A 144,179-nucleotide genomic window follows, 5' to 3' on the forward strand; every position below is an offset into this window, starting at 1 on the left:
GCTCCCTCTACCTGCTCTATTAACTGAGGAGGTTCATATGAGTATTATCAGTGTCATTTTTTTATGCAGGAATACATGCAGTTCATCATCATTACGTCCCTCATATTTCACCCCTCTCCTCCAATCTCCGTGCTTCACCTGAGTCCTGTATCTGAAGATCAAACCTTCTGTTCAGCTCTGGCCATTCCAAAAGGAACCTTTGAAATTCCCCTGGTTCATTGAAAGTCCATCTTTTTCCCTGGAAGAGGACATTCAGCCTTGCTGGGTAGGTCATTCTTGGCTGCATTCTAAGCTCTTTTGCCTTCCGGTATATTGTATTCCAAGCCCTACGAGCTTCTAATGTAGCTGCTGCTAAGTCCTGTGTGATCCTGACTGCAGCTCCATGATATTTGAACTGTGTCCTTCTGGCTGCTTGTAATATTTTCTCTTTGACTTGGGAGTTCTGGAACTTGGCTATAATATTCCTGGGGGTTGTTTTTTTGGGATCTCTTTCTTGGGGGGATCGATGGATTCTCTCCATTTCTATTTTGCCCTCTGCTTCTAGAACATCAGGGCAATTTTCCTGTAGTAATTCTTTGCAAATGATGTCAAGGCTCTTTTCCTGATCATGAATTTCAGGTATTCCAATATTGAAAATTATCCTTCCTAAGTCTGTTTTCCATATCAGTTGTTTTTTCAATGAGATATTTCACATTTTCTTCTAATTTTTCATTTTTTTGGTTTTGAAGTATTGATTCTTGATTTCTGGTAAATTCATCAATCTCCCTGAATTCTATTCTTTGTCTGAAGGATTTGTTCTCCTCAGAGAGTTTTCTTATCTCTTTTTCCATCTGGCCAATTTTGCTTTTTAAAGCATTCTTCTCCTCAATAACTTTTTGAACTGTTTTATCCATTTGACCTAAGCTGGTTTTTAGCGTGCTATTTTCTTCAGCATTTTTTTGGATTTCCTTGACTAAGCTGCTGACTTCATTTTCATGTTTTTCCTGCATCTCTCTCCTTTCTTTTCCCAGTTTTTCTTCTAACTCCCTCATTTGATTTTCAAAGTCTTTTTTGAGCTCTATCATAGCCTGAGCCCAATTTCTGTTTTTCTTGGAGTCTTTAGATGTAAGAGCTTGTGCTTCCTCCTCTTCAGACTGAGTATTTTGATCCTTCTTGGGCTCATTTGCAAAATATTTCTCAATGGTCTTCCTCTTGTTTCTTTGTTTGTTCATTTTCCCAGCCTAAGCCTGTTTTTTGGGGGTGCTTCCTGAGCTTTTGGGACACTCCCACAAGGGTCTCAGTGTGTGAGGCTCTGTCCTCCCTCTTTGTCTGTGAATGACCATAAGTGGCCCCCTCTGCCATGGGACTGAGGTGGGGGGGGGCCCTGCTGTTCTTTGGGGGCCCTAGACTGCAATCAGGATCTGAATGTGGTCAGAGCTCCAGAGTCCTGTTCCAGGGGCAGAGGACAGAGCTCTGCAGTCTCTCTTCATTCCCCTCCCTCAGCTCAATGGGCTCATGCCCTGGAGGCTCCTGCTTATGGGCTCCACCTGCTTCTGTTTCCTGGTCTAGGCTGCTGAAAGACCAGGCTGCTGGCTTTGTGCCCTGAGGGCTGGGCTCCATGTCCTCACTCTGGTAGAGGTCCCCCATTGCTCCCCCTCTCCATGCAGGTGCTCCCCGGGGTGCAGCCCAGGAGACTCCTCCGCTGCTGTGAGCTGAGGCTCCCAGTGCCCTGGGGCTGCCTCTGGGAGGCTGAGGTTCTTTGGCTCTGGCGGGCCACCCCTCTTCCAGGCCGCCCCTCCGGCCCCGGGGAGCAGAGCCTTTCTGCTCTTTTCCAGGTTACCTTGAGTAGGAGAACTTGCCCCACTGGGTCCCTTTGTGGGTTATGTCTCTCGAAAGTTTAGTTAGAGTCCTTAGTTTATGAGTTTTTATAAGAGAGCTCCTAAGACTTGATCCCTTCATGTGGCCATCTTGGCTCCGCCCCCTGTGCTCAATTTTTATCAAATAGAATTGAAGATAATTCTTGCAGTGTGTCAATTGTAAAATATTATAAAAATGTAAGATATTACTAGCTGGTGGTTATCTTTCAGTTGAATAGGCATTTTTCAGATAAAGAAATTAATGTTATCTCTAAGCATATGAAGTTGTCCTTAAAATAAACTTTTATAAGAGAAATGCAAATTAAAACAACTTGATATACCACCACACAGCTATCAGATTGGCTAAATGACAAAAAAGGAGAATGATAAATATTGAAGAGAATGTAGGAAAATTGGGACACTAATGAACTGATAGTGGATTTGTGAACTGATCCAACCATTATGGAGAACAATTTGAAAGTATGCCCAAAGGATAAACTGTGCATACCTTTTGCTCCACTAATACTACTACTACTACTAGGTCTTTATTCCGAAGTCATCACACACAAAAAAGAGAAAAAGATGTACTTATGCAAAAATATTTAAAACAGCCCTTTATACAATGGCAAAATATTGTTTAATCAAAGGGATTGTCCATTAGTTGGGAAATGGCTGAACAAGCTGTGGTATATGAATAGAAATGGTATATGAATGGAATAGAATGCTACTATGCATTCAGAAAGGGAGATTTCAGCAAAGTGAAATGACCAGAACCAGTAAAATAATGTATATACAGTATCAGTGACATTGTATGATGATCAGCTGTGAATGGCCCAGCTCTTCTCAGCAACACAATGTTCCAAAAGCAGTAAAAAGGATTCACAAAAGAAAATTCAATATATATCCAGATAAAGAACTGATGGAGGGCGGCTAGGTAGTGTAGTGGATAAAGCACCGGCCTTGGAGTCAGGAGTACCTGGGTTCAAATCCGGTTTCAGACACTTAAAAATTACCTAGCTGTGTGGCCTTGGGCAAGCCACTTAACCCTGTTTGCCTTGCAAAATAATCTAAAAAAAAAAAAAGAAAAAAGAACTGATGGACTTCAAATACTTATGAAAATATATGGGGTTTTTTTCCAGTTGCTTTATTCTTGCTCATTTTTTTTTAATTTTGATTTATTTCTTCTTTCACAACTGTAACTAATATGGAAACATGTTTTACAGATATAAACTATATCAAACTGCCTACCATTTGCAGAAGAGGGAAGAAGGAGGGGAAGGAAAGGAGGGAGGGAGAAAAACTTGAAACTAAATATCTAAATGAATGCAAATGAAAGCAAAGTAAAATGAAAACAAAATTTTTCACCATATGTATTTGGGAAAAATAAAAATATATTTTATAAAAAATTAAAATAACAAACAAGCAGGAGATCAGAGCTAGGAAAGCTATTTAATTTTCATTAAACATATATATATATATAGTTTATGTCTCAAAACTGTATAAATGCAGAGAGTTAATATTCAAACTTGGAATAACTCAGTATGACTGAGAGTTTACTGCACATAAGGGCTGAATTTAAATAGGAAATCATTGCAAACTAGCAGGTATAAAAATGACTCCTCAGTAAGTGCAAGGATCAACCCAGAGAAATTTTATATATATATGGAAACATGTTTTACAGATATAAACTATATCAAACTGCCTACCATTTGCAGATGAGGGAAGAAGAAGGAGGGGAAGGAAAGGAGGGATGGAGAAAAACTTGCATCTAAAAATCCAAATTAATGCAAATGAAAGCAAGGTAAAATGAAAGCAAAATTTTTCACATATGTAATTGGAAAAAATAAAAATATATTTTATAAAATTAAAAATAACAAACAAGCAGGAGATCAGAGCTAGAAAAGCTATTTAATTTTCATTAAATATATACATATATATAGTTTATGTCTCAAAACCGTATAAATGCAGAGAGTTAATATTCAAACTTGGAATAACTCAGTGTGACTGAGAGTTTACTGCACATAAGGGCTGAACTTAAATAGGAAATCATTGCAAACTAACATGTATAAAAATGACTCCTCGATAAGTGCAAGGATCAACCCATAGAAATATATATATATATATGTATATATTTGTATATTATATATATATAATATATATTATATATATTTATGTATTGATATTAGAACTAAAACATTTCTCTAAAATACTTTATTAAGCTAATATGGAAAGAATGTACCTTCTAAGGGTTGTAATTCAAGGAGGTAAAACAAATTAATAGTTTCTGATGGAAATGTGGAAAATGTTAGTTTTTTTCTTTCATGAAAAAAGGCAGGATGCATCAAAAATAGGAAGTGTATAATTCTCAGATCATTCTAAAATTATACATACAATTAAAATTAATATTACAAATAACAATTTTTGTGGAAGACTAAAGAATGGTGATCAATTAAATGACCAAATATGATAATAGAGGAACGACAATGAAGAGTTTTATCCTCCGCAAAAAGAGAAAATTGATGGACTCAAATTAAATTTTTAGAATAAAGTCAAATGGAAACTTAATTTGTTGAACTAAGTTTATTTTTTGCTAGTAATTTGTTTTTCTTTCTTTTTCAAAATTTTCATGAAGTAAGGTAATAGAATTAGGATGTCATGATAGTGTTTTCAAAAATTAATTGAAAGAAAAATAGGGCCATTGAAGCAAAAAGAAGAGAGTAATAGGAATGAGACATAGACAAGCAGGACAATTTTGAACGTTATATATTGAATTTATTATGCATTTAAAATTTAAAAATAAAACTATGTAAATTAATGATTTATACTTTCATACACAATCTTCTTTTTCTTTCCTACATTGTATATGTTTAAGGGGATCAGATTAACCAATGGATAGTTAATCCTTAGTGAATGCACAATATATACTCTCACATATTTATGTGGAATTTTGATGTGGGCTTCAGGCAGTGTGTAATGGAGTGGGCCTTCTGCTCTCCACACAAAAGGTCTAAGGGAGTTTCCCAGTTGTTAATTGTTTTACAAAATAACAAAAGGTCTCTTAATTGTATTCTTTGCCAGAACTGAATGTGCATAAAAAGTAGAACAGAAAAAAAAAACATTTTCTCTTTTGAAGGGTTTTCAAGTGAAGAGGAAGAATTCTGTTTGACCTCCCGCAGAACACATAGCAGCTATGGCCACCATTAGTTCAAAATACATCATCCTGATCTTTTTTTTCCCTCTGTGCACTCTTTTCTTTACTATCTCAGGGGAAAAAATCTGAGACATTAAAGGGGCATGTTATGAGATTGAGAGCTTCAAAATATGGGAAGAACCATAGAGGACCTACAACTAAAGTTAATTGAAGAATATGACTTGTAGCCATAGCATTTAAAAATCTGGTGAGGAGTCAATCCTGGGGAGTAGGAAGCCCTTCTGATCCAACCTCAAAACAGAAAAAAAACATGATTTTTAGAAAGAGAATGACACCTCATTCATTGGCTACACCAAACTCACAAATGAACTTGATGGGAGTAATGCTTGTCACTACTATAAGTGTTAAGGTTCACTTTCCCAAGGACAGCAGTGGCAGAAAAATGTGTGTTCCTGATATAGAAGGTACTGTATTTTAACTCTTGATATAACTTTTCAGTAAACTTCCATTTTTTTATTTTTTAACATAGAATGTTTCATGAATGTGTGTGTATCCTTGCACAGAACTGTCCCAAATTCAGTTGAACATTAGTTAATTAAAATTACTGAAAAGAATGCTAAGTGTGTCTTTGGAAGAAAAAGTGATATTATTAATTGGCTATCAGAATATTGTGAATACAGAAACTGATACTCAATTTGGGAAACACTTTTGATGGAGAGTTGAGGAAGGAATATTAGAAAAATTGACCTCAACCCCTCAGGGTTACTTCTAGGACCATGAGAGGAATAAATAATTGTCAAAGTTTTTGTGCTACATATAGAAATTCTTATTTTATTGTTTTTTTAAATGTTCAGAATAAAATTCAAATATACAAAAACAAATAATCTCATAGAATATAGCTAAAAAGGTTTTTATCTGACTTGAAACTGAACCAGTGCACTGGTGCCTTTCAAACACTAAAACTATTCTCTCTGTAGAAAGAAAAGAGATGCTTTGACTAGTGTCTATATAGTGAATTTTATTAATGCTGTCTGTGCCACACAAATCTGTATATAATGCAGATACTAAATTCAAATGTGAAATAAAATCATCTTGGAGGTTTTCCTTTTGGCTTCCATAGGAAAACTGCACTTCTTGTTTACTTCCCACAACAGAATTTCACTAAATTCAAGAGATTTTTTTCTTTTAAAGATTTAAAAAATTATAATAAAATATTGGTATCTTTTGCTTTTATATCAAATTTCTCCTGAAGCTCTCTTTATTCTGCAAGTCAGAGAACTATCCCTTAAAACAAAGAATTATTTTATTAAGTAATTAAAAGAACAGGAAAAAAATTCAGAAAATCCACTCAACTAATCAAAAAAATCTGAATTATTTATAGACTTTGTCCTTTGTAAAACAATAGGTTAAAGTTTTTCATATCTTTGTAGCTAAACTTGATCTTCATAATTTCAAGAGGATTTGGTTACAATTGTTTTGTTTATTGTTTTTTCTATTAATCTCATCAGTAATTTTATATATATATATATATATATATATATATATATAGTTTTCTAATCCTGTTTACTTCACTTTTCTTCAGTTCATGTCTTTCTATGCTAATGATCCTTATTTCTTACACTAATCCAATTAATGTATGCAACAATTTGCTTCATAGTTCTTTAGTCAATAAACATCTACTTTGTTTTCATTTCTTTATTATCTCAAAAAGTACCACTATAAATATTTTGTGTATATATATATATATATATATATATATAGAGAGAGAGAGAGAGAGAGAGAGAGAGAGAGAGAGAGAGAGAGAGAGAGAGTCTTTCTTTTTTCAAGTGACAATTTTAAATTACATAACTACCCATGGAATCTTTTTTTTTTTAGGCTTTTGCAAGGCAAATGGGGCTAAGTGGCTTGCCCAAGGCTACACAGCCAGGTATTATTAAGTGTTTGAGACCAGATTTGAACCCAGGTACTCCTGACTCCAGGACTGGTGCTTTATCCACTGGGTCATCTAGCTGCCCCCAGCCATGGAATCTTAAAGAGAATTTCCCAAAACTCTTGATATGAACCTCAAAGAGCTGAGAGGGAATTTAGAGATAATATAATCTGGCCCTTTTATTGTATGGTTGATGAAGCTGAGACATGGATAGAGGAAATGGTTTACCCAAAATTACACAGCTAATGACAAAGATATATGTGAAAACAGCTTTGAATTCTCCACCTCTAGCACTCTTTACAATACATTTTACTGCCTCTCTATTAAACATTGTTATTTATATTTTGTAAATTAAAATAAATTTGATTTAAAATGCTAAATATCTCTCATATTTAATGAATAAAATTATTTAGTCTTGAATAGGTGAATGAACGTTATGTATAAATATACTAATACATTTCAATCTTTGTTTGAATAAAATATTATTAATCTGAAAGACACTGATCATTCAATTAGAATAAACATCTAAATCTACTTGCATGTGTTTATATGCCCCACATGTTTACAAGCTGCTTTATTGAAAGAGCAGAACAGTATAAGATCAGAATTTGGTTTTAATTTTAAATTATTTTTTGACATTTAAAATATAATGGCTACTGATGGGAAATAATACTTTTAATTTATTCAGTGAATATTCTTTGAAATTTGTTTGTTATCCTTAGGAAAAACACTAATTTTAGTCTTAGGTTATATGCCAAGTTGAATATTCAGATTAAAAACAACAATATTATCCCTGGCTTGATTTCACAATCAATAACTATCTGGACATCTAGATGGCACAATGGATAGAGTGCCAGATCTAGAGCCAGAAAGACTCATCTTCCTGAGTCCAAATCTTTTCTCAGATATTTATTAGCCTTCTGACCTTGAGCAAACTCTGTTTGCCTAAGTTCCTCTACTGTATTATTATCGGAAGAAGGACATGATAATTCCCCCCAAGTCTTTGACTAGAAAACCCCAAACAGTGTATACAAAGAGTGTGGCATAACTGAAACTACTCAATAACAAAAGTAACCTCTCTCCTCTGAGGAGGGAGCTGAATATCAGGGAAGGTGGTGGAGAGTGGGGCAGGAAGGATGAAGAGATCTCTGCAGGGCAATTTGGAGTTAATTGGGGCTGATCCATTTCCCTTTTCATGAAAGAGGGACAATAGCTTATCTATGCTTAGAATATACTCCAACACTTAACTCTGAGTTGTGTATGCAAAATAGTTTTTTTACATTATCCCCCTGGTCAGAGGTCTTTGTTTTGCAAATCTTTCCCATTCCCTCTTGAAGTCCATACAAAGTAACTTGCATCAGCTAGCTCTGCTGCCAAGAGGAAAGTGCTAAATAGAATATAAAAAGGGTAGAATAGTCTCTATGCACTCAAAAGACAGTAATTTAGGTGAATAGTATACACACTATCCTCTACCAGGAAAAGAAAAGATAAACAGTTTTACATTACAGAATAAAGTTGAAAACAAAGATAAGAGTAAACACTTCAGGCTAAAAGTATTACTTCAAGTTCCTTAGGAGATATTTCTGGGACTTTAAAAAGGAACAATAGAATGTTTAAACAGGTTGGAAATCTCTAACTTAGTGAGGCTAAAAAAGTATGCTTCTGCCAGCTGAAGATCAATGTATGGATCAGTTGCTCAGGGGTGTATCCTAAAAAGGGTCACTAATCTGTTAGATGAAACTGAACTATGAGAAACTAAATTATAGCGAGGAATCCATCACTTTTACTGAGAACAGAGCATTAATATAGTGTAGCACTAGAACTCTAATTGGAAATAGTAATGGGAAGACTGTTACTGGAGAAAGAACAAGAGCAGTATGACATAGAGTCAAGTTTATTAGTCAGCAAACATTAATTAATTATTTTCTATGTGCCAGAATTGGCAAAAAGAAATTCAGGAGGAATTCACCAATGAGAAAAGGGGACATCAGGGGAAGAGGGAGAAAATAGATGAAACATGTTGGGAAAGTCCAGTAAATATGTCTTTAATGTAATAATGCTCTCTATTCTAGAGAGCAACCTGGAACTCTTCCTAAAGAACAATAAAACTGATTTTGTTCCTTTGACCCAGCAATACCAATACTGGATGCATATGCAAAAGAAATAACAAGAAATGGGAAAAATCTCAATATCAAAAATATTTATAGCAGTTTTTTTGTAGTGGCAAAGAATTGGGAATTGAGAGGATGTGCATCAATTGTGGAATCGCTGAACAAGTTATGGTAAATGATTGTTATGGAGTACTATTGTTGTATAAGAAATGATGAGTGGTCAGATTTTAGAGAAGCATGGGAAGAATTACATGAACTTATTTTGAGTGAAGGGAGAAGAACGAATAGAATATTGTACACATTAACAACTGATGGATGAAACTACTCTTGGCAGTTCAGATTTTAAGGACAACACTGAGACCTATTTTGGACAATGCCCAAAACAAGTGCAAATCTAGAAGAGAAAATACCCACAGAATCTGAATGTATATTATGTTCATTTTGAAAAAAAAAAACCTCCTCTTTATGTTTTTCTGTCCTTTTTCAAGAATTTTCCCCCTTAGTTCTAAATTCCTCTCTCCAGTATGGCATACCTACTTATGCTAATTTTAAAAGTGATTTGAACTATCCAAGTTATTAGAAAACAGAAGCCCTCTAGAGGAATAGAGATGCTCTTAACTTGATACAAATTTAATGTGTTTTTTCCTTTTTCTTTTACACTGTAACTACAATTGGTGCACTGTTTTGAATCTTGAAGAGCCTACATATTTCTAAAGTTATTGTTGTTGTTTGGTCATTTTTAGCTGTGTTTGACTGTGACTTCTTTGGGATTTCTTTTGACAGAAATAGTTAAATGGTTTGCTGTTTCCTTCTCCAACTGAGAAAAGGAAACTGAGGCAAAAAGGGTTAAGTGATCTGATTAGGTTTAATATTTAACCTTAGAGGAATGCCAGAAAATAAATTTGCCCAAAACCACTTGGGGAGGGAATATAAACCCTAAGTAAGAATGATTCAAAGTAAGCTCAGGCCATCTTTGAATACTAAGTTCCCCATCCTTGGAATGGAATTCAAAAATGAAAGGTGAAATAAGGAAATTAGAGGTCAATTAATTAACCTCTTAACTTCAACTTTTAAAAGCTTTTAAAATTAAAAGCAAATTTCTCAGTATGTATAATATGTGAAGAATAAAACCCCTAGAATTAAAATGACTTAAAGCCAGATTTACAGATTTTGTGACCAGAATTCTTTTTACCACAGGAAACTAAGCAGAGACTAGTTGACTACTCATTGCCATTGTTGTCTAAGTTCCCTACTAGAAGTGTCCAGGCTAAATCAGATTAAAAGTGGAAAATATTTAACAAAACAAATAAAAGCCCAAAACAAAGAATGTTAATTTGTAGTTTTCTAAGACAGGTACAACCCATATGAATTCCTTTACTGGTGAGTGACCACCATTCCTTCCCTTTTCTATTTGAAAATGAAACTACTTAACACAATCATTTATGACAAAATATAGATTGTATTAAATTATTTCTAAGATCTCTTATGACTTTTAGATTCCCTAATTGTTCTTGTATTCTTAGCTGTATTTATACTATTAGAACCTTGAATAAAGTCAATGCTCCTTTGTTAAAATAACAAGAAAACCCTCAAAAACATCATAAAAATGAAAATAACAAAGGAAGGGTGGAAATTCTTTACTTCAATGATGCAAGTTCACTCTTTTCATTGCTACAGATAACTGAGATCTAATTATTACATACTGTTGTAAATTCTACAATTTCATCTTTTTAAAGAAGGGCTGGAAGTATCCAATATCCAATGGCTACAGTCAGGATAGTAAAACCCATTATAAATTGTCTCATTATAATATGGATTCAACTATAATGTTCAAATTACATCTTTGAGGTACACAGGGGGATATAATAAGTGGTTCTCATTCATAAGATGATATTGCAAACAGTAACACAGTTTTATTTTAGTCCCAAGTAATTGAATATTCCAAAGATTTGTGAGTTCATAAGCCTGAACTCTATTTACCTATTTAGATTGCATTTGTTTTAACATACTAGCTTTTTATTCTCAAGAGTTTCTGGGATCTGAATATTGACCCTGTGACCAGTCTAATGGCAAATATCTCTAATTTATCTAGGTTATTATTTAAACAAAAGACAAAACCATTCCATGAGTGGGTCTGTGAATTTTTTTCCAACATGAGAATTTAAATGGGCCTTTATAGGGATAAGAATTTCTTTGTCTTCATTTTTTTATGCCACCAGTTAAAAAAATGATTACTTCTACTATACTATTTGTCAAACAGAAGCAGAACTACCATATATGTTGAACTAAGTTAAGAAATAGAAAAGATCACAGCTGAAAGTTTCTCACAATGTCCTCCTATCATATAATAATTTTTCTATATTAACATGAAAAGAAAATGAACTAAGGGTTGTAAATGGTGTCCATAAATGACCTGGTGAAAGTCTCATAATATGTATGGCTCTGCCTCCTTTAAGGAATTATCAACCAGAATTCTGCATAATACAGGGAATGAATGAAAGAAATTATGGGCAGCACTATTTTTCTAGGAACAATGGGGAAAATCATCTTTCATTTCTAGACTTTGGTGGGCTTATATGAGTTTCAACTCCAACTCTGGAAAACTATTCTTGTTCCCAAGCATCATAATTGTTGAAATAAAAACGAAGACCCAAAGAAATAAAGATGACCTGACAACAATTTGTCAAGCTATTTATTGGATGAATTTTCTCCATGAATTTGTTTTAAAAAATAACTCCAGCAAAATCTTAATGTTTGCCTATAAAAGATGACATTTTACCCACAAGAGTAGAATTTTTTATTTAATAAACATTTAAGATTAATTTACAAAAGCTACTAGAGCAATGAATCAGTCATGAATTACTTACAAGGCAAGAAAATTGAAAGTAACTAATTACAGATTCTCACCACTGAAGCAAAACACACTGGCAGCAGCGAGGAGATGGTACTTCTCAGATACATTTAATACATGGACCAAGATTCCAGTGTCATCTCTGAACCATTTTTTCATGCTTATGTTTCACTTCTTTTCTGTGCTACTTATTTTGGTTAGTGGGTGATTTTTCCCCCAAGAGAAATTTATCCAGAGTTGTTTGTTTTGGGGAGAATATTCTGTTAATCTAACATATTTCTTCATTAAAGTTTGTCTGCATAAATATTTTCTTATTTATTTCTTGAGCTCATGCAGTACTTTTTAAATTTTAGAACAAAGAGTGAAAATTAACAAATGCAATTTATTCTGTATGTGAAAGCTCATGGTTTCCTTAAAATGAAAATTATATTCTTTACAATCTTTATGACCTGGATTTTTGGTCAGGCAAAAGTCATGGAACAATTCCTAAAATATTTTATCATCTGGGAAATTTAGTATGAATTGTTACTTGAAGTATAAAAAACATTGGTATGTAATACTTGGAGCAGTTAAAAAATATAGCTTGTCTTGTTTGTAAACTAGCAATGTAAGACCCTGAACAGTTGGATGGTATTCAGCATCTTCTGACCTTCTAGAATATTATGTAGCCGCCATTGTCAATGTCACTTTTTTGAAATATCTGAGGTTACATGTAAAAAGAATCAAGGCAATATTATTTGTACATATCATTAAACATGCAAAAATTTCCTGAAAGGTGTTGCCCAAATATCAAAAGTCTTGTAGAGCTCAAATTTCTCCTTGGTATCCTTTTGTTGGAAGTATGGCTCTCATAAGGTTTGGGAGTCCTGAAACTTATTTTGGAGGAGTGGCTCCTTTAATAACTGGTTCCCTATTCAAATATGTTGCCCAGTAGACTAAGTTGAAAGTGCCAAACAGGACTGGGAAAACAATACGGGACATTTTGTCAATCTTACTGATGCTATTATAAGTTTTTTTACTTTCAGGAGGCTTCTCCTCTGCAGGTTTCACTGGAACTGGAGCTGCATTTGAAATGCCTGAGGGAGTTGGATCCTTTGGAATATTTGGTGGATGGGTCATCTTTCCAGTATTATAAGCATTTGTTGATTTATTCATGAATATTTCACGCTCTTTTTTCTGCAAAATACAGTAAAAAAAAAAAAGGTTGAGATCATGTTGCTTATACCATATTTGAAAGTACAGGGTATGAAAGGTGAACCAGCTGTAATTATCTCCTTCCTCCCATTGCCAATAGAATTGTCAAAATGTGTTAAAATACTATCAGACAGATATTTTTTAATATTTAAGAAAATGTTTGTGAAATGATTAAATTGCCAGACTATCTCACATACACAAACACATACATACTCCTCAGTATTTACTAATGACTTGGATTTTAATTCCTATTGTCATATAATTATCTATTATTTCAGCAAATCATAATGTTTCATCATAAATCTTACGAAAGATAAGATATTATGGAAAGAAAGGAAGGAAGGAAGGAAGGAAGGAAGGAAGGAAGGAAGGAAGGAAGGAAGGAAGGAAGGAAGGAAGGAAGGTAGAGAGGGAAGGAGGGGTTGGAGAGGGAGGGAGAGGGGAAAGTTAGCTTTAGGTACTTAAGTTGACTGGTTGTCAACAATCCCATGGACTCATTACTGCCTGTAAAGGAAAATGGCAAAAGATAGAGTCCTCTTCTTTCTATAAAATAAGAAATTTGAATTTCATGATCTCTAAAAAGAAGAAACAGAGGATTAGGAAGGCAGTGATTAAACCCAAGACATAGAACTTCAAATTTACCTTGAAAGTCTACCTCTTATTGCCTGTTTTTCTTCCCTACGTAAATTTATATATATAGAACATTGATTAACTATTTGCTTTGTGTTAAGCTAATTCCTAGGGGATACAGAAATAAGGAAAAAAACCAGTCCTCTTAATGAATTTATATTCTAATGTGAAAAATTTGTAACAAATTAAAACAATATAATTTATTACAAATTAACTTAGTACTATCATCACTTTATTGGTTCAATTCTGCACAACTATTAGATATGCAAAATCTCATAAAAATAATCTTGCTTGATAGTTTATTGGTATAAAGCTCTCTTTAAAGGAGAGAAGTGAAGTTTCATCTTGTTATTCATCATTATTTAAAAAGGATGAAGGTATCCTATTTCCAAAAACTTTTATATTACAGACATATTTTATAATAAAAAATAAATATTGCACTCAGTATTATCCAATATTTTGTGAAATATATCCTCACTTATCATCTGTGTCTCTCAAATTATGTGTTCCTTCATCAAATGGATGGGACTACTATTATTTTAAACTTCCTTTGGATCTTATTAACTTGTGCAATCCATTACATATTTCATTAGTCTGATGTTACATTCTTTGTAAATAAATTAATCCAAGAAATTAGAGGTTTTATGAAATTGATACCTTCTGTAAAGTTAAACAATTGGAAATGATTAGTACTAAAGAATCATCACAAGGCTGTTATCTTAATTATCCACAAAAATTGAATCATGAATATTTGAATACACATCTTTATCCATAAACTTTATTTAGTCCATTAATTTGAGCCTCTTTTACTAGCAAATCTCTGTTCAGAGTTGTATCAAATAGCCACACTGACATGAGCTATATTTAAATACAATTGTGGGTGACAGAAACTTGGATGGTCAGTCTTCCATTTCACTTGCCTTTATGATTTATTTTCTTTTTTCTCACTAGCATTCAACTAGTAAGGACCCATTTCACCTAAACATGAGAAAATGTAATAACTCATTAATCAGTCTTATTTTTTCTAGTCTATAACTCTAGATCATCTTTGTGCCACTACTAGGTTAATATTAAACATTGTTTTCATCATATCTGCTAAAAAATCCAAATGGCCAGAGACATGTGCTTCAATTATGCCAAGATCCTTACTATCCTCTTCCCCAAACATGCAATATGCTCATACTCATTAGGATATCCTCTATGTCCCTCACTAACTTGTAGGTTTGTATGTGTGTCTGTGTTTGTGTGTGTGTATACACAGTTTCTGTCTCTGTCTCTCTTTTGTCTGTCTCTCTCTTCTCTCTGTCTCTGTCTCTGTCTCTGTATCTGTCTCTGTCTCTTTCTCTCTCTCTCTCTCTCTCTCTCTCTCTGCCTCTCTATCTCTGTGTCTCTGGTTCTATCTCTCTGTCTCTGTTTTCTGTCTATCTCTGTGTTTGTCTTCCTCTCTCTATTTGTTTCTGCCAGTCTGTCTCTCTGTGTCTCTGACTCTGCATCTTTCTCTCTATTTTTGTCTCTCTGTTTCTCCCTCTGTCTCTTTCTTTCATCTCCTACTTCTCTTTGAGGCCCAGTTCATTCTTAAGTCTTCCCTAACAATGAACATCGATCTAATATGAGTAGCATAAAGTGTTAAATGAAACAAAAGCAGAAGAAGAGAGGAGAAATAGTGGGCTTGGGTAATCCATAAATGAGTCAATTTCTAAATCATTCTGATCTAGTAGTAGATAAAACACATGTAGTAAAAAGGAAAAAATAAAAATAAGCACCTTGTTTTTAGCTGCTTCCTGAGCTTTTTTGCCATCCCATGCCCAGCTTCTCTTTGTAAAATAGTTCACTGTTGCAAATTCGATCAATGCAGAAAACACAAAGGCATAGCACACAGCTATGAACCAGTCCATTGCTGTTGCATAAGCAACTTTGGGCAGAGAGTTTCGGGCACTGATGCTCAAGGTTGTCATTGTCAACACTGTAGTTACTCCTTTGGTCAGAAATACCAGACAAAGAAGATGGGAGGAAAGGAAATAAATTAGTATCAGCACCTTGAACCCTCTGGAGAAAAATAACATAAAATCCAACTACTATTAAATAAATCAATAAATGAATTAATGTGATCCATATCCCTTGGAACTGGAGTCATCTTAATTAGTGCTATATAAAACTTAGAGGATGATGATAATAAATTCATAGAATTATCATCAATACAACATACAAAGGTTAATTTCCCTTTATAAAGTGGAAAAGATCAATGGTCAATTTAACAGCACAGGTGCATTTTATTTTTAAATATTTTAAATACTAGTTAAATCTGCCTACCTATGAGACAAAGTTGGAGAGAAGAGACTGATTGAACCATATTTTTTATCTGCCCTGGCCCTTCATTTTCTCAAAAATAGAATACTAGACTTCTGTAAGATTGCATTAATATTTATTTTTTAAATTCAGAATAAAATAATTGGAAAAATAACGTTACAAAAGGTGATACTTAGCATCCTCTCTGGATTTGGAGGATAATAGTTATTCAACTTCAGAGTCACTAAACTGCCCACTGATAGGTATTATTCATTGAATTTTTGGATTATATGAAATTGGATAGTATCCCAATCAATGACTTTTGAAGAGTTCACGTAGTGTTATTGACCTTAAAGAGTGTAAAGTCCTCCTGAAATAACCCTTCCCTTATACATTTTGTTTTCATACTTCCACTAAATCCAATTGAATAAGAGAATCTGGAAAATATATGGCAGAGAAAGAAGCACATTACTTGAACTTTCCAAATCATGGAGGAGAAAATGTCCTATGCCACCATGACAAAAGGGATCTTAATAGCCTCTAAGATAAAACACACAAGAAAAATACCATCTTTGCAAGTTTCTTGAAAGAGCAAATAGGCAATTAAACTAGAACCTCAAAGACAACAAAATAGAGATAGGGAGTCAGAAAGCAGACTTTCTTCCTTCTAGACAAAGATCTCCTGTAGCCATGACATGAAAGGGAAGTCATGTATTAACTATATTCATTTTATCTGACTTTGCAACACTGTATGAGGTTATTGAAATGAAACATATTTTAATATTTTAATATCCAATAGTATACAGGATGAAACTCTTAAAGACTTATTGTGTTGTTTAAGTATATCAAATGATGCATCCTTTGTTCTCATACAATATTTCATTAATTTTTTTGATGAATACTTAAAAGATACATTAGCATTTTAAAGTTGAGAAGATATTTAAAGAACACGTAGTACAAGAATTTCATTTTACAAATGAAGAAACGGGGGGCCAAGAGTAGAAAGAGAATTATCTAAAGTTCCTGGAGCTAGTCACTGGCAGAACTAAGTCTTGACTCAAATTAATGAGAGGGGAAAGGGTATCTGCTTGAAAATATAATTCTAATTTTATTGTTGTTGTTTTGTTGATTATACATTTCTGTCCCTTCATAATCCCATTTTGGGTTTTCTTAGCATAGATACTGAAGTAGTTTGCCATTTTCTGCTCCACAAAGATTAAATAGCAAGTAAAAATAATGCCTTAGTAGTTCTAGTTCCTTTTCATTTTTTTTTTTTCAGTTTTTGCTAGGCAATGGGGTTAAGTGGCTTGCCCAAGGCCACACGGCTAGGTAATTATTAAGTGTCTGAGGCCGGATTTGAATTCAGGTACTCCTGACTCCAGGGCCAGTGCTCTGTCCACTGTGCCACCTAGCCACCCTTCTTTTTCATTTTAATTAAGAAATTAGATTCCCTAACTGGCTCAAACCTGTAGAACATAACTAAACACTCACTATGTAGCATAATGATGGAACACAATAATCACTTAATAAATGTTTATTGGTTTTAATTTGTTGCTAAAAATCAAAAATTGAGATCTTTAAATAGCTTTTATAAAGACCCAAGCACCTAGGTTTATCAAATTTAATCCTAAGGTTCCAGAAGTCTCCAGTTAGGTCCTAAATGTGAAATAGAAAAAGTGTTAAATTTGGAGCCAGAAGACCTAGATTTCAATTCTAGACATTCCTTTTTTTATTTATTTAACCTCTCTAAGCCTTAAGTATCTCATCTATAAAATGAAACAGTTTGAATAGATAATATTTAAGAAGCCTTCCAGAATTAAAGGCAGCTAAGTAGTACAGAGGAAAGAATATTAGGCCTGGTCTCAGACATTTACTAGCTATATGATCTTGATCAAGTTACTTAACTTTGTTGGCTCAGTTCATTTGCAAAATATGCTAGAGAAGGAAATGGGAAACCACTCCAGTATCTTTGCCAAGAAAGCTCCAAATGGGATCATGAAGAGTCATACATGACAAAAACAAAACCACTAAATCTATGATCCTATGATCTTCCATTAAAATAAAACTCTTGATACATTGAATTATTTGGTATTTTATTCCACAGAACAGTAAAGACGTCAGAATAGAAAGACTACTAGAAGGAAGAAAGAACAAGGGCAAGAATGAACCAGTTAATGGCCAAATCTCTGAGGAGCATATCTAAGAGGAAAAAAAGCATAAAATTGTATAGTATTTTATGACACAGTAGAATAGTGAGTGATTATGAGGATAACCTTGAAACAACCAGAAAATTTAAACTATAATCAATTATATTAAATTTCCTCTTTTTTTAAAAAAACAGGTATGAAACATTTAGAAACATTTAAAATAATTTACTTTTAAAATTTTACTTTTGGGGGCAGCTAGGTGGCTCAGTGGATAGAGCACCGGCCCTGAAGTCAGGCGTGCCTGAGTTCTAATTAGGTCTTGGACATTTAATAATTACCTAGCCGTGTGGCCTTGGGCAAACCACTTAACCACATTGCCTAGCAAAAACCTAAAAAAAAATACTTTTTAATTACTTTTAAAAAGGAAAAAATATGGCATTCCAAGAGGTATATTGTGGTTATTTAGTTAATTTTCTTTCTCTGTATTTTATAGTTATTTAAAATTGATTTTTAATTATTTTTGCAGTCTAACTATTCCCATAATGTTTCTTCTCTTTACTGTTCTAAGACAGGGTGGATATGAGAAACTGGAAGGTTTCTCCAGGGAAACTCCAGTTAATTCAGGGATTTTTCTGAAAGAAAAAATGAATTCTACACTCCATTTTGAGAGGGATCTTATTTTTGTCACCTTACATTTTCATTTTCCAGCAATTTTGGATAGTCTAAAGGTTTGTTATGATGTATTAAAAACCCCTGTATTCATATTTTTCCTAGTTCCTCAGTTTTCTAAAACTAATGTAACTGCATTTATTTAAAAGCTGAGTTTTGCACAAATTTAAATATTTCTGTGTATCTTAAGACATTCATGTTGTAATTGAAGATTTATCACATATAAAATTCAGTTTACAATTTCCCAAATTTTTGTATTTCATTAGATATATTACATTAGTTTTTCTATATACTTAATTGAATTCCATGAAGAAATATTCCTCACCATAAACATTCTTCTTATTACAGTTATTCCTTCCATATCATGAATTTCCCCATCAAAGTCAGCATAAGAACCTAAATGGGAATTTGGGGGAGTTTTGTGGAAGCTGAAGATAACATAAAGACCAATAAATGACCCACAGAGCCTACAACCAAATACTTAACTCAAATCTTGTAAGGTACTCTAAATACCTCATAGAAGTAAAAGAAAAAATTCAAATTTCTCTATGAAGATAGGACCAAAAAATTTTAGAATTTTCCAAATTGCCATGGCCCAACTGCCATGATATAGAAAGGATAGCTGTAATAGTTCCAGATAATTAAAATCATTGTATCTTAGAGTTAGATGGGACCTGGGGATCTTCTAATTTTTAAAATATATATTCCACCAGTCTAACCTCCCAAACAAAGCAGCAATCCTTTCTACAAGCATTCTTATTTCCTTAAGAAAGTGGAAAGGCAACATGATATAGTAAAAATATTGTTAATTTTCAAAGAAGAAAGATCTGATTCAGTTCACATCCAATCTTTGATGCATTATGATTACACTAGTGGGTTAGTCATTTAATTTCTCAGTGCCCCAGGTAACTTTCTAAGAATGGGTTAATAGATGATTATCAGGGGACATCCTGGAAAGACATTATATCACATTATACTAGTTTATATAATATCATTATATTGAAATAATTTCATTTATATATACATAAACATATAAATAATAAATTAATTTACATATATCTATGTAAAACTTTCATTGTGACAGCTAATATATGCATTTTATGCTTTTTATATCTGTATCATTCATGTCTTTTTTGGTGCAAGTAACCAGCTTAAAACTATGCTATTTTTAAAAACATTGCTTTCTGACAGAGGTAAAAATGAAAACTTCTAATAATTTATTTTTGACCTTAGTAATTTTATATGTTAACAGTTTGCTAGGACAAAATGTAATTATCAGCAGTAAAAAATAAGAAAAGTCTAATTCTATCAGAAGTAATGAAATTTGACAATTGAAACCAATATAAATTTATTAATCATTCATTATATGCAGAGATTTATTACATTGAGAGTGGTAATAAAATAGAGGACCAAAAATTAGGTTAATGGTTAGAAGTGATCTAAAAAATCATTTTTAGCATTGTATTACCTCCTTCTGTTCCATTCTGCCACCCTTACTGCAGAAGTAGATAACAGAGTAGAGGATCATTATTTTTTTCCTACTTCCCAACCCAAGAAGGAGAAAAAGGAGAAATGTTCCTGGAGATATCTTCTCAGAAATTACAGTGATATTGGCACTTCTCAGAAATGACAGTAATATTGCATAGTATAAATTGTACAATTTTACTTGGGTTGATGATCCCCAAACAGATTTAAGATAACCTTGGAATAGTGGGCAAAGACTTTTCAGCCTGGCAGAATTAGCCAAGACAGTCAAAGCCTACATGTACTGGACTCTCCTCCTTGGTGGAAAGATTGATTACTTGATCCTCTACTACTCATACAGGTTATGAACAAGAGTGTTCAGCAAAGGGTCTTCAGTCTTTGGATAGACCAGAGTTGTTAAGGTAACACTGAAATACTAAACATATTCCCAAGACAATATTCTTGAATTGAATATGTTATCACCTGTGTGATAAAGAACATTAAAAAAAATTCCCTTTTAGAACAAACTCCGTATTTGCCTAATTTTTTGTTTCTTTAGACATTGACTAACTGGAGGATCTTTAAAGAACAAGTAGTCCAGAAATTTCATTTTACAAATGAAGAACCTGAGTTCTTCCAGAGTAGAAAGGGAAATACCTAAAAGGTCTTGGAGCTAGTCACTGGTAGAACTAAGTCTTGACTCAAATTAATCAGAAAAGAAAAAAATCTCTGCTTGAAAATATAATTCTGATTTTATTGTTGTTTTGTTGATTAGACATTTCTGACCCTTCATGACCCCATTTTTGGGTTTTCTTGGCATAGTTACTGAGATGGTTTGCCATTTCCTTTTCCATAAAGATCAAATAGCAAGTAAAAAATAGAGGAAAATCCAATAGAGAAAAATCCTAAGTGGGGCAAATGTGTTCTCACCTGATTAAGAACACAACATAAAGCCTGAGAAAATTTAGATGAGAGAAGATCAATCAAGGACATGTTGTCCAATACCTTACAAAAACACAGATATATAAACTTACCAAAAACAGTTCTAGCAGGGACTGATTCTCTGTTCAGCCAAAATGACACCTGGGATAAGATCACTGTCATTATGCAGGGAAGGTAAGTCTGAATGACAAAGTAACCAATCTTTCTTTTCAAATGGAAATGTGCTGTCATTATTGTGTATTCACCTAAAAATTAAAAAAAAAAAGAAACACACACATAAACACATCGCCAGAAATTAGTAGCTAACCCCCTTATGGAAAGGACTAGAAACTTTAGAAAACAGTTTCTTCAGCTGGAATATTTGTGTAGGTTACAATGGAGGTGTTTAAAGAAGCTATTAATGAGCAAAGCAAAGTTGGTGTCACAGATTTTCAGTTTCATATGAAACAAAGTTTTTTTTGCTTACTTTTTTTGCTTACTTTTTTTTTAAGGAGAATGTGGGGAAAGGAGGTCCATCATAAAATGGTTAGAGGATAATGAACATTGTATAACATTTCACAACTGAAAAAAGCCAAAATACTTATAGCCAGAAGACTTTATAAAAGACAGAATTGATAACTTCAATTACAGGAGTCTTTTGTAATAGTAAATAGAGATCCTCAGAATTAGAAATACCTAATTTTGTCACTCTGGGTAGAGTGGTTAGCCTCTCAGGGCCTTCAGCAACTCTCTAAAGCTGTAAGTTTCAGGATTTTCAGATCATAGCTGGATAGGGGGGAGGGGTATGACCCAGATTTCCCCACTGGAATTTTTCTATGCTAACTCAGTCACAGGTTGCTGCTAGAGGAAAATTAAATAAAAATATTTTACAAAATTAGAAAATAATTGCAACCATAATTAAAAATATAATATTTAGAAATTTTCATAGTTTAAATATTACTGTTTTGAGATATTCAAAAATAAGTATTTAACAAATAAAAATTCAGGGAAATCTTGCTTGTTTGATAAAAATTTAATATGTGTAGATAAAGGATATAAATAAATGTTTTTTGAAAGAAGAACTTGAAACAATAAACAGGATGCTAATGAAGTATTTAATGTGATCATCAAAAAAATACAATTTGCTAAAAAGATGGAAACATTTGTTTGATGTTTTGCAGGATTCAGAAAATAAGCATAGACCTATTAAATAATCAGATTAGACTCAAAAACAATTTGGCATTATGTGAGAAAAGTTACTAAATTATTCACATCTTTTCACTAGTGATTCTTAACTTGTATTTAAAGGGTAGGTCATGGATTCTATTTCTATTTGCATACATTTATGTATGTACATATATTTGTATATACATCTATGTGTTTATTATATATGTATATATTCTTATATATATGTGTATGTTTTCACATGTATGTGTATGTGTGTGTCTTTGTGTGTGTGAGTGATAACCCTTTTGGAAGACTGATGAAGCCTTCTTAAAATGTTTTATATACATAAAATAAAATCAATATTATTACAAATGAAATTAATTATAGTGGAAAAGCTGTTCAAAAATGTTAAGTTGATAAAACTTTAACTCCTGCTCTATGGAGTTTAATGACAGCAAGGAAAGAACTAAATTATAAATATCAATTATTTATATTACTATTATAATAGCAATAAGCATGAAACAATGGTTAAAGATTTGGGGAATGGCTAAATAAATTTATATCTAACAGTAGTGGTATATTGTATATTATTGGACATAGACAATGAGGGAAATGAATAGGAGAAAGAAATAGGGGAAGACTTAAATGAAGTGATACAGTTTGTAGAAAGCACAGTTATTAGAACAATATACACAAAAACTCCAACAATATATGAAAACACAGCTCTGCAGGGCAATAAAATTCTTCGTGTACATCAGACAATATTGATAGTAAGCTATTTTAAGTTAAAGTATTCATCCTTTCTGTTTTTTGGTACATAGTAAAAGCTTAATAAATAATTGATAAATTCCAAAAGACTGAAGATGAAAAATGCTATCTACCTACAGATAAAGAACTTATGAAACCTGAATAAAGATTGAAGTATTTTCTTAATTTGTTTATAATTTTTTATTGTATTGTCTATGTATTCTTTTGCAACCTGGCTAGTACAAAAATGTTTTCTATGACCTCATATATGTAATCTGTCCCCAGTTATTTGCCTTTTTCAAGGAGTGGATTGGGGGAGAGACAAAAGGGACAAAATTTGTGAACTCAGAATTTTTGAAGCTCTTAAAAAAATTAATTGTAATTGGGTAGTATTTGACAAGTATACAAAAATACATTAAAAATAAATGGTTCTTGATTGACTCACTGACTGTTACTATTGCTAAACTACAAAAGGAGAGAATGGCATGTCCTATCACAGAATTTTTCTAAATTGTGGGAATATACTGGAAGCAATTTTTCTTTAAGCATTTCATTTTGAATATTTATTGTTATTTATTCATTTAAAAATACAGAGAAGAGTTAGAGGAGAGAGAAGAATAAATAGAATTTCTTAGACTGTATTTCTCAAATGATCCTGATTACCAGCTTCTGGAGAGCTTGATCAAGATCACCAAATCCATTGCTGAATGAGGTTTTGTCTGGATAAAATCGGATTTCTGCATTTTAACTAATCCCTGTTTACAATCTGTGTCTTGCTCTCTGAGCCATCCACCCTGCAATCAGACTATAGCCTGCCCAGATGTAAGTCAATGCATCTCACAATATTGATGTATATAAATGTTCTCTTTTATTGTTATAAATCTCAAACAAGAAGGGGATGTGGGTCTAACAGTAGTAAGCATGAAGACTGCATGTAAATTTCCAAGTATCCTACCCTAAAATTCTAACGAAATTCTCTAGGGTGGAAGAAGAAGAAGAAAAAAGAAGTAGAAACAGTCTTCAGGGGTGGGGGACCTATTCTCTTCCCATTCTGCTTCTAGTAAAGATTCCTTGGAGATGCAGCAATATTTTCTTTGGATCTTCTTTGTTTTGTGGGATGCAAGAGGTGAACTGCCATTCATTGCTGACAATAATGCTGTCCTCATGGTGAACTGGTAAGGAATGAGATTGCTGTATACTTAGGAGATGGTGGTTACATTCATTTATGCTTAACTCCAGGAGAGATTCAGTTTCCATATTTTATTGTAACTTTACCAGAGTAGCAGAATGTGTGTGTTTTAGTGCTGGAATTTTAAAGGAGTGATGTAAAGAAAGAAGAGGATAGATAAAAAGAAAAGTAGGGAATAGAGTATCATTTTCTGAAGATATTTTCAATTAGGAAATGTGACTGAAAACTGAAGGTTATATGAATGTCTAAAAAAAGAGGTGTGTGCTTTAACACCATGCACAAGTAGATTCTTAATAAAGGGAAGTAATAAAAATACTTGATCAAGTGAGTTAGTGGGACTTAGCAGAAAAAAACAAAATATGCATTCAGAACCTGAGGTTATAATGCTAACCATGGAACTTTTACTGTGTTATATCCTCATTTGAATCTGTTTCTCCTTTGAAAAATAAAGCATTTGTATTAGATATTATTGAAGGTCTCTTTCAAATTTAGATTTCCATATATTTTTGGGGGTGTAAAAGAAAATCTTGCTTATATTTTTTTCATGATTGCTATTCACATTTGATATCATAGTCATACTTGCAATACTTTCAATTAACAGAATATACCCTATCTACTGAGCAAGCTGATCTACAATAGTGTAATGAGGTCTTGATTGTGTCCTTGTGCCTACAACATCATAGGGACATCTCTGGTCATTGGACTCAAATTGTTCTGTAGGAGAAAGTGAAGCTTGTTACTTTGCATAGAATCCCCTCATTTAAATGCAATTCATTTGCATGTCAAGGCATCACCTCCCTTAAGTCAATGACTCCTTTAAGATTGAAATTCAAACATCAATCAAGAACATCAAAGAATCTTTGAATGTTCTAGTTCAACTCCCTAAGCTTAATAATGACAAGAAAGATGAGTCCCAGGAAAAAGGAGGTAGGATTTGAGTAAGAATCTTCCTGATTTTATGGCCAAAATTCTATTTCCTGTCATACTGCCTAAAAATATCCAATTCAAACCCCTGCTGTGTCACTAATTAACTGGGTAATCTTGGGTAAATGGCTGGAAGTCTCTTAATATTTTAAAATTTCTGTTCCTTCACCTGAAAGCCCTCTCTGATGGTTTCTAATAGAAAGTGCATAGTTACTGAAATATAATTTGAAATGCAATCTCAGACACTCATGTTAAATGATCAGAAAGATTGTGGTCACAAATGATTGGAAATTTTAGAGAATTCATGATGTTTTATCTTCCTTTAATCCCTATTCTCTTTTGTAATACATTGTTAGTCACAATAGATATAAGACTACAACAAAAGAGAAGGGGTACTCTGTTCTCCAACAAAGCATTTTTCATCTTCTATATGGGATAAATCATTCCCTTCCTAAAATTCTTCAATCACTCTGACTTTATTCAACTCATCAACAAACAGCACACTGGCTTTAGGCGACAACTCTTACATCCTCTTTGACAAAGCAAGACAAATGATCTTTGAAGACTAGTCAGTCAGGAATATTTCTTAGACCTAAGCAAACTAGTGAATATGCATGTCTTAAGAATTGCCCATTTATAAGCCATATTCTCCTGCAATGACCATATAATATACTTGTTCTCTATTTCTATAATTAAGAATTGCAGATCCTGTGAGAGGGGCAGATTCTATTAGAAGGATTGAAAATTGTTATGATATTTTCATCTTGAAATTAATTTAAAAGCAAATAATTAGTGCCTCTTTTCATACCTGTGCTGGTACTGATGTTTTCTGTTCCCACTGTTTGCCCCATCAGATGATATTGGTTTAGACGAGATCCATCTTCTGCTACCACCACAGATTTAGCAGTGCCATTGGTCCAGATGTAAATCACTTCAGAATTAGGGTATGCATCTGTGAAGAATAGTTAAATATGACAATTTAAAAGACAGCTTAATTTCCATTTAAGCAGAACCTAGGATATTTTAGCAACAAATAAGAATGATGATATGAGTCATTGGGTCTAGTTCTGAAATTATTAGGTCAAATCCTGTGATTTAATAAATGTGTAATGTATTCAGAATGACCAAGATGCCAATCTATAATCCTTCAATTTCCTTATAGTTTAGATAGATTAGAGTTCTCAGAAACCAATGTTTTGTGATGATCTTCTAAAGGCATTATTATGGTGTTTGTTCATTCATACAGTTATCCATCATCCATCTATTAGCTCTCTATCTATCTGATTAATAGGTCCATCTTTAAAAATATTGAATTTAGAAGTTTGGAATCTTCCATTCTAATCCCAGCTACTTTTGTCACTTTAGGATAAACTTTTGACTATCTCAATATTTACAGAATTACAGAATCATGAACTTAGATTTCAAAATGACATTAGTTATCATCTAATTGCTGTTGTCCCTTTTTACAGATGATGAAACTGAGGCCTAAAGAAAGCACTCCATGGCCAAATAGCTAGTATGCAGTAGAGTTAATTTTTTTTTATCCAAGCCTTCCTACTTCAAGTATAGGGCTCTTTATATTTTAATTGTCATTATGAATAAGATGGATTCTGAATCAACATGAGGATAGTTAGGAAAAGACCTTCCAGAACTTTAGAAGAAAGCCATTGTACTGGTTCTATGTTTCATGGAACATGCAATTGAATAGGAGCAAAAGTTATCAGGTATGTGACATTCCAAATGAAAATTTTAGCATCTGATCTTTATATGAGATCTAGAGATGGCATCATCTTAAACTGTAATGGTTTCCAGTTGTGCAAGCTGGTATTGTAACTTCTCCTAAAGCTAAATGGGTTAAAGTTGGTGATCCTTCTTCCATAATAAACTTAAGAAAGTCCTTTGTGCAAAAAAACTGCATTTACAAAATGGCCCAGTTACTCGACATAGACAGCAACCATATAAAGGAGGTTATAAGGCACAAAAATGTAGAAATTCTACTTTTTAGCATGTGTCTCTAATATTAAATCTTTCAACGTGTCTGGGATTTAAGAGCTCTAATGTGAGACTGCTATACCCCCACTACACCATTTTGTTCTTGGGTAGGACAAATTGTAACCTAAGATGGTATGCCTTTATATATTCTAAAACATAACTGGCACTTCAGTTCTAGAGGTGAAAAGGGGGATGTATTCAAATGGGCAGTGTGATAAAGAGGTTCTATAGAAGTCCTGAAGAACAAATCTTGTTAATAAACTAAAGAAATCTGCTAACTTTAGGACCTCTATTAAAATGCACAAACTGTTCCTTTGCTAAGAAGAATTAAAAGTACACAATGCCTCTTGCTTTAAAAAAAATTATGATGATGCTGGCAATTATCTTTTGAAGAAGTTCTGTGGAACCTGGGAGACTTTTATCACTTCCAATTGAATTCTTTTAATGAAATAATGGTGGACTAATGTTATTTTCTAGGGTGGAGGTCATGCTTCTGAAAGTTGTCTTTGCCAACACACTATATAGGGTCAATAACTTTTCAGAGATGATTGTTAAAATAGTCTCCAGTAAATTGTTCTTCCCTTAAAGGGTTTTTTTCTGTAAAGGAGCATAAAAACACAAAAGTACAAAAAAAAGACTTCAAGAGCTTGTTTTCCAGGGTGTAAGGGTTCATTTTTAGAAACAATAGTGTTCTAGGAAGGTTATACTATTATCAACAATGCATCCAGGGCAATAGTAGAGAATTTTTCTAGGATTTTTGTTGTATTTTTGGATAGATACTCCATCCAAATGGCATTAGTGTTCATTGTTTCAGATGGAAGAATTATGATGATAATATGGAAAATAGAAGTTCAAACAAGAGGTAATAAAATTAACATAACTATGAAAAAATATGTTCCTTAATTCCACACTGTTTGAATACATGCTGTCACAAGGAAGTTCAGGTAATAATGTGAAAATTACTAGAAAAAGTGATAACAAATGCAAGGACTGCTTAAAATGAGAGGAAGTCAATAAACTGTGTTCCAACATATTATAGTGTATCTGCCCCATTAGAATGTGAACTCCTTGAGGGGAAGAACTCATTTTCTTCCTTTATTATATGTTTAGGGATTAGCATAGTACATGGTTCATAATAAGTACAATAATAATAACTAGCATTTATATAACACTCAAGAGTTTGTGAAACATTTTGCAAATACTTCAATCTATACAAGAACTCTGGGAGAAATGTTCTAAAGTATATGAGACCAGGTTTCACTTAAAGTTTTTCCCAACTCCAAATTCAACACATAATTCATTTTATCACCAGGCTGACTATTGGAATCAATTGTTGTTGATATTATATGACTTCAAATCATGGAAGATAATGATTCTACAAACATTAAAATTAAAAGTAACTACAATGGAATAATACAAATTAGTAACAGTTATGCTACAGCACATCCTGGTGGTGACTTGCACATGCCAAGTCACTGAAAGTATGCTAGGTGGTTTATTTGATAGAGACTTAGAAATGGACTCAGAAAAACTTGAGTTCAAATCTCACCTCAGACACTAGCTGTGCAACCCTGCAGAGTTCACGTAACATATATCTATCTCAGTTTCTTCATCTGTAATATGGGAATAATATTAGCATATACCAAAAAGGATTTTTGTGAGGATCAGAGAAAGTTTTTTAGATAGCTTTGAGTAATATATATTTTCTGCACCATCAACAGTAGTGTCAGAATCATTATACATGACTGAAAAGGGAAGTCAGTCATCTATCAAGACTGAAAGACAATAAGGTGTCAGTGTAATTAGTAAAACGATGCTACCTAGATAATAAATTATTCTGATGAAGACCTTTCATGACTTGGAAAGAGAGGGAGAATGCTCATATAAGATAAGAAGTCATGGAGGGACTTTTCTATAGAGGTGAAGGGAGTACATACAAAGTTAAAATTACGGAGTCACCCAAGTATCACAATATTAAGGAAAAGACATTTTGAACTTTACTGGTAAAGTCCTTATCCATCAATGACAAGGCAATTTTGGAGTCATGAATATCTTGGATAAATTAAATCAGCATATGCATTCATGTCAAATTGCTCTTGAACATTACATTTTTTGTCATTTGCAGTAGAAATGGTACTTGAAAACAAATGATATTTTAATTGTTGCTGTATATTTGAAGAGTATAATTTCTTATTATGGAGAGTACTGTCATATATACTTCAGTATAATGCCAGTAACATTACTTGATGATTAAAGTTGAAGTTGCTGTCAGACTTTCCATTTTTTTATGATGTAATATCTCAACATCTCAGGCTTCTGACAAATATGATTCTCCGTAAAACAAGGTTGATACCTCTTTGCTGTAAAAAGCATCATTGGCAATTTCCTTTTTTTCTAATTGAACCCATGATTTCATTGGTATACAGAAGCATCTAGCAATGCAGACTGATACCAACTCTGGAAAATATTGTTTGAATGTTCCCTCAGGCACAAAGAAGTCAAATTATTTTTTTCCAGATCATATAGCATGAGTCTGAGACAGAATTGGAAATCTAGCCTTCCTGACTCTGAGGTCAACTTCCCATCCTCTATACAAGGCTGCCTCTGATAGAGGATACTCTGAGATTATCTACCACCAGGGTCCTTGGTAGGAATTGATAGTCCTTAAGAGATATAGAAGACTTTCCTTCTTTGGACTGGATCCTGATGGATTTCTGAATCCATTTCTGAATAATCACTGTAATTTCTTTGTGAAATGTCACAAGGGATAGTACAACCAAGTCAGACATAAATGACACCGGTTACTCTTTTTTGTTTGTTTTTTTGCAAAGCAATGAAGTTAAGTGACCTTCCCGGGGTCACACAGCTAGGTAAATATTAAGTGTCTGATGTCAAATTTGAACTCAGTTCCTCCAGACTCCAGGACCCATGCTCTATCCACTGCACCACCTAGATGCCCCTGATGCTGGATACTCCTGAACAAGATTAGTGACCTTTCCATTTTATGTAAATTTAACAGCACTCTGAATAATGTAAAGCAATGATGTTGAGATATGGATTGTCTCCTGTCCAAAATAAATGTGTCCAAAACATGAAAAAGAGCCGGGACAGCAGGTGATAATGAAGCTATGCTGCTTTGGTATAGCTAAAGATAAACTTCTTCAGTTCTTGGGGTTTTTTCTCCTTGACCTACAGAGTGACCCATGCGGTCATGTTTCTGTTACCCTGTTCACCTGCTGTCCTATGATTTTCTTTCCAACTCATGTGCTCAATAACATTGACACTCAATGAAACCCATTTTGGATCTCCCCCTGTGAAACAGGTCAATTCTAAATAGCAGTCATTTGTATTCAGTGAATGCCTTTCATCCAGAGATAGAATTTCCTATTAATAGGGAAATAATTAAAGCATTAGGTATTGAAAAATTCTTCCTCCATTCCTTCAAAAATCTTACTTGTTGACAGAAGTCTGACTGAACATATGGGTTCTTTTTGGGTCCCAGAAAGTAAATGAAGGAAAGGAAATAAATTTTAGAGGTGGGAGGAAAATTTTAAACCCAAGACCTCTAGATCAAAGTTTCTTTGTAGACCTGAGCAACCATTTTCTAGACCTCAGAAACTATCAGGACCTCTAAGGAAAATGCATTTCTCATTAGGAGAATGTTGGCAGTACCATCTTTAACTAAAAGCTAAAAAGCAAATGACTTATCTATAAGCAGTCAGGATCTAAACATTGAAAATGGAAGGAGTAGGGGAAGGATAGATCACCATGTTTTTTGTCTTCTGAAATATGGTGGAGGTGTGGGGAACAAAAATATCCTGTAGACTGTTTCTCTCTTTCTCCAGCCAAAAAGAAAGTAAATTTAATGTAGAGGAAGGGGAAAAGGGTATCTGCATAAATTGAAAAAAGAAACATACTTTTACCAGACTCTAAAGTTCTTCCCCTATCCATGTGTACAGGTACTTTCTTTCTGATTTAACACTTTAAATTATACCATGAAATTTAGATAATCAAAGCAGAACACCTATTAACCTACTATTAACCTTGTTCTATGTTGTACTGATATGTCTAGTTTACGATATCTAATCCTTTTGGTTCTAATCCATGGATGGACACAATCCAGTCTTCAGGCTATATAAGGCCTGTGAAATCTAGTGAATAAAAGATTAATTTATGGGTGACTTAATTAAATTTTTGATTAAATACCTGTTTCTTACACATCTGGAAATTTAGAACAATGGTTTAAAATACTCTTTCTTCTACCCCAAATTTCCTTAATTCCCTTGACCTGTTGGACATATCTTCCAATTTTCAACTTAAAGTAAATCTCTCAACTTTCTTCCCTCTTATTCCTGAGACATAAAAGATTTCTAGACAAAGAATATTATTGCCACTTTATTTCATTAAAGATTCTATTTAAGCTTATCAGGACTTTCAATGTGGCTTAAAAATCCTTTTATTCATCCCTATTCAACTGTACATTATTGTATGCCTCACAAGTGTTCCAAACTCTTTCCGTTTCCAAACCCACAAAGTCACCTTATTCCCATCAATATGAGCATATTATTTCTTCTCCTTCCTGGAGAACATCAAGTCATTTACTCAATTTCAAATTTCTTTCATTTCACTGAAATATTGCTTTTCATCTCAATCTCTTGTCTCCGCCTTCAGTGTTACTGAAGATGTATAATGTCCCCACACCATATTCTCTGTCTCTGATCTTAGCATCTTCACTTTCCTCCAGGACTTGGAATTTCTCATCTTCTGTATTCTGCATCTTATAACTTCAAACATTATTTCAGTGACTCTTTTCCTTATACTTTTCAATGATACTTCCTGATACTCTTCAATGCTGAAGTTTAACTTATTTCATAGTCAATGACACTAGCCTTGTCCAGCAACACTTAGGCCCCCAGGGAATCATGAAAGGAACAATACGTCTCAAATCAGAGCCTCCTTTCCACTCACATAGCTAACTCCTAGTCCAGCACCCCCATCTCCTCTAGTATGGATGACTATTATCATCTTACTGATTTATGAATTGGGCAGTCTCTTTGACAATTCATTCCCCAAATAATTAGCAAAATCATCTGACTGATGTAACAAAGAAGTGAATCCATCCCTCTTATCCCTTTCTATAGGGCAGCTAGATGAATAAAGGGGAATAGATCATAGGCCATGGAATCAAAAGGACCTGAATTCAAATGTGATGTCAGAGAATTATTTTCTTAATATTTAGGTAAACTTGAGGCCTGTTTTGCCTCAGTTTCTTCACTCATAAACTGTACTAAAGAAGTAGATGGTAAACCATTCCAGTATCTCTGCCAAGAAAACACCTTATAGGGCAAGAACAGTTGGACATAGTTAAATCACTATAAAAGTTCCCACTTCATCTTTTAACCAAAATGAAAGGAAAAAAATGAACTGCTTTCCTTCCAATGCAATCCTATAGTCTATTTTTAAGTATGTTCCACAATCTGACTTCGCCCTATTTTTATACTCATTTTGTAGTATTCCTTTTCATTCCATCTAAGTTTCTTTATCTGATCTCTTATTCTGCATTTTCCTAATCCAATTATTTGCATATGCTATTTCTAATACCTGCAATGAAAACCTCTTATTTCTCTATTAAAACTCTTATCTTCTTTCAGTCAGTCTCAGTGCTACAAGGAAGAAATCAGTCATAAAGATTTCTTTTATCAACCTATCTGGAAATTATCCTTTATCCTTGAATCATCAATACCACTCTATTTGACCTTTCACAATGTGGTTATTCATAGTCTAACATATTATAACTATCCCTCTGCACATCTTATTCTTTCCCTAAGAGTGCAATGTCTACAATTTTTCACCTTTTTTGTCAGATCTTAGCAAGTTCCTTGAACACAGTAAGTGTTTGATTAATGGTTGTGTAATTGAGCTACTGTCCTATTTCTCTCCATAGAGTGCTCATTATTTGGTACCTCTAATTCTTCATCACTGAACTCACTCCTTAGTCATTTCCACTCTTGTCTTTTGTACTCATCACTCTGCTGAAAATGCTCCCTAGAAGGCTATTATTGATTTTTCTAATAACTAAAACCTGTCTAAATTTTTTAGCACTCATTCTGTCCTCTTAAAACTCTCCATTCTCCTTTAACCTCTATAATACCATACCTTCTGATTCTTCTACAAATCTTAGTGTTACTTCCTTTAACTTTTTTAATGATTCCTCTTTCCACTATAATACCATTACTTTAGATGTTCCCTTATATTTCTGTATGCCCTCATAGTCAATGAAATATTGATATTCTTTAGGAGAAAAGGAAAAAAAATTCCACAAAATGTATAAGCAAAAAAGGAACAAAATAAACTTTCCCCCCAACATTTGTGGGAACAATGACAAAAGTAATTTTTTCTTCATGTAATTGATAAAACATTAAACATATGTGTGTTCTAAAATTTTCCCCCATTATTCTAAATTTTGGAAGATAATTTTTGTAACATTTGATTTAAAAACATTTTATCAAATGATGGATGCAAAACAAATTATAAGAAGTCATCTAAAAGTGTCTTTTCACTGAAGTTTGTTCAGTTTTACACATATTATCTTATTTGATACCAATGAGGCTGCTTAGAATCTCATTGACAGACACATATCTAAAAACATGTCAGAAGATGAAAACCTGGGCAAGCAGTTGAATAGATAAACTTTCAATAGTTCACTTTAAATGGTAGGAACCCTATAACTCTGAATGAGTTGAAGATTTTGTGGCTCAAGACAACAACAGCAAGAGTTTATATAAGATGAAAACAAGATGAATGCCAAGTAAGGAACAAGATTCCTCCTTGGGGAGGATGAATTATGATTAAAATTCTCCTGTGAAATAAGAATCTCTTTTTTAGAGAATTAAATGGTGCTTGTTCTCTTTTTTTTATAGAAAATTACTCTTTTCAACATATTCCAAGTACCCTGACATATGCTGCAAATATTTACATTTTCTTCAATATTAAACATAATTAGAAGACATTAGGCATAATATTAAGCTAATTAATATAACATTACATTTGGAATGGGGAATGGTCAAAAATATTTAGCAACACCATGAAATGGATCCATATTAGTGATGTATAGACCAAAATTGAAGTTGACTGCCATTTTAAATTAATTAATATAATATCCTAAGGCATCCTAACATTCTTGTCCTAATTATTTTTGAATTTTATGGTTTTACTGTCATGTAAATATTCATTAGAGACATTTACCAGGTGATAGGATTTGCTATGAAAGTTCTTCTGAGGTTCTTCCTGATTTAGCTTATTAAAAAGTTTATTGTCTTGTCCCTTCTTTCAGAATCTAGTTTCAACATTTTTTAATCTTTAAGCAACTAATTGGTGGTACACTCCAATAGAAATCTACTCAATTCAATATGAGATATTGATAAGTATGTATTGCCCATGTTTTACTGACACTATTGGCAAGAGGCATCTATATAAATTCTAGGGAGAGTTTGACAAACATCATTTCTTCCTATTTTTTTGTATGATGGAATTTGCAGGGTAATGCAAGGTCATTTACTCAGACCATAATAAATGCCAAATAAGTTTCGCTCATGAGGTATTATAATAGAGTGAACTCTGCTAAAATATTTGCATGATATATTATCTAATAAAGTGCTAGAATTTAATTCTTCATTAAGAAAGTCCAATACTTTCACCAAAATCCAATTCCAAATTGAAAACAAATTAGCAATTAGTGATAGTCTTAATATTCTTTTAATGCTTTTACAAGTTCATAAAATGTCTTTTTTATAAAAAGCAGGAGTGATGGATTTTATTAAGATAAATGTTTAGGCCATAACAAATGTCAGGGTTATATTAATTTTCTGTTTATGGTATTTTACTTTACTTATTCAATGGGAATAAATTTTTTCCTAAGAATTAAAAGATGCTATCTTAATGGTGACAAAACTTTAAATATTTCCCAAAAAACAATTTGAAGTACAAATATTCTCAGGTCTTATGATAGAAGATGCATTCAATTATTTACCAAATGAATCTGAACATGAAATGATGTTGCCCATATTTACCTACATTAAAAGGATATGATTCTAGAATCCAGAAGAGATATTTTGTTGGGAATTAGTAAACAGGAAAAGGAAAAGAATTTGATCAATATGATTTATCATGTAACTGCAAAAATACTTTAGAAATCAGTCCATAAAGCAATTTTGGGAACTTAAAAGGCAAAAGTGAAGTAAAAGTCAAAATTTTTGATTCATTAAGAAAAGCTGAATTGGAATGAGAAGTGCTAAGATTCAACCTTAGTTTTGCCACTTAATTTTACGTGTGACACTTAGTAGTTCATTCTTAGTCTCTGTGGGCCTGAATTTCCTCATCTATAAAATAAAATTTGAGTAAATAATCTCTAACCACTGCCCTCTTTGTTCCCCACACAAGAAACCTAATATTCTGATTGCCAGAATTTTAACTGTCTATATTCCTTTGTCAAGAACTTTTTCCTTCCTAAGCTCTAGAAATTGGATTTCTTTGTTTTCTGTAAGTCCCAATTAAAATCCACCTCTCTATGAGAAACCTTTCTTGATTTCCAGGTCTGTGAGGCTCAAATGTGATATTGAATTTAAGGTAATTTTTAAAACCTTAATGCGATATGTGATGATGATGCATCTCATCCTTTAAGTCCATCCAACATTTAAATATAATCATTTTAAACATTTAAGAAAAATAAGAGTGACGAATAAAACGTTTTCTTTGTTTTATGAAATAATAACCAATTGATTATGTGATTATTACATAGGTTTTTCTATTTAAAAAGTTCTACTCCTTAATTTTATAAATTAGGCACCTGAGAGAAAGAACATTGTGAACATCCCACAAGGTAGTGACAGCACAACAAAAGAATGAAAACATCCTACCTCCCAGTCCAGGTTGCTTCCTTCTACACCAGAATCCTTCTTTATCCTGTTCTTATTACACTTTCCACTGAACTCAACAAGAATCTTTGAATATACAGGACTTAAAATAAAGGAAATTATAGGGATGCCAATTTTATATGTTGCATATGATAAACTGCTGTTTAAGATAAATATAAAGATAATACCTTCTACTTTTCTTGCTCAAAACAATATCTGAAATCAAGTGAAAATTATTTGGCCAACAGATTGATTTTAAAAATAATCTAAGGAGAGTGAAACTTTCTAAAATATCACAAAAAAGTTAGACATATTTACTGGAAACATGTTGAGCTTCAGAGAAGGAGATATAGAATATATTCCCAGTTGTTTTGATGTCTTACTTTATGATTTAGAGCATCTACTGAAACACAGTAATATGTCTCCAAGGAATTATTTGGAAAGCACAATCATTATGAGTGGTGGCATATTTTTCCACTACATTTTGTCTAATCATAGTTTGAAATGTGTCCGAAAACTTTTAAGTGAAATTTTTCATTGAGCTGTATTTTAAGCATATTAAGAATAAAATAAAAATCATTGAGTTCATTGATAAAGCCTAGTTTTATTTAAGTGTATTACTTTGGAAAACTTTGAAAATGGTAATTTTTAAGTTTTATTGTATAAGTATATATAGATTTTTTCAAGTTTTGAAATTAGAAAAAAAGGTTAAAAGTAATGACGCACTTTTACAGTATCTTATACAGTATCATTCTTTATAATCATAGAAAGTTATATTTAAGTTATTGAGACAGGAGAGAGCTACTTAGGGGATATCCCTGATTTATTATAAAAATAAGTAAGATATTAGCTTCTGAACACTTCTTTATGCATGGAATATTAAAGCATGGTATGCCAGAAGTAATCATGAATGTGGATTGAAGGGAGATGAGAGTTCCAATCCCATCTGTGATACATAACTATATGATGATATGCAAGTCCTTTAATTTCTCTGTATCTTAGTTACTTCCTCTGGAAAAATAGGAAAAAATAATACCTATATTACTTATATCAAAGTTGTTTTAAAGTTAAATGAGAATATATATATATATATATATATATATATATATATATATATATATATATGTATAGCACTTTTCAAATTTTAAAGTTTCTATGGGAAAATAAATTAAGCATGGTCTACTCTGGCAAGACTGTACTTAGGTATACCTCCTTTATGAAGTATATTCCTAGATAGAACTCTCTTTTCCCCCTTTTTTCTATTTGTCTTAAAAGACTTTTTCTGTTTTCTCTTTTGTTTAAAATTCTCTTAATCTTATTTTATACTTGGCCATACATTTTCCCTAAGAACTTTTCCTTCCCCCATCCCTGAAGAATAAAAACTTTTGAGTGATTTATAAAACAATAAAATCACAAAACCTTTTTATTCCTAATAAATGGCAATTTGATGTCATAGTTAGAGAGTGGGCCTTGAAGTCAGGAAGACCTGGGTTCAAACCTTACCTCTTAGTGACTGAGTTTTGATAAATCATTTAATTTCTCAGTTTTCTAAGGCAACTCACTAAAGCATTGAACTGAAGAGAAAAATGCCAATCATAAATGATACGAGATTCTTCATAGAGAAAGTCTTCATAGAAGTAAAATCATATATGTAGTCCCTCTCCCTTTCCCTTATTTCTGATAGAGTCCCTTGCATAAAATAGTTTATTTGCATCTTTTCATTTAATTATTAGATCAATTTTTTTATCCTATCCCTTGTATCTACAGTGATGAATTAATTGCTTTTACTGAAGAATGGATAAATATTTGATGACATTGAATAGATGTCAAATTAGAGAAATATTTATTTTAGTTCAATTCTAGGAGTTGATCTTAAAAATATATAATAGTCCCTAAATCCTCCTGACTATAGAAAATACAAGGCAAAAAAATGGAGAATCCCAAGAGTGACCTGATGTTTTTAAATCAATGTTAGGTGGACTAGATTTGGTTTCTGAAGTGACTAACATTAGCAACTCAATATCCAAGTCCACTTAAAACAAATAATACAAAAACAATCATAATAACAGCAACACAAAACTGAATTCTCAGAAGGTGCTTATTCTGTTGTGAAATAAGAAGTGACCCTTGGTATTTGAGAGATATCATTTGAGTGCTCCAGAGCTCTTGTAGATCTTTCATTATTAAACACTGAAAAGCATCAAGTTATAATGGATATTGCACTTAGAATCTAAAAATCTGGGTATGTGTCCCAGTTCTGTTATTCAGCACATATGAATTTGAACTGGATATTTAAACAAACAGTCTTTTTCTATGAAATGAGAATGATCTTCCCTACCTTTCTTTAGGTTATTGTATCATGGAATTTTATGAAAGTATTTTGTAAAAGTATTAGGCAGACTTAAAGTGTACTTCCCTGCACATTATAGACATCCAAATTTTGTAAATGAGTAAATAAGACTACAAATATGTAAAAGGTAAGGTGAGAGTGAGCTAAAATATTTGCTGGAGAATGTACTTATTCATGTTCCATTAAATTTGGGGGGCAAGGAATCAAATCCACCTGAATGATCTAGGAAGCCTTCTGAGATTATGGCCATAGTTCTTACTTTCAACAAGAACTTACAACTTCCAAATTTCAGAGGACAAGCATGTGCATCCATTGGGAAGTCCTCAAGTTGCATGGGACATTCAGCAGAGATGGTCAATCTGAAAAAACAAAAGAAAGGGAAAAAATAACTTTAAATATGAGATAATATTCAGTAATTATTCTTTGTGTTTTTTTTCAGTGTTCTGATAAGTGTTCACTATTTTCACTCATTCACAACTTCTACAGTCAGCACTTTTTTTAGATTTTTTTTTTTGCAAGGCAATAGGGTTAAGTGGCTTGCCGAAGGCCATACAGCTAGGTAATTATTAAGTGTCTGAGGCTGGATTTGAACTCAGGTACTCCTGAATCCAGGGCTAGTGCTCTATCCACTTCGCCACCTAGCCACCCCTACAGTAAGCACTTTAAACAAGATTTTTCAAATGATATGGTAGTAATGCTTCATTTACTTGGGGGTCTGGTGAAAATGAGAATCAGATTAGATGACTTGATATACAATTACATTATCAACCAGCTATGGGACTTTGGCAATGTCATATAGCCTTAGTAATTGCTTACTTAAAATGGGATGATAATAATCATACTTCTTACATTTTCTCTGGTTGTTCCCTCTGCCTCTCCTTCATTTCATCATTGTGACTTCCCTGGATTCTGACTCCAAGATACAATTCAAAACGGACCTTGTTCAGGAGGCCTTTCCTAATTTTCCTTAATATTAGTGCCTTCCCTTTGATTATCTCTAATTGATCCTTTATATAAGTTGTACTGAGGTGTTTTCAAGTTGTCATTCCCTATTACATTGAACTCCTTGACAACAGAGATTGTTTTTGCCTTTCTTTATATATCCAACCCTTAGCATAGTGCCTGGCATGGAATAAAACTTATCAAATGCTTGTTGATGACACTATCTATGTTGTTGGAGGGATTAAATGAGAGTTTATATATGTGTGTGAGTGTGTGTGTGTGTGTGTGTGTGTGTGTGTGTAGTTTCTGAAATGCTGTTTAAATATTAATTATATTATTAATAATTTATGAAACTGCTCATGTTTTTTTTCTTTCTTCCAGTCATAACACCACCAAAATTGGCAGAAATACTTTATTGGGAAAAGGATGAGCATAAATAATTCTATATTTTTTAAAACAAGTATATCATATATATGATATGTTATCAATTACAGCTATAAACCATATATATACATATATATAATATCAAAATACAAAACCCATATTATTTTAAATTTATTATTTATAGCTACATGTAAAAATAGTTTTCAAAATTCATTTTTCTAAGATTTTGAGGTCCACATGGATTTTTAAAAAAAATATTTTAGTATTAACTTCTGTTTTTAAATTATCTATATTTCCCAGTACATTCAACCCTTTTCATATCCTAAAATACCATCCCTTATAACAAAGAAAGTAAAAGGTTTTCTGCAAATTTAATCAATATATTAAAAACTCTCACATTATATACAACATTTCACATCCTTTAATCATTATTACAACTACAAAGAAAGTATAGGTGTCCACTCAATATCTCTTCTTTGAACTTAAGTTTAATCATTATAATTCCATATATTTGATGTTCCTATTTTAAAAATTATATCATATTTTGTATATATGTTTCCTGATTATTTTTGCTTTACGTTTGGAGCGGTTCATATATTTGCCCTGCTTCTCTATATGCCTCATATTCATTGTTTCTTACAATGTAATTAAAATTTATATACTCCAATCTGTTTAACCTTCTCACAATTGAATGACATCTACTTTAGATCCTGCTATTAAAGTGTTAGTGCGTTAGTGCATATAGACCCTTTCTTTTTATCACTGATTTGCTTGCTATACATGCCTACCAATGACATCTCTGTATTAGCAGGCACATATGTTTTAGTCATTTTATCAGCAGAATCCTAAATGCTTTCCCAGAATGATTGAACCCACTGATAGCTCCTAATTATACACTTGTGGACCTATCTTTACAAAGCCCCTCCCACATTAACTATACCCATATATTTTTATCTTGTAAATATTCTGGGACTATAAAAGTTTATTGATTTGTATCAATAATATTGTAAGTGCTTTGGAATACTCTATCACATGTTTATCAACAATTTACAATTCCTTTGAGAATTGTTAGTTTACAAGCTTTGACCACTTTTCGATTGGGGATGTTCTTAAGATTTTGGACAGCAAAACCTTATTAGATATACTTGACAAAGGTTATATTTCTACCAGGTCTGCTGACTCTTTCTTAAAAAGTTTTCTTGTCCTATCTTATCCACCAAATTCTGTCCTGAAGTAGATTATATTCCAAAAAATTTTCAGTTTTGTGAAAAGTTACCAATGTAAATTTGCATTATATGATTCCTCCATTGAGTTCTAAATATAGAAAGTGATTCTACTTTTGAAAAATTATTAGGTTATTTTATGTAGTTTTAAAATTTCCATTCCTAGGTTTTCAAAAACAAAGGAAATTAAATGCAATAAGCTGACAGTTGAAGCTTTGAATTTAAATAGACAGTAGACTTCTAAGAGTTGAAAAAGTCTTACCAAAAGCTAGATTCTCAAATTGCTCATTTTCAGTTAAATTCTACTGTTGAAATATGAATATGCTGCATATGTGCTAAATGAGCAATTTACTATTACACAAAACCTTTGTTAGTTGCATTTTGTGACATTGTTATAGCTCAATGTATTTATGTTATAAAATATTTTTGCTATATTATTATTATATAAAATGTATTAATGTTATATTATTATAATTTATAATGTATTCATATTAGAACAGATTCCAAGCATTTTAGTCTTTAGAAATTTTAGGCATCTAATATATATGTATGTATATATATTGTTTTTAAAAAAATCACTTACCTTTATTTTTATTCACAGTCATCTTTAAAAGAAAAAACCAAACCAAAACATTCTAACCCTTCCAAACTGAATTCTCTCTTGTGAAAGAAAACAATGAAAGAAAAATTGTGACTACTTCTATCAATGCTGCTTGTATTATGTCCTATGAGTTCCTTGATTTTTTGTTTGTATTTTTTTGTTTTGTTGTCTAGTCTACAGAATGCTTTTACATTTTTTTCATCATTTGGTTTCCTATTTATGAAAATTAATTCACTTTTCTGTAGACCATGAATATGAATATATGTTTGTTTAAATGTACAAATACATACATATATATTACATATTTTTCTTTTGACTTGTATGCTCTAATTCAAATTTCTATAATTTTTTGAGTCTCTATATTTATGACCTTTTACTATTCAATGACATTCCATGACATTGATTTACCACATTTTTTCTTTTAGTATCATTCCCAGTCACTGAGATTTATTTTTTCCATTATTTTCAATATTAAAGAATGTGAATATTAACATATTACACATTATTTTTCTTTCTTTGATGTTTTTGGGGTAAAAATGGTAGTTGAGAGGTCTGAATAAAAGAGATTAACCATTTAGTCAATCAATCAACAATTATTTATTAAGTTCTCACATGAGTCAAGCAGTATTCTGATCACTGAGAATAAAGATACATTTAATAAAATAATCTCTACTTGAAATTTTCTCATATTCTTTCAATTTACTATAGAGACAGATGGGTCATTTAATAGTGTCATAAATAGTGCTATGTCTTCATAGTTTTGCCAGCATTGATACCAGGTTTTTTAATTTGAGTATACAATTTGTATTTCTCTTACTCTTTTTTTTAAAAATCAATATTTTATTTGTTTTCCAATTAATGTACAATAGTAATATGTACCCATCATTTTTTGTAAGGCTCTGAGTTCTACAATTCCACCCCCTCCTCCTTTCCTCCCCCACCACACAAGGCTGTCTGATAGTCTCTACATTGTTTCCATGACATACATTGATGTAAATTGAATGTTATAAGAGTAAACATAAGAATAAACATAACCCCCTGCAAGAAGATGAGAAGCCTCAAGAATAGAGAGAGAGAAAAAAAAATTTACTTCAGTCTGTGTTCACATTTCAATGGCTCTGTCTCTGGGGTGAGTTGCTTTCTTTATCATAAGTCCACCAGAGATGTTGCTTCAATATTTTCCCCACAGTTGTTATTATGAGATGTACTTCCACTCTATTTCATCACACTCTCACTTATTATATTCTCTCTCTCTCCTTTCATCCTGACCCTGTCCAAAAGTATGTTGAATTTGAGTACCCTCTCTCTTGATCTTCCATCTCTTCTATCACCTATTCCCCTCTTTCCTCCTTCCATTCCCCCTCATCCTGTCCCTTTCCTTCCTTCCTTCTCCAGAGTAAGACAGATTTCCTCACACTATGAAGTGTGTATGTCATTTCCTATCTGAGTCATTTCCAATGAGAATGAAGACTCACTCATTCTCCCTTGCCTTCCCCCCAACTCCATTGAAAAAGTTTTTTCCTTGACTCTTATGTGAAATCTCCCAGCTTCTTCTTCATGTCCTTTCCCTTCATCCTAGTACTTTCCTTTATCACCCATTGACTCCATCTTTTTACTATATTATACAAATATATTCTGCTCCTTCCTGTGTCCGGTATATACATATATATATATATATATATATATATATATATATATATATATATATATATATATATATATATATATATATATGCTCTTTCTAACAGCTCTTATAAATGAGGAATTTCATATGAGTTATCAATATCTTCTTCCCATGCAGGAATACAAACATTTCATCATCATCAAGTTCCTCATAGTCAGTCCCTCTCTTCCACTCCCTCTGTGGTTCACCAGAGTCCTGTACCTGGAGACTGAACTTTCTAGTCAGTTCTGGTTGTTTCCATAGGAAAGTTTGAAAGTTCCCTGTTTCATTGAAAGTCCATCTTTTGCCCTGAAAGAGGATGTTCAGTTTTGCTGGGTAGTTGATTCTTGGTTGTAAACCAAGATCTTTTGCCTTCCAGAATATCATATTCTAATCCCTACAAGCCTTAATGTAGATGCTGGCAGATCCTCTGTAATCCTGACTATGGAGCCCCCATAGTTGAACTGATTTTTTCTTGGCAGCTTTTAGAATTTTTTCTTTGATTTGGGAATTTTGGAATTTGGGTATAATATTCCTTGTAAATTTTTCTTTTGGAATATCTTTCAGGGGGTGACCAGTGACTTCTCTCAATTTCTATTTTACCCTCAGCTTCTAGGATCTCAGGGAAATTTTTCTGCATTATTTGTTGAAAAATGAAGTCTAGGCGTTTCTCCTGGTGGTGGCTTTCAGATAGCCCAATAATTCATAAATTATTTCTTCTGGATCTGTTTTTGAGGTCAGTTTTTTTCCATGAGATATTTCACATTTTCTTCTAATTTTTGGCTTTTTTGGAAGAGTTTTATTTCTTCCTGATTTCTTGCAAAGTCATCAGCTTCCTTTAGTTCCATTCTGCATTTGAAGGAATTATCTTATTTTAGATTTTTGCAAGGCAAATAGTGTCAAGTGGCTTGCCAAAGGCCACACAGCTAGCTAATTATTAAGTGTCTGAGGCCAGATTTGAACCCAGGTACTCCTGAGGAATTATTTTCTTTAGAGAGCTTTTTTATCTACTTTTCCATCTGGCCAATTCTTCTTTTTAAGACATTCTTCTCCTCATTTGCCTTTTGTTTTGCTTTTCCCATTAGGCCTAAACTGGGTTTTATCATATTATTTTCTTCAGGGTTTTTTTTTTTTTTGTATATCTTTCACCAAGCTTTTGATTTGGTTTTCATGATTTATCTTCATCATTCTCATTTCTCCTCCCAATTTTTCTTTCACCTCCCTTAATTGCTTTTCAAAGTCTTTTTTTGAGGTCATCCATAGTCTGAGCCCATTTTCTATTTCTCTTAGAGGTTTTGGATATGGAAGCTTTGGCTTTGTTGTCATCTGAATATGTATTTTGATACTCCAAGGGACTAAAGCAATTCTTTATGGTCAGATTCTTCTTTTTCTGTTGTTTACTCATTTCCTCATCCCAAGACTCATTTATAGCACTTCCAAAGCTTTGGGGCTTTTTTGTGGGGGGCACCCCACTGGGACCTTTATTCCTCCAAGGTCTTATTCTTTCTAGCCTAAGAAGATGACCACTACACTACCCTCTACCCTGAGGCTATAAGGAGAGATCCAGCTTGGTTCTTTAGTATGGAAGCCCAAACTGCAATATCTGAATATAGGCAAACTGCAGAGTCCTACCCTAGGGAGTGCATAGATCTCTGCATATCTCCCTTATCGTGTCTGGGGGTGCAGGCTGCATTCTCCCGATTCTTGTTGCAGATTCTGCGGTAGTGCTCCTCACTTGACACTCATTCTGGTGAAGCAAAGTTCTTTTACTGACCCTTCAAGCTGTTGCTGGTGATCTCTGGTCTGTACTGCTCTGGGCTGGGCTGTGCCATGGCATTTTTTCCAACCCCCAGTCCTGGTGAAACACACCTTTCCCACAAAACTTCTAAGTTATCTTGGCCTGGGAAAATGTATCACTCAATCTTTCTGTGGATTCTGTCCCTTTAAAATTTGGCTAGAGCCATCCTTGTTTTTTTGGTGGGAGTTTGAGGGGGGTCGGAATTCCCTGGAAATGCTGCCTTCACACCACCATCTTGGCTCCACTCCCATTTCTCTTACTCTTAATGATTTGGAGCATTTTTCAAATGATAGCTTATATTTTGTAATTCTTTTAAAATTTTATTCACATAGTTTGAATACTTATCTAATGTGGAAGGCCTATAGGTTTTACATTTTTGTGTATTGGATATATGAATTTTATCGCTAATATTTGCTTGAACTGTTTTTTTTTCTCATTTGGAAGTTTATCTTCTTAGTCTTTATTGATTTTTTATATGAAAACTTTTAATTAATTTCAATATGGAGGTAAGAAAATTTGAAGAAAATGGAGTAAGATAGTGTATCTCCAGCACTAGAAATATAATCTACTCTTGTTGCAAGTCACATATTGAATTACTCTTGGATTAAATTCAAACCTTGATTGTTTTTGCTAAGTATTATTGCTTTGGAACTAGGAATAGAATATATGAAAACCTATAAAAAATCTCCCATGACATCCACGTGCCTCAACATGCCTAACCATCAAAAAGATGGTGGTGATTTTGATCAATGTACAACATTTTGATCACTATATAGCATGGAAACAATGTAAAGATTATCAGATTGCCTTTTGGTGAGGGGGATGGGGAGGGAAATGAGGGTGGGGGAAAATTGTAAAATTCAACACATTACAAAAATGATAGGTAAAAAGATGGTGGTGATAATAATAACCACTTTCTTTACTCTGCTTTTGTGAGGATGAAAATATATATGTGAAGCCACATTGAAAATTGTAATGTACTATGGCAATATAAGCTCATATTATGTTCATTATTAGAAACATTTTGGAAGGAAACATTTATTACGCATATATGATGTTGTTGGCATTATCATAAGTTCTTTATAAATATTATCTCATGTAATTCTCACAATGCCCATTGATTATTTCTGTGGTTTTATATTTTACAGTTCAGGAAACAGAGACAAACAGATTAAATGATTTTCCCAGACATATGTCTAGAAAGTTTTTGAACCAGACATGAACTCAGGTCTTCCTGACTGTAGAGGAATACTCTCTCTTTTATATCACTTAGGTGCCTCAATTAACACATGCACAATAGAATTTTGAAAAAGAGGCATAGTGATTCTGGATGAGACAGTTGTGGTTTTTGTTTTAAACCAAGATGTATAGTCTAGAAAGACAAAGTTTCAGCAGAGAGATTTTTTTAAATCAAATTATAATTCAATGAAGTGTCATCCCAATTTTAAATATCTTTATAAAAATAATAACATATATTTAGTGATTTTAGATTTGCAAAGTGTTTTATCAACAACTCCATAAAATAGATAGTATAAATATTTTTATCATCATTATACAAGAAGAAATATTGTGACTCAGAAAAACCCACTGACATCCTAGTGAAGAAAAACTAAAACTAAAACTGGACTTTTAAACCTAATTTCCTGAACTAGTGCTATTTCCACTGTAAAATAGTATTTCTCTCTGAATTAAGATGCCCTTGAATCTTGAAGTAATGATGGTTAATGTCTATAAAGTACTTTGAGGTTTACATAGTTTAATCTTACAATATTTGTACCTTGTAAGATTTGAATCTGTGCGGTAATACTGATTGCCACACCTATTTTACCAGTGAGATAGGGAGAATATTACTCACTCAGGGTAGTACAGCTAGTTAGTGTGTGAGACAAGGTAGGAAATCAAATTTTCCTTACTGCAAAATCAGTATCCTATAAGTGAATTGGATGAGATTCCACACCCCCAAAAAAGAGTTAGAAAAAGGAGGAAAATGACAATGCAGAGAAGTAGGAGAAACTATTGGAAAATGATGAGGAAGCTGGGAGTGTGGGAGTGTGGGAGAAGGAAGAAGCAAAGAAGGAAGAAGAGAAAGGAAAAAAAGTAAGGACTTCTTATTACCTTAAGAAATGGTACATTTTAATGCCTTACTTCTATAGAGGTCAAACAAACTGGAACCATTAATAAGTAAAATATATTTAAATAAGTTAATTGATGACAAACCCACAGTAACCAGTTATTTGGATGAACTAGAATTATTTGATCTCTCATTACAACATATTTCTTTTACTATTTCCTTTGAATTGTCAGAGGCAGAGCTATAGAGAATATACTACTGGTCTCTGAGAAAATGAGACAGTGCATTATATGTATTTTTGGGCTAATTATTAACCAGTATAAAAATAGTGGCACTTAAAATAATTGATGGTAGAGACAGTAAAACCCCATCCATTAAATGTCACAGATGATGTTCCTATTTCCTACTTTCCTAGGTAGTACCTAGCAACTTGTGTGATATATGGGAGATTTTAATTTATATATAGACTTCATATTTGGTAATCTGGTTTCTGAATCTATCTAAGACAGAGAGGCATCACTTGTAGTTGTATTGGGTGTATTGGTGATGGTCAAAAGAGCTGGTTGAGCTAGAATGGAAATGAAAATAGAAGAGTCTCAAATCCCAGTCTAATAAATGTCTTCATTAGTTTCTGACAAGTAGTATTAAAATGTGCTGCTTATTACCAAAAAAGAGATGGGGATTGTGGAGAAGAATGCTATAAAACAATGAACCCTATCTGGGGAAAAATGGCATAGAAAAAAGAAAAATTGGGCAGAACCAAGATGACAAAGTAAAGGCAGGAACTCCTGTAAGCTCTCCCCCAAACCACTCCAATTTCCTTAAAATAATGATTCTAATCAAATTCTAGAGTGGAAGAACCAACAAAAATACTGAATGGAAGTTTTCCAGCCTAAAACAACTTGCTATATTTGTCAGAAGGGTCTGTTGTGGTGGGGTTCGAAAGGGCACTCCAAGCAACCCAGGTCATGCTTGAGCAAACTGGCTGGAAAAACAGACCACAGGGCACATGGGACCATGGCAGCAGTGGTGATTTCCAGACTTTTCAGCCCAGGGACAGTTGGGAAGATCAGCAAGGAAATTCTGCCACACCAGAATGAGAGCAGAGCCATTCCAGGTCAGGCCTCAGTACAGACACAGCCCCAGAGGACCAGGAGCAATCCTAGGGAGGGAGCCACCCGGCAGTAAACTACCCAGCAACTGCTTCCAGAGTGCTCAGTCCACCGATGGTAAGGGGTTGGGGAGATTAAAGAAGTTTATATGCTCTTCCTGAGGCAGGACTCTATTGCTTCACCCTTCACAGATCCAGGTCACAGTCACACAACAGAGTTTATTGCCTGTAACAGAGAAGAGTCTCTCCTTATGGTTCTAGAGAAGAAAGGAATGCTTGTGGTCATTCACAGACCAGAGCAGAGGCCAGGAGAGTAGTTTTAGCTTCTCATAAAATCTTGAAAGAATTGAAAACTTGCAAGTCCCTAAGGAATATCCTTGAGAATAGCTTCAAAGAACCCTCAAAAACTCCACCCTGGAAGCAGATCTCTATATTATCAGAGTTAAAAATCAAGTCAAAGACTGGGGAAATGAGCCAACAACAGAAAGAAAACAATCCAATCATAAACAATTACTATGGTCCTATGAAGGATCAAAATACATACTCAGAAGATAATAAATTTAATTTGTGTCAAGTACTCAAAAGTACTCAAAAAAGGTTTGAAAATCAAGTAAGGGTGGTAGAGTCAAGATTGGGAAGAGAAATGAGAGTGAAGTAGGAAACTCATGAAAACCAAATCACCAGTATGGTGAAGGAGATACCAAATTAACACCTTATAAAACCATTGTGGGTCGAATGGAAACTGCAGTCCACAAGGTCAATGAGGAGAGGAATGCCTTAAAAACAGAACTGACCAAACAGAAAAGGAGTTATAAAAGTTCTCTGAATAAAATAATTCCTTAAAATGTAGGAAATGTAAGGAAAGTTGATGGCTTTGTGAGAAATCAAGGAAAAAATAAAATCAAACTAAAAGAATGTGAAACTACAAGCATCTCATTGTAAAAACAGCTGATCCAGAAGAAATAATTTTAAAATTATTGGCTGAGTCATGATCAACAAAAGACCCTGGATGTCACTTTTCAAGAAATTATACCAGAAAAACTTCCCTGATATCCTAGAAGCAGAATTGAAAGAATTCAACCATCATTTCCCGGAAGAGATCCCAAAAGTACAAACTTCCAAGAATATTATAACCAAATTTCAGAATTTCCAAGTCAAGGTAAAAGTTTTGCAAGCAGGAAGAAAAAAAATTAAATTATTTTGGAGCTACAGTTAGGAAAGCACAATATTTAGCAGATTTTATATTAAGGAATCAAAGACCTTAGAATATGCTATTTCAGAAAGCAAAAGAACTTGGATTACAACCAAAAATCAAGTACTCAGAAAAGCTAAACATTCATTCAGGAGGAAAGATGGACATTCAATGAAATAGCGCACATTCAAACTTTCCTGATGAAATGATCAGAGTTGACAGAAAGCTTGATTTTCAAGTACAGAGCTCTGCATAAAGAGGGTAGATGGGAAGGATAAATCATGAGAGACTTGAAGATTCTGAACTGTTTGAATTCTTTCATGGAAAGATAGTACTGATAAATCATATGAACCTTCTCATTTATTAGGGCAATTAGAAGGAGCATATATATACACAAGGCACAGAAAGAAGTTGAATTTGAAGGTATAATATATTAAAAAGATGGAGTTATGGGGTGGGGAAAGGAATGTCCTGGGAGAAAGGGAAAGGAAAAGTAGAATGGAAGCAACTTATTTCACACAAAAGAGTCAAGAAAAAGCTTATGCAATTGAGTGGAAAAGGGGGAAGGGGAGGGAGAGTGAGTGAGTCTTACTCTCATTGGAGTTGGCTCAGAGAGGGAATAGCAGAAACACTAAATTGAGTGTACAAATCTATCTTACCATATAGGAAAATTGAAGAGGAAAGAGAAGGGAGAAAGCATCCAGGAGTGGTTGGGTGAGTGGAGGTGTAGGTGTAGGTATAGTATCACTGGTATAGGTAATAGAAGGGAGGGAATATCATGGGAGAGGGTAGTCAAATGTGACACATCCCTTTTGTTGTGGAACAGGATGAAAGTAGATAGAGAATAGAATAAATGGAGTGTGGAGAAGAATAGGATGGAAGGAAATACAATTAGCAATGTCAACTGTGGGGGTAAAATATTAAAACAAGTTTCTCTGATAAAGACATCATTTATCAAGCATAGAGAACAGAGTCTAATATGTAAAAAATAACCTTTCACCAACTGATAAATGATCAGAAATATGAACAGTTTTCAGATGAGGTTATCAATGCAATCCATTTACATATATACTTAAATTAAATATTAATGTATTAAATGTATTATTAATTAAATTATTTAAATTAAATATATAATAGAAATGAAATATACCAAATATTGTAATAAAATGTAATATTAAAATATTAAATATATGTATTTGAAATGTCCTACCACACAATTGAAAGGAGAAATGCAGACTGGAGAAATTCTGAGGTACTACCTTGTACCTATTGGATTGCTTAATAGGACAAAATGACAGTTGTTGGAAGGAATGTGGGGAACTTGAGCCATTGATGAACTGTTGGAGGAGTTGTAAAATGATTCAAAAATTCCATAGAGCAATTTGGAACTATGCCCAAAGGATTATAAAACCATGCAATTTGGACCAGCACCACTATTAGGTCTATGTTCCAAAAGAGATGAAATAAGCAAACAAAAGAATCTATATGTATATGGATATTTATAGCAGTTCTCTTCTAGGGAGCTGGAGATTGAGGAGATGGGGTTGGGGAATGACTGAACAAATTGTGGCCATGTGATTGAGATGAAATGCTGTTGCATTATATGAAATGATGAACAGGATGCTCTCAGTAAAAAATTTACATGAATAGATGCAATGGGAAATGTACCTGATATAAAGTAACAGCAACATTGCAGTATGATCAGCTATGAATAATCCACCTTTTCTCAGCAGTACTTTGATACAAGAGAATTCTTTTTTATTTATCTTTATTTTTGTACAAATGATATTTTTAATACATTATTAAAATATTCTTGTTTGAATAAACATAATACCCCCTCCCCCCAAAAATAGAGACCTGCATGAGCAATAAAGGAAAGAGAAAAAATTAAAATAATAATAATAATTAATAATAATAATAGATGCAGCAAGGTGGTGCAGTGGATGGAACACTGGCTCTGGCACCCCAGGTGTCAGGAGCACCCGAGTCCAAATATGACCCCAGACACCCAATAATCACCTAGATGTGTGACCCAGGCCAGCCACCCCAACCACATTGCCCTGCAAAAAACAAAAAAAAAAAGACCCAAAATAGAATAATAATGATAGTAGGGGCAGCCAGATGGCACAGCAGACAGAGCACTGGCCCTGGAACCAGGAGCAACCAGGTCCAAATCCAGTCTCAGACACCCAACAATGACCCAGCTGTTTGGCTGGAGGCAAGCCCCGGAGGCAGGCCACCCAGCCCCATTTGCCCTGCAACCCCCAGCAAAAAAATAATAACAAAAATGTCCTTCAGACTGTGTTCCAACTACTACAGCTCTGTCAAGGGTGGATCACATTCTTTATGATAAGTCCATCACAAAAGCTACTTCAATATTTTTCCACCATTGCCATTGTTGATTGCAACTCCCTCCATTTGTACTTCCACACTACCATATACTATATTTTCTCTCTGCTCTCACTCTGTCCATCTTCTTAAATGTGCTGTAGGGTAGCTAAGTGGCACAGCAGACAAATCCCTTCTGGGGCCAAGAGGCCCTGAGACCACATACCACCCCTTAGGCCCAGCAGCCACCTGGCCCTATGGTCCCGGACAGGCCATCCAATCACAGCCCCTTGCAAGAAGTAAAAAAGAAAATGTGTTATATCTGCCCATTCTACCCCCACAGGCCATCCTCTCCTCCATCACTCACATCCCCCCCCTTCCCCTGGTCCCCTTCTCACATTCTTACTCTGGATGTCTATATCCCATTGAGTATATATATATATATATATATATATGCTGTTTCCTCTCCTAGCCACCTCTGATGAGAGCAAAGGTTCCTTCATTCCCCCTTCTATATCACCGCAATAGCTCATTGTAATAAAAAAATCTTATTATGTGAAATATCTTAGCCTATTCCACCTCTCGTTTCTCTTACTCCATTACCTTTCCCTTTTAGCCATTGACTCCATTTTTACCCTATATTATATCTTCAAATAATAGCTCTCTCTCCTGTGCTTCATCTATAAAAGCTCCTTCTACCTACTCTATTAAATGGGAAGGTTAATATGAGTATTATCAGTATCATTTTTCTATGCAGGAATACATGTAGTTCATCATCAATAAGTCCCTCATATTTTACCTTTCTCCTCCACTCTCTATGTTTCACCTGAGTCTTGTATTGGAAGATCATACTTTCTGTTCAGCTCAGCCCATTCCAACAGGAACATTTGAAATTCCTCTGGTTCATTGAAAGTCCATCTTTTTCCCTGGAAGAGGACATTCAGTTTTCTGGGAGTTGATTTTCGATTGCATTCTGAACTTTTTTGCCTTCTAGAATATTATATTCCAAGCCCCACGAGCTTTTAATGTAATTGCTGCTAAGTCCTATATGATCCTGACTGCATCTTCATGATATTTGAATTGTGTCCTTCTGGCTCCTTGAAATATATTCTCTTTGACTTGGAAGTTCTGGAACTTGGCTGTAATATTCCTGGGGGTTGTTTTTTTTTTTTTTTTTGGATCTCTTTCTTGGAGAGATCGGTGGATACTCTCAATTTCTATTTTGCCCTCTTCTTCTAGAATATCAGGGCAATTTTCCTGTAGTAATTTTTTGAAAATGATGTCAAGGCTCTTTTCCTGGTCATGACTTTCAGGTATTCCAATAATTTTTAAATTATCTTTCTTGAATCTGTTTTCCATATCAGTTGTTTTTTCAATGAGATTTTTCACATTTTCCTATAATTTTTCATTCTTTTGTCTTTGAAGTATTGTGTCTTGATTCTTCATATAGTTAGCAGCCTCTTTTAGTTCCATTCTACATCTGAAGAATTTGTTTTCCTCAGAGAGCTTTCTTATTTCTTTTTACATCTAACCAATTCTTCTTTTTAAAGCGTTCTTCTCTGCAATAATTTTTTGAAACATTTTATCCATTTGGCCTATGCTGGTTTTTAAAGTGTTATTTTCTTCAGTATGTTTTTGGATCTCCTTGACTAAGCTGCTGACTTCTTTTTCATGTTTTTTCCTGCATCTCTCTCATTTCTTTTCCCAGTTTTTCTTCTATCTCCCTCACTAGGTTTTCCAAGTCTTTTTTGAGCTCTGTCATAGACTGAGCTCAATTTCTATTTGGAGTCTTTAGATGCAGGAGCTTGTGCTTCCTCATCTTCAGATTGAGTATTTTGATCCTTCTTGGGATCATAGACAAAGTATTTCTCAATGGTGTTCCTCCTTTTTCCTCTGCTTATTCATTTCTCCAGTCTGTGCCTGGTTTTGGGGTGATTCCTGAGATTTTGAATATTATTTGGACACCTCCCCCCGCACAAGGATCTCCATGTGTGAGACTCTGTCTTCCCTCCTAGTCTATGAATGACCACAAGTTCACTCCTCTGCCATGGGGCTAAGGTGGGGGGGGGGGGGCTGCTGTTCTATAGGGGGCCTAGACTGCAATCAGGATCTGAATGTGATCAGAGACCAAGAGTCCTGTTCCAGGGACAGAGGACAGACCTCCACATTCTCTCTCCACTCCCCTACCTAGGCTCAGCACTCATGCCTGGTGGCTCCTGCTTACAGGCTCCACTTGTTTCCAGGTCCTGGTGGCCACCTGCTCACTGAGTGCCCTGAGGGCTGGGCTTCATGCACTTGCTCTGGCAGAGCCCCCCCCCCCCCCAGTTGATTCCCAAAGTTCTGTTTGGTGCTCCCTGGGATGTAGATAAGGAAACTGTCCCTGCTGCCTTGAGCTATGGCTCCCAGGCACTCTGGGGCTGCCTCCAGGAGGCTGAAGTTCCTTCACTCTGGTGGCCACTCCTCTAACACCATGGAGAAGAGCCTTTCTGCTTTTCCCCAGGTTACCTTGGACTGGAGAATTGCCTCACTGGAACCCTCTGTGGGTTTTGTCTCTCAAAAATTCAGTTAGAGTCCTTATTTTATAAGTTTGGAAATAACAGAGAGAAAGCACCTAAGAGAGCATACTCTCCTGTTGCCATCTTGGTTCTACTCCCTGATCCAAGAGAATACTAAAGAACTTTTTATAAAGTATGCTAACCATTCAAAAGATGGTATATGAATACAGACTGAAGCATGCTTTTTTCCCATTTTATTTTTCTTGAGGCTTCTATTTCTGGGGGCGGGGCTTATGCTTATTTTTACATGACTAGTGAAGTAATGTTTTTCATGGCTACACAGTTTTAATATGCTCCAAGTAACTTGCTTTCTCAATGAGAGAGAGATGGAGGAAGGAAGTGTATTTGGAACTTAAGTTTTTGGAAATAAATGTTGAAGTTTTCTTTTGCATGTAGATGGGAGAAAAAATCAAAAATAGTTGTAAAAAAAAGAAAAGAAAAATATGGTCTGTACAAATTCAATCCTTAATAGCTTAAAACTGCATTAAGGCTTTTGGAATACCCTTTGTGTGATTTTTCAAAATGTTGTAATTTTAAAAATTATGAGGCAAATTCTCTAAATTTTCTCTTTTTCTACTTATATAATTAGTACTTCATCATATATAAAAAGATATTTTACTTAAATTTTTCCTGAATGATACTATATATTTCAAAAAAATCTTCCAACTAAAATGTTCATCTTAGTGTATGGGATATTTATATTTTAATTTCTTGAAAAGAACTTCAGAAAGGGACATTTCCCTCTATTAATGGCAAAAATTCATTTTTTTAATAAAATTGTTGAAAAGTAATCAAAGCACAATATGAACTATGTGAATACAAAATTTCATTGCTACTTCCATTTGTATAATGATATTCAAATGCTGTTTTTATCACACATATGTATAATAAGTTGTGAATGGCAGTCATATATTTTTGATGAGGAGAGTTCTAAAAATTATTAAGCAGCCATTGCATTGGTTATTACTAACCATTTCTAGGTGCAAGGATTTCTAGGTGTAAGTGATAGAGACATTATTTCCTGATTTCTGAAGCCCTTACATGATTTTCTTTCTGCTGAGGAGCAAAGTAATTTTGTGGAAAGAATATTATACCTGGAACACAGGAAACCTTAGCCATAGGCCTAGCCTTGATGCTATAAAGGCTCTGGCAGGTAGCCTAAAATTACTGTGTTTTACCATCTGTAAAACAGCGATAATAATAGCTGTTTCCCTCTTAGGGAAGTTCAAGAGATAAAATTAGATAATAGTAGCATGTGGAGTTAAATACATTACCTTTAGTAGCAAAGATAAGATTAAACCCCTGTTGACTCATTGTCTAATATTTATTTTTTAGGATGACACTTTCAACTTATAAAGGTTGTTATATGAAAAAATAATGTTAATTTTTCACTTGCATTGTAATGAGTGTACAAAAATGAATTAATAGTTATTCATTCATGTTCTCTTATTTAGACTGTATTAAATTCCTTAAAAGAAAATATTCAAAAAATACTCATTGAATGAATATATTTGTATCATATCAATATGGTATCAAGGCTGTTTCAGAATACAGAAAACTATTTCATGAATGTATACATATATATTTGATTTATTTAAATTGGGATGGTAGTTTATGAATGAATATAATGCATATGTTTATGTATGTGTGTATTTATATTAGTAAACACAAATATATTTGTCATAAATGAAGGTATATGAATCAGAGAGGCAAGATTATGCAGAAGACTCCAAACTTTTTAATCACACTTTTATCAGTAAGAATATAATTAGAATTTGTCTATTTACTCATTTACAATTTATATATTCTACTGTTCTATAAATTATGTAGAAAAGTTATACAAAATATAATTTTTTTAAAAGATGAGATAAATATAAAATGACACTTTATCTTATAGTCTATAGGGAGGCACTGGACTTTATTAAGTAGTAATCTGGCTATGTCTATGATTTAAGCAATGTGGAGGATGGAATAAGAGAAAGAAAAAGTGATTTCCTGGGACAGAGTCAAGATAGAAAGTACTTATCTGAGTACTTCTTCTCAACATTCCCCTCCAAACAACTTTAAAATAATGATTCAATTTGAATTCTGGGGTGGAAGAGTTAACCAAAAATCTTTGAGACATTGCTGAAGCACAAGACAACTTATAAAGTTTGAAAGAAAAACCTTATTATGGGATGACCCAAAATCTATGTGGATGAAAAAGAAATGGTGGGACAAGCTGTTGTTGACAGAAATATCAGCTTCAGGGGTTTTCAAGCCAGGGGCTCTGGGGACTGGTCAGAAGGAGATAATAGAAAACCAAAGTGTTAGCACTTTATTAAATTCTAAAAACTGTTTGACCACTCCATTGTGAATACCCACTTCTGACTCATAGTTCAAGCACTTTCAGTCAAGAGGAAAAAAGAAGCCATGAAAGCTAGTTATTTTCTTTTGGGCACAAGGGATTAGGGGCCCTGAGGAACAATAATGTCCCTCTTCCCAAGGGAACAGAGACCCTGAGGAGCTTAAAAAATCAGAGTTTAGACCAGGAGAATTGTTGCTATACATATCACCAGATCACAGAATCTTGGAAACACAAAAATATTCCAGATTCCCAGAACCAGATCTGAAAATAGCAGTACAAAAAAAAATCTGAAGCTTGAAACACCCCACCCCACCACCTCCAAGAGGGGAATAGAACCTATCTTTCACATAAAGTTCAAAATCAAGAAATAGGGTAGAAAATGAGCAAGCAACAAGAAGATGAAATCAACCAACATAAAAAGCTAGAATGGTGACAGGGATATCAGATGCAAATTCAGAAGAAGGCAATGCAGTCTAAACAGCTAAAATATTTTGGGTAGTATAATAATTCTTAAATTCTCTTTCTTTGAATTGTTTCCAGATCATTTTATTTTCCAATGGGATTATTCATTTTGTCTATTTTCATTCTTTTTATTTTGTTTTATTGTTTGTCAGATTTACTGTGATATGTTTGGGCAAAACAACTAATAATTTATTTAATTTCAAATTCATTGGTGGTATATTCACCCTTTCAATTTTTGATACTAGCAATGTGATATTCAGCTATAATACATGGTACCTTCATAAAAACTGACCATTGGTTAAATTGATTTGAAAGATATGTCATTGGTTAATTTAATTAAAAAAGAAGAGAACCAAATTACAAATATGTTTATGATACCTAAACCAGGGTAAAAGCAAAAAGAAAACTATACACTAATTTCTTTAATAAATAGCAATATGAAAAATTAAAATAAATACAAGCTAGGAGATTACAGCACTAAGCCCAAATATCATATATTATGAACAGGGTGACTGGCTCAATATTAGAAAAGTTATCAGCATAAATGACCATATCAATATTCAAAACAATAAAGACCATTTGATTGTATTTATAGATGCAGAAAATCTTTAATAAAATATATTCCTATTAAAACACTAAAAAGCCAAGGAATCAATGGAGCCTATTTTAAATAAGTAGTATTTACCTAAAAGCAAGACCAAACATTGTCTGTATTAATGATAAAGTTGAATTCTTAATAGAAGATCAGAGGTAAAGCAACGGTGCCCATTATCACAACTACTATTCAATATGGTACTAAAAATGCTCATTAGAGCAATAAAACAAGAAAAAGAAATTAGAGGAAAATTATATAATGAGGAAACAAAATTAGCACATTTTGCAGATGATTTGATAGTATGCTAAAAGAATTCTAGAGAATCAACTAAAAACTAATAAAAACAATTAATAATTTTAGCAAAGTTATAGGTTATAAAATAAAGCTACATAAATCTGTGCCATTTCTTTATGCTACCAATAAAACCCAGCATCAAAAGATAGAAAGAGAAATTCCATTTAAAATAGCTATAGAGGATATAAAATACTTGGGAGTCCACCTGTCAAGAAAAACTCAGGATTATATGACACAATCACTAAAGTCTTATCACATAAAAATGAGATATAAACATTGGAGAAATATTAAATGCTCATTTGCAGACTGAGACAATATAATAAAAATGAGAATTATACTCAAGTAAACATTTATTTAGTACCATACCAACCAAATTACCAAAGAATTATTTTATAGAGCTATAAAAACAAAAATAAAATTCATCTGGAAGAACACTTGTCAAGAATATCAAGGCATTCATTGAAAAAAAATGTGAAGAAAGGTGGCCTAGCAGTGCCACCTATGAAATTATATTAAAAAGCACTAATCATCATAACAATCTGGTACTAGTCAAGAAATAGAGTTATGATTTAATAGCCTGGAATAGATATATAATACACAATAATTAGTAATATAGTCTTTGATTAAACCCAAGGATACATGCCTTAAGGCAAGAGTACTCTGACAAAAATTGTTGAGAAAACTAAAAAGTTTGGTGAAGATCAGGCATAAACCAACAACTCACAATAAATGAATAACTAATTGAAGTCATAAAGGATGATAAAATAAATAAATTAAGGGAAGTTGGAAAAATGTTTCTGTCAAATTAAATCTAAGGATGACCTTATGACCAAATAGGAGATTGAGATGATCATGGGAAGTAAAATAAATAATTTTAATTGCATAAACTTAAAAACTTTTGTACAAACCAAACCAATGCAGCTAATATTGAAAGAGAACAGGAAATTGGGAGAAATTTCATAGCACATTTCTCTGATAAAAGCCTTAATTCTCCAAAATATAGGAAACTAAGTCAAATTTACAATATTTCCCAAGTAATAAATGGTCAAAGAATGTAAACAATTTTCAGAAGAAAAAATCAGAGCTATCAAGAGTCACATGAAAAGAGCTTTAAATTGCTATTAATTAGAGAAATGGAAATTAAAACAATTCTGAGGTTCTACTTCATGCTTATCACCTGTCAAGTCCTACATGACAGAAAAGAAAAACGGAAAGTGTTGAAAAATTGGAATACTAATGCACAGATGGTGGAGTTGTCTGTCCCAACTTCTGTAGGAAAATTTGAAATTATGTCTAAAGAGTTATAAAACTGTATGTACTCTTTGACAGAGCAATACTAGAACTAATTTTGTACCCTAAAGAGATTAAGAAAAGGGGAAATGATCTATTTACAAAAATATTTATAGTAGGTCTTAATCTGGTAGAAAATAATTGAAAATCAAGGGAAATTCACCAATTTAGTAATGGCTGAACAATTTGTGGTACATGACTATGATGATTCCATTTTTTAAAAGAAATGATGAGCAGGAAGGTTTCAGAAAAACCAGTGAAGATTTAGATGACCTGATGTAAAGTGAAATGAGCAAAACTAGGAGAACATTGCATACTTTAATACCAATATTTTGTTGATGATCATCTCTGAAATTCAGCTACTGTGATGAAGACAGTAGTGATCCATGACAATTCCAAAGAATTCAAGAAGAAAAATGGTCACTTGAATGTAGGCAACTGGAAGAATATTGAACATGGGTTCCTTCAACAGAAGTAAAAATTTCTAAGAAAGGTTAGTTTGAGGCAAAAAATAATGTAATGAAATTTGAGATACAGATGAAAGTTCATCCATGACTTTTAAATTACCTTATTCCACCCCCCAAAAATATAAATAATGAAGGACAAGATTCCTACTCACTTGACATTGCTCAAAACTCATAATTTGCCTTCTGAGGGGCCTACAGCAACTTCAAAATGTCATGGGAGGAAAAAGATAGAGCGTTAGGAGAAGGGAGAGTAGAAGTTTCCAATAGCACTTGTGAAACTACTATTATTGATTCCAGGGCACAGATAAAGTCATAACTACCCTGACAGTTGAATGAGTAACTCAGAAGGACTAGAGATGAGGGAAAGGAGGGGAGTGTTAGGAGTATATATGGTTCCATTGGAAAGAAATCCTGGTTGGCTATTATCTATCTTCTTAGCATCAGATTGGTAAGGCAATGAGATGACTCAGTGGATAAAACTGTGTACTTGGAGTAAGAAAGACGAGTTCTAATCCAGCCTCAGACCCTTACTAGCTGGGTGCCTCTGGGCAAATCACTTAATCTCTTTTTGCCTCTGGAAAATAAAATGGCACACCATTCTATTATCCTTGCCAAGAAAAATCCATGGACAATATCATTTTAATATGGTTCACAGGGTCTCAAAGATTTGGACATGCCTGAAAAACAAATTATTGAACCCTTAGAGTCTTACTATACCCATACAGTTCCCCACTTTAGAGACAAGTTGGCATAGTACATAGAGAAATGGTCTTGGGAGTCAAATGAAAGATCAGGCTTCTAGTTCTGAACCTGAAATGTAATCACTTTGTGATCATGTGAAAATAAGACACCTGTCTCTATAGCTAGATAATCCTCTATGATTCTAAGTTACAGACAGATTGCCAGTCAATTTTGGTGAAGGTGCTTTCCACAAGTGAAGTTCCTTCTTCCAGTGAAGTCTTTTATCTGACAAAAACACAAATATTTTCTACATATACACATGTATACTCTTAAATATGTCAACTGTCATGGTAGTTACCAGATATGACTGAATTGTCATGATAGATGAAAAGGTAAATATACCACATTAAGATAGGATCACAGGTGACTCCACATGGTTATAGTGTGAGAAATTTCATTTCTTATCATAGCTCAGATATCTTCAGTGACTTTTGATTACATGCCAAAAATGACTATACACTTTCTTTTGGCAATCAAGACCTTTCATAATTTAGTACCAATATAACAACTTTTCCTCTCATTTACATGTCTATCACATAAACTTTTATCAAGTCAAATTCATCCAGTCATCAGCTTACAAATATATTCTTATATTTCCTGCCTTTGTGCCATCCTCTAAACTTGAAATATGCAATCTTCTTTCCTCCTGCTACCTACACTCTGCCTTTTGCCATGATAATTCATCTTTTAAAGCAGGATTCAAATATAGTTCCTTTGATTGCAAAGTCAACACTATTTTCAAACTGGGTTTATTAAGTAGAGTGTTATATAGCAACTCAAAGAAAAGTAAAAAATATATGGGTTCAAATTCCACCTCTGACATGTATGAACAGTTTTAACTGAGCAAATCATCACTTAGCTCCAAAGGGTCCCAATTTCATTCTCTGATAAACAAGGATAATACCATCTATAAGGCCTATTCTATTGGACAGTTGTGTAGCTCAAATATGAGAATTTATGTAATGTATTTTGAAAACCTTTAAATGCTAAAGAAATGTCAGTTACTAATGTTCATTATACATACTCTGAAGTTTTCAAGCCCTGGACATGACAAACATTTTCTTGATAAAACCATGAAGAAGACTATGTCTCTCCCCTCAACACATTGTCATATGCATAAGTGGCAGATATCCTGCCTATACCATAACTCTAAATGATCACAGGGGTCTAGGGGTATTTAGGGAGAAGTAGCACTTCTGGTATGAGGTCTTGCCAAGACCCTTTCATGACTATTCATCCACTTTTGGTGTCCACTTGATTCACCCAATTCTTATCTGTAACTCCAAGAAACTATATTATGTACAATGGTCACACATTGGTAAACTATCTTGTCAGATGAATTATATTGAGTTGAGAATAACTAACTGTTCTCAAAGTTGTGACATCTACCCTAAGTATGGGAAGATTTTTTCTGGATATATGGATGGATGAGGACAATTTGTTCCAATGTCCATGAAGGTAGCTGAAGAAATTGCTGAGAAGTGCTTAAAGCTTGTCAGGAACCAAAGACATCAAGACCATTCACTGTATACTGTGCCACCATCACTAGTTATCTTGACTTTTTTCCTGCTACTGGATTTCAGTGACTAAGTCTGAAGATTTTATGCAATTCTGCATCAGTAAAAATCCAATTTATGTGCAAGTCAAGACATTATTCATGATGTCATTGGATAGCTTCAAAAAAGGACAAGCAAGTGGTTATGAGATAAAAGAAACAGGAATCTTATAAATAACATAACAGTCTCACAATTCATAATGATAGACCTGGAAGGGACCTCATAGGCCACTTAATTCAACCTTCTCATTTTGCAACTAAGGAAATTGAGATCTCTGGAAATTAATTTACTTGTATAAAATCACACAGGAAAAAGTGTTGAACACAGTGCCCTTTCTACTGAGACAATTTTTTTAAATGTTTCAATCTGTAGTCTGACACTATCAACTCTTTCTCTAAGGATGGATAGCAATCTCCATCATAAGTCCTTCAGAGTTGTATTGGATCACAGAATTGCTGAGGAATGTGAAGTCATTCACAATTGATCATCCAACAATATTGCTGTTACTTTGTACATGATACATTTCACCTTTCTACCACAACATGTTGCATTCATACTTGCCTAGGTCAAGTAAGTTTTCTGGGTCTGGACTCAGGAAGACAAGAGATTAAATTTGGCCTTACATACTTACTAGCTGTATGGCCCTGGGCAAGTCACTTAACAGCTGTTTGCCCTAATCCACTGGAGAAGAAAAAAGGCAAACCATTCTAGTACCTTTGTCAAGAAAACCCCATGGACAATATGGTCTACATGGGCATGACAGTCAGCCACAGAGTCGACATGACTAAATGACAGAAAAAGAACAACAGAAGAGATAGGTGATTTATTTTTATTTTTCTTTGTATCTTTGAAATTTAGTATAGTGTCCTGACATATAACAGGTGACTGATTATATGACTATTATTTATTTTTAATCCTTTGAGCCTGAGGCAGGCTACTCTAATTTTCTTCCAAATAATAATCTTGCTAGTATTAAACGTGATAAGATTATGAATTTCTATGCCAGAGGGACAGATAATGTTTAATTTAGAAAAAATACAAGTATGTGTCTGTCCATAATCTTTTTTACTTTATGTCTTATATAAATGTTTTTGAGACTCATTCAAATCAGCAAATAATTGAATTCAACAAGCCAAAAATAATAGTATGTGCCTAAGATTTTATAGAGCATGGGAATAGACTGAGGGGTGGGGAGAGGTTTTCTAGTTTAAATATGATGAGCTGTCTGCCATCATGAAGATTTCAATCTATCAGTCATCAGTCCTTTATATTACAGTCTTCACTATGCTATAAATCCCGACATGGGTTTAGAAAATGTTTGCCTAAATAAAAGAGATTAATAAAACCCATCATGATGACCTCCTTGAGAAGGGATTTAGGAAATGAAGCGAAGGAGAAAGGGACATGGAGGGAGGTTGACAGACTACCAGAGAGAGAGAGAGAGTGAGAGGAGGCCACCTAGGTTAGAAACTTAAGAAAAATATTTAATCATTTGCTGTATTGTATAACTATTTATTCCCCCAACATAATAAGAAGAACTAGAACATTAATGATACATTCCAGTATCCAGTTTAGTATGGCTTCTTTTCTGAATTTTTATCTTGATATTTCAAAACTTAATCATGACATTCCTCCCCTTATACCTCAATCTAATCTTATAATTAGACCAGAATTCAAACTCAATGCAATGAAAAACCTGTAGAAAATAGAATTTGGGTCACATCTGCATCTTCCTCCATTTAATAATTTTGAGGGATGGGAAGGTGGCTCTTAAAGAAAGCCATGAGAGGGAGTGTGCAAATGGATAGAGAATTAGTCTCAAAAATTTGAAGTAATGAGTTTGGATTCTGCTGCTGACATCTAAAGGTAGGTCACAATTTGTGGAAAAATTAATGACACAAATTAGGTCTATTATTCAAGTTTATTCTGCATGTTTCCATTGGGTTTAAACCAACTTCAATATTTTACTAAATCATAATTTTGAAGTGTGAATTGAAGCACATGTGACCAGTTAAGGAGATTATTTTCACTAATTGTGGTTTATCTGTATTGGCTGTGTATCTAGGCAAGTCATTTGTCTTCAGTTCTCTAAGATACAAATTATGGCAAAGTAGTCAATTTGCATTGAGAAGGATTTGTGTTAGCTACAATTCCTCAATGAAATCCTAGTTTTACCTTATTCTCAAAAAATGTAGGGAATAAAAAACTATTATATTGAAATTCTAGCACCTTAAAACAAAGCTTTTTTGGCTTCTATAAATCTAGTGTTCCCAATGCCAAATTTTTTTTTTGTGGAAATGATCTAATGAAACTCATCATCTAACAAAATAGCCAAATTATGTGACCCAGTTACAGCATGAGTTATAGTCTCTATAAGTGAGTTCAGAATTAATGTATGTAATTATGTAATGGGTTTGCCCACATGACTATCCTCAGTTGATATACTTGAGCTAAAAATTACTGTACAGAAAATATCATATTTATTAATATTTTCATTGCATTTGTGCTTTTAGAGAAGGGTGCCAGAAGTTCTTGCCAGTCATGAAGAATTAGCCAAAGTTTTATAGTTTTGTTTAATTATCAAGTGAGCCTTTTTCTTATTTGGTGAAGGGTTATAATTGTAGTTCTGTTCTTCAATATGTGACTGATTTTTCTTGCACAGGTACCAAGTTCCATAGGAAAATTAATTCACAAAATAGAAGATTATAGTTCAATTTATCTCACTCAACAGTCCTTGCCCCTTCCACTATACTGTGCTGCTTACGCAGTTTACAATTCTTTATATTGTATATATGTACCCCTAAATCCCAGGAAATAAGCATCCTTCATAAATTAAACCTAGGATAGATACACTGAAGTGAGAGAAAATGAAATAATTTCAAATGAGATATAGTGATAATATACAGACCTTACTCCTTAAGGAAACAACAATTCACATTTTTATATACAAAGGCCTTTCTATGAGATAGGTAGTAAAAGCTTTTATCCCCAAAATACAGAGAAATAACTTGAGTCTTGGGGAGATTAAATGACTTGTCTAAATTCCACAGAATGTAGTACAATCAATACTCAAAAAAGCCATATCTCTGGAGTACAATATTCTTTATACTATTGCACATTGCTTCGGCTTTAAAAGTGTAACTGTACTCATCAGAAAACCTAATACCAATACTTCACTCAGCATTATTAACTTTTCAATTCACTTTCAAAACTAAAAACCCAAAGTATAGAGAAAATAAATGAATTCATAAGAGAAATGGGACAAAAAGCAAAGTCTCTTAGATTCCAACACTAAATTATTTCTTTAAGATCCTATTGTCTCTCAAAATGAGAGATGAAAGTCCAATATATAAACTGCTTATCAAATGTTTCCTATCATCATTCTGTATTAGAATAAAAAAGAAAGTCAGTCTTGGCATAATGGATAGAGAGTTGGCCTCAGTCATGAATAAGAGCAATATTTATAATTAAATTTGTAATAACTTTCATATAGTACTTTAATGTTTGCAAATCTTTTTGCATAAATTATCTCATTTGATCTTCTCAGAAGCTCTGAGGCAGGGCGATACGTAAACAGCTAGACAGTCAGTCAGACAGACTAATAGATAAGAAAGAGAGAGAGAGAGAGAGAGAGAGAGAGAGAGAGACATACACTGACTATGTGACTCCCTGGGTACAACATTTAGCCTCTCAGTCATTCATGAAACCTTTCAAAACCCTTAATGTACAAAAGAAGTTACAATCTTCATTTAGTAAAGGAAGTGATTTAAATATCACATTCATCTCCCAAATAAAAAGATAAAGGAAATCTAAGAACAAAGAGGGTTGTAAATTTTCCGGGGAACTGTGGGATTAGACATTAAAAAAAACTCATTAGTGTTCTTGGAACAAAATATATTCTTTTTTTTTTTTAGGGTTTTGCAAGGCAGTGGGGTTAAGCGGCTTGCCCAAGGCCACACAGCTAGGTAATTATTAAATGTCTGAGACCAGATTTGAACCCAGGTACTCCTGACTCCAAGTCCAGTGCTTTATCCACTATGCCACCTAGCTGCCCCCCAAAAATATATTCTAATATATTTTGTAGTACCATTTGGGATGTGTAATGACATCAGAGAAGTTCTGTGACCTCAAAACTGCCATCTGCTGCTAAATATTGACAAAAAAAGGAAAGAGAGACTGTGGTTTATAAAGGGAGCAGGGATATTACGGTACGTAGAGAAGATGGGTAGGAAGCGATCTGTAATGAATCTGTATTTACCACCCACAGTTCAGAAGTTAATATTTTCAGTATGATGGTTCCTTTTTAGAACTTTGAAAGTAGCATCTAATGTACCAATGGGTTAAGAATCTGTTAAGATTAGTCCATTTAAGTGTTGTTTTACCTTCCCAATCTGGCAATTGTTGAATAAATTTTTCAGTCAGGGTCCCAAATAAATGCATATTATTGAACCTTTCTGGTAAAAAAAGACTATGAACCAAATTATAAGACCCTGATGATAGGTAGTTACTCTGCAATGATGGCATTATAAAATATGTACTTAATACAGTTTTTCACTCAGGATTAATTATATTTTTATGATTCCTTGCTTTTCTGCCAAGCATTGGATTATAGATTTTTAAATTAAAGTGACCTTACAATTCATCTCATCTAATACCATCATTCAATAAATAAGAAACTGATATACCTCAAAAAATTTGTAGCTACTGTAGGTTCACAGAGATAGTAAGGGACAAGCATGATTTAAATCCAGGTCTCTAACTAAATTTCTTTTTCATTGCACCAAACTGAAAAAATGAAAGTGATTTTTAGAATTATCTTATTCAGATGATGTTATGATTACTTAATAGCTAAGGAGTTATTGACTCCTTACATGCCTGGTTATAATTATTTTCTTTGATATTGGTAATGATGTGTGGCCTTCATTCTTAAAGAAGACTATGAAATCATGGAATGTGATTTCAGTGAATTGCATTTTAGTGAGGGTATATATACTATGCCAAAGTCACCAGTCTCACTTTCTCCTCTAGGGCAATATGAATCTGGACAAACTGGAGACAGCCCTGTAGCTAAGTTTATATAACACCAGTCCTAGAATCAGGAGGACTTGAATTCAAATACATCTTCAGATACTTGACATTTACTATATGTAACTGTGTGACCTTGGGCTAATCACTAAACTCTGATTACTTTATATCCAGGACCATCTACAGTCATCCTGAATCAGATCTGGCCACTGGACCCAGATGGTTCTGGGGACAAAAGTGAGGCTGATGATTTAGCACAGCACCCCCTCATTCAAATCCAATTCATGGACTTTACTTGGCATCACCTCCCTGTTGTCATCCACATTATCACATCACTGATTAATTGATATTATTGATTTGTCTGGTTTAAAATCTATATTGCTTCCTACCTATTTTAAAGTGTTCATAGAACTTCAAGCTGCAGGAGAAATTCTAAGGCAATGAGTCCAACTCTTTATTTTACAATTGAGACCCAGAAAATAAAAACAATTAGCTAAGATCATACTGCATGTAAGAAGTAAAATTAGAATTTAAACTAGGTCTTTTGATTCCACAGCCAGTGTTTGTTTTCTTTTCCTAGTCCACCACACTGTCAGACCAAATGCTTCAGATCTCTAGAACAGCAATTAATTTCATCACTGATTTAATCATCTAGTGTTGCTACATTTCCAGCTAATGCTTCACACCTATCACAGATAAGTACTTGTGAGCTAGATCTTAAATAGGGATGGACCCATTTTATTTGTAATTTAATATTTTCTAAAAACTGTTCTCCAAGTGCCTAAATAACTTCATGTTGACTCTACAGGGAAAAGCAGCATGCCTTAGAACCTGGGGGGTAGGAAGGAGCATAAGGAAGTTTGCTGCAACCAGCCAGCCAGTTAAAACTACAGGGAGTGTATCCAAAGTATTAGTGCTGATCCTTTTATCATTCTGGTGCTTAGGGATTACAAATTGGAAGACAGGGACTGAGCCTAGAGCACTGTACAGAGCAGTAAACCTTCCTTGGTTTAAAATTCAAAGACATTTTCTTTCTGGTATGTCTGAGAATTGTGCTGTTAAACTGATTCGTTTTTGAAAGGTATCAAGACCAAGACTGGTGTCTGTCTGGTTTCTTCTCTCTCTCTCCCCCCCCCCCCCCCCCCGTGTAATTAAGTATTGTTTTGGATTACGCATGTTATCTTTCCCTCTGAATCAGGTTATGGTTACAGAAATGGTGGAATTTGGGATGTCCCTATGAAGTAGGTATAACTGAAACTATATAGTTGATCAAGCAGTCTGAGATTTTATTTTTATCCTTTAAGGGCATGCTTTTTCAAGTCTAGTGGAAACAATTCCAGCAATAAAACAAAGGTAAATAAACCAGTGAATAACTTTATTAGAGTTTATGCAAATAATATAAAATGAAGAAGGCTCTTTGACAGGTCAAATTAACTTTCTTGGCCTCAGTTTCTTCAGCTATAAAAATGAAAGCAATGGATTTGATGATCTCTGAACCTTCCAGCTCTTAATCTAAAAACTTGTGATCTTTAAAACAAACAGGAAACTAGAAATTGCAGAAAACAGATAAGAAAAATGGCAAAATAGGAGAGACATAATGTCATGAGCCACCCATTTTGTAGGATTAAAGGACCATTGATACTGCCATTCTATGAAAATTTACTACTTGCTACTACTTGCTATTACTTGCTACTACTTGCTACCTATGTGTCATAGAGAAAGATACTTAAGAACTCTGAATTTCAGTTTCTTCATTTGTTAAATGAGAAAGTTGGACTAGGTGACCTTACCAGTTACACAGCAAAGTGAGTAGAGCTGTGACCAGACAGAAAGACCTGAGTTGAAATCTAATCTTAGATACTTAACTAGTTTTGTGCAAGGCAAATCACCTATCTGCTTCAGTTTCTTCAGCAGTAAAATAAGGATAGTACTAGTACCTACCTTTCAGGACTGTTATTAGGATCAGCTGAAATATTTGATTAAAAGAGTACCTTTTCAGCTTAATAAATGTTTCCTATTTTGCGTTGCCTATCTAGCTCTCCATTTTTAGCAGAACCTCATGTTTTCATGATCTTTCCCATTCCATGAGTAGCAGGAACATAGAAATGGATTTGTTAGCCCTGTCATCGTGTTTAAGGATTAGCTCCACATAGTTTTGCTATGTACTAGCCTTTACTTAGATTACTTTTTGGGGAGTCTGAAGGAATAAGTGGAGGTAAAGTGACTTAGAGAAGTAGAATGTGAACTTCCTTTGAACTTGGAAAGACAACTGTCAAGTTGTTAAAATTTCATAGCAAAATTTCTAGTTTTAATACGGCCCTGTAACGATTAAATGTTATTGCTTCCATTCTGGGTACAATATAGCAGGGACACTTTCCCATAGAATAGGGCAAATCTTTAAAAGAAAATTCAGTAAGTACAGTATTGCTATTTAAGATTTGCAAAGTAGTTCACATGTTATCTCATTGCATCCTTAAAATATGCCTATGAAGTAGGTGCTATTATCATCCTCATTGTACAGAGGAGGAAGCTATAGCTGAATAGAAGTTAAATTATTTTTCTCAGAATCATAAAGCTACTAAGAGTCTGAATCAAGGTTTTAACTCAGGTCTTCTTAATTTCAAGCCTGTCTAAAAATACTATATCATCTAGCCGATAATGTTGTGCTTTTAACCCTGAATTTAAAATTTGAAAGACCTGTCTTTAACCACTCTGAAATATTTAATTGCTATAGACCTAAAGAAATGAAGGTATAGTTGGTGGAAACCTCTTTTCAAAGCATATTTATTTTTTCTGTTCATGTAAGTTATAACAGATACACTGATAAAATTTCAGCTTGAAAAAGAGAAAGAGGAATTATAGAATCCCAGATTTAGAGTTGAAATCAACATCAGAGACCATAAAATTCAGCATCCTTCTTATACAAATGAGGAATGTGAGACTGAGGGACATTGACTCACTAATAATCACAAAGATTCTAAGTATCTGAAGCAGGATTCAAACTTAGGTCTTCCTTATGCCATGTCTAAGTCTATATTCATCTTGCTATTTGGGGGTTCAAGGTTATGAATAGAAGAGGGAAGCATTGAAGAGGGAGCAAGGTTCTGCTTCTCTGAAACTGGAAGCTAGTAAAGAACTCAGTAAACTCAATGTAACTGTATAACTATATAAGTATAACTGTATAAACTAATGTTCCCAGACATTGATTCTGACAAGACTGATTTAAAAAAAATAGGAAAAAGCATGGCCAAAGAAAGATAGCAATAGTTCTTATAAACCATCTCAGCATTTCATCACTTGAATTAGGATTTGCCTGAAACTAAGGTCAAGTGCAGATGAAATGGGACTGCACCACACCTAAAATACCAGGTTACTTTGCTATGTATGAAGTTGAGTTCTACTTCAAATAAGGTTTTTTTGGGTGAACAGATATTTCTGGAGTAGGAAAGACATGAAGTTAATGATATATCAAGATATTGACCCACTAACTTGACAAATATGACATACACACAAGGTTGGATAATTGCAATATTAAAAAAGATAATACTATTATAGTAGAGAATGTGAATTTGGGAGTTTTAGTGATAAAGACAACAACATCCAGATATACTTCATTCCAACATGAATGATAATAGCTTAAAACTTGTCTTTTAGAAAACACTATATCATAGTCCAGGTCTATATACATTCCCCAGCCTTTGCAAGACTCCTTGAGTCTTTCTAAAATTACTTTAGGAGTCATTATTTTTTTTCTTTGAGACAACCAGAGGAAAGTTTCCAGGATCCTGGAATCCTCAGGAAAATTCACCAGTAATATTGGTAATAAACAAACAAATAAACAGCAATATTAGCTGGTCTCTATGTAATTTTGAGGCTTGCAAAGTCTTAGAAATAGCATCTTAATTAATTTCTGATAAACCATTGAGAAATAGGTTTTAATATTATCCTATAGATAAGGTAACTGAAGTAAAGAGAGTTTAAGTGAGTTGCTCAGTGTCAAAAAGTTAATAAATGCCTAAGGAAGGACTTGAACTTAGGCTTTCATGACTCCAGATATATTGGTCAATCCACTGTACTATCTAGCTCCTCTAATAAAAAGGAACCAATGAGTTTTGCTTCATAATAAAATTGATATTCTTAGAAACCATTTGTCCTTGGGAAAAGGATTGGTGTTCTTTGTTTAAAACCTGGAACTAAGTATTTTGTTCAGTTGCTTTTCAGTCACGTCTGACTTTTCATGGCCTCATTTTTGTTGAAGTCATATTTGAACACAGGAAGATAAGTCTTCTTGACTCCTGGAAATCTATCTACATTGCTGCATAGTATACTTTAAACTGTAGGCCTTAACTATGATTCCTGATGTTCTGAGTCATCAAAACTCAAATTTTGATAAATTTGAGAGCCAGAAGAGGGTTGAGGTATCTTAGGGTTGGCTTAGTTAGGTACACAGGAGCAGAAAAAAAGACTAAGAAGAGAAGAGAATTTACTTCAAGGTGATTAATCTGATGCTAAGGGGAAACATATCTCAAACACACATTCACATATGTTTATGTATATACATGTGTGTATATGCATGTACAAATATATATTTAGAATTTATGGTAAAACTAATGTTTCAAAGACCAGTCAACGTATGGTTAACCAATAAGGGACATTCTTGCTTTATTGGGAAAGATCAGTGTCACAGTCATGGATCTGGCCTTGCTGTAAGCTTGGGACTGGACTATGGAGATAATATCCATACTAAGTTTCTAGTCAACTAAGTTCCCTGTGAAAATGTAGAAAATCTTAGGTCATCCTCTAGTATGGTAAGAAAGGGATGAAGGAAGACAGGCCTTGTTAAGTAAATACTACACAGGAGAATAGGAAGAAGCTGTGGACATTCCTCAGTGATTTTATTTGTCTAGAAGAAAATATATTTGTATTTGTTTCAAGAAGAGCCAGTATCAGAGCTAGTGTCAATTATATGATCATGAAGACTAGCCAGTATATCTTTGAGGTTACTGGGGGTTGAGACATTGAAGAACAATGTAAAACAGGAATAGATGCATAGGCTGACTGCAATGGTTTGGAGTTCCTAAATATTTCCCTTCAGTCTACTCATGGTCTTTAGAAAGTAACTAAGAGATTGAATTGTGTGTGTATTCTTAAATGTCTTTGTTTCTCCATAACCAAAATTATTAGACTTGTAGGAAACCAGGATGGCATGGTACCACAGAGGAATACCTATTATGAATTTAACTCTCAAGGTCATCAGACATTTCATATCTGATTGAATAGTCTAGGATTCCTTCCTTCTCCTTTAATGACAGACCATAAGGCTTCATTCAAGTAAAGAAGATAAATTAGTGATTTGAAAATTCCATAATAAATGATACCTGGTAGACTGACCTTGCAATTCATGTAGTGCTAAGAATACAGCAGGAGATCTCAAAAAGGTGGTGATTGATTTCTACTTTCTAAATTTGTAAAATAAATCCATAAGCCCAGTAAGCAATAGACTTGCTAAGTGTTTCAAATGGGATATAATGCCCATGTTACACCTGATAAGAGCTATAAAAAGTGGTTATATATATGAAGTTTGTAAAATTAGAAAGACTTATGGTTCTGTCCCATTACCATTAAAGTCCAATAGATCATAGAGTTCTGAGTTGGAAAGCAGTGTTAAAAATCATTTAACCCAGGCTCTGCCTTTTACAAATGAAAAAACTGTGCTCAGGAAGTTAACAAAACTTGTTCATGATGACAGAACTACTTAGTAACAGAACAGAAACTCTGAAACCTCACTATTCCTTCATTGCCTGTTACCATTTGGCCAAATTGGTCAAATGACCAATAGGGTAGGCCTATTATCAAAATTGAATTTATCTATTGAATCAAGAATATCCATATTATGTTCACAGTATCATCATTTTTATGTGTAGTTTGATGCTGCCTTCATCAAATTCATTTTGAAGTCAGAGCTTCTCTCTCTTAAAAACTCATTTAAGGAACTATGTGAAACCTAACACTCACCTGGAAATCTTTCATTTGAAGAAACAGGGTTTAATATATTCAGCTGATCCCTGGATTGATCATGGACCAACCTGCTCCTGTTTTTTAAATTCTATTAGAATTTTATTTCAGTAATTTTATTCATCCACTAATAAAAATTTATTTCACACTTGCCATGTCCTCAATGTTATGTTAGATTTCAATTGAAAAAAATTTTTTTAATGCTTTCTTCTTTCTGTTTTTTTGCAAGGTAGTGGGATTAAGTGACTTGTCCAAGGTCACACAGTTAGGTAATTCTTAAGTATCTGAGGTAAGATTTGAACTGAGGTCCTCCTGACTACAGGGCTGGTGCTTTATCCACTGTACCACCTAGCTACCCCCAATTGAAAATTGCAGCCATAGCACAAGATTTGAATACTATTCAGAGGAAACTTAAAATTCAGGTGGGTTAATCAGACTAATGCATATGAAATGATTAGTGTTGTATGCAATAATATGCTAATATATAATTATTAATATTGGCAAACTACTCTAGGAGGTCTAAAAGGGAGATCTATTAGAGATATAGTCTTTGGATAAAATTTTGCAGGGAAATGAATCAACTGACTCAAAAATAAGGCTAAAAATTACTTTAGAGATCAAGTAATATTTGACTAGATGGAAAGGAGAGAGGAGCATGTGTTAAATAAAGAGAACAGCATGAATTAAGGGAATTTGTACTGAAAAAAGAGAGAAACATACATTGGAGAAACGTTGGGAAGCAGAAATAAACCTGAACAGAAGGGGGGAAGAAAGTTACAGGAGAGCTAAGCAAAGTAATTTGGAACTGATAAAAACAAGTAACGAATTTCCCATCCAGTTCACTAAGTTTTGTAAAGCACTTACTTTACATTAAGCATTATATTGAGTCTAAGATCATAGAGTTGAAAACTTACACAGTTCCTTCTCTCAGGAAGTTTATATTCTTCTCGAGGAATATGACAGTTACATGGGAAAATATAATATTATGTAACTTGGAATGCTATGAAAGCAAAGCTGAGATCCAGACAAAGTACTCAGAAAATTTGAGGAAGAACATAAAATGCTTTATTTGGGGAAGATCAAAGGGAAGAAAGGAAGACTGTAGGCTAAGCTTTGAAGAAAAAGGAGAATTATCAAATGTTTAGATGAAGAGTGAGCAAATTCTAGCTAGTCCTGAAGAATAGCCCTGGGGGTGGGGCGGAACCAAGATGGCAGCAAGGCAGCATTTCCCAGGAGCTCCTTTTCCCCAAAATTCCAAAAACCAACAAATTATGATTCTAGCCAAAAATTTAGAGGGGTAGAACCCAAAGAAAGACTGAGTGAGACATTTTCCCAGTCTAAGATAACTTAGAAGTTCCAGAGGAACAGTGTGTTTCACGAGGACCAGGAGTTGGAAAAAGCCCCAGTCGCAGCACAGACCTGAAACAGCTTGAAGGGGCTGGGAGAGAATTTGGCTAGACCAGAATGAGTGTGGAGCAAAGAGCACTGGCTGCAGAACCTGCAGCAAGAATTGGGAGAAATCAGCCTGCACTTCCAGAGCACAGCCCACAGACGGTAATGTGATCAGGGGAGAGTGCAGAAATTTCTCTGCTCTCCTTTAGGACTGGACTCTGCTTTCTTTGCCCACATTTAGATCCAGGTTCCAGTTTGGGCTTCCATACTACCATAGCTGAGCAAGACCCCTCCTTACAGCTTCAGGGCAGAAGGAAGTGTTGTAGTCATCTACATATCAAAGCACAAGCAAGGAGGATAAGACCTTGAAGGAATAAAGGTCTCAGTGTCCCCCCTAAAAAAAACCCAAAAGCCTTTGAAGTGCTGTAAATTAGTCTTGGGCTGAAGAAATGACTAAACAACAGAAAAAGAAGAATCTTCCCATAGAGAATTACTTTAGTCCTATGGAAGATCAAAACACATTCTCAGATAATGACAAAATTGAAGCTTCCATATCCAAAACCTCCAAGAGAAATAGAAAATGGGCTCAGGCTATGCATAAACTCAAAAAAAAAAAGACTTTGAAAAGCAATTAAGGGAGGTGGAGGAAAAATTGGGAGGAGAAATGAGAACGATGAAGATAAATCATGAAAACCAAATCAACAGCTTGGTGAAAGAAATACAAAAAAAATACTGAAGAAAATAATATGTTAAAAACCAATTTAGGCCTAACAGACAAAGCAAAACAAAAAGGCAAATGAGGACAAAAAATGCCTTAAAAATCAGAACTGGGCACCTGGAAAAGTAGATAGAAAAGATTTCTGAAAAAAAATAACTCCTTCAAATGCAGAATGGAACTAAAAGAAGCTGATAACTTTGCAAGAAATCAGGAAGAAATAAAACTCTTCCAAGAAAGCCAAAAATTAGAAGAAAATGTGAACTATCTCATTGGAAAAACAACCAACCTCAGAAACAGATCCAGAAGAAATAATTTTAACATTATTGGGCTACCTGAAAGCCACAAACAGGAAAAGACCCTAGACTTTGTTTTTCAAGAAATAATATAGCAACATTGCCCTGAGATCCTAGAAGCAGAGGGTAAAATAGAAATTGAGGGAATTCATGGGTCAGCTCCTGAAAGAGATCCCAAAAGAAAAACTTCCAGGAATATTATAGCTAAATTCAAAAACTCACAAATAAAAGAGAATATTCTAAAAGCTGCCAAAAACAAACAATTCAGCTACTGAGGTTCCATAGTCAGGATTACACAGGATCTGGCAGCATCTACATTAAGGCCTCATAGGGATTGGAATATGTTATTCTGTAAGGCAAAAGATCTAAATTTACAACCAAGAATAAACTACCCAGCAAAACTGAACATCCTCTTTCAGGGGAAAAGTTGGACTTTCAATGAAACAGGGGACTTTCAAACTTTCCTGTTGAAACAATCAGAGCTGAAAAGAAAGTTTGATCTCCAAGTACAGGACTCTGGTGAACCAGAGAGGGGGTGAATGAGAAGGACTACCTATGAGGAACTTAATGATATTAAACTGTTTGTATTCCTGCATGGGAAGAAGAAATTAATAACTCATATGAACTTTCTCATCTATAAGAGCTGTTAGAAAGGGTATAGTAAAAAAGATAGAGTTAATGGGTGATAAAGGAAAGTACTGGGAGGACGGGAAATGAGATGAAGAAGAAGCTAAGAAATTTGACATAAGAGTCAAGAAAAAATATTTTTCAGTGGAGTGGAAAGGGGGAAGGCAAGGGGGGAATGAGTGAGCCTTCATTCTCATCAGAAATGACTCAGAGAGAAAATAACATATATACTTAATAGGGTGAGGAAATCTATCTTACCCTAGAGAAAAATAAGAAGAAAGTGACAGGATAAGGGGGAATGGGGGGAGGGGAGGGGGGAATAGGTGATAGAAGAGAGGGATGATTGAGGGATAGGGTACTCAGATACAACAGACTTTTGGAAAGAACCAGGATGAAAGGAGAGAGAGAATAGAATAAATGAGAGTAGGGAGGAATAGAGTGGAGGGAAATACAGCTAGTAATAGCAACTGTGGGAAAAATATTGAAGCAACTCCTCTGGTGGATTTATGACAGAGAAAGCAACTCACCCCAGAGACAACCCAGAGAAAGAGCCATTGGAATCAGAACACAGACTAAAGTACATTTTTCCCCTCTCTCTCTCACTATTCTTGAGGTGTCTCATCTTATAACAAAATTATTGTAATATTAGTAATAATAAATTAAAGTTCACTTGTAGCAAAAAAGAATAGCCCTGGAATATAAAATGTGTGAATTACAGCTGGGAAGGTAGGTGAAAACTCAACTTTGGAGCAATGATGCAAATTACACTATTAGTCATTGTGTTGAGAAAAAACTGTGAATGCCACTTCCTCAAAATTATTTCCTAATTAGAGCTACAATTAATATTATCACATGAAAAAGGAAAATGTAAGAAATAGTTGTAAAAAAATAAAGGAATTCAATTGTCATATGGATAACATAGCAAATATGAGTGAGATGGGTTTATCACTGGAAAATTACCTAGATGATTTGACTTTTTAAATGGGATTTTTAATGGTAGTCTTTCATTAAAGACTTATTCCAATACTAATAATAATAATGATTATGCTGATGATAATAATCATAATAACACTTGAATAACCCTTACTTTTATCAGGCACCGGGCTAAATACTTCACAATTATCTCAACTGGTTTTTACAATGAGAAGTAGATGCTTTTATTATCCCCATTTTATAGATGAAATGACTAAGGCAAACAATAAGTGCCTATTAAGTGACTGATATTGGATATGAACTCAGGATTTCCTGATTCTAGCTCTAGCACTTTATCTATTGCACCATCTAGCTGTCCCATCTAAGCATTCATTCTTAACATTATCAGCTAGAATACCTGCAAATGTCAATGTTGTAAAATGGAAAAGCATTTCTTTTATAGAGATATGGCATTGATTCAAATCACATCTCTGGTTATTATTGCTTCCTATATGACTTCAGGCAAGTTTCTTTGCCTTCCTGGATCTCAATTTTCTTATCTTTAAAAAAGAGGAGTTTGGTGTGATTGACCTTTGAGGTCCCTTCCAAATCATGATCCTATGATTTTAGGTATGGCACAGACTTTAATGATGTCTCCAATTTGCAGAACAGAACTGAATGCAATTACAAATTCATTGGTCATAGTAAACCACAAATAAAAGAAAAAATATGAATTGATTTTCAATCCAGTGTGAAATCATGACAATTCCAGTGATGTTTGTCAATGGCAAGAAAAGAAGTAGAGGGTACAAAGAATCAAAGTGCTTTTGACAAATAATAATTATTGGCTTCATTGTCAGTCCTCTTAACATGAGATTCTTTTCTAATGACTATTAAGTTGACATATTCCTAGAAGAAATAAGTTATATGAGTATTGGAATTCTCACAATTAATGAAATCAGAAGTTATAAAAAAGGAAATAATAAGGTCACAGGTTCTACAGAGAGTCACAAGAAAGAATTGGAATCATATATCCATGGACAAGCAAAATCATTATGTTATAAGGTTTTATACCTCTTGATTTTCAGGCCTCATGATGAGCATAAGCAAAATGACTACCATAAGCAAAATGTCTACCATAAAAATAATTACACTTTTTTGCAAAAATAGATGTTGAAAAGGAGGAAGACCCAGAGAAATTTTACAATGGAGTCAATGTCTTTCAAATTAAATCAACATATACTTTAATGGATATTTCAGTAAATAGAAGATTGTTCAATGTTAGAAAATGTATCATATTAAAGTAAGAAAAAAGTTGTAGCTATGTAGTGTATGAAGAAACATCATGCCTCCACATCACAACAATTTTATTTTGGGAGAAAGTCAGAAAGTGTTGGAAGTAAAAAGTGCCAAATAGCATCGCAAAAATAAAATGAGCTACAAAGATGAACAACAACTGGCTAATGATGTGGTATTCAGTTTCAACTCACTTGCCTGTGTAAAATTATGCACAGAGGGCAGCGAGGTGGTGTAGTGGATAAAGTACAGGCCCTGGAGTCAGGAGGACCTGAGTTCAAATCCGACCTCAGACATTTAATAATTACCTAGCTGTGTGACCTTGGACAAATCACTTAATTCCATTGCATTGCAAAATAAATAAATTAATTAAATAAAATCATGTAATTGACAAGTTTGAATAAGGATAAAAATTAACATCAAATTAGAAGTAAAAATTATAATAGAATAAAATAAATCAAGTCAATAAATAAATAAAACAAGTCAATCCGAGAGACTTTTAAAAAAGTTGTTAGTATAAAAAGCAGGGTGGGGGGAGAGGGTGGAATGATAAAGATTAGACATTGAACATATTCTATAGAAGGGTAAACTATGTGAGGAATTTGCCACAATGAGTGGACAGAAAAGGCTACAACGTACTCAGTCAACAAACATATTTTTGAATGATGAAGAAAAATAAAAAAGTAAAACTACTTCAAATATAATTTTGTTTACAAATGTTGCCTCATTAAGTAAAAGTGGTTGAGGAGAAAAAAATTATCAAAAAGTTTGTCATTTAAAGGTAAATCAGAAATAACAAAAACAGAAGAGATAAGGAAAAAGACATGTCAACATTTGTAAACTAAACTATTTATACTTTTATAATTGCAGAACGACCATAGTTTTATGCTAACAAAATTTGTTTTCATTGTACTAAATGAGGAAATAGAAATGACATCAATGTAAACTAAGATGCTAAGAAAAATTAGAACAAATAATTCAGAAATCAGTGCTGCATGCCACACAATTTTGAAGATGAGGAAAATCTTCAAGCCTTCTGAGTCAGTAGATATAAGTATAAAAATAACGATATTGTTACAAAAAAACTTTGAGAACTTTTAGTAATTATCAAATTGAGTCTAATTTCTTACCTCTGCAGATCATTATTAGAATGATCTCTATACATTTTGATGGCAACTTCAATAAAAATAGGAGACTTTTGCAAACTCAATTCTTTGAATGAACATATCTTTCTATTGATAAAATGGACCAAAAGCAGTAGAAAATATAAGACCTCCTATGTACTTCTACTCCCTACTCTATTTTTTTTTGTTTGCTGAATTTGACAGACTTTTGATTAGGTGGAACAAACTGCAGTTTTAATATATCTTTTCTAACAATAAATTTTGAGAGAAGAAATAAAAACTAGACAAGATTCCCTGATAGAACTAGCAACAGTTATAATTTGGACAATTTTCTGACATTTAATTTCTAGCAAGATATCAAAGATGATGCCATGGCTCATAAAACATGTTTATCACTGTTTTGGATGCCATCCTTAAAGATGGCAAGGCCTTCAATTACTCATTTGTACATGACATTTTGCTGTTTGAACAAAGTCCCACCATGTGAAAGAGTTTGCTAAATGAGTTTCATAGGCACACAAAAAGGTACTACCTAAATATTTACCAGGCAAAGCCAAATGAAGACAAATGTTTATTTTCCAGCTTGGTTGGAGCATAAATGTGGTGGAACATTGAGAACTAGGTGGTACAGTGAATAAAACAATAGAACTAGAGTCAGGAAGTCCTGAGTCCATATCAAGTCTCAGACACTTAGTAGCTGTAGGATTCCTTGTCAAGTCACTTATCCACTGTCTAATAGTTTCCTCATCTTTACAACAGAAATAATAACACCAACTCCCAAGGTTGCTGTAATGATCAAATAGGTTAAAATTTGCAAACACTCTGTAAAACTTAAAGCATTATAAAAATGACATGTAAACTATGATATTAATTATGTAAGATTTCAAGGGAAATCATTCAGTGTTTTAATAATCTACAGATTCTTACTGAAATATTAACCCATTGTTTGAACAACTTTCTTCTTGAAATTTTATATACCTAAAATCATGTTTCCACCCAAAGCCAAAGAAAAGTTGTATGGCAGTATAAATAGTGTGCTATATGATTGCCTACACTGAATTGTGCACAAAAATCTGGGGTGTGTGATAAGGGAGCAGCAGGATAGGCTCAGCCCTTCCTTACCTGTTGCCTCCTCCCCACACATCCCTAAGAAAAAGTGGCATTAAAATAACATGTTGTAAGAATGAGTAATAACATAAAGATGATCCTGAAGCATTGGATTTTAACAGACCTAGAGGAAGGCTACTAGCAATTTGAATGGAGGACTTATGGGAATAAGTTGGCACAAGTCCCTCAGGATGAGTCTGGATGGTTTATAATTTGCAATTCCTATTAGAGGGAATTCTCAAATCCATGCACTACTAGGATGTTTTAAAATATTACATATGGGGTCAGAGGAGGTGACAGAAATTATTGAAAAGAGTTAGGATAGGCAATCTATGTAAGGGTAATGGCATATAAAAACATATGACACCCAAAATGATTAAATCACATGGTTAGGACTACAAGTTGATTTTTCTTACCTGAAGGAGAAGGTCTCCATCATAAAAAAAAAAAGTGGGTAGGAGGCAGACTTTTGGATTTGACCTAAAAATCCATAGGTTTATAAAAGGGAGTATGGGGGGTGGGCAGAGTAGTTAAGCAAAAGGGTCGGATTTGGAAAGAGTACTCAGAGAATGGGAATCATCTCTAGGCTTTTCTGCCTATTAGCTTTGTGAATTTGGCCAAATATTTCACCTTTCTGCACCCCAATTCATCATTTAAAGATTCTCAGGGATCTCTGATTTCTCATTAAATTCAAAGGCTAAACTATATCACACTGAGGTCCTTTCTAGCTCTGAAAGTCATCTTAGGGGCGGCTAGGTGGCGTAGTGGATAAAGCACCGGCCTTGGAGTCAGGCGTACCTGGGTTCAAATCCGGTCTCAGACACTTAATAATTACCTAGCTGTGTGGCCTTGGGCAAGCCACTTAACCCCATTTGCCTTGCAAAAAAACTAAAAAAAAAAAAAAACCTTAAAAAACTTAAAAGTCATCTTATCTTCCCGTGTAATTTCTCAACAACTCCACAAAGAATGGATTGACAAATGAAGAAACTGAAGGCAGAGATTGTAACCAATAGACATAACAATGTAGTAAAGAAGGACGGTAAAGGAAGAGGAAAGACTCTGTTAACAGAAAGGAATAGATAGATTCAAGATAAATTAGTGGATATGACTGGCTACCAGATGGCAAAAATGATGGCAATGACAATGATGTCTACTATTATATATTCCTTCTCCTCCTACTGCTACCACTATTACTACTATTATTGCCTAACATTTCTATAGAGTACATCTATCTATCTGTCTATCTATCTATCCATCTATCTATTCATTCATCTCTAAGAAAATGTAATAAAAATAAAATCAGCATAGAATTTAGGCAATCATAAGAATGATAAAATTGTTTTCTGTATAAATCCAAGTGAAAAAAAATTCTCTTTTTTGGATATTAAACATTAATTTAAATCAATTCAGTCATTGGTCTAAAGATAAACCTTTATACTCAGAGAATTCCATCACCAAAACAAAGATCAACCTTTCATACTCCCACATTAACTTTAACATGTCCCCTCAGGGTGCTGTCATTTTAAATGATAATAAGAACATATTAAAAAATGATTAAACAGAAGTCAAATTGATCCCATCATGTTTAGAATCTTCATCTGTCAAATTGAAAGTCCTACATAACTTGCAAATGACTTTTTCAGCGTATAATCAAACAAGCTCAAAAAGATTGGAAATCACTCAAATTCCATGTGAAATAAATCTGTGGTATTTTTCAACCTCCTGTGTATCAGGAAAAAGGGAAAAAAGTGAGTTCTGCCAGACAACTGCTTCACAGCTCTATCTCATTGCTGCTTCTCTAACCTATGCTACTAAACACAACTGCTTCTACATTCAGGGGCCGTTGAAATAAACCTTCCTTTCCTTGCAAGTCATATACAACCATAGGCTTGAAGTTTCACATTGATTAAACATTTGACTCTTCTGCCTATCCAAGGAATTAGATATACTAAATATTTGTGCTTCTAAGAATGCTAAATATAACTTGCCCAGAATCATCCATAATGTCCCCTGACACTAGGTTCTTCCTTGGGCCAGGGAGGGGGTGGATGCTTGAAAATAGCCCAGTTTGTGACTGGCTCAAAAAACAGAGTTGGGATAATTTCCACCTCCATAAAAAACCTAATCGTGATACTACATTATCTTTTCTCATCAAAATTATGAGACCTCGATAAACTTCCCCTCATGTCTAATAATGGGGGCTAATCTATTATTTATGAGGTAAAATCTTCTAATGTTAGCATTATCTTAGATTAAATATTTCTACCATCCTATTCTTAGCTTTTCAAATAACTTTTTTGATTAAAATCATTACATTAGGGCCACTTGATGGTGCAGTGGATAGAGTACTGACCCTGGAGTCAGGAGGACCTGAGTTCAAATGTGAATGCAGATACTTAATAATTGTCTAGTTGTGTGACCCTGGGCAAGTCACTTAAACCTACTGCCATAAAAAAGTAAAATTTAAAAAAGAAATCATTGCATTAATATTTCTAAACTATTATTTATATGCCAGAAAATTATCATGTGTTATTTATTTTACCACTCTACTATAATTCCTGGTTTCTTTCAAGTTGTGGATGTTCTTAGAAGAATACCAGGTACTCAGTAGGCTCTTAATAAATGCTTGCTATTAATTCATTGATTTTGAAGAAGACCATAATATCAGGAAGGTGATACCATGACAAGTGCATGAATTGGATTTGAGTGAGGGGGTGCTATACTAAATCACCAGCTTCACTTTCTCCTCTGAGTCATCTGGGTCCAGTGGCCAGATATGAATCAGGACCACTGAAGATGGCCCTAGATGCAAGGCAATCAGTGTTAAGTAATTTGTCCACGTTCACACACCTAGTGAGAGTCAAGAGTCTGCCAGATTCAAACTCCCATCCTCCTGAATCCAAGACCAGCGCTCTATCCACTGCACCATCAGACTACCCAATTGATTGATTATAGTTATCCAGGAGAATAAAATCTCCTTGGCAGCAGTAGCTAGTTTTCATTTTGTCTTTGTTTCCCTAGCACCTAGCATATTGCCAATTCTATCATGATACATTATAACATATGCTAGGGCAAGTGTGTTCTGAAACTAAACTGAAGATTCATTTCACTAGCATGAAAAATGCCAATTACTAGGTGAAATCACAAGTACCATATGACATATTCATATCATTCCCCAGCAGCTGCCAAACAACCCCTCACACTGGGTAGGAAACCCAGCATAGCTGAAGTCTAAGGCATCCTGAGAGAGATAGGGAGCAGCATGAGAGAGGTAAGTCAAATTACTACACACCTCCAATTAACAAACATCTCCCTTCAGACCCTAATGGGACAGCTCAGGATTCTAAATGCAAGAACCTTTGGAATAATAGTACTTCCAATATCACTAAATCTGCTTTTATCCCAACCCTGACAATCATCATCAAAGTGGAAAATCATTATGGAGAAGGGGCTCACCTTCTTCATGACCACTGTTTATCCCATTTGCCACAAAGAGTCAGATAGGCACAGGAGCTCTGAAAATGTCAGTATCTCTCAGTTCACAGGCCCTCTCTATAGCCCAGCCCTCACAGGTATTATGCACGGAGAAGGAATCAGCCAATCTCATCAATTTGTCAACCATCTGAAACACACAGGGAAGGCTAGCAAAATAGCAAGTTATCCAAAGGGAGAAACAGGTAAGGCAAATCCTATCACCACAACAACTAACTCCATATCATGATGAATCAGAATTCAAGATCCTTGTGAATAGTGATGCTTCTAGCTCATTCCCTTCCAAAATTATCCTTTGGAAAAAAAGTTATGGTGGCACATATTAAATATTGTTGCTGTATTTACTATAGCCACAATAATTATGAATCTAAAGAAAATCCTTTCTCCCAAAGTCAATGGAAATGGTTTAACGTCAGAAACTGCTATCATTTTTATGAGTAGAAATAACATTTAAAAAGAGACATTAACCTCTATTTTTCTACTTCACCTTAAGGACTGTGGGATTTTTCCACATCTGATTTACAGCTGAAAAATGCCATATGTGTTGTCTCCTCCCTTAGAATGTGAGGTCCTTGACAGCAGGGATTGTCTTACTTTTCTGCATACCCCAAAACTTAGAACAATGCTTTGCATGTAGTAAATATAAATGCTTCATTCATCATCCATTCATTTATATCAATTTAAACAATGGTGGCTTTTCTCAAAACTTGGCAGTAGAACTATCCGTTCATAATCTTTTCTATATTTCTAAAGCACATGACATCTCCAAATGAATTTACTCTTGGTCAAGAGTTCTTAAACTGAAGTCTTTTATCATCTATAAAAATCTTCATAGTTTTATTTCAATGCAATTTATTCTTTTTATAATTCTATGTGTATTATTTTGTGCATTAAATGTTAATTTCAGAAGTTCCATTTGAATTCATAAACTTCCAAGTAGTCCATGAAACAGACACACACACAAAAATTGGGAATACCTACTCTAGATGCACCATCATCTACATTGATTCCTGTAATATAACTTTTCCTCCATTTGCAGTTTTCAGTGTTTGTTACCACAAGATTTGATGGCTACAGTGTCCCTAGTAAATATTTAAATATCTTAGAAGACAGACATCTATTATGTGACTTTAGAGTAATATTTATTTTAGTCATATATTAGTGTCTCTTATTATTCATGTCTTCTCAAGCAAATACTTTAGAGACTAAGTATTTTATTCTCACTAAAAGTAGTTTGTCATAGCCAATTATTTAGGAAAGAAATAATGGTGACATGTTTGAAAACTATTTTTCTCCTTTTTCAAGAGGAAAGAGTGCCTCCATGCAGAAAAATATTTTTGCAAAATTTGGTTGGATAAAGACTTTTGTATTAAAAATACAAGAACAATTTCTGCATTTAAATCCTTTAGACTTGATAGTTTATATAATTATTTTTTCTTCATAGAAGAGACTTCAGAGGCAATCTATAGAAATAAGAAGTCTCAAATACAAGAAAGGTTCCATTACAGCCTATAATTCTTCCCATTTCAACCAAACCAAATTAAAATATAAAATCAATAAATATTTAGCAAAATAAATAAAAATTTACTAGAACATAGATAAGACCAATATGCATTTTTCTATGTCAAAATGCAGCCATAGGGATGTGTATGAATGGTTTTGTTTGAGTTTGACTCCTCTGAGCTAGTCCATATCCTCACTTTACAGATGAGTAAATCTGTAGGTACAAAAGTTAAGAAAGGTCATTAATAGGAACCGACCTGAGACTTAATGTTGCATTCAAATTTTGCATTCTTCCTGATGTTTTCAACTATAATCATTGACTAATTCCTAACTCATTCTCTTTTCTTTTACGTGAACAAATAAGAGCTTTAGTCAAAATGTTTGTAAGGGTCTACTGTGTTGCCTGTTGGAGTTACAGAGAAAGGCAAGGAAAAAAATTAAGCTTGTTCTTTAAGAATTCACATGACAATTTGTTCATCATTGATAAATAAAAGCATTACTCAAGTCTCTGATTAACCATTAAAGAAAGTTTGTCCTAGTGGCAAAATAAGAGCCTTATGTTATATTGGGAATACTCTCTCTGATGCTTTCCATTACTCCTTCCCTTGTCATGATTACCTCAAAACTTCTTAGGTTCCATTCTTATAAAGGATGTCATCAAGTAAATATAGGATTTGATAAGGACAAGGACAAGTCTTATAAAATATGTGAGACATACTAAGTGAACAACCCAAGGAACAGAAACTTAAAATACAAAGACTTCCAGAATGTTGGATAGACACCTCTACATGGGCTTTCAAGGAGGACATGAATAACAATCATAATGATCAGAATTTATATATGATTTCAGTTTTTACAAGAGAAGGAAATGTCCACATTAATGAGAAAACAGATCCATTAGAATGCAAACACTCAATCCTAAAATAAACAAAACCTAATATTCAATTATCATAATGATGATAATAATATTGATAATAATTACCATTTATATAGTACTTTAAAATTTGCAAAATGCTTTACAAATATTTCTTCATTTTGTCCTTACAACAACCCTAGAGATTTGGGTTCTATTATTATCTCCCATTATACAGTTGAGAAAATTAAGAAAGACTGAGATTGACTTATCTATTATAATTAGCAAATGATTGAGGTAGAATTTGTGCTCAGTTCATCTTCATTTTCAACATGTCCTTCAACATACACATAGACATACATATACATATACATGCATATGTTCAGAGTTGTTCAGTCATGTCATATTCAAGATTTGATTTTATACAATTTTATATATAAATATATGTTTATATGTACATTTTGTGTGAATGTGTGGTATATTCACATGCTTTGATGCATTGCACTTTGTATAATTAAGTGTTTGCAAATATATACATATGCCAAATGTACACATAGGTATGCACATATATGTATATTATTTTTGTACAGATATCTGTGAACAAATGTATACTTGCTCAATCTTTTGATCCATTTCCCTTGCCTTTGAAGTTGCTATTGTCACTACTTGCATATGCCAGATATGGCACTTGACACGGGAACATGTCTGTGACGACCTTTATAGATCAAACAATTTAACTTTGTCTCCTATGCTGCTGGAACTTATTAGACTCTTCTTCATCTCTTTGCTGATAAATTCTCTACAAACTAATGGAACAGATAAAGTAAATTATGTTCAATACTCTCTTCAGTTAAGAGAAATTGAATTGTTGACAGCATAGTACTGAGTTTAAAGAGGTTGAATTACAAGTTTTGTTCTGCATAGGAAAATCATAGTAGGTAAATATCTAAACATATACTCATAAACACATATGCATATATACATACTTGAATATATGTGTATATACATTTGTACTTGTGTGTATGTATAGTTTATATACATGCATGCACATATGTATGTGTTTTTGTTTCCTAAGTACTTGATGGTATCTAAGAAATTCATTGTACCATTAACAAAAAAGTAAAGTGTCCCACCATAAAGTTTTAGCCTAGGGACTCTCTCAAATTACAAACCATGCCATTGCTTAGTTATGACAAAGTCTAAACTGCCACCCTCACCCCCACCAACATGGTCAAGGCATGATCCTAGGGCAAGAAATGAAAAAAATTCCTTTTGTTCTTCTGATCACATGGTAATTCATGCAAAAAACAACTCTCTTCCACCCCCACATAATTATATAATATTTAGAAAATGGAAAGTTTCTTATTAGTTATTACTATTGAAATAAGCCACTGAATTTCAGTTAATGAGATTAGAGAGTCTTTATTGAAATATCCCAGGTCTAATCAAATTCTTTGAAAGAAGAAAACTTTTTTAAATTCATCCTAAAACTGATGAACAAGACAATAAACATCGAACTTGTATCTTAAAAGCATAACTCTGGATAAGGTCTCCAAGTTCATGTTCTGGGTAACATGATGAATTTTTCAGAATAAACAGGCTAAGCCAGTTCTGCTCATTAGGTATAAAATCCATTATGTCTTAATTAAGGCAGAGAGTCATTGAGCATTCTTTTCTAAAAGAAAAATAAGAATTTCATTAACCTATTTTTTAAATGAAAGAATCCCATAAATAACCATTCTTCATTATACTCTGATTGATTTTAGATCTAATTACTTAGCATTTGTATTGATAGACACATCTATAATTTTTCTTTAAAATTATATATTATTGATAAAATGCACTAAAGTATATTTCTAAACCTTAAATAAGCTCCTTTTAATGCAAAAATGAATTTTGAACAAAGATACTGAAAAATGGTTTCATACACCAAGCATGGTTATGCTGCCATCTAGTGGTTGAGAAAAATATTCATAACATCTATTTTAAATACTTTTAAGGTTTTCTTCACTAAATGTATATTCCCATTTTCCATCATGGCAATAAAATGACATCAGTTTCTTTAAATTCACACCAGTGAGTAAAATTATAATAGATCATTTCAAATATGAAAACTTCATTCAAGATTCAGTCTAACTAAGTTTGAACAATGAAAAGGTGTGCATCTACTTATTTCTTATTTGGTTCCAATGACTTATGAAAATCACTTCATAGGATCATTGATATAGAACTAGAAGAGATCTCTGAAATATAAATTTACATTTGAGTAACCTAAGAACCAAGAAAGTGTAATTTTTTGCTTCTCAGATATACAATAAACATCGGAGACATGATTTGAACTTAGGTTCTCTGACTCATTCTTCCACTATAGCAAGTTAGCAAGTTTAGAAAAGTTGTCACATACATGGGAAGAAGGAGTTCTTATACCAGGGAAATCATGGGTTATTTTAAAAGATGGAAGACTGTCAAAAATGTTGATAACAGATAGATATACTGAATTAGGATATTTGGCAATGTGATATCTCAGATGTATAGTACATAGGAATGAATAGGCTGTCTTAATATAAGCAGCCAGAAATCTTTTATCTTAATTTTTATGAAACTGTTCTTCTTGCAAAAAGTTTTTTTTTTACTATAAGAAAATATATTTCTATTTTAAAAATAATTCTGTTGGGGCAGCTAGATTGTATAGTGGATAGAGCATCTGCCCTGGAGTCAGGAGGACCTGAATTCAAATCTGGCCTCAGGCACTTAATAATTACCTAGTTGTGTGACCTTGAGCAAGACATTTAACTCCACTGCCTTGTAAAAACCAAAAAATAGATAATAAAAAATAAATTCTCTTCATTATATTCAAATGCTGCATTATATATCTTTAAGTAACCACCTTCAATTCATCATATTTTCTAGCCTTGAAGTTAATATTTTCTGTATTAATGGAATGACACATATAACTGGTTCTCTATTGTTTATCATTTTTATCAATCATTTGAATTAAGGCACAAATGATATACTTAGGAAAATTTTACATGACATAAAGATGGAACAGCTAGTTGTCTAAATAAGTATCTAAAAAGAACTTATATTAAAATGATGAAACAAATAAAATATCATAAATTTAATAATGGTAAGTATAAAGTACCTGACGTGGGTTAAAAATAAATTATTTCCAAATAAAGGAGCTGTGACTAAACAATTGTTTACATGATAAAAAAAGATCTGGAGGTTTAGAGCATTTCCAATGACAAAGAATTAACAATATGGCAAGGGAGTCCAAAGAGTTAATTCACCTTTCATTACTTGATTAGAGAAAGATGTTTAGAACAATATGATAGCATTATCATTCTATTCAGCTCTGAAGAGAACAAACTTGATATGCTGTGTTTGGTTTTGGATAAAATATTGTGACCAGAACAATGACAAATTGCTTTACAGTCAGCTGGATAAATAAACAAACATATTGCAAGGGAATTGAGATGTTTGGTTTGGGAGACAGAATTTAGGAATCTAATATCTTTACGTATTTGAAAGATATCTTCAAGTATTTGAAGCACCATCATGTGAAAAAGAATCTAGATCTTCACTTGAACCAAGAATGCAATTTGGAGGAGTGGGTGAAAATTCCACATAGGTATGTTTAGATTTGACTTGTGGGAAAAAATGTATGATTAGACACATCCACAAGCAAAATGAGTTTCCTTGCTAAGTAGTGCATTGCCTTCAATAGAGGTGCTTAAAAAGAGCTTAAGTAATTACTTGTTAAGGATTTTATAATGATGATTCCTTTTTCACATATAGGTTGAAACAAAATGTACTCTGAGGTTCTTCAAATTCTGATTTTAAAAAATGTCGTTATTGAGAGAAATATATTGCATTTGACCCCGACAAGTGTTTAGCTGAATCTTTCTATTATATTGGGAAACAACAGGTTGTAATATTCATGGCAAGGTGGAATAAAAATTATGAGTTGTAAGAAAGTCAGGATGGGGTGGGGGGGAGTAAAAGCAAAATAGAAACAAAGAGACAGAAAAAGACAAAGAGGATGTTATGTAAACAATTTCTCCTTTGTCTATTTTCCCTTCTTAATTCTACCACCTTTTCTGGATCAGATAGAATTGGAAACTGAATAGCTCTATTGCTCATAAGCATAAAGAATAGGAAAAAGTCCTCCCCAAAGGGTGCCTGATCATATACTTCTGAGTCTGAGGATGGGCTCTATTGTCTTAAATCAGAAAGTATTATCCTCTGGATTATTATGCTTCTTAATTAGAAGATCTCTATTCAGGGCAGCTTTAGAGGAGAGTGGGAAGGAAGGCATAGTGGGACTGCTTTCTACCTCAAACCTGTGTAAAAAGTTTCCCAGTTCTCCTTTCTAATGATGAAAGATTGAATGAATAATTCAGGCTTTCATTAATAAAAATTTCATAATCCCTTTTTATATATCAGCATCACAAAATTTCATGGATTAAAAGAAGATCAGATCATCTGTCATAACCCTTACCTAAACAGAAACAGTTTTGTCACATTCCCTAGGTTTTCAAAGGAAAGCTGGATGGGTGAGGCCCACTACTTTTAAATATGTTCCACTTTGAGAAGACTCTAATTTTCAGTAAACATAATTTTACAAGGAGCAAAAATATGCTTCCTTACATCTTCCTTAATATTGATACCATTTGTCCCCATAGAAGATAGCACAATAAATTTAATTCCTCTTCTTAATGGACTTTCAAATATTTGACAGTGATTATCACATTTCTTCTAACTTCTCTGATACTCTTCAATTCTAAGTTAAGAATCCCCATTTGCTTCCACAAATCCATATATATCATGTTCTCTACTCTTTACAACTCTATTTATATTCCTATTTTGCTCCATCATAGAACCAAGTGTCTTTTTCCTTCATTTGTCAAATCAATGAACATTCTATGTTCAATACATCATGAGTTTTAATTTATACTACAATTTCATGTTTCATAATATGGGATATTTAACTAATGAAATGAAAAACATAGCAAAACATAGATTATATTCATAGGTGAATTCTAAGTCAAAATGCATCAACGGAGATCTCAAGGGGGCAGCTAGGTGATACAGAGTGTTGATCACTGGCTCTGGGGTCAGGAGGACCTGAGTTGAAATCCAGCCTCAGACACTTAAAAATTACCTAGCTGGGGCGGGGTGGGAGGGCAAGATGGCAACAGAAGAGAATCCTCTCTTAGGTGCTCTCAATCAAAATTTATAAACTAAGGACTCGAACTACATTTTTGAGAGACAGAATCCACAGAGGGATCCAGTGAGTCAGTTCTCCAACCCAAGGTAACCTGGAAAAGAGCAGAAAGGCTCTGTTCCCCAGGGTTGGAGGGACTGCCCACCAGAGGGGCAGCCTGCCAGAGCGAAGGAACTTCAGCCTCTTGAAGGCAGCCCCAGAAAACTGGGAGCCATGGCTCATGGCAGCAGGGAAGCGGGGCCATTTTCCTGACCTACACCCCGGGGAGCACCAGACACAACTTGGGGGATCAGCAGTGGGACCTCAACCAGCTCGAAGCCCATGAAGCCCAGCTCTCAGGGCACACAGTGAGCAGCATGGCCATGGCAGCCCAAATTCAGGAACAGGAAGCAGAAGCTGGTAAGAAAGAGTCCCCAGGGCATGAGTGATGAGCCTAGGGAGGGGAATGGAGAGAGACTGCTGAGCTCTGTCCTCTGTCCCTAGAACAAGACTCTGGGGTTCTGATTCAAATCCTGATTGCAGTCTAGGCCCCCCCATAAAACAGCAGGCCCCCCCACCTCATCCCCATGGCAGAGGGGTGCATTTATGGTCATTCACAGACCAGGAGGGAAGACAGAGCCTCACACACAGAGATCCTTGTGAGGGGGTGTCCCAAAAAGCTCAGGAAGCACTCCCAAACCAGGCACAGGCTGGAGAAATGAGTAAGCAGAGAAAAAAGAGAAACACCACTGAAAAATACTTTGCCTGTGATCCCAAGGAGGATCAGAATACTAAATCTGAAGATGAGGAAGTCCAAGCTCCTGCATCTAAAGACTCCAAGAAAAGCAGAAATTGGGCTCAAGCCATGACAGAGCTCAGAAAAGACTTTGAAAATCAAGTGAGGGGGATAGAAGAAAAATTGGGAAAAGAAATGAGAGAGATGCAGGAAAAACATGAAAAAGAGGTCAGCAGCTTAGTCAAGGAAATCCAAAAAAAAAAATGCTGAAGAAAATAACATGTTAAAAAACCAGTCAAATGGATAAAACAGTTTAAAAAGTTATTGAGGAGAAGAATGCATTGAAAAGCAGAATTGGCCAGATGAAAAAAGAGATAAGAAAGCTCTCTGAGGAAAACAGATCCTTCAGACAAAAATGGAACTGAGGGAGGTTGCTGATTTTACAAGAAATCAGGACACAGTACTTCAAAACCAAAAGAATGAAAAATTAGAAGAAAATACAAAACATCTCATTGAAAAATTAACAGATATGAAAAACAGATTTAAGAAATATCATTTAAAAATTATTGGAATACCTGAAAGTCATGACCAAGAAAAGAGCCTTGACGTCATTTTCAAAGAACTACTACAGAAAAACTGCCCTGATATCCTAGAAGCAGAGGGCAAAATAGAAATGGAGAGAATCCATCGATCTCTCCAAGAAAGAGATCCCAAAACACCAACCCCCAGGAGTATCATAGCCAAGTTCTAGAACTCCCAAATCAAAGAAGAAATATTACAAGAGCCAGAAGGACACAATTCAAATATCGTGGAGCTGCAGTCAGGATCACACAGGACTTAGCAGCAACTACATTAAAAGCTCATAGGGCTTGGAATATAATATTCTGGAAGGCATAAGAGCTTAGAATGCAACCAAGAATCAACTACCCAGTAAAACTGAAAATCTTCTTCCAGGGAAAAAGATGGACTTTCAATGAACCAGAGGAATTTCAAATGTTCCTGTTGGAATGGCCAGAGTTGAACAGGTTTGATCTTCAAATACAGGACTCAGGTGAAGCATAGAGAGTGGAGGAGAAGGGGAAAATATGAAGGACTTAATGTTGATGTATTCCTGTATAGAAAAATGATACTGATAATACTCAAATGAACCTTCTCATTTAATAGAGCAGGTAGAAGGAGCTTTTATAGATGAAGCACAGGAGAAAACTGAATTTGAAGATATATATTATGGTGTAAAAATGGAGTCAAAAGATAAAAGGGAAATGTAATGGGAGAAAGAAAAAGGAGAGGAGGAATAGGCTAAGATATTTCATACAATAAGATTTTTCTTTATTACAATGAGCTATTGTAATGATATGGAAGGGGGGAAGGCAAGGGGGAATGAGGGAATCTTTGCTCTCATCAGAGGTGGCTAGGAGAGGAAACAGCATATATACTCAATGGGGGTATAGTTATATAGGGAAAGAATGAGAGGAAGGGGACAGGGGGAAGAGGGGCATATGAGTGATGGAGGAGAGGATGGACCATTGAGGGTAGCATGGTCAGATATAACACATTTTCTTTTTTACTTCTTACAAGGGGCTGGGATTGGATGGCCTGTCCGGGACCAGAGGGCCGGGTAGATACTGGGTCTAAGGATGGCCCTGGGGCCAGGGATCTGTCTGCTGTGCCACTCACCTACTCTACAGCAGAGACAGATTGAAAGAAGAGAGAAAATATAGTACATGGTAGTTGAGAAGAATGAATGGAGGGAGTTGTGATCAGCAATGGCAATGGTCGAAAAATATGTAAGTAACTTTTGTGATGGACTTATCATAAAGAATGTGATCCACCCACAATAGAGCTGGTAGTGTTGGAACACAGACTGAAGCACAATTTTTATTATTATTATTTTTGGTGGAAGTTGCAGGGCAAATGGGGCTGAGTGGCCTTCCAGGGGCCACACAGCTGGGTGATTGTTGGGTATCTGAGGCCAGATTTGGACCCGGGTGCTCCTGGCTCCAGGGCCAGTGCTCCGTCCACTGTGCCACCTGGCCATACCTACAATTATTATTTTTTCTTTTAATTTTAATTTTTTTCCTCTCCCCTTTACTTTATTGCTCAGGCAGGTCTATATTTTTTGGGGGGTATTATGTTTACTCTTAAGCAAGAATATTTCAGTAATTATAAAAAAAATTTTGTACAAAATAAGAATAAATAAATAAATTTAAAATAAAAATTAACAAGCTGTGTGACCTTGGGCAAGTCACTTAACCCCAATGTCTTGCCAAAAAAACCAACCTAAAAAAACTAACAGAGATCCTAAGCTTTCAGTTTAGAGACTTCTTTCTTTTTGAGTTCAACACCATTGCTATAGGGAATTTATGGATAAGATAACTAAACCAATGGAGACTAGTATATATTCTGAATCTTACAGTCTTACCATATTGCCATTTCCCCACTACTTCCATATAGAAGAAAGATAAAGAATATGCAGTCTGATTTCTTTAACTGATTGATAACTGGAAAATACACATGAAATATAAAGGACTCCTGAATTATAGGTTAGAGTACTTCTTTCTATAATCCTTTTTAAAAATTGACCCAATTGGGAGAATCTTAAATGTATACTCAGTTATTTAGCATGATATAGTTATTTACATGAAGAAAGTTTCCTGATAAATGACTAACCTAAATAGTAAAGGAACTATTTATATTTCCCAAAGGTTTTCAGATGACTTTGTCATGGAAATTATGTTTTTAATGTTTTAAGTAGAAGGTTAAGAGATGACTTTTTAAGAAAATAAAAAGTCACAGAATTCCAAGGGAGGAACCAAAATGGAAGTGCACAGAAAGCACTCCACAGAGCTCTCCCAATATTCTCCTCTAAAGAACTTTAAAGTAATGCCTAAAATTCTAGTGCGGCACTTCTGAACAAATGTTCAGAACAAGATATTCTTTCAGCCCAAGACAATTTGGAAGGTCAGAGAGATCTATGACACATGGTTGAAACCCCAATAGTGGGACTGGGTGGAGGCAACAAAAGCAGCTGCAGTTTCAGGAACCAGCCAGTCAGTGTTGGTAAGAGAATCAGCAACCTGATCAGAAAGAGACTATAGAGGAACTCTATGCTAGTACTGGATTCAGAACTAGATGCTCAATGGGAATTTTATTGCCTATTTCTGCTTCAGGACTATAATTCAAGAGCGGAGCCAAGAGGGAGCAGAAGTGCTGAGGGACATATCACTTTTAGTGACATGAAATCAAAGAACTGTATTGCGTCTGGCCTCAGGAGAACAGGGCTCCAAAGGAGTAGTATGAGTGACAATTCCAAGAAATCAGGAGCCTTTCTTGGGTTAGGACCATAATAAAGTTCAGGAGAGCAATGACCACACTTCCACTGAGATCACACCACCTTGGAAGCATCAAACCCGCAGAAATAGCTTTGAAAACAGCAGTGCATGGGGGTACCAACATTCTCAATGCTCTCCTTTGCCAGCCAGTCAAGTTGGTGTTCTTACCCCCGCCCCAGCTGCCTTAGTTAACTGGGCTGTGCAGCATTTTAAAAAGTAAGCATTTGTCCTGTGTACCATGCATGGCCCCACCTGGCCCTCCTTGACCTGGCAGCCCTAAGGGCTTGACCTCAGCCCTTGGCCCTCCTCCCACCTCCTACCTTTGATATGACTCTCTGGACAGATGTAGAGGTGCATGGGGGCAACTTGGATGGGTGGGATACTAGGATGCTTTTTGGGGTGGTGGATTGGAGTGGATCGCATCGGCCTTTGGAGGACTAGGTCATTGGAGAGAGAAGCATGTGTGCATGTGTGTGAGAGAGATTGATTTTAGAGGCTGCCTTGATGAACCCCTGGAGATGGAGAGCAGTGAACCCCCCTTCCTCAATAGCCTATCTTGAAAATCCCTTTTGAATCACTCACAGCCCTGAGCCTGCAAACATCCAGGAAGGGGAGAAGGCCAGGGAAGGGGACACTCCTTCTGGGGCACAGCCAAGGAGGGAAGGAGCCCAGCTTTGCCAGGCTTTGGGAGAGAGCTGAAGCCCACAGCTAGGCTGTTTGTTCATCGAAACCCCAGTTTCTTCCATGTTGTCTAAGAAAGCCCCCAATCCCAGTGGGAGAGGAGAGAGAGGTCCAAGCAAGGCCAGGGAGAGAGAAGGGCGGGGTGGTCTTCCTTGTTGCAGTTCATGTTTCTAAAGCTCTTGTCCTTTGTGTTTTAAGCACTTTACAACAAATAAAAATTGGATTTATCTACAAAAAAAACAGTGCAAAAAATCCTGAATTTGAGACTTCCCCTAAGCCCAATACCAGGAATACAGCCCAACACTTATATAGAGTTCAAAATCAAGACACAGAACCTGGAAGAACTCAAAAATTATTTTCAAATTCAAGTAAGAGTGGTAGAGGAAAATTTGTTAAATAAATTGAAAGAAGAGGAAGAAAATTATGAGAAGACAATCAGGAGATTGGTAAAGAGGGACAAAACACTGAAAAATTGTACTTTACAAACTCAATTGATCAAATTGAAAAAAGAGTTACATTCACTAATGAAAGTAATTCCTAAAAATCATAATTGATCCAATGAAATCCTAGAGACAGAAGGTAAGACAGAAATTTCAAAAATCTACCAATCACCATCTGAAATATATGTCTAAATGAAACCTGCAATGAATATTATAGACAAATACTACAGCCTCCATTTCAAAAACAATATGCTTCATGTAGTTAGAAAGTAATTATTGAAATATCATGGAATCGAAGTTAGGATAATGTAAGAATTAGCAGCTAATATGTTAAAGGAATGGAAGGCTTAGATTATGATATTCCATAAAGCAAAAGAATTGAGATTACAACCGAAAATAACCTGACCTGAAAAACTAAGAATTATCTTTCAAGGGATTAACTGGATATTTGATGAGAGGATTTTTAAGCATTCCTATGAAAATAACAAAATTAAATTGGAAATCTGGCCTTCAAATACAATACTAAAAGGAAGCACAAAATGGTAAAGATGAAAGAAAAATCACAGGGAATCCAATAAGGTTAAACTGTTTACCTTTTTATATGGGGATATTATACGTGAAATTTCTAATAAATTTATCCATGTTAGGTCAGTTAGAAAGATTTAAAAAAGGGTCATGGAAAGATAGAGATTATATTGGGATGAACAGAGAAAAGGGGAAAGAGAGAGGAAGAATGGGAAAAGTTATCTCATATGGAGGAAAGGGGAATACACTTCATAATTAGATTAGGTCAAATGGCCATAATACGCATATATAAATATTACAAATATTAACATATAAAAATGTTTATATATATGTATGTGTCTATGCACACATATGCATACAAACATTTTCAATTAGTCATAGAAATCTATCTTACTGAGCAGGGAACTAGGAGTGAAAGATGATAGAAAAAGAAGGAAATATACAACTAATCATCATAACTATGAATGGAATGAGTTCACTCATGAAATGGAAGTAGAAAACAGAGTAGTAACCAGGATCTGACAGTAATACCTAAGTTAATTTACTTATTCAGTCATACCAATCAAATTACCAAATAATTATTTAAAAATCACTATTGATTAGATAAATGAAAATTAAAACAACTCTGAGCTGCCACATCACACCAACATATTGGTTAACATAACCAAGGAAGAAAAAACATAAATTCTGGAGGGGATGTCAAAAATTGGACCCAAATCACACTATGAGTAGAGTTCTGAAGTAGTCCAGTCATTCTGGAGAAAGAAACTGAAATCATGCCCAAGAGCTATAAAACTTTATATACCTTTTGTCCTAGTAAAACCAACACTAAATCTGTATCCTAAAGAGATCAAAGAAAAGGGAAAATGACCTATTTGTACCATATACATTTATATATATATATATATATATGCATATATATATATATATATATATAGTAAACAACAAAAGAACTACTATATATAGTAGTTCTTTTGTTTGTGGCAAAGAATTGGAAATGGAAGGGATACCTATGATTTCATATACATTGTGGTATATGAATGAAATGGAATACTATTATGATATAAGAAATAACAAGCAGTTTGTCTCAGAAAAACTCAGAAAGACTTATGAATGATAAAAAGTGAAGTGAGCATGAGAACATTTAATGTAATAACAGCAATATTATAAGGATGATCAGCTGTAAAAGATTTAGCTACTTTGCTTAAGGCAATGATGTAAGACAATTTCAAAGGACTCACAATGAAATGCTTTCCAACTCCAGAGAAAGAATAATCTTAATGCTGACTGAATCATGCCATTTAAAAATTTTCCTTTTCTTATTTTTCTGTGTTTTCTTTTGCAAGATGATTTATAAGAACAAATGTATCATTTCATATGTACAATTGATATCAAATTATCTGGCTTCTCAAGGAATAGGGAGGGGTGGGAAGAAGGAAGATAATTTGGAACATACAATTTAAAAAATGAATAATAAATTGTTTTGTGTTCAATTGGGAAATAATTCAATAAACAAAATGCATTTAAAAAAAGAAATGAGGCATACAGTCAAGCACTAGCCCTCAAAAATACTCCCATTTTTCAAAGCTGAAAGCATTTTTTCCATGTTGAGTTTTTGAGAATATATGTTGTGTCTAATCATTTTAGTTGTGTCTAACACTTCACAGTTTCATTTTTGGTGTTTTCTTCACCAAGAAATTGGAGTGGTTTTGTCATTTCCTTCTCCAGGTCATTTTATAGATAAGGAGCTGAGGCAAATAGAGTTAAGTGACTTGGTCAAAGTCACACAATCAGTAGTAAATATCTGCGATTAGATATAAACTCAGGAAGATGAGTTTTCCTGATTTTGGGGCCTGCACTCTATCCATTGTGCCATCTAACTATCCCAGAAGCTACAGAAGATTCTTTAGGTGAACTATATTACAGGGAATACACCTCTAGAATCAGTGACTTCCTTACCATACTTTAAAGTTCCAACTTAAATCCTATCTTTGACCAATCCATTCCACCCATCTTAATCCCAGTGGTTTCACTCTGGTAACATATTTTATTTAACTTATATGTAGTTTGTTTTGTAGAGATGTAACTCAGAAATATTATGAGTTCAATTCCAGATCACCACAATAAATTAAATTACACAACAAAACAAATCACAATTTTTTGATTTTCCCAATACATATAAAAAGCTATATTTACACTATACTATACTCTATTAAGTGTGCAATTATGTCTTAAAAAACCAATGTACATACCTTCATTAAAAATACTTTATTGCTAAAAAATGCTAACCATCATCTGAGCCATCAGAGAGTCATTATCTTTTTTTGTTGGTGAAGGGTCTTGCCTTGATGGTGATGACTGCTGACTGATCAGAGTGGTGGTTGCTGAAGGTTGGGGTAGCTGTGGCAATTTCTTGAAATAAGAAAACAATGAAGTTTGCCACATCAATTGACTCTTTCATTTGAATACAGAGGCCAAAGTAGGGTTAATAGTTTTAATATTGTTTTATCTCAGGGAGGAGGAAGAGATGGGAAATAGTCCAGTTAGTGGAGCAGTGAGAACACACACATTTATCAATTAAGTTCAATGCTTTAAATAGGAGCAGTTCAGGATGACACCCAAGAAATTACAATTGTAATATCAATGATCATTGATTACAGATCACCAAAGCAGATATAATAGTAGCAAAAAATTTGAAATATTTTGAGACAAGATGTGAGGACATTGGAAAAAATGGCTGCCATTAGACTACCTCAATCCAGTTGCCACAAACCCTTCATTTTGTTAAAGATGTAATATCTGAGAAGCACAATAAAGTGAAGAGCAATAAAATGAAGTATGCCTGTATATATTCATCTACATATTATTTCCCCCATGTGATCAGAAGCTCCTTCAGGGCAGAGACTATATTTTGCCTCTCCAGTGCCTAGTATGATAACAGATAGATAATTAACACTTAATAAATGTTTACTGCTTGTTTGATTGAAATTGGGAGGAGTGATGAATTCATATTTTTTGAATTCAACATATTAAGCTTCTGCTCTTGCTAAATACTGGGAATAAAAATACAAGATAATTTGGTCATTGTCCTAAAAGGGTATATCTAGAACCTATCTATTCATTGACAGAGTCGATGGGGAGCAAGAGAGAGAGGATTGTGTGGAGGTGTTTCTTAACAATTTGATTGGAATGCTCAAGACCTTTGTGATTAGGCCTCAAACCCACTCTTAGTTCTAGTTTTATTGTAGAGTCCAAGTCCAACTGTATCCCTAAACAAGACATAGATTTTACATAGGCAAATTAACCAAAAATATTTATAGTAAAATTTTTTTTTAAAAAAGAAATCAAAGCACTAATTTTATGTTACTGCTCTGTTAACTCCTAATGTAACTGGTATGGTCTCAAGAGAAAAATCTTCTTTATGTATAGTTTGGGTATAGACCTGCTATTATTGTTACTTTTTTTGAATAACTGTCCACATTTAAAGACATGGCATTTATCACATGTCCTACCAGTCAGAATTCAAAGAATATTAAGTGACAATGGGAATTCAGAGTCCTATTCAAATACTCTTATTAAACAAATTATAATAAATACTGAGATCTGAAGAGAGATAGTGATTTGCCTAGGATAACAGAGCTTTTTAATGATAGAGATAAGAAGGTAGAAATAAAATCTAGAGCTTTTGAAAATTCTTCTTTCTTTTTAACTAAACTACATTTCTTTATGCATAAGATAGGTGTTTTTAAATTCAAGACACTGGAAATAGAATAGAGATAATGACGATTTCCTTGAGATATTACTTAATATTATTTTTGTACTCAATCTTTTTCAAAAGATCAAGTGTCCATTTTAAAAGATTCTTATTCTTTTGCATAAAATTATGAGATAAAGAGCAGGAATTCAACAGCCATTCAATTTTCTATGTGTATAAACATCTTCTTAAGTCAATTATTTTTTCTCTACTTTTCCTAAGATTAGTTCTTTTTTACACATGGAAGTTCATTGTAAAAACCTTTTCAAGGCAATATAATAGCCTTTCTCTCACTGTTTGATTGATTTATTTAATGATAGATTTACTCACATTTAATGAACAATTCACAGTATGAAACTAAATTGGATGATTCTAGATTAATAATAATCAAATTTGTATCCAGCATGAAAATTTTTTTATCAAATCACAGAAATAAGCCATTAAAAGGACTCTTTGAAAAACAAATATTTTAGTTCCTATAGTTTTAAAATTCTTTATTTTATTTAATTTACATTTATGATTAATGATATATTTCTAAAATTAGTCATCACTAGAGAAATAAATGTATATACCAAGAAAAATAAATCTATAATAAATTCAGAAAACTTCTTGGAGAAAAGATATATTTACTTATTAAAATATTATTAAAGATTATTATTGCTATTTATATAGTACTGTGCCAAATGTTTTGCAAGTGTTATCTCATTTGATCCCTCCAACAACCCTTGAAAGGCAAGTGTGTCTATTATCCTTATTTTATAGATGAGAAATTAAGGCAAACAGAAGTCACTACTTTTACCCCCATTTTATAAATTAAAAAAATTGGACACATAGAGGTAAAGTGACTTGCCCATCATCACAATAAATTTCTGAGGTTACATTTGACCTCAGGTCTTCCCGACTATTTGTCAAGTACTTTATCCATTATACTACCTACCTGCCTTAGAAAGGCTGTGAAAACTATTTTGACAAGCAATAGGAAGAACACTAAAATGTGAGCTGTTGAGTTCCATCTAATAAGTAATAAATCAATCAATCTGACTCTTTACTAAATTATTATACCATGACACACATAAGCTAGTAGATTCTAGGGATAGCCCTAAGAAAGAATAGGTTCTTTTTATCTCTATAACATTAGACAAGTTGTCTAGCATACTTCAGTTTAGTTTTCTCATTTGTAAAATGAGACTAGATTGAATGAGTTCTCAATTCCTTTCTGTTTTAAATCTTTCATTTCTGTGATTCCATGAATGTCTAAAGTTCTTCCAATTCTAAGATTCTCTGAGAACTAATTATAAATAAAAATAGAATTTTTAAACAGATTTCAGATTGATCTTAGCTGTAAGAGATTTGAAAGAAGGGGATCGTATTGACTGTGTATCATAGTAGCTAAGACAGAGTTGCATGATCAATGGTCATTACACATATAATTAATAATAATTATTACAATAACATGAAGTTTTAAGGTATTTAAGAGCTTAATACAGTTTTGATCCTCATAACAATGCCACAAAGAAAGTGCAATTACTATCCCATTTAAGGTACTAAGTCTGAAAGACATTAAAGTGACATATCCAGGGTCATTTATCTGGTTTGTGTCTGACGGAGAATTTTGAATTTGACTCTCTGCTCTTTGACATCTAGATGTCTCTTCATATTAACTGCTCATGAAAAGGTTTCAAAGGATATTGCATTTATTGAGTGATATTCATAACAGAAAAATAATGAGGAATTCATCTGCTTTCCCTAGAGGAGAAACAAAGGGCTCCAGATGAACAAAAGGAATTTTCAAAATGTTGGTATTCAAAAGAAATACATTAAATGGGTTTTTACCTCATGGTATACAGCAGGGTACCATCATCTTCTAGCCTTAAGAGCTTGTTTGGTGTGGTCATATTGTGAGCTATGGACTTCTTTCCATTGTGAAAGAATGTATCTGGAGTCCAAATCTTGCTGGCAAGGAGGTTGTTGAGGGGGAGCCGCTGCATTGGTCCTTTGAAACGAAGCCTTTCATCTTTCCAGCTTTGTCGGAAAAATACATCAATGGTATACTCCTAAGTCAAAGAAAGGGAATCGAGCTATTATATTTCAATAAATCTTTTCCCCAGAAATATTAACATCTAACATTTGGCTATAATTTGAGGCTTGGTAAGGTCCATGTTCTGTAACGTACCATTTCTGTATCAGATACTGGGCCAAAGCTGGTGACATAGATGTCTGTTCTCACCTGAGTTATTCTTTCTGAAATATAGAAATATGAACCTTAATTTAGTTAACACCATAAGAATGAAAAATTAAACAATGAAGATATATTTTATTTTCCCATTAAAGGAGTCATTTTCTAACCTAAAAGGGTAATAGGATTTTTTTAAACCATTACATTTAGTTTTTCATTAGTAGATACAAACTAAATTATAAGGTGTGCTAGCCCCAGATTATTTTCCTTATTTTAACTCAGAAAATAACAATTTCTCAATATATCAAGAATCAGTCATATAATAAGACTGAGGAATCCTTCCATTTATACAATTATACAATGCTTTCCATAACTTTGTATGATTGTATATATATATATATATATATATACGTATATATATATATATATATATATATATATATATATATATATATTATGAGTTGCTTTAAATGCAGAGTGGATAAATGAATTACTGATACCTTTAACTAGTAACAAAGGAAGAACTTAAATTCAGATCACCCCTACTCCAAGATCTTTACTTGATCTATATACCACAATGTGATGTTATTATCACATAATAAAAATGAAAGTTTTCATAATTTCTAATGGGTAGTATTATTACATTGTACATTTCAGGATGCAGTTTCTATATACTAAGAAACAAAGACTTGAATGTATGGTCAATGATAAAACCACTTCAGATTGGTATTCTCACAAAATGAAGAATATTCACTTTTTACCCCTGATGGTTTTATAACTCTCATGATCATTGTCATAAAGAACATTCTGGGATTACCTTAGAGAACTAGAAAGTTTCCAAGTGAAAGAATTAGCTTTGTACCTGCCATTCAAGGTTCTGATATAATTTTACACATCTCTACTCAAATTTGAATTATCCCTGGAAAATTCAAATCTCACAGAGATAGGTTTTTGTTGGCAACTCTTATTCATGCCTAGATACAAAGCTCAACAATTATCTCAGATACTCTTTTACTACAATTGATGATTAATTGTAACTTGAAATCTCTATCTGTCTGATATCCTATTACTGTTTAGTTTACCCAAATTATCTAACAAAGGAATCAGTCTGGGAAGTGTGGAATCCAGTGGTATCTATCTGAATTCATTAGTTGGAATGAAAATTTCATTAAAGATCATATTTAAATTCGTCCTAGTACAGATTAGGAGGATGGCAGTCAGTTCCCTAAGGAACATCTTACTCTTTAAAATGCTAATGCTGGATAAGAACTACATATCTTGAGAGAAAAGCATTTTCCTGAAAGTTTCTACATTTTCCATTGGAGCAAGTTCAAAGGCACTGTATTTGAGTTTTCTCTATTCGAGCACTTTATCCATGCTTAGAAACTACATTTAGATGTCAGACCATAATTCACCAGTGCATTTATTGCTGGAAATACACATACTGTTTTTATATTACAATCATTTTATACTGAATTTAATAAAAAGAAAAGGGGGGGGGAAGAAAGAGACAAAGAAAGAAAGATAGTCAATGAATGCCAGAGAAAGGCAGAAAGACACTGACAGGCATATGGAGCCAAACAAAGAAAAAGAGAAAGATAGAGAGACACAAGGAGTTTCCATTTACAAAGTATAAGAAAAAAAAGAGGTTTCTGTGTGAAAACAAAACATTACTTTTCTCCTTTAACTACCATTCAGTTTAATGTTAATGTTAAAGCAACACTGAAGAATGAATCACAAAAGATAACCATGACTATACTCAAAGGAAATTTAAATAGCATATACCCTTAGATCCAGTAATACTGATACTAGGTCCATATCCCAAAGAGATCATAAAAAGGGATAAAAGACCCACGTGGAAAAAATTATTGCAGGTCCTTTTGCAATGGCAAAGAATTGAAAATGGAGGGGATGCCCATCAATTGGGGAATGGCTGAAAAAATGGTGGTAAATGAATGTGATGTATTATTATTATTATTCTGTAAGAAATCATGAGCAGTTATATTTCAGGAAAAGTTGGACTTAACATGAATTGATGCTGAAGGAAATGAATAGAACCAAGAGAATATTACACACCTTAATGGTAACATTGTGTGATGATTAACCATGATAGACTTAGTTCTTCTCAACAATACAGTGATCAAAGACAATTCTAAAAGACATTTGAAACCTAGAGAGAGAACTTTGGAGTCTGAATGCAGAACCAAAGCATTATATTTTCACTTTTTAAATTTTTTTATTTCTCATTTTTCCCTTTTGTTCTGATTCTTTTTTCACAACATAAGTAATATGGAAATATGTTTAACAAGATTGTACATGTATAATCTATATGAGATTATTTAATGTCAAGGCAGGGGGAGGGAAGAGAAGGGAAGGAGGGAGAAAATGTGGAACTCAAAATCTTAGAGAAAATAAATGTTGAAAACTATTTTTACGTGTAATTGAATAAACAAAATAAAAAAATGAAGAGAATGATAATGATGTAATGGAAGGAATATTAAATTTGAAATCAAATATTTGGGTATAAACTATTATTTCATTACTTATAAAATTTGTGATCTTGATCAAATCACTTAATCTCTCTGTTTCTAAATTTGTCTAGTATAGATAATTACATTTTCTCTGCCTATCTCATAAGGATGGTAACAAACAAATAAGAGAATGGATATTAAATTTATTTGAAAGCTATAGAACTCAATATCAGAATCAGTTGTTAAATACTTCATTTCTCCCAGGACCTGTAATTTGATCCATGCAGGCCCATGCTCCAATAATGCAATCAACCTATAAGACCGTTTTTCAGAGTAGTTTTGATCAACAATTCATTACTACTCCAAATTTTATCAAAGATATTCCTCTCCAAACACTGACATTTTGGCAATGAATGTACTCCTCATTCAAAACAGCTCTGATTCTTCTTAGCAAAGACCTCAAGAACCCAGTATTATAGTAGATGCAGATGTGATTTAAAAAAAGATTCTATTACATTGAAATGAATATAATCAATTAATCAATTAATCAATTAATAATTATTAAAACTCTTCTATGTGCTCACTTCATGCTAAGGTCTGAAATACAAAAAAGATGTGAAAAATAATCCCTTCCTTCAATGGAGTTTGCAATCTAAGTGGGGGGGCAGCACTCCAAAAATATATTCAAACCAAGTTATATACAGGAAGATAGAAAATGATTATATGTATATAATATATAAGTTGGCATTTTAACTGGAACCTAAAGGAAGTAAACAATAGTCAGAGCAGAAGAGAGAATGTTCCAAGCATGACGGTCAGCCAGAGAAAGTGCCCAGAGCTGAAATGGAGTATCTTGTTCATGGAACAGTCTAGAAATAAGTATCATTGGATCAAAAAGTACGTGATGGGAAGTTGGGAAGTATAAGAAGAATGGAAAGGTAGTAGGAAGTTAGGTTGTGGTCCTAGAGGAAATAGGTAGTCACTGGAGCCTTGTATTGGGGAAGGGATGTTATAAGAATAGACTTTCACTTAGGAAAATCACTATAATAACTGAATGGAGTGGAATGGGGAGAAAGTTGAAGAAAGTATGTTCTCAAACACACTATTACAATAATATAGGCAAGCAATGAGGATGGTTTGCACTAAAGCTATGGAGTGTCAAAGGAAAAAAAATGAGGTATATGTGAGAGATATTGCAAAAGTGAAAATGATAGGCCTGAGCAATTTATTGGATATGGGAGGGCAGGGATAGTGAAGAACCTGGGAAGACACCTAGATTAAAGAGAGGTTCATCGGGAAAGACAATGAGTTCTTTTTTAGATATATTGAGTTTAAGATGTCTACTGGATATCTAGTTTGAGACATCTGAGAGATATTTGGAGATGTGAAACAGGTCATTGTAGCAAAATGAAATTCTTTAATATTTTTGCACTTTTAAAAATACTGTGTTTCAAAAGAGACTCATAGAGTCTTCTGACTTATAAACTATTATTTGGTATAATTACATTTGATTCTACTCAAAGTTGTATTACTACTGAAGCAGCAATAGGATCTTACTTTTAAAAATTATCTTAAGGAAGACTTCCGTATATTTACAATTACTTGGAATACATTTAGTATTCCTTAGAAATATCATAAAATATTCTTTGTGATGTAATTAGGGAAAAATACCTGATCATCTTGTTCCCCTTACCCTTTGTAATTCTTTGCCCAAATATTACCCATGGTTACTAGCACAACTCTAATCCTATGTCCTCCATATAACTTGTCCTTCATCATCACTTACAGAGCACCTGTTAGTTAAAGATCACTTCATAACTCTAATCCCACCTCTCTCAAATCTATACTACAGTAACATTTATAGCCTTTGTACAATACTTCTACTCATAATGTATTGCCTGATAATGTTAAATTGTTAATTCTCCACATGTGGATGCCTTATTACCTCAAGTAGATTTCATTCTCCTTGAAAGAAGAAATAATGCTTTAACATTTTTGTATTCTGCATAGGCTCTAACATAATGCTTTGCACACAAGACACACATATATACACATATATAATGTATGTATTTAAATATATATATATATATATTTGAAATTTATTGATATTATACTCAGAAAGGAAATAAAATGATCTTTTCATCATAAAATCTTTTATATTAATAGTATTATTGGGAATGCTAATTTGGAAGACCTCTTTCTAATAATGTTACTTTATCACCTTTTATCCTTCTAGAGTTTCTAATTTTTGTATATTTTATAAATTGGCATTGGCTATCATTTTACTGGTAAGTGAAGACTTTGTAAAATAAAATGAAAACAAACCATACAAAAGAAATTAAAATTATAATTTCCTTCTTAGTTTCTTAATAAAACACTTTTCATCAACTAATGGTGAATGTTATTAAGGAATATCACAATCGGTCCTATTATATAGAGAATCTATTTTTTCCTACTAGTAATTCAATTAATAGCTAATGATTTCCAAGTAAAACTTCACAAGAATGAAGGCATAAAGTTGATTTGTAAAAGACCCCCTCAATAAAGATTGTTCTAAACTTTTGTCCTTCTTTAATTGTCCCAGAAAATAGGATTCTGTTTGAGCAAAGATATTCCTTCAATAAATTTTCTCTAAAACAATCAAGAACTAGAAAATTTTATCAAGTCATATGTGACATTGGAATTATACAGTATAATTTCAGGATCACTGGATTTGAATCCTGACTAATCCAATAAAATTATCCATATGATATTAGCCTACAATTACAATGACCTTGTTTAAACATATGTAAAATGTTTTAAAATTTAATAATACTTACTCTATCCACTGTATAGTGTATTGTAAGAATGAATGAAGACAATACCAGTAATTTTGTACTGTTAAAGTAAGGTTAATGACTATTTTTACTAAGGATATCATTGCCTATTTCTAGAACTGACATGTTTTGTTAAACTAGTCTATCTGTTCAATATGGGATGGAGAGATTGTTTTGGAATGTAAAAGAAACCACTCCATAGAGTTTCTTGCATTCAAAAAAATTAATCATAGTCCCCAGTATTCACCCCACTTTAGGAAAATAACATATACCCACCTCCAAGTCCTGGACGTAGTCTATTGTCATATCCATCCAAAAGACCATCCAGGATTCTGGTAAATATTGTAATATTATCATTGGTCTCATCCTTCACTGAACTTGTTGGCATCTGTGAATAGCTGTTGAAGAAAAAGAATTTTTTTAAGCAAAGGTTACTAAAAGTAGGAATTTAATTTTCCATGAGTTCTCTTGCAAATTTCTCAACAAGTAAGAAGATTAAATATAATCTCTGAAGGGATAATTCCCAAAATGGATACTAATAAATAGAGTAACTTGTTTTAGGGAATCTTAAAATCCAAAATATTTTGAATGCTACAGTTGCAAGGGAGATTTTTTTGGTTGTTATTTATTTATTCCTTTAATTTCATTTATTTATTATTTATTTATTCCTTTAAAAAGTCTTCTTTGAGATCTGCATAGTCTTTCAATTAAAAAAATTTCTGAAATGATCTTGACAACTTATAAGAGAAGAAATGCTATTTTAATGTATTGGTTTTTACTGCCAATTAAACATAGGCAAATTACATACAAAGGTAAAAGGTCTCATGGCCCAAGTTGGGTTGGATCTGTTGGTCTTTTGAGCTATGACTTTTTTCCCTACATAGTTAGTTATATAACTTTCTCAGTTTTTTTCTTTGAATATAGAGGTTATAATACTCATACTATATTACAAAAAACCTAGATATCACTTAGTAGTTCAAGAGAATAATGTTTTTAAGTTAACAAGGTTACATATTGTTGAAATGACTTTCTATGATTAAATAGAATATGATTAGTTTTGACAACTGAAGAATAGAAATCGAATGTCAAGTAACCACTTTTAATAGCTCTGTCTTCAAACAAAATAATGTGATGCCTCTAGTATTTTGTCCTCATTCTTTGTAAGAGTTAAGATGTGTTGCAGTTTGGGGGAGAGATAACAGTGAAATGGTTCATCTCTAATTGGAACTTTCTTTACAAGTCATTGAATGATCTGAAAGGCTCATTGAAGTCTTAAATAGTACAAAGGTGAGAAGAAAAGGTTTCTAACTCCTAAAAATGGTAAATTCAAAGTTAGAATCTCTTTGATTATACTAACCATTGAAAATATCTGATTCTATTAGGAGGCTTCAAAAAAAATGCTTTTCAGTGATGTATCTTGCCATTTAAATTTCAAATTACTTAAGAGATGCAGCTCATATAATTTAATCTTTTTTTTCTTGTTCAAATAGCAAGAACACATTCTTTTTCTCTTGCTTGTTCTGACTCATTGTTCAATCGATTGCCAGATGAAGCTGGAAGATAGAGATGTAACTTCACTCCCATAGTGTCATGCTGAGTAGTTGTCATGCTATGTTTAACTAACTGCCTATTGACATGAAGAATGTTCCTAACTTCTTGATAAGGCATACACTTAGGAATTATTTTCTTTCATTAGCCTTATTGTTTCCCTAATTATTAACTCCGTAGGATGAATTAAACTTTAAATTAAGTGGGGTTTTTAAGTGCACAGAGATGACTCAGGTTGACAGATTGACTCTATACTCTTTTGTTCTAAGCTGTTTCCCTTTATTTTATTTTTAAATTTATGATAAAACTTCAAATTAAGCCACATTCCAAATTTATGGCACTTTTCAATTTTAACTTTTTAAAACTTTCACTTTCTTAAAATTGACGGCTTGATTAAAGCTTTTCTATGTGTATGTGTGTTTGTGTGTACACCCATGTATGTATATAATATATTCATACAACAAGCCCAAAAACCAAGATCCTTAGGTAGTCTGGTTAACTAAAAGTAACAAAGTAACATATAATCTAAAGAAAATTCACACATCTATCATATTAAGAAGGATTTTTTAAAAAATTAAGGACTCTTCAGTAACAGAAATAGATTTGGAATTTATAGGGTAATTGTAAAGTAATTGAAATCATAGCTGTTATTGTATCTCTAATTTATGATCATTGCATTTTTCATAATTTGAATCTTTTTTCAATAACAATTTTTTCACATATTTCACATTAATTTTTTATAAACATAAGATTTTAAAATATTTATTGGTTTCCTTCAGTCTATTTCATCTTATTTATATAATGTCTTTCTCTTTTTTTAGATAGTTCTCTTAATTCTTTTCTAAAGGTGTGAATTTCAACATTTTTGTTATGTAGGGAAATTTTTATTCTTAAATTGACAGGCTTTGTCCTTCCTCACTCCCTCTTTATTTTAATAAGAAAACAATATCCTTCTCTGTGATGATATCTTGTCACTTTTTTTCTAACCCCCACATACATGATCTTTTAAATTGAATGACTACAAAACACTTTTTTCTACTGTCTCATTTAGAGACTAGGTGGTTCTATATTCCTTTGTTCCACACTCTGTACTTGTGATAGAATTATCTTCCCCATTTTACAGATTTAAATAAAACACTGAATTAAAGGAAAAGAAAATAATCTTTCCAAAATTACAGCTAGACTGGTGCAGGGACAAGAAACTAGATTATTTGACTGCTCAGTTAGTTTTGTGCACTGACCTTTACAAATTATATAGGTACTTTCAATTTTTGTAATTCAGGTGATATTTGAGAGTTATGAGTACTCTCACTGTAGCACAAAATTGTCCCACTAAAGTAATGCCATCTCTAAGATACTTGTTGAGCTCATTTTATTCAAGATATAACTTAGAAAGTTACTCAGGCTTTAAGGAGAAATTTAAATTTCCCTACATTTAGATTCAAATGTTTGATTATTAAAGTTCCTCAAACATCTTTTTCTTATTAATGACCAAGATGATTTCTACCACTTTTACTGCATTAAGTTCCTTAAAAAAATAGGAATCATATTTCTATACAATCCTATATAAATATATACATATATGTATGTATGTGTGTATATGTATTTATACATATACACACACATAGAAATCTATTGCATTTCTTTCTAATAGTTCAAATTTCATTTATGTCTTTAGTGTATTCCACCAAGGCAGACTGCAGTCACTACTGCTGATTTAGTAGGTTATTTTTAGACCATTTCTAAAATATATAAAGAAATCTTACCTGTTGGTCAACCTACTGAGAATGTGACACTCAGAATTTTTCTAGGCTAATTCCTGACCTGTAGACAGGAATGGTGCTTGTCATCCTGTATTTTTTTTCCTTCCAGCTGAGATTATAGCAAAGTTCTAGGTCCCAGAACTCATGTTCATTTATCTTAGATTTATATGTATTAGAAACTTCATTTTGAACTTAAAATACACATGGGAAATAATGCAAGTAATCCTTGCATTAGCTTCTAAAACCTTCTGTGAAAATATATAAAGTTCAAGGAAATGAAGTTTACATTCTTATAGAAGAAGCACTGAAGGGAACAATGGTAGGAGAGCTCTGGAAATTTCAACAGTGTGAAATAATGGAAAAAACCTTAGGACATCTTAGATTTTATCATTTTCTTTGAAATATGAAAGCAGTGGAATATAATTGATTGGTATAACAAATAAAGACTCTGAAGATGAATATTCTGCAGCATATAAAGATGAAACACTAACTAACCACTAACTTGGTTAATTTTGTGATTAGATAGCTAATCTCTCAAATTAAGAAACAAAATGCTTCAGGAAAAAGAGATTTTCCCAATCCTAACTAGAACCCTCACCACAGAATGCTAACATCCTAAATATTTTGTCATGATCCAATCAATAAACTAATTGATCTTGACTTTAATTATATAATTAAAATGATATGTGTAAATTGATGCACTTCTGTGTGTATGTTTACAATTAACAAGTTTTATATAGATAAATACATACATACATATACATACATAAACCAAAGTATCTCCGTTTGCCTATTTATACCTATTTATTGATTTGACTATAAATAAATGGGTATTTAGTATTTGTTGTGTTGGATATCTGTATTAGGTATATACATATATCAGCAATATAAACATTTAGTCTTTTGATTCCTGGAGTTTTCCCTAATGACTAATAGGCCACTAGTTTAGTTGTTCATCTATATAAATGAATATACTTTTCTTGTTTAAGAACTGAAATTGCAGGGTGGCTAGGTGGCGCAGTGGATAGAGCACTGACCCTGGAGTCAGGAGTACCTGAGTTCAAATCTGGCCTCAGATATTTAATAATTACCTAGCTGTGTCTCCTTGGGCAAGCCACTTAACTCCATTTGCCTTGCAAAAACCTTAAAAAAAGAACTCAAAGTGCTTGTCTAAAAGAGGAGGGAAAAAATGGAAATAATTTTTCCATAGTTAGAACTAATTCAGAGAATCAATTCTTGTGAAATATATTACATTCAATACATTTCTTGTACCAAAGATTTGTGAAAAAGGTAGGTTAGTATAAAGAATTAATGACTCACAGTCAGTAAACATACATACTGATTTCATATCTGCCATTAACTAACTTTATAATACTGGACAAGGCACCACAATGTCATTTGCCTCAGTGTCGTCCTCTATTAAAAGATATGTAATTCTATCCAGTTTGCAGAACCTATATGTAGAGTAGAGATTGGCAGAATCACATTCATTTTAATTTAGAGCTGGAAGGAATCTTAAAGATTCTTCAGTTCAATTTTCCTCTTAGTTCACAAATTTCAAATGACTTATCCAAGATCAAAAATGGTCAGTGGCAGAACTATATGTAGGACCCAGATGTTACACTTTATAAGGGAAAATGATTAAAAAATTAAAGTAAGGTAATATTATCAAGAGTGTTTCATATGTATATATATATATATATATATATATATATATATATATATATATATATATATAATTTCCCTCCTTCCAAACTGGTATTTCAAGTTTGATATTTAAAACTAGTATTTAAAATTTCCCTAACTATGCAGATGGCACAGCTATCTCCAAACTTCACAGTCAGTTTTAATTCCTCTCTCTCCTTATTCTAAACCACAGCATTGAAACAACTGGGAAACCCTGTTGCTTCTATCTTCACAATATTGCTAGCATTCATCCTCACCTTTTCACTCACACAGGGATCATCCTAATTCAGAACTCGTTTACTCTATTCTAATTGGATTTCCTGCCAGCAGTTTCCACTATTTTTCATCTATCCTTCACACTGCTTCCAAAAGAATCTGCCTTATATAGAGGGGTTAAATGACTTTGTGAATAGCATGCCAGGCCTGAAGTATGGAAGACTCATCTTTCTCAATTTAATTCAGGTCTCAGACACTTAATAGCTGTGTGATCCTAGAGAAGTCACTGAACTCTGATTGCCTCAATTTCTTCCTCAGCAAAATAAGTTAGAGAAAGAAATGACAAACCTTACCCAAGTATCTTTACCAAGAAAATCCCAAAATGGAGTCATAAAGAGTCATACACAACTGAAAAACAACTCAATAGCAACAGCAAATGTGGGTCATGTTCCCCTTGTATTTCAATGTCTCTGTTATTTCCTAAATGACTAAAGAGAATAATACAAACTCGTTTGCCTGGTATTTAAGGGCCACTAGGAGCTGATTCAAACAAATCCTTCCAGCCTTATTTTATATGAATCCTCTTCATTCAGGTTATATTCTAGCTACAATGAGCTACTATTTGTTTCTTGCTCTTCTAGTATGAATTTCAATGACTCTATGTTGCACAAGGATAATATTCTCATAGATTTATCTTTGTTGAAATCATCTTTTTTCCTTCAAATTCTAGCTTGAGTTCAATCTCTTCCATAGAGTTTTCCTTTTCTAATTTTCTCAACTATGAGTGATCCCTCTCTCAACAGATTTTTCCTGGAACATTAAGTTTGAATCTCTAATTTTTCTTTCACTATGCCACTACTCCCAAAAGCTTCACATTGTACTCTACATCAGATTTCTAATTATAGATATGACCCATCCCTAGTTATGTTGTATATTCCTTAATGTATAGGCTTTTAATTTTTCATCTCTATATCTTCAAGGTTTAATATTGCCTTGAATGTAATAGACATTTAAAAATGATTGTGAACTAAACCAACATCATATTAAGGATCTGATGGCTATGAAGTATAATGGGAGGGAATTTGGATTTGGAGTTGGAGGTCTTCAGGCCAAATCTTGACTCTGCTAATTTCCCTGCCTTGCATCTTAGGACAGGTTTAGGTTTACTAACTATTGGATAATCATCATCATCATCGCCTTTATGTAGAACTATAAAGTAAGCCAAGTGCTATATCAATAACATCTTAATTCTATTTTTACAGCAACATGGCAAATAAGTACTATTATTAACCCATCTTATCAATGAGGAAATTTATATGAAGATGAAATGACTTGCCTGGGGTCATACAATTTGTAAGTTGCTTCTGAGGTGAAATTTGAGCTAAGGCATTCTTGATTCTAGGTCTTACATTCAGCTAAGGGCTTCCATAAAATGATGGACTTGTACAAAATGGCCTCTAAGGTGCCTTCCATTTTTAAAGCTATTCTCCTATATCAATACTTAAGCCTTACTAGAGATGACTACTCTTAGTTAAGTTGTTCCCTGAAGAAAACTAGACAGTTATATTAAAGTGTATATTTTCTTCACTAATTGGGTATCCTCTCCATATTGTTAGGAAAACCAGACCTGGGAAATCATAAGATTTCCTATTGGTTAATATAACTTGTACTTACAACTTAAAATCTTGATAGCTTTTTGGTGTTGGATAAAAAAATGGATTTAAGATATAAAAATGCTTTTGAGGGGATGATGTAGCAACCATGGTGATGTAGTCCCTGGGGATGTCCAAAAGGAGAAAGTTGGGAAAAAAAAGGAAAAACTCCTATTGAATAACTTGGGAACTACTGGGTTTAATAAATTCTATAGCATTAAGTTGTATGTGTGACTCTCAAAGATTAATTGTTTACAGTGAATACACTGATATTTTTTGAGGAACACTAATTTATTGAACTAAACAATGTGTATTCAAAGATGTTAAGCTACAAACAGATTATACATTGGGAAAAATCTGTAGCATTTCACTAGAGATCAGGTAGCAGAATCATTTTCAGTCCTAAAGTTTCTAATGTCTCTGTCCATTTTAGTCTGAGAATAGTTCACCTCAGAAGACAATACTTTGATCGAATAGTCTCTGTGATACTCTCTTTAATTTCTCTTTTAACTTTATCTTTTCAATGCTAAAATAAGCTCTCCTTATTGGTCCGAACAATAATAAAAGGAGTAAATGGAGTAATTTTAGAGGAAAGGCTATGTTAAAATGTCCATGACATTAACTTGAAAATCACACAAAAGATCATAAGAAAAATAATAATGCAGGGAATCCTACATTTTATAAGACTTCAAGGTGACTTCTCGGATAATTCAAGGAGAAACAAATCCAAGGTTATTGAATAAGTTTAGCACAACTTTTAATGACATAAGCAATTAACCATAATCTTAAAATGATACCACATATTTCATAAACTATTGTGAATGAGAAAATAAGTTTCAAATTTTGTGAACCATATTTTCTAGCAAAAACTGCAAAAATGAGGATTAACCTTGTGAAAATAATTTTTAACCTGAATAGGAAAAAGTACTGTTGATTTTGAACCCAATTTTTTTTCGACTCTTAAGGTTATAAATTCACAAAACTGTATCCTAGTTCTCTTTTCTCTGATTAACTTGAGAAATTACACTTCAAGTGGTCAATCTATCAAGGAAAGTTTCAGTTAATGTGACAGGGATCTCTATGGGCAAAAAACTGTGGATTACTTTTTTTTTTAATTGTTCTGTTTGAAGCCAGAAAACCTGGGTTCAAATCCCAGTTCTGCATTGATAAGACCTTTAACAAGTCACTTGATGTAAGTAGAATTTATTTTTTCTCCTCAGTAAAATCAAATCTAGATAAGACAACCAATAAGCTCCCTTCTAGTTCTAGGTCTATGACCCATTGAATAAATTATTTAACTGAATCTATTTGTTGCTGTTATAAAACACAATAATTGGAAATACCAGAAGACTTACCCAAAGTGACTGGCTAAATTCATGGAAATACAAAAGAGGAGGAGGTTTTTGATCATGACAAAGCTAGAAAACATTCCATTGTCCATTCCCAATAAGAAAGATAAGTAAAATGGTTGAATTTGGGGGGAAAATATTCTTTTCCACCTTGATCCTTATGCTGGAATGAATAAAAAAGAAAAGAACATATGCCCATGAATGTCTTGGTGATAAACATCTTGGAACCAAATCATACCGCAAAGATCCATTTTTTAGCTATTCATAAATAAAGAAACATCAAGACACATTTTGGTGTCATTATACAAGTACAGTTCCTCACACTATACCTCATGACTATTATTTTCAGAAGGCAATAAAATACAGTACAAAGAAATTAGCATTATGCTTTATTTTCACATTTAAACATAAAATAAAATGCAGAATCATGCCTTTTATTTTTAAACCATTAGCTCAACTATTTAATGTTGACCTCTTATTCTTTGTTCAAGTAATAATTACCCAAATGGTCCTCACATTAAATGTGTTATTTTCTCAGAAAGTGAATTATGCATTTGTTAGTACCTGGGTTTTTCTTTTCAAATATATCATTTCCCTTAAGTGTTCAAAGCCAGCTTCCTCCTTTTACTGTAAGGTGTCAAGAGAATTTGGAGGAAAGAGGACAAAGGTCATTATTTTGGAATATTTTAAAGAGTAGGATTGCTATAATATAATAACTGCTCATTAGAAAGGTTGTCACTTTCTTGGATAGCTGCCTCAATGATTAAATGACCTAAATAATTATTATTATTTTGGAGAAATAGGCTTTCAGATCGGTATTGATCCCTAATTAACCTGTTAAAGAATTGGAAGTTGTAGTTCTGCTTTTTCTTCTTGGTTAAGGTCTCAGATTCAGGCAATGTGTTTTTTTTTTCAATCCAAAGCAACACACATCTGCACATATACATGCAATCTCCGTGCTTTCACTGTACTTTGTTCCTGAGAATCGCTGGTGCCAATTCCTCAAAGTGAAGGAGCACAAGAAAGAATTTTAACTTAGAATGGTAAAATACTTCCTAGTGCCTACCCCAAGGCAGGTTTAAATGTAGGTCTCCCGGGTAAGTGGTCACCTACACCCTGTCTTTTTGTCTTTTGCCTTTGTGCCCTGTAAACTGGCACATAACCAGGCATATAAGAACCAAGGAAGGGGAGGTGATGGAAAGGAACAAAAAAGAAGGGGGCATCTCTTTCTTCCAGCATCCTCTGCACTAGGTGCAGAAGGAAAGAGGTAAGGAGCCCCAGGGGGTCTCCAGATCCCTGCGTAAGCTTGCTACCCGGGAACACCATCCTCATGTGTGCTAGGGTGTGTGGAGGTGGGAGGCAAGCGGGAGGAGGATTGCGGAGTCGGAGCACTATATCCCCTCCAGTCTTCTCTTTTGGCTAACTCGACCCCCTGCTTCTCCCTCACGGGGAATTTCACTGATCCTCAGAAAATCTACCCCACCTTTGGATTCTTCCTCGTCTTCTCTTTCTTTTCTTACTTCCCTTCCCGGTTCCCCATCTAGTTCCAGATCTCCCTTTTCTTCTGCATTTCATTGAATTGCTCAATGGTATTTTATCCATAGGTTTCCCTCCATGCAAATCTCGGGTGTCACCAATGTGCAAAGGGCGGTTGGAGGCTCCCCAGTCAAAGGCTCTGCCAATCGATCCGTGGTTAGCCGCCACCTCGGAATCGCACTGCAATACACCAGGCTGCACCTAGTCCCAGCCTCCCAGTCTCAACTCTTAAAAAGCAAGCAAGCCCCCCCCCCCCCAAAAAAAAAGAAAGAAAAAGAAAACTTACCTAGCTGACTCGAAGGGAAGACAAGGGAAGGGAAGTAGTAGGGAGGTTGCTAAATTCAATAAGCGCATGCTATGGACTAAGCACTTGGAGATATACAAAAGATAAATAAATAGGCAGTTTTTGACCATAGCCCTTTTCGCGCTAAATACACCTCTACCATTAGCACTTTAAGCATCAAGGGCACTGGAGGAGGATGGGGGGGGGGGATGAAGGAGGCGGGGGCGCAGAAAAGATAGGTATTTTCAAGATCGACACTGTCTCCAAATAGCACCCCTCCCAAGCTTTTCGCCTGCTGCTGCTGCTGCGGTCTCAGGCTTGGGGGAGGTGGGCAAAAGCCACCTCTTTGGAAGGGCTTCGCTTCTCGGTAGCAATTCGACCGCTTTCTAGTCCTCATTCAGTGCATACTGCCTTACTCCCAGCCCTAGCCCTTTTTTCATGCCCAACCTCCCGATCTCTGGGATCTGATTTGCCCCACGGAGTCTGGCTAGGCAAAGTTTGCACACTTCCCGGGCTCTCCCAGGCACCGGCACCGGTTCCTTCCTTCTGTCTATTCCCTTCTTCCTTTACCAGATACTGCTCTACTCCTGGCTCTAGGCGCTTCCCAGTAGGAAAGGCGACACATTGTTCCCTCTGTCTGGGGTCTGTGTCTCCCCCATTCAAAAACACCTCAACCAGCGATGGTCAGCCTTTCCCTCCCTCCCAAAGGGTCATTTGCTTCCCTAAGAAAGAGACTGCGGACCCTCTCTCTCTCTCTCTCTCTCTCTCTCTCTCTCTCTCTCTCTCACACACACACACACACACACACACACACACACACACACACACACACACATACACACACACACAAGCACAGAGATTCCATCCGGTGCCCTTCCCCATCCTCACCACCCTCCTCATCTCTTTCCTATAGGGCCGAATCGTGTCCCACCCCCGCCCCCTTCCAGTGACTCCCCCACACGGAGCCCCCCATTCCCCTCCCCGCCCGCTTACCAACTGCGCTGGACATGGGAAGAGCGGTTAGTAGATGTTTTGCAAAAGCCTTTCTCTCCCCTTCCCCGCCCCGTACCCTTTTGCTCCCCAACCTAAAAGCCTGGTGCAAATGTCTCAGTTGTCACCAACACATACTGTGTGTATCTCTTGAAGTTCCCACCGCTTCCCCAACTGGAACGGGATGGAAGGAGGTAAGCTCACCGGCTCTCTGCCTTGGATCCCAGCGGCTCCCTCCTCAACGCCTCCTTCCAGGATGCACTGCTTCCCCTCTTGCAGATTTCTCTCTCCCTCCCCCCCCCCCCCATATACACACACTCTTTTCTCTTTCTCTTACCTCTCCTAAGCCTCCACATGTCGTCTTCTTAGGGTAGCATAACGTTTGGATGCAGCTGTATCCCAGCAGAGGCCGCCACACACTCAACAAATGGACTGGCAGGGCAGCACTGTATAAAGAAAAGTCAGATCTCTTTATTAGAGGAGGAGCCAGAAGTGTCAACAGTATGGGAAGGGTTTCTGTTCTAGTAAAGAAGTGAACTGATGGCCTTGAGTGGCATTTTTGGCTTTCTTCTAATAATGACAAGTTGGGGATATTTGTAGGAATGAAGGGAAGGAAATTCACTAGATGTGAACTGAAGCTGTCATTCAGTCAGACACTGCAAAGATCTTACTAGTGGCAGAGGCCAGAACGAGGCCATTGCGACATGACAGGATGCTTGCCCAAGGCTTTCCTAAAATTTAAACTATCTTTTTGCTCAGATTCTAGTTTCCTATAGAGACTTTATTTTGTAACTCTGAGTCAATTAAAAAAAAACTAATCAATAAACACTTTTTCTGCTACTTAAATGGTAGTATATTTTTAAAGTATCTTTCCAAGATAGGAAATAAATTTGCCCTGGAATAAAATTCTTTCCACTCTGGGACAGGCTTTCCACTGTTCAAAATACAAAAAACACAAGTGAAATGCTTCCTAATAAAGTAATTCAGACTTTCTAAAAAAAAAGAATGATTGGATCAAAGTACAAATTATAGAAAGAATGAATTATTTCATTTTTGATAATGATAATAATGAAACAACATATCAAAACCTATGGGATTCACTCAAGGCAGCCATCAGGGGAAATATATCTTGAAATGCTTACATGAATAAATTTGAGAAAGCGGAAATCAGTGAAGTGAATATGCAACTAAAAAATTAAAGAAAGAACAAATTATAAACACCCAATTAAATATAAAATTAGAAATTCCAAAAATTAAAGGGGAAATTAATAAAGTTGAAAGCAAGAAAACTATTGAACTCATAAATAAAATCAAGATTTAGTTTCACAAAAAAAACAATAAAATTGATAAACCTCTATTCAATTTCATTAAAAAAATAAAGAAGAAAACTAAATTGCTAGTATCATAAATGAAAAAGATGAACTGAGGATCAATGAAGAGGAAATTAAAGCAATAATTTGGAATTATTTTGCCTAACTCTATACCAATAAATTTGACAATCTTAGTGAAATGAAAGAATATTTACAAAATTATAAGTTGCCCAGGTTAAGTGAAGAGGAAATTAAATACCTAAATAACAGTATCTCAGCAAAAGAAATTCAACAAGCTATTATTGAACTCCCTAGGAAAAAGTCTGGGGGGCAGCTAGTTGATAAAGCACCGGCCCTGGAGTCAGGAGTACCTGGGTTCAAATCCGGTCTCAGACACTTAATAATTACCTAGCTATGTGGCCTTGGGCAAGCCACTTAACCCCGTTTGCCTAGCAAAAACATAAAAAAAAAGTCTACAGGGACAGATGGATTCACAAGTGAATTCTTTCAAACATTTAAGGAACAATTGGTTCCAATTCTATATAAACTCGTTGGAAAAATAGGGGAAGATGTAACTCTTACTAACTCTTTCTATGACACTAATATGATGCTGATACCTAAACCAGGAAGAGTTAAAACAAAGAAAGAAAATTATAGACCTACATCCTTTAGCAGAGGGTCTATAAATCTTAGCAAAACAATTACAAGTCATCACTGGGATAATACATGACCATGTCAGATTTATTCCAAAAATGCAGGGTTGGTTCAATATTAGGAAAACTGTTAGTATAATTATTTCTATCAATAACAAACCTATCAGAAATCAAATGATTATTTCAATAGATGCTGAAAAAGCTTTTGACAAAATACAGCAACCATTCTGACTAAAAACACTAGGAATAAATGGATTGTTCCTTAGAATGACAAACAGTATCTACTTGAAACCATCAACAAGTATTATATGCAATGGGGATAGGCTAGAGGCATTCCTAGTAAGATCAGGGTTGAAACAAGGATGCCCACTATCACCACTACTATTCAATATCATATTAGAAATGCTAGCTTCAACAATAAGAGAAGATAAAGAAATTGAAGGAAGTAGAATAGGGGAGGAGACAAAACTCTTACTCTTTGCAGATGACAAGATGGTATACCTAGAGAATTCTAAAAAATCCTCAAAAGAACTACTTAGAAATAATTAACAAATTTAGCAAAGTCACAGAATATAAAATAAACCCTCATAAATTCTCAGCATTTCTATATATATGACTAGCAAGATACAGCAGAAGACCTAGAAAGAGAAACCCCATTCATAGTAACCTCAGACAATATAAAATATGTGGTAGTCTACCTGCCAAGGCAGACGCAAAAGCTTTTTGAAAATAAAACATTTCTCACTCAAATAAAATCACAAATAACTGGACAAACATGAAGTGCTTATGGATAGGCCGAGCTGGCATAATAACAATGACAATTCTACCAAAATTAAACTACTTGTTTAGTGCACTACCAATAAAATTTCAAAAAAATCGCTTTAATGATTTAGAAAAAATTGTAAGTAAATTAATATGGAGGAAAAAAAGTCAAGAATTTACAGGGATTCTATGAAAAAAAAGTGCAAAAGAAGGTGGCTTAACCTTACAAGATATAAATTATATTATAGAGCATCAGGCATCAAAACTGTTTGTTATTGGCTAGGAAATAGAGTGGTGGATCAGTGGAATAGACTAGTTACAACAGCAGAATATGATTATAGTAATTTGCTGTTTGATAAACCCAAAGAATCCACCTATTGGGAAAAAAACTCTCTCTTTGAAAGAAACTGCTGGGGAAAATTGGAAGTTAATATGTCAGAAACTTGGATTACCAAGAAAAGATAAAATGGATATAGGATTTAGACATAAAAAAACAATATTACAAGCAAACTAAAAGATCAAAGAGTAGTTTATCTGTCAGATCTATGGAAAGGAAAGCAGTTTATTACCAAGGAAGAGATGGAGAACATTATTAAAAACAAACTAGATAATTTTGATTATATTAAATTAAAAAGTGTTTGCACAGACAAAACTACTGTAACCAAGATCAAAAGAAATGTAGTAAATTGGGAAATAATTTTTACAACTAATATTTCTGACAAAGGACTCATTTCTAAATTATACAGAGAACTGAATCAAGTTTAAAAAAAAAACAAGCCATTCCCCAATTGATAATTGGTCAAATGACATGCACAGGCAATTAACAGATGAGGAAATCAAAGCAATCTATAGTGATATGAAAAATTGATCTAAATCATTATATATTAGAGAAATTCAAATTAAAGCATCTCTGAGATACCACCTCACACCTCTCAGACTGGCCAATATGACCAGAAAGGACAATGACCAATGTTGGAAGGGATGTGGGAAATCTGGGACACTAATGCATTGCTGGTGGAGCTGGGAACTCATCCAACCCTTCTGGAGAGCAATTTGGGATTATACACAAAGGGAAATAAAAATGTGCATACCTTTTTTTTCCAGCAATACCACTACTAGGTCTATACCCTGAAGAGACCATGATAAAAGGTAAAAACATCACTTTTACAAAAATATTCATAGCAGATCTATTTGTGGTAGCAAAGAATTGGACATTGAGTCAATGTCCATCAATTGGGGTAGATGAATAAATTGTGGTATATGTATGTTATGGAACATTATTGTTCTATTAGAAACCAGGAGGGATGGAAATTCAGGGAAGCCTGGAGGGATTTGCATGAATTGATGCTGTGCGAGATGAGCAGAACCAAAAGAACATTGTACACCATAACAACAACATGAGGTTGATAATCAAACTTAGTGGACCTGCTCATCCCATAAGTGTAATAATGTAATAATCAAAGACAGTTTGGGAGTATCTGTGATGGAGAATACCATCTGTATCCGGAGAAAGAATTGTGGAGTTTGAACAATGACTAGAATGTTACCTTTAATTATATATATATATATATATATATATATATATATATATATATATATATATATATATATATATACACATATATATATGCATGCATATATATATTTAAAATATATATATTTAATATATATAATTTTTTATACTATCTTTCTATCTCTTATATTCTATTTTTTAAGGATATTATTTCTCTCTCAACACAATCAACTAGATCAATGTCTAGCATGGAAACAATGTAAACACTAACAGACTGCTTTTCATGGGAGTAGAGGGAGGGCAGTAAGATTTGGGGAAAATGTAATATTCAAAAATAAATAAATAAACTCATTTTAAAAAACATTGTTCATCTCAAAAAATATTAGTCTATTGTGTCTCTGTTTTGAGTCTTCTTGTTTAGGTAATAGCACCATATTGGTGTCATAGAACGAATGTGGCAGAGTTCCTTCTTCACCTATTTTTCCAAATAATTTTTATAGAATTGTAATCAATTATTCCTTTATTGCTTGATAGAATTCAGTTGTAAATCCACCTGGCCATGGAGATTTTTTGCTTAGGGAGTTTTCATTGATAGTTTTTTGAATTTCTTTTTCAGAGAAATAGTTATTTATGTGTTTAATTTCTTCTTTTAACCTGGGTAATTTATATTTTTGTTAATATTCATCTATTTCATTAGAATATCAAATATATTGGTATACAGTTGGGCAAAATAGTTCCAAATTATTATGCTAAATTATTCCTCATTGATGGTGAATTCAACTTTTTTCATTTTTGATATTAGTATTTTGACTTTCTTGTTTTTGTTAATTCAAATGAACCAGAGGTTTATTATTTTGTTTTTATTCATGAAGCCAACTATTGGTTTTATTTATTAGTTCAATACTTTTCTTGTTTTTTGATTCTATTCATTTCACTTTCAATTTTCAGAATTTCTAATTTAGGATTTAATTAGGGATTTTTAATTTGTTCTTTCTCTAGCTTTTTTCACAGCATACTCAGTTCATTTATCTCTTCTTTGTCTATTTTATTCATGTAAGCATTATGATACATAATATATTCCCTAATAGTTTCTCAGTATTGTCATTGTCTTGGATAAAGTCATTAATTATTTCTATGATTTGTTATTTGATCCACTAATTATTTAAAATTAGGTTATTAGTTTCCCATCGCTTTTACATTTTTCTTTATTTATTTAATGCAATGGGATTAAGAGTGACTTGCCCAGGGTCACACAATTAAGCAATTATTAAGTGTCTGTGGATGGATTTGAATTCAGGTCTTTTTGACACCAGGCCTGGTGCTCTATCCACTGTGCCATCTAGCTGCTTGCTCCAAATTATTTTAAGTATATTTCTCCATGGTCCTTTATTGCATGTGATTTTTATTTCATCATGGTCTGAGAAGGATGAAATTAATATTTCTGCCTTTCTGCATTTGATTATGACATAACTAACTTTTTTAACATTCTATTCACTTCCTTAAATTCCTTCTTGTGTATTTTATGATTAGATTTATCTTCTGAGGTTGAGGTCCCTAACCAATATAGTTTTACTCTCTATATCTTCCTGTAACACATTTAGCTTCTCCTCTAAGAATTCGGATGCTATACCACTTGGTGCATACATATTTAGTACTGAAATTACTTCATTGTCTAAGGTACCGTTTAGGAGGATATAGTTTCTTCCCTTAACTTTTGAGATGAGATCCATTTTTGCAACTGGTGTCTATGATAAGGATTGCTACCCCTGCTTTTTTCACTTTAGCTGAAGCATAATGTATTCTGCTCCAGTCTTTTACCTTTACTCTCTATGTATCTCTCTGTCTCAAATGTGTTTGTTTATGCAGCATATTTTGGGATTTGAATTTTTCTCCCACTTTGCTATCTGCTTCTGTTTTTATGGGAGAGTATGGGAGTTCATCCCATTCACATTTAAAGTTATAATTACTAACTCTTTATTGTACTCCATGCTATCTCCTCTCTGTATATTTCCCCTACTTTCACCTTATCCCTCCTCCAAAGTATTTTACTTCTGAATACCACGTCCCTCAAAGTGTTTACTGCCTTTTATCCAGTCCTGCCTTTTCTTTCCCCTTTCCCTTTACCTCTTCTTCCTTCCCTGCCTTATTTTTTCAGTTCCTTCAATTTTGTTTTATTCTAGTTATTTTATTCTAGTTATTTCATTCATATCCATATATATTTTAAGTTAAAAAATTGCCTTCCCCCTTCCTTCCCACCTCCTCCCCTCATCAGCAAATAGTCAAGTTAGCATTGTATATAAATATATGTATATATATATATATATATATATATATATATATATATATATATTTGATAAACATGTTTACAGATTAGTCATTTTCTGTATGAGGAATTAGGATTAAGGGAAACAGATGCATAAGAGACAACTTTTATAAAGTGTTCTTCAGATTCTCAAGGGTTTGTTATTTTGTTTTTTGTTTTGCTTTGCTTTGTTTTGCTTTTCTTACTCTGGATGACTATAACATTTTCCATAGCTAGTTTAATATGAACTAACTCTCTGAAATGCTGAGAAATGCTGCTTCTATCAAGGTTGATCATCTCACAATGTTGTTGTTAATATGTACATTGTTCTCTTGGTTCTGCTCCCTTCACTCAGCATCAGATCCTATAAGTCATTACATGCTTCTCTACAGTCCAGACATTTATGGTTTCTTATAACAATAAAAACTCATAGTATTCATGTGCCACAACTTGCTTAGACATTCCCTAATTGATTGACATCCACTCAATTTCTAATTTTTTGCCACTAAAAGAAGAGCTGCTTTGAATATTTTGGAACATGTAGGACTTTTCCCATTTTTCATAATTTCTTCTGGTTATTGTTTGTTTTAATTTGCATTTTTCTAATCAATAATGATTTATAACATTTCTTCATATGATTATATATAACTTTAATTTCTTCATTTGAAAATTGTCTATTCATATCCTTTGACCATTTGTCAATTGGGGAATAAATTGTACCCTTATAAATTTCATGCAATTCTCTATATATTTTAGAAATCAGACCTTTATCAGAACTCCTACTTGTCAAGATTGTGGCCCAGCGTTCTGCTTTCCTTCTAAATTTGGCAGCATTGATTTTATTAGTGCAAATGCTGATTAATTTAATATAGAAAAAAATCATTAATTTTGCAGTTTATAATGTACTCTAATTCTTCATAAATTTATCTCCTTTCCTTAGATCTGATAGAGTAGTTCTTGGTCTAACAATTTATCCATGATGTTGCTCTTTATGTCTAAATCCTGTACCCATTTTGGCCTATTTTTGGTAAAGCATGTGGCATGTGGGTCTATGCCAAATTTTTGTCATACTATTTTCCAGTTTTCCCAACAATTTTTGTCAAATATTGATTTCATATCCCAGAAGTTGATATCTTTGGGTTTGTCAAATCATAGATTGCTATAGTCATTTGCTATAAATTCTTTTGAATTTATCCTAATCCATTACTCTATTTCTTAACCAGTACCAAGCAGTTTTGATGACTACTGCTTTACAATTTTAGACCTGGTAGAGATACACCACCTTCCTTTACAAATTTTTTCATCAATTCCCATGCTATTTTTGATGTTCTGTTGCTCCAGAAGAATTTTGTTTCAATTATTTAGATGTGACTTTATTTGGTTGAAAAGTGCTTCATAATTGGGTTCTAACAGTTTCCTGATTTGTCTTGGGAGGTAGATTCCCAAAGATTTGATACTATCTAGTTGCTTTAAATGGAATTTCTCTTTCTATCTCTTGCTCTTGAGTTTTGTTGTTCATATATAGAAATGCTGATGATTTATGTGGGAATAGTTTATATCCTGCTACTTTGCTGAATTTGTTAATTTCTTCAACGAGTTTTTTAGATGATTTTCTCAGGTTCCCTAAGTATACCATCATATCATCTGGAAAAAAGTGAAGACTTTGCTTCCTCATTGCCGATTCTGATTCCTTCAATGTCTTTTTCTTATCTTATTGCTACAGCTAGCATTTTCAATACTACATTGAACAATAATGGTGATAATGGGCACCCTTGTTCACTGATGATTTTATTGGAAATGCTCCAAATTTATTCCCATTACATATAATATTTGTTGATGGTTTTATATACTGTTTATTATTTTAAGGAAAACTGCAATTATTCCTGATTTCTAGTATTTTTAATAGGAATGGATGTATTTTATCAAAACTTTTTCCAGCATCTATTGAGATAATCATGATTTCTGTTGGTTTTGCTATTGGATATATTCAATGACGTTGAGTGTTTTCTTATTACTGAATCATCCCTGTCTACCTGGTGTAAATCTTAACTGATTATAGTGTATTATCCTAGTAATAACTTGCTGTAATCTCACTGCTAAAATTTTATTTAAGATTTTTGCATCAATATTCATTAGTGATATTGGTCTATAATTTTCTTTGTCTGTTTTGGTTCTTACTGGTTTAGGTATCAGCACCATGATGTTGTCAGAAAAGGAGTTTGGCAGAATTCCTTCTTCCTCTTTTCTTTAAAATAGTTTATATAGAATAGGAAGTAAATGTTCCTTAAATGTTTGGTAGAATTCACTTGTGAATCTATTGGAAACTGGAGACTTTTTCTTAGGGAATTTATCGATGGTTTCTCCAATTTCTTTTTCTGAAATGGGGTTATTTAAGTAATTTATTTACTCTTCTGCTAATCAGGGTAATTTGTATTTATGTAAACATTCATCCATTTCATTCAAGTTATCCAATTTAACGGCATACAGTTGGGGAAAGTAGCTCTGAAATATTTCTTTAATTTCCTCCTCCTTGGTGGTTAGTTCACTCTTTTCATTTTTAATACTGGTAATTTGGTTATCTACTTTCTTTTTAAAATCACATTAACCAAAGGTTTGTCTATTTTATTGGCTTTTTCAATTCTTAGTTTTATTTATTGATCAATGATTTCCTTCCTTTCACTTTTATTACTCTCTCCCTTGATTTTAAGAATTTCTAATTTGGTGTTTAATTGGGAATATTTAATTTGCGATTTTTCTAGGTTATTTTCATTGCATACCCAGTTCATTGCTCTCTTCTTTCTCTATTTTATTGTTATAGGAATTTGGAGATTTTAAGTATCCCCTTAAACCTGCCCTGGTTGCATCCCATAAATTTTGGTATGATGTCTCATTAGTATCATTTTCTTGGATATAATTATTTGTTATTCTATTCTATTATTTTCTATTTGATCCACCCATTATTTAAGTTAAAGTTATTTAATTTCCAATTAGTTCTTGAATCATATTTCTATTTACACTTTATTTTACACTTTATTTTAACTTTATTACACTTAATTTTTATTGCATCATGGTCTGAGAAGTGTGTATTTATTATTTGTGTCTTTCTTCATCTTATTATAAGGTTTCTGTGACCTAGTACATGAACAGTTTTGGTATAGGTGCCATGTACTGCCGAAAAAAAGATATTCTTTTCTATCCCCATCAAGTTTTCTCCAGAGGTCTAGCATATCTAAATTTTCTAAGATTCCATTTACTTTCTTAACTTCCTTCTTTTTCATTTTGTGGTTAGATTTATCTAGCTCTGAGAGAGGAATATTGAGGTCTCCCATTATTAAACTTTTGCTGTCTGTGTCTCCTTATAATTAACTCAACTTTTCCTCTAAAAATTTGAATGCTATACCACTAAGCACATACATGTTTAGTATTTTTTTTAGGTTTTTTTCAAGGCAAATGGGGTTAAGTGGCTTGCCCAAGGCCACACAGCTAGGTAATTATTAAGTGTCTGAGACCAGATTTGAACCCAGGTACTCCTGACTCCAAGGCCGGTGCTTTATCCACTATGCCACCTAGCCGCCCCTCATGTTTAGTATTGATATTGTTTCATTGCCGATGGTGCTTTTTAAAGATGATGTAGTTTCCTCCCTTATCCCTCAATTTTTGCTTTGACCCCTTATTTTTTTACTTCACCTGAGGCATAATATATTTTGCTCCAACATTTTACCTTTATCTTGTATGTATCTCTCTGCTTCAAATGTGTTTCTTGTAAAGAACTTCTTGTAGGATTCTGGTATTTAATCCATTCTGCTATCCATTTTATGGGACAATTCATTCCATTCATATTTACCATTAAGATTACTGATTCTCTATTTCCCTCCATGCTATCTTTCTCCATTTATATTGTTCTCTTTCCTTTGCTCTTTATCTTCCTCACCAAAATTTTACTATCTTTCCCTTTTGACTATTTTCAAAATTTAACATTCAGTTTATTTTTACTTATAACTTTGCCTTCTCTTTTAACAGTCCTTTCTTCCCTTATCTTTTCCTTTCCACAGCCCCTCCCCTTCCTTATAGATTAGGATAGGTTTTTAAGCCCAAGTGTGATTGGATCTTATTCCCTCTCTGGTCTAAATCCATTGAACAGAAATTACTCGGTGTTCACATTCTGCCTTCTTTCCCTCTAAAATTGTAAATATTTGTGCCTCTTCCACTGGGGTTATTTATTGCTCTATTCCTATTAATCAGGTATCAGCAATCACAGTTTGATTGCTTGATAAGCTCATATTGTTATCAAGGTTTCATCACAGATTGTTTGTTTGATTATTTGATAAGTAGTATCATCTCAAATTACATCAAATTATAATCATTTTTACCTTAACCCCTTTTCAAGTATCATCCAAGTACAAAATTCCTCTTCATGAGCCAACTTATCATCCAAAACCATATCATCCCTTGGTCTATTTGTGCCCCTCCCCCAGGTCTATATTTTCTTACACTTTACCCCACTTCTCCAACCAGGGTATTAACCCCTTTTTAAGTGAAGCTTGGAGTAAGTAAAACACTGACCTAATTAACTACAAGTATCTTAAAAGGATTTAAGCACTGGGAGGCTCTAGAGATCTCACCTGAGAACTTTACAGATGATTATAAGTTATAGGAGACACTGATTTAGGACCTCACAGTTTATGATGCTTAAAAGGGCTCTAAGTACTGGGGGTTTCTGTAGTTCTCCCCTGAGAAATTTACAAATTATTGCAAGTTACAGAGACCCTGACTCAGGACCACCCAGCTTATGAAGTCCTCATAAGACAGAGTGCTAAGCTTTTGTCAGCACAGAAGAATTAAAGCATGTAAAAGGATAATGATACACTTAAGCTTAACGTTAACACCCTGCTTTTCATCAGGATTTTTTGTCTCAAATATAGTTATGTCACCTTAGACCTCATCAATGGAGAGACAAGACCCAACTATACCCATATCCTTTAAGTCCATTCTCTTCAATTATATTTGACCCTTTAATTATTCTAAGAAAAGTTAAGTTTGAAAGAATTAGAATTGTTATATCTTCCCTCTTAAGGTTATATAAAATTTGATGGTCTTGAACAATAATTGTTTTGTTTGTTTTCTTTTGTTTTTTATTCTGCTTTTTATTTACCTTTTAATGCAACTCTTGAATTGTGCATTGGTCAATTTAATTCTCTGTTCAGTTCTGGTCTGTGTCAGGAAGTTCTTGAAGTCCTCTATTTCATTGAATATCCATCTTTTCGGGTGCCTTGGTGGCGCAGTGGATAGAGCACTGGCTCTGGAGTCAGGAGTACCTGAGTTCAATTCCAACCTCAGACACTTAATAATTACCTAGCTGTGTGGCCTTGGGCAAGCCACTTAACCCTATTTGCCTTGCAAAAAAAATAATAATAATTTTAAAAAAAGAACATCCATCTTTTCCCCGGATACTATATGATGAATTTTGCAGAGTATTACATTCTGGGTTGTAATCTCAAGTCCTTTGCTCTCCAGGACTTCCTATCCTTCAGTGTTGAAGTTGATATGTCCTGTGTGTGTCTGATTGTATTTCCTTTGTATTGGAATTGTTTTCTTTTAGTTGCTTGCAATAGTCTCTCCTTTATTTTACAGTTCTGGCATTTGACTATAAAAACCCTCAAAGTTTTTATACTGGAGGGGTTCTGTGTATTCTTTGTGTGTGTGTGTGTTTTTCTTTTTTTAGTTTTTGCAAGGCAATGGGATTAAGTGGTTTGCCCAAAGCCACACACCTAGGTAATTATGAAGTATCTGAGGCTGGATTTGAACTCAGGTACTCCTGACTCCAGGGCTGGTGATCTATCCACTGCGCCACCTAGCCGCCCCAGTTCTGTGTATTCTTTCAAATGTTATATTCATTTCTTGTTCTGGGAGATTTGGACAGTTTTCCTTTATAATTTCCTGCAAGATGATTTCTAGGTTCTTTTTTGATCTAGGCTTTCTAATAGTCTGATGATTCATAGATTGTCTCTTCTGGATCTATTTTCCAGGTAATTTGCTTTCTCTAAAAGGTACTTTACCTTTTCTTCAATTTTTTTCAACCTTTTGTTTTGTTTGTTGGAATCTTGTAGTCTTGCAGATTCATTTGTTTATGTTTTGGGGGGGTTATTTTCTTCAATTAACTTTTTTGTCCCTTTTACCCCCCTGTTTTCTTGTTTCTTTGTAAAAAATTAATATTTCATTTGTTTTCTAATTATATGTAATAGTAGTTTCTACCTACCATTTTCTGTAAAGTTTTCAATTTTACAATCATTCCTCCCCACTGACTTCCCTGCCCCCTCCCTCCACAGAAGGCAGTCTGGAAATCTTAATATGGTTTCCATGCTATACATTAATCTAAATTGAATGTGTTGGGAGAGAAATCTTATCCTTGAGGAGAAAATAAAATATTAGACGTAGCAAAATTGTATAGTGCGTAAGACATTTTTATTAAAAAATATTAAAGGTAATAGACTTTGGTCTTTGTTTAAATGCCACAGTTCTTTCTCTGAGTACAGATGGTATTCTCTGTCACAGGTGCTCTAAAATTGTCCCTGATTATTACATTGAGCAAGTCCAATAATATTGATCATCACTCTTTTGTTGTCATTAGGCTGTACATTGTTTTGCTGTTTCTACTCATTTCACTCATCATCAGGTCATGCAAATCTTTCCAGGCTTCTTTAAATTACCATCCCTCTTGATTTCTAATAGAACAATAGTGTTTCATAATAAATAGATAGATAGATAGATATAGATATAGATAGATATATCTAGATACATATAAATGTAAATATGTATATATATATGTATATTTATCTATACATATGTATATATGTATCTATATATGTCACAATTTGTTCAGTCATTCCCCAATTGTGTTTCCTTTTTAAAGTTGCTGATTCTTCCTACAGGAAAATTACCCAGATATCCTAGAAGCAGAGGGCAAAAATAGAAATAGAAAGAATCCACTGATCTCCCTTGGAAAGAGATCCAAAAAAACAACCCCCAGGAATATTATAGCCAAGTTTCAGAACTCCTGAGTCAAAGAGGAAATATTACAAGCAGCCAGAAGGACACAATTCAAATATCATAGAGCTGCAGTCAGGATCACACAAGACTTAGAAGCAACTACATTAAGGGCTTGCAGGGCTTGGAATATAATATTCTGGAAGGGAAAAGAGCTCAGAATGCGACTGAGAATCAACTATCCAGCAAAACTGAACATCATATTCCGGGGAAAAAGATGGACTTTCAATGAATCAGGGGGAATTTCAAATGTTCCTGTTGAAATGGCCAGGGCTGGACAAAAACTTTGATCTTCAAATATAGGACTCAGGTGAAGCATAGAGAGTGGAGGAGAAGGGTAAAATATGAGGGACTTAATGAACAGCATGTATTCCTGCATAGAAAAATGATACTGATAATACTCAAATGAACCTTCTCATTTAATAGAGCAGATAGAAGGAGCTTTTATAGATGAAGCACAGGAGAGAACTGAATTTGAAGATATAATATATTGTAAAAATAGTGTCAATGGCTAAAAAGGAAATGCACTGGGAGTAAGAGAAAGGAGAAGTGGAATAGGCTAAGATATTTCATATAATAAGATTTTTGTTATTACAATGATTTATTGCAATGATACAGAAGGGGAGAAGGTGAGAGGGAAACTTAACTCTCATCAGTGGTGGCTCAGAGAGGAAACAGCATATATACTCAATGGGTATAGACATCTAGAGTAAGAAGGAGAGAAGGGGGACAGGGAATGGTGGGGATTTGAGTGAAGGAGGAGAGGGTGGACCGTAGGGGGAGAGTGGTCAGATATAACACATTTTCTTTTTATTTCTTGCAAGGGGCTGGGATTGGATGGTCTGTACAGGACCACAGGCTGGGTGGCTTCTGGGTCTTAGTGGTGATATGTGGGTTTGGGGCCTCCTGGCCCCAGGGCCGGTGATCAGTCTGCTGTGCCATTCAGCTACCCTACAGTACATTTAAGAAGAGGGACGGAGTGAAAGGAGAGAGAAAATATAGTGTATGGTAGTGGGGACATACGAATGGAGGGAGTTGTGATTAGCAATGGCAACCATGGAAAAATATGGAAGTAGCTTTTGTAATGGACTTATAATAAAGAATGTGATCCACCCATGAAAGACCTGGTGGTGTTGGAACACAGACTGAAGAACATTTATTATTATTATTAATATTATCATCACCATCATCATAATTATTATTATTATTTTATTTTGGTTTGTGCAGGGCAATGGGTTTGCAGTGGCTTGCCCAGGGTCACACAGCTGGGTAATTGTTGGGTGTCTGGGGCCAGAGTTGGGCTAGGGTGCTCCTGACTCCAGGCCCAGTACTCTGTCTAACTGCACCACCTAGTTGCTTGTATTATCATTTTTTTTTAATTTTAATTTTAATTTTTTTCTCTTTCCTTTACTTCATTGCTATATTTTTGGGGGGAGGGAGTATTATTTGTAGTCTTAAGAATATTTTAAGGGCAGCTAGGTGACACAGAAGATAGAGCACCCAGCCCTGGAGTCAGGAGTACCTGAGTTCAAATTCGTCCTCAGACACTTAATAATTACCTAGCTGTGTGGCCTCGGGCAAGCCACTTAACCCCATTTGCCTTGCCAAAAAAAGAGAGAATATTTTAGTAATGTATAAAAAAAACAACATTTGTACAAAAATAAAAACAAATATAATAAAATTATTGATTCTCTGTTCAATTTTTCATAATTTTCCTCCACACTCTCATTTTCCCCCATTTTTCATCTTCCTCTCTTCTTTGGTATTTAAATTATTTTTAAGCTATTCAGTGAACTTTTGTATTTTCATTTTGTATTTTCATGCATTGACCTTTTTCATTTGGAGATGTTTTCTCTCCCTAGGGTCTTGTATTGGGGGGAGGGGCTGGTTCATAGAGTTTTGGTGTTCAGATCCCTAAAGGTCTTATATACTGGAGTTAAGAACTCAGCTTTCCCTGGACTGTCTGTTTTGAAGATTTCAGGGGCCCACTCCCCAGGCCTGGGGCTAGATTTGAGCTGTCTTCACACAATTTGAGCTCCACCAAAAAGACTGAGGAGCCAGAGGGGTCTCTCTCTGGGCAATCAGCATGGAGAAGATTTACTACCCACACCTGGGGCTGCTTCTTTGTACTGGAGAAAGTCAAAATCTCCCACAGGGACTCTACCTGGATATTTAGGGGCTCAGCTGGAAACATGGAAGGCTCATGATCCAGGCCTTCCAGAGCAAGTGATAGCCAGATAGATGTCTGGGCAGTCACACTGGAGTTCTCCCAGTGCACCTACCATGCACAACACAATGGTTTCTATGGAAGTTCTCAGGTGTTTTCCTAGCTTCACTGTGCCACTGGAATTCTGGGTCTCTGTTCTCTGCATTGGGCATGCTTATACTCTCCCCATGACAGACCTTGCTGGAAGATGTTCCTCTTTCTTCTTCTGTGAATTCTGACTATCCAAAATCTATTAAGAGGTTTGATTCACATCAGTTCTGAAGGAAAGCCAGGAGAGCTTAAACACTGTCTGGATTCTCTCTGCTATCTTGGTTGGAAGTCCAGTTCTGCTTTTTAAAGTATTATTTTCTGCAGTTGCTTTTTGGCCCACTTTTCCATTTGGCCTAATCTGAATTTTAAGATTATATTTTCTTCAGTAATATTTTTGTGTCTCCTTCACCAAGTTGCTAACTTGATTTTTGTGATTTTCCCTCATCATTTTCATTTCTCTTCCCAATTTTTTCCTCTACCTCCCTTATTTGATTTTCAAAAACCTTTTTGAGCTCTTCTTTGTCCTGAGAGAAATTTATATTATTCCTGCAGACATTGGATGTAGCAACTTTGACTTTGATATCTTCTTCTGAATGTTTATTTTGATCTATATGACCAAAGTTACTGTCTATAGATTTTTTTTTTCCCTCTTTGCTTATTTTCTCAGCATATTTCTTAATTTGAAATCCTTGTTAAGGTGGAGGTCTCCTTCCAGGATGAAAGGTGTACTTTCCTCAAATTTGGGGGGGGGAGTGTATCTGTTTTCAGAACTACTTCTAGTGATATAAAAGTTTTCAATTCTTCCAAATTCTTATGATCTAAGGAGAGGTTTGGACCACTGTTTTGGCTTGTGCTCTGGTCTGTGGGTGACCACAAGCACTCTTTTTTGCCCTGGAATTGTGAGAAGGATTCTTGCTCTGTTGTGCTTCTGCTTCTTTTCCTAGGACTCAGTCCCAGGGCTGTGATGCAGATCTCAGTGTGATAGCAAAGAGATCCTTGTAATCTCATTCTGACCTCCTTACAGTCATGGGTTGAGACCTCTGGAAGCTACTCTATTTCTGATGCAGTGACTCTAAGGCCTGCTCCTGGTCTACTGGGATCTGATCTGTGTTACCGGGGTCTTTACCACAAGGTGTTCCACTCTCACCTGGATGTGGCAGAGTTTTCTGCTGACTTTCCAAGGTGTCCTTGGCAATCTCTAAACTGAGAATTTGGAAACTGCCCCCATTGCCACTGATCCAGTTACCCCACAGTCTGTTCCTGAATTCCTAAGGCTAGTTTACTATGGCATGGGCCCTGCTGCTCTGTTCTTCTCTCTTGGGTGCAGCAGACCATTACTCCAAATCTTCCAACATTATTTCACTCAATCTTTTTGTAGGTAATACCACTCTAGAATTTATTTAGAATCATTATTTATGGTGGTTTATGGGAGCCCCTGCCTTTACTCTATCATCTTGCCTCTGTTTCCTTTTAATTATGCACAGTTAAGATACTTTGGCTCGGTACCGAAAGAAAGATGAAGGACTTACATAGTTAGAGAATTGGGAAAACGGCTTGATTCAAAGAGATATTAGTGATTTCATGTTAATATGACAGCAGGTTCCCTGTGAAATACTCTAGGGAATCTAAACTTGTCTCAATGCTATTTAACATTTTGTTAATGAATTTGATAAAAAAAAAAGCTATAGATAGACTGATATCTTATTGTCTGATTCTGCTATCTCTTATACATGTTTCTTCCTTAAGGATATGATTTCTTTCTCATCACACTCAATTTGGAACAATGTATATGGTGGAAACAATGTAAACACTGACAAATTGCCTTCTGTGGGGGGTGGGGGGAGGGAAATAAGATTAGGGGAAAAATTGTAAAACTCAAAATAAATAAAATCTTTTAAAAATTTATAGATAGTACTTTCAATTTATAGATGCTACACATAGAAAAAGATTGCCTGATAGAATCACACAAGTAGTGTACAGGATAAAATCAACTTCAAATATCAGGATCTATATCTCTATCTAGAATGTGGGTCTCTAATATGATGACATTAAAAAGAAATACAGAAAGGCAACTAGGTGAATTCTTGGCTACAAGACCAGGCCTAGAGTCAAGAAGATTTGAATTCAAATCTGTTAGAGACACTTAAGAGTTGTGAGACCCTGGGTGAATCCTTTTGCTTCAATTTCCTCATCTGTAAAGTGAAATATAGAAGGAAATGACAAATCACTCCAGTATTCTTGCCACAAAATCGCCAAATGTGTTCACAAAAAGTTGGAAATGATGAACAAAAATAAAAATAAATATAAAGTCTTACAAGTTATAAAACTATAGAGTTATGCAAAATCAACTTCATAAATTGTGGAAATATAATTAGACAACAGTTGTTCTAAAAAATTCTGTGATATAATGGATTATAAAACCAATATCAGTAGCTTTATGAAGGAGGAAAAATACCAATCATGGGTAATATTGAGAGAAGGATAGATTCCAGCAAAAAAAGCAGATGATAATGCAATTATTCTCTGCCTTGATTCTAGAGTATTATTTTTCTGAGCACCATGCTTTAACAGGGATTATAATAAACTGGGAGGGATCTAATTAATGATTATTAGGATAGTGAATAATCTTGAGTCCCTGTTATATGAGGATCAAGTGAAATCATCATTCAAGTTTAGCTTGGAGAAGAGAAAATTCAGGGGGATATAATAGCCAAATATTTGAAGGGGTTCATGGGAAAGACGGATTAATTTTTTTTTTTATTTGAATGATAGCATTATACTTACAGCAATGGGAAGAAACTACAAAAAAAGCAAATTTATGCTCTGATGTCAGGAAAAAACTTCCTGAAAATTAGAAATGTCCAAAAATTGACTGGGGGTACTTCAAAATGGTCCCCCATCAACATTCATCCTCAGGTGGAAACTATTTGTTCACTTATTGGATAAGTTGTTGTGAAGATTCTTTTGATAAATGTGTTATACTAGAGATCTTAAATTCTGGATTCTGGATGAATTGCTCTTACAAAATGATTCATATGTACCAGATAGTAAGCTTCAAAATAGTGAAGTTATACAAAAACATAAATAGACATGCATATATGACAATAAAAATTATAGACATGCATATATGACAGTAAAAATGAAACGTTTAGCATAGGACTGGAGATTTTATATTTTGCTTATCTTTTCACTTAAAATTTTAGACAATGACTATTTATAAAGTTCCTCCATAATGTTTCTAATACATTTCAATATTAGGTTTCAATTGATAAGGCAATCAACAAATATTTTAAGTATGGGGGCGGCTAGGTGGCACAGTGGATAGAGCACAGGCCTTGGAGTCAGGAGTACCTGAGTTCAAATATGGCCTCAGACATTTAATAATTATCTAGCTGTGTGGCCTTGGGCAAGCCACTTAACCCCATTTGGCTCACAAAAGAAAAACCTAAAAAAACATTTTAAGTATCTACTATGGGGTAAGAATTGAATTAAATTCTGGTGATGCAAAGACAAAAGAGAAGCATTTCCCTAAGAGCTTGCATTCTAATATGGTAAACAAAAAACTACATAAAAGTATAAACACAACATATATATTTATCTATATATATTGTTTCATGCACATACATACATATATAATATATTTTTATATGTGTGCATATAGTTATATTCCAAATTGAGACTTTGGTTAATATATTTATATCTATATCTATAGATATAGATATGTGTGTATGTGTATAGACATGTGTATAGATATAACATAGGCCTAGACATGCAACATGGGAATAGCAGTTGACAGCAGGATATAGATATTGCTTTATATTAATGTATAAATAATATCATGTGTGGTTGTGCGTGTATTTCTCAAAATTTTAATACAGCATGAAGCAGTAGGATAAAGCTGCACTAAGACTTTTGGGGTCACCTTCTGAAAAATATATAAAAAGTAGGTTTGGGAGTGGGTACCCAAGAACTAAGAGTCTGGGAAAAAGGTAATACTTGAGTTAAATCTTTCAGGAAATTAGAGATTGTAAGATGAGAAGAGAGTGTATTGAAGGCACAGAAGCAGAAGATAAATTTTATGAAACGGAAAGAAACCTAGTGAGCTTAGATTGAAAAGTATAGTTGTAAGAAGGTTGTTGTAAGAAGAATGAAAAAGTAGGAAGGGGCTAAGCGTTAAAGGCTTTTAATGCTCAACAGCACATTTTAAATTTAATCCTGAAGGTAACTGAGCAAGAAGGAGGAGAGATGTGACATGATCAGATTTGTATTTTAAGAAAATCCCTTTGGTGACTATGTGAAGTATAAAGGAGGAGGGAGAATAAATAGGTTGTTGTTGTTGTTGTTTGTTGTTGTTGTCTGGTTGAGAGGTGAGGACCTGAACTAGAATTGCAGTTGTTTGAGAAAAGAGGAAGAAATGTCCTGTTGTAAGGACAGGAATAAAAATGTTTGAAAATAAAAATGTTTTGAAAATATTTGCATAGTGAGTGACAGCAAGAATTTGAGGATAAATAAAATTTTTGAGCTTCAGAGGTTTGAAAGCTATCTGTCTTTGATAATAATAGTCAAAATTGGAAAATGGTTGAGTTTGAGAGGCCTGGATATTAGTTCTGTTATATCTATCTATCTATCTATCTATCTATCTATCTATCTATCTATCTATCTATCTATCTATCTATCTATCTATCTATCTATCTATCTATCTATATCTATATCTATATATATGCTCAGTTTGAATTTTCTTTGCCATATTCAAGTGAAAATTAATAATAGAAAGTTCATGATTGGACATTGGAATGCAGAAGATGGACTAGGATAAACATAGATAGATAGATAGATAGATCAATTTCAGAGTCATATGAATAAAGAAAGTAATTGAACTCGTGGGAGCAAACAAGGTCAGCAAGTAAGATTATAAAGAGAGAAGAAAAGAGGACCTATTAAATAGTATTAGGGTACATTCACAGTAAGAGAGCATGAACTAGATGATGTATAAGCAAAGAAGTCTGAGGATGAATTGTCAAACAGGAAGGAAGGGAATCAGGAGAGAGCAGTGTTATTAAAACCCAAAGAAGAAAAAAAGATCCAGGAGAGGTTAAACCAAAAAAAAATCATGTAGGGTAAGGACTGAGAAACCAAAATTCAATACAGCAGTTAGGAAATTGTTGATAACTTTGGAGACAGCACATTTAGTTGAGTAAATGAGGTAGAAAGACATATTTTAGAAAGTGAAAAAAAGTGAGAGAGGAGGAAATTGTAGACAAAACGTGTTCAGAAGGACAGAAGGAGTTCAACGGAAAAAGGAAGGAAAGATTAAAAAAAATAGAAAGGATGGGAAAAGGGGCAGGTAGGTGGGGCAGTAGCTAGAGCACTGGAACCTGAAGTCAGGAAGACTCAGCTTCCTGATTTCAAATCTAGTCTCACCTACTATCTGTGTGATCCTTAACACATCATTTAACCCTATTTGCCTCAGCTTTCTTATTTGAAATGACTAACAAGTCCAGTATCTCTGCCAAGAATATCCCAAATAGGTTATTAAAAAACCAGCACAACTAAAAAATGACTAAACAACAATGAAGAGGATGGTACAATCTAGTGGAAAATTCCTCTGTTCTTTGAATATATTTGATGATGAGACAGTTGCACTAGTATCAATAAAACTTTATATAGTTGCTAAACGAATGTGCAGCTGAAAGTTCTGAAAAGTATCTACAGATACTTTCTCATTTAGTTAGTGTGATCCTGAGCAAGTCACTTTACCTCTGTCTGTTTCAGTTTTCTCATGTACAAAATGAGGATAATAATTAATAATAATAATAATAATAACCTATCTCTCAGTAATGTTTTAAGGAGAGAAGAGAATAATATTTTGCTGTTGTTGTGTTTTGTTTGTTTGTTTTAGGCAAGGAATTGGGGTTAAGTGACTTGCCCAAGGTTACAAAGTTTGATTAATTATTAAGTATCTGAGGCTGAATTTGAATATATGCTCTCCTAACTCCAGACTTGGTACTGTAGCCACTGCACCACCTAGCTGCCTTATAAGATAATATTTGTAAAACACTGTTGACTTTAAAGTGCTATATAAATGCTACCTATTGTACAATAAACTTATTGTTTTATCTAGTGAATGTGCTTAGACTTTAATGCTACATTTAACCCCTTTATCTTTGTCTTTTAGCTTCCCCTTGGAAAAACACATGCTTTTTAAAGAAGATATTGAAATGAAATTTTCTATTGTGAATGTTGGCATTAAGTTTGTGTCATGTTAAATTATTATGGAAGTTTTAGTATTAATTGCAATATCAAGTAGAGAGAAAGACTGTCCTTACTTGTGTATTGATACTGTCCCTCATATATAACATAGGATGCTTTTGCCTGATTCATATAAAGACCAGAATAGATATATTCATTCTGTCTCCTCCCCACAACCCTCAGCAAGGGAGACTTCTAAAAGTTAGGTTGGATAGCCCTGATCTAGGGGGTGCAATTATATGTTCAGGCTAAAGTACAGAACACTGTTTCTTAATAGAGAAAATATTCCAAACTTTATATTCAAAGTGTGATTTGCTTTTTACCAAATAATAGTTCCACAATGAACAAACAAACAGAGAAACACATATATCCATGTCACAGGAGAATAGTGTTTGGTGACTCAATATGAGAGAGAGAGAGAGAGAGAGAGAGAGAGAGAGAGAGAGAGAGAGAGAGAGAGAGAGAGGTCATTGGTCTGGGCTATGAGAGAAAATGATAGGTATGGTCAGCTTCTTGGAGTCTTTCTCTTCTTGGTTTTGAAGAGAAAGTGGAACCATACAAATATTCTATCCCAATAAGGTAAGTTAAAAACAACCAAAAGCTGAAGAATCTAAAACTCTCTTTTTCCCCTTCTTACCAACTCCATCTCATTCATTTGGTAGGGACAGCATGCCATTTTCCACCAATGTGAAAAGAGTTTCATTTTACTGGACTTTGTTTCTGAGACTAAATTTGAATTTGGTTAGGGAAGGAGAATTAGATAGTGACTGGGAATAAATGTAGCTGAATACAGAGAAGATTCCTAAATCTGGCATCAGATCTGAGGTTTGATTACATAAAATGATGTCATTTAATGAAGGTCAGAGAGGGGAAAATTTTTTGGGGATGGCATCAAGGGAAATGAAATGAAATGAAAATGAAAGTTTTGAGGTCAAAGATAAAACTCAAAAGAACCCAATGCAAAAAGTGACTGATGCCTTAATTAGCTAAAGTGGTTCATCAAAATATAAGGCCCAAGGCTTGATTATATGCTTCACATATGCATCATCACTTTGGAAATCAATATAAATAGAGGGTAATGATCTTACAAAGATTAACAAATAGATTCACATTTTCATTAAAATAAAATGTAAAATATTTGTTAGTTGTCATCATCATTCATCTAATGGCAACAGTTTCCAGAAAGTGTGGCCATGAATAGAATTTTTAATAGAGAGATTTAACATGTATATAAGACTATTGATTTCTCTAATCATATTTCAATAAATAATCTTATGTCAATGAAGCAGTACATTTGCTTAAATAATATGTTGATCTGTAATTTAAATGTTAGGGGTCCTTTTCAGGTACAGATTACAAGTCTCCAAGCCTGAGAAGACCATTTCTGTCATTTACTCTTATCAAAAAAGTCATTAACTGAAGATTAAACTTCAAATGATAAGCTCTATTAAATTTGGATTGGTCCTTGGATAAAAGTAGTGACAAACTCTAGATCTAAAACATTTCCCAATTGATAAGAGTTCCCAAAGTTTTTGATCCCATAACTCTTGAGAAGGTTAGAGTATGGAAAAAATATCAGAGTAAATCTGTAGTTATTATACTAACCTTATAAATATGACCTCTAGATTTTTCTTACTGTATCAAAATGACAAAGAAAATTTTGTGCCTTTCTAATATATGAAAATGATTAAGTAATAATTGCAAAGAATGAAATGAAATGAAATATCATTTTGGACATTATTCTTTACATTATCCCACCATGAGAAAGTTTTATTAAAATAGATATATTTATATAGGTGAAGTTCTCCATCATTAAAATATCATGAATTTTTGATAGACTTAAGACATGTTTTCTTAATTCATTATCCAATTCCTTCTTTATCTATAAAATGCACATATCCAAATCACACAATAATAGCAATTCTGAATCTCCCTCAATTTTTCCTCTGCTGAATTCCTTCCCTGACTTTATCTTTTTTTCCTTCCTAGACTTGCTCACAAGAGTAACTTCTTGCTATATTCTGTTACTACTCTCCCCCATCGCTTCACTGTATGTTTTCTTTTCCTTTGAATATGGTGTATTTTTACCAAAATATACACTATTTAAGAATTCCTTATCACCAAATCTCAATAATTGCAAAAGGTGAAATTTGTCCCCTTAAAATTTGCTATCCAGATCACTTTCCATTTTCATATTTTATGCATGTATACTTAAACATCAGAGGTCATGCATTTTATTGCTGACTCCATTCTTGTAAACTAAATTATCTATTAATTGCCACCACTTATAGTAAGTAGTCTTCTTCCACTCTATTTCATTCAAGAAAAATTTGATTAAATGCTCATGAAATGCCATGGATTATGCTATTCTTCAGGGACACAAAAGCAAAAATAAAGCAATCTCTATTCTCCATGAATTCCTATTCTACTTGGCAGCTGGGATAAGATATACCTGATAAGAATTTGATTTATCTTTCCATAC

At 33.8% G+C, this 144,179-nt stretch overlaps 1 protein-coding gene across 1 annotated transcript; it reads right to left on the reverse strand.

Moving 5' to 3' along the window:
• Nucleotides 1–12,751: 12,751 nt before the first annotated feature.
• Nucleotides 12,752–116,890, reverse strand: GABRA5 (gamma-aminobutyric acid type A receptor subunit alpha5). Its single transcript, XM_074231964.1, has 9 exons — nucleotides 116,805–116,890; nucleotides 108,861–108,982; nucleotides 103,295–103,362; nucleotides 102,955–103,175; nucleotides 38,747–38,829; nucleotides 26,025–26,168; nucleotides 21,303–21,455; nucleotides 15,466–15,677; nucleotides 12,752–13,054 (listed from the first exon to the last, which is right to left on the reverse strand). Exons 1-9 carry the CDS (start codon nucleotides 116,888–116,890, stop codon nucleotides 12,752–12,754), a joined length of 1,392 nt encoding a protein of 463 aa, XP_074088065.1.
• Nucleotides 116,891–144,179: the final 27,289 nt, after the last annotated feature.

The sequence above is a fragment of the Macrotis lagotis genome, chromosome 1, assembly GCF_037893015.1.
Source record: "Macrotis lagotis isolate mMagLag1 chromosome 1, bilby.v1.9.chrom.fasta, whole genome shotgun sequence".
Lineage (NCBI taxonomy): Eukaryota > Metazoa > Chordata > Mammalia > Peramelemorphia > Peramelidae > Macrotis > Macrotis lagotis.

Excerpts from the sequence above, each read along its gene's own strand:
- GABRA5 (XM_074231964.1), bottom strand. The coding sequence starts at position 116,890 with ATGGACAATGGAATGTTTTCTAGCTTTGTCATGATCAAAAACCTCCTC. Across the intron at positions 38,830-102,954 it reads ACCCTGCTGTATACCATGAG|ATTGACCATCTCTGCTGAAT; the intron begins GTAAAAACCCAT and ends TTGTTTTTTCAG. Across the intron at positions 13,055-15,465 it reads AGGAAGCAGCTAAAAACAAG|AAAAAAGAGCGTGAAATATT; the intron begins GTGCTTATTTTT and ends TGTATTTTGCAG.